This window comes from Natator depressus, chromosome 10 (genome assembly GCF_965152275.1).
Source record: "Natator depressus isolate rNatDep1 chromosome 10, rNatDep2.hap1, whole genome shotgun sequence".
In the NCBI taxonomy this organism is placed as follows: domain Eukaryota; kingdom Metazoa; phylum Chordata; order Testudines; family Cheloniidae; genus Natator; species Natator depressus.
The window spans coordinates 40,181,966-40,325,616 of record NC_134243.1 but is presented as its reverse complement, the minus strand read 5'-3'; the positions used below and the strand labels follow the sequence as shown (position 1 = coordinate 40,325,616).

The 143,651-nt window shown below is 50.8% G+C and overlaps 1 protein-coding gene across 2 annotated transcripts; it reads right to left on the bottom strand.

Moving 5' to 3' along the window:
- Nucleotides 1–47,200: 47,200 nt before the first annotated feature.
- On the bottom strand, nucleotides 47,201–138,581 carry INSYN1 (inhibitory synaptic factor 1). Of its 2 annotated transcripts, none has more exons than XM_074965859.1 (3): nucleotides 138,047–138,581; nucleotides 136,726–137,547; nucleotides 47,201–47,899 (listed from the first exon to the last, which is right to left on the bottom strand). In XM_074965859.1, the coding sequence occupies exons 2-3, from the start codon at nucleotides 136,882–136,884 to the stop codon at nucleotides 47,201–47,203; spliced, it is 858 nt and encodes a 285-aa protein (XP_074821960.1). In that variant the 5' UTR covers nucleotides 136,885–137,547; nucleotides 138,047–138,581. The 2 variants fall into 2 exon arrangements, with proteins under 2 accessions (XP_074821960.1, XP_074821962.1); XM_074965861.1 differs by lacking the exon at nucleotides 138,047–138,581 and adding an exon at nucleotides 110,061–110,198 and having other exon boundaries at nucleotides 136,726–136,866.
- Nucleotides 138,582–143,651: the final 5,070 nt, after the last annotated feature.

The following is a 143,651-nucleotide window of genomic DNA, read 5'->3' as shown; positions in this document are numbered from 1 at the left end:
AAAAATCATGGAGCAGGTCCTCAAGGAATCAATTCTGAAGCACTTAGAGGAGAGGAAAGTGATCAGGAACAGTCACCAAGGGCAAGTCATGCCTGACTAACCTAATTGCCTTCTATGATGAGATAACTGGCTCTGTGGATGAGGGGAAAGCAGTGGATGTGTTGTTCCTTGACTTTAGCAAAGCTTTTGACACGATCTCCCACAATATTCTTGCCAGGAAGTTAAAGAACTATTGGCTGAATGGACTATAAGGTGCATAGAAAGCTGGCTAGATTGTCGGGCTCAACGGGTAGTGATCAATGGCTCCATGTCTAGTTGGCAGCCGGTATTAAGTGGAGTGCCCTAGGGGTCGGTCCTGGGGCTGGTTTTGTTCAATATCTTCATTAATGACCTGGAGGATGGTGTGGATTGCACCCTCAGCAAGTTTGCAGATGTCACTAAACTGGGAGGAGAGGTAGATACGCTGGAGGGTAGGGATAGGATACAGAGGGACTTAGACAAATTAGGGGATTGGGCCAAAAGAAATCTGATGAGGTTCAACAAGGACAAGTGCAGAGTCCTGCACTTAGGACGGAAGAATCCCACGCACCACTACAGACTAGGGACTGAATGGCTTGGCAACAGTTCTGCAGAAAAGGACCTGGGGATACAGTGGACGAGAAGCTGGATATGAGTCAACAGTGTGCCCTTGTTGCCAAGAAGGCCAATGGAATTTTGGGCTGTATAAGTAGGGGCATTGCCAGCAGATCGAGAGACGTTATCGTTCCCCTCTATTTGACATTGGTGAGGCCTCATCTGGAGTATTGTGTCCAGTTTTGGGCCCCACACTACAAGAAGGATGTGGAAAAATTGGAAGACGTCCAGCAGAGGGCAACAAAAATGATTAGTGGACTGGAACACATGACTTCTGAGGAGAGGCTGAGGGAACTGGGATTGTTTAGTCTGCGGAAGAGAAGAATGATGGGGGATTTGATAGCTGCTTTCAACTACCTGAAAGGGGGTTCCAAAGAGGATGGATCTAGACTGTTCTCAGTGGTAGCAGATGACAGAATGAGGAGTAATGGTCTCAAGTTGCAGTGGGGGAGGTTTAGGTTGGATATTAGGAAAAACTATTTCACTAAGAGGGTGGTGAAACACTCGAATGCGTTACCTAGAGAGGTGGTGGAATCTCCTTCCTTAGATGTTTTTAAGGTCAGGCTTGACAAAGCCCTGGCTGGGATGATTTAGTTGGGGATTGGTCCTGCTTTGCGGAGGGAGTTGAAGTAGATGACCTCCTGAGGTCCCTTCCAACCCTGATATTCTATGATTCTATGAACAGTCTGGGGTCTCAAGCAGAGTGCCAGCCATTGATCCAGTCAGGAGTGGGGTTGATTAAAAGAGCTGGTGGGGGCAGGGAGGAAGCAAGCTGTAAGGGCAGGGTATACTTTAGCTTAGCATGGTGCTTGCTGTATGGGACCCAAGCCTGTGGTCACTGGGGCATTGCAGGTAAGGTCTGAAAACCAGATGAGGGGTCCAGAATGGGTGTGCAGGAAACTGTGCTACAACTTGGATTGCTGTAATCCCATGCTTGCGTAACCCACACACCTTCTGGGCACGGTGTTCTGTCCCAGCTAGTGGCACCAAGACCACTTAGAGATTAATGAGTCTGCTCTACAACCTTAGCTAAGAGGTTTTTAGCTCATGCAGTAGAGGCTCATGCACTAAGGTCCAGAGGTCCCAGGTTCAATCCTACCTGCTGACGACCAGGGTCTGTCAATGTTACACTTGGAATGACCCTAAACTTCTGGCTGCCAGAAGGTGGGAAGGGAAAATGGGGTGGAGCCCTACAAAGTTGCCCTGTTTTGTACACTCCCCATGAAGCTCTGGAACTGGCCATGACAGGATACTGGGCTAGATGGACTGTTGGTTTGCTGTGGCATGGCCGTTCTTACGCTACACATTAGCTTGCACCGATGTGCTGGAATTACCTCTGAGTCCGTTTTCCCTGCCAACTTGGGACTCCAGAACCCTGCCTTGTTGAGCCAGACATGCTAGCCTGCTGCAACACAGACCCAGGTCTGGTCCACATCCCCAAAGCTGCAGACTTTAACCAAAAACTGCTCAGCAGGTCACCTATTTCCAACACCCAGTTCCCAATGGGATCCAAACCCCAAATAAATCCATTTTACTCTGTATAAAGCTTATCCAGGGTAAACTCATAAATTGTCTGCCCTCTATAACATTGATAGAGAGATATGGACAGCTGTTTGCTCCCCCGGGTATTAATCACTTACTCTGGGTTAATTAATAAACAAAAGTGATTTTATTAAATATAAAAAGTAGGATTTAAGTGGTTTCAAGTAATAACAGACAGAACAAAGTAAGTCACCAAGCAAAATAAAGCAAAAACATGCAAGTCTAAGCCTAATACATTAAGAAACTGGTTACAGGTAAAATCTCACCCTCAAAGATGTTCCAATAAGCTTCTTTCACAGACTAGACTCCTTCCTAGTCTGGGCCCAATCCTTTCCCCTGGTACAGTCCTTGTTAATTCCAGCAGACATCTTAGGTGGAAAACAGGAGTGTTCTCATGATTGGCAGCCCCCTTTGTTCTGTTCCACCCCCTTTTATAGCTTTGGAAAAGAAGGGAAACTTTTGTCTCTCTGAGTCCCCACCCGCCCTTCTAAATGGAAAAGTAGCAGATTTAAGATGGATTCCAGTATCATGTGACATGGTCACATGTCCTATGAAACCTCATTCTTCATTACCCAGGGGCTGGCCCACCTGTACGTGGGAAGGCTTGCAGGTAAATAAACCCATTCACAACCAATTGTCCTAGTTAATGGGAGCCATCAAGATTCTAAGCCACCATTAATGGCCCACACTTGTATAATTACCATAGGACCTCAGAGTTACACTTCATATTTCCAGCTTCAGATACAAGAATAATACATGCATACAAATAGGATGAACACACTCAGTAGATTATAAGCTTTCTAATGACACCATACAAGGGGTATTAGCGTAAAGCATATTCCAGTTTTGTCATATTCATAAGCATATTTCCATAAAGCAATGTCACAGCGCTTCCTCAGCGAGGGGAAGTATGTAACCGACACATTTCCTAGGTGTGGTGTTCTGTCCCATCTAGTGGCACCGAGACCACTTAGAGATTAATGAGTCTTCTCTACTGCCTTAGCTAAGAGTCCTTTAGCTCATCCAGTAAAGGCTCATGCACTAAGCTCCAGAGGTCCCAGGTTCAATCCCGCCCACTGACAACCGGGGTCTGTCAGTGTTATACTTGGAATGACCCTAAACTTCTGGCTGCCAAAAGGTGGGAGGGGAAAATGGGGTGGAGCCCTACAAAATTTCTCTGTTTTGTACACTCCTTCTGAACTGGCCACTGCAGGAGACAGGATACTGGGCTAGATGGACTGTTGGTCTGCTGCGGTATGGCCGTTCTTATGCTGGGCATTAGCTTGCATGAGTCCTACCTGTCCTGCTCCTGCCCCAGCCTTGGTGATCAGCTCTTCAACTTCTCCAGCTTCTTCTCTTCTTCTTCATTCACACAGAACTGCACACACAAGCCTCCCTCCCACTTCCACCTTACCACAAACAAACAACAATAGAACCAATCCATATAAGCAAAGTGCCTCCTTCCCCAGCCTGGGGCTTGCCCAGAGGAGTTGGGGGAGAACAAGGACAGTGTTTTACTTCCTGCCATAGATCAGCGGCAAGTTTATTATCTTTTGCTGAGTACATGTAAGAGGAGTAATTGCCCCTTCCCTCCAGTTGTTTACTCCTGGTTTATGGTGGCTCTTTTTGTACTGGTGGGAAAGGTTAATACAGCTCTTATGGCCTCCATTGCCTGGATTTATTGCTGAACATGAAATAACACTCACACAGTTGTAAATTTGTTCTTAATAGAAACATGGGGGAAGGTTGCCAAAGGTGCTATGATCCTTGGCCGCTTCTCCCTGGCTGCTGAGCAAGAATCAGCAGTAAATCAAGTCGCAGAGAGGCTTTTTCCCAACATCTGATTCCATGTATTCCCCCTCCCACAAGATGGCAGTAGTGAAATGTGATGCTCACTACAGAGTGGGACTGACAGTGGCTAGGAGAGATGGGCAAGGGGCAGGCATGGACTGGGTAAACATCCCCTGGTCAAAGCACGTCATCAGAGACATGTCAGGGGTCCAGGGCTGGGACCCCCACTCAGCTCTGCCAATGCTCCTCAGTTATGATCTGCAGCCCCCTCCCCTCCAGTTCAGGGCTCCCAAATCACAACTTGTCGACTGCTGCACACTCCAGACCTGCAGCCCCCTCCTACTCCACTCGGGGCCCCATGTAGCCTAAATCCAGGAGAACCCACTGCCTGCCCTGGCTTCACTGTGACTTTCTCCTAGACTGGCTCCTGGCTCTGCCAGTGGTGGACACATTAGAAATACCCCAGCTGAACAGCTAGGTTCTTTTACATACCTAGTTTATTCCTGTAACATTCATAGAATCATAGAATATCAGGGTTGGAAGGGACCTCAGGAGGTCACCTAGTCCAACCCGCTGCTCAGAGCAGGACCAATCCCCAACTAAATCATCCCAGCCAGGGATTTGTCAAGCCTGACCTTAAAAACCTCAAAGGAAGGAGATTCCACCACCTCCCTAGTGTGACAAAGTTCCTCCTCTACCTTGGTGGGTCTTGCGCTTATTGGCAGATTTGCTCGCCTTGGAGCTTCACAGCAGCCCTCAGCTTGGCCATTTTTCTAAACCCACAGTCCAGGTCGACTCCTCCTGTGTCTGACCAGGAGTTGGGAGGTTTGGGGAGAACCCAGGCCCGCCCTCTACTCCAGGTTCCAGCCCAGGACCCTATGGAATGCAGCTGTCTAGAGTGCCTCCTGGAACAGCTCTGCGACAGCTACAACTCCCTGGGCTACTTCCCCATGGCCTCCTCCCAACACCTTCTTTATTCTCACCATAGGACCATCCTCCTGGTGTCTGATAATGCTTGTACTCCTCAGTCCTCCAACAGTATGCATTCTCACTCTCAGCTCCTCACACGCACACCACAAACTGAAGTGAGCTCCTTTTTAAACCCAGGTGCCCTGATTAGCCTGCCTTAATTGATTCTAGCAGCTTCTTGATTGGCTGCAGGTGTTCTAATCAGCCTGTCTGTCTTAATTGTCTCCAGAAGGTTCCTGATTGTTCTGAAACCTTCCCTGCTCCCTTACCCAGGGAAAAGGGACCTACTTAACCTGGGGCTAATCTATCTGCTTTCTATTCTCTCCTGAAGCCCCCTGGCCTGGGCTTTTCTTACTTTTTGCCCGTCTCAGCTTTCCCCACGACTGGGCCAGACGCTTTTTTTCGTTTTGTTTTTTTTTTTGCTGTTTTTCTGCTGCCGTTCGAGTGCTGGTCGGCTGCCAGCTAGCTGCCAGCCCCCCCACGCCTGCCCTCGGACGCTGCTACTGCTCCAGCTGAAACCCCCGGGGGGGAGGAGGACTGCCGACCCGCTCCCCGGAGGAGGGGAGTGGAAGCCCCCAGACCCAACCGTTTTGCTGTATGTTCATGGCCGAGAGAATCTTCTTATCTCTCCGACATTCCTGGCCTGCTGAAAGCCTCGCTACAAAACCAGAAGGGAAGATAGCCGACAGAAAAAACAGCCCAGGGAAGCTACAAATCATCATGGAGGGGGCCATAAGACTGAGTAACTTTTGAACTGTACTCTCGTGTGGGGGGAGTTTGACTGTGTCTTAACTGCGTTTGTAGGGGCACAGGGGGTGTGGCACGAAGCTACCCCCCGATCCATCGGTGCCCCCCCCAACACTACTACAACCGTCACGGCCCCCCCGCCGTCTGTCCCTGCTGGCAACTTGCCATCTGCCTCTGGATTCAGCTGCTTGCTCTGTTTCCACCATCCGGACCAGAAATGACAGCCGACCAAACGAGACTCTTTGGACAAACGCGCGTGGGTCCACGTCCCGCCCCCCCCACCGGACTGTCCACCCCACAGTTTGCCCCTACTACCTGACCCCAACTCCTGTTTCCTCCCCCTGTCCAGTCCGACCCATTTGCCCCCCCCTCACCTGCAGCCCAACAGGGAGAAGTGGTTAATCTGCTTCCCCCTCCCCGCTCCTCCTTCTGGTGTCTCCCCATCTCTCCCTGCTCACGATGGTGGGGAATGAGAGGGGTGAGGCCCCTCTAACAACCTCAGCTTCCCCTCCCCCACCTACCCCCCTGCCCAACCCCCAAGCCTCCCCCCCACCACTGCTGCCAAAACACTTGCCACTGCCCCCGCTGGGGCATCGGCAGCCGGAGGCACCAGGGCGACTACTGCCGCTGCTACGCCCACCACCCCCCCAGATTCTAGGAGAGCCCCCCCGGTTAGCCGGAAAGGCCAGGGTGTGAAGAAGGGAAAGGGCCCCGCTACAACCACCAGGCCCTCCATGGTAGGGGCTGCCCCCACCGCTGTGGCCTCGTCATCGACCATGGCGTCCCTCCCCGCTGTTCCCTCCACCAGCTCTGTGAGTGTCCCTCCCCCGGCCCCCAGGGTGTATGCCCAGTCGGTGGCAGCCCCCCCCCGCCTGCCGCCTCGTCATCTCGCCCACCCACCGCCTCTGCTACCATCAATAGCAGTCGGGGCCCCTTTCCCACCATGACCAGAAAGCATGGCATCCGTTGCCTCCTGGTGCCCGCCTCGCCCCACGTGGAGACATACGTGCAGGCGTTGGCGAGGGTGATAGGACCCACGGCTATTGTGGCGGCCTCCAAAATGTACAGGAGGGTTGTTTTTTTCTTAGCATCGGAGGCTGCTGCCCAGGAGGCAGTGGAGAAGGGCCTGGCAGCGGGGGGGGTGTTTGTCCCCCTGGAGCCGCAAGAGGATCTGGGCGTCCACCTAGTCCTGACCTCCGTCCCTCCCTTTCTACCCAATGCCGCCCTGTTACCCGCTCTCTCCACCCTGGGGAAACCCGTTTCTGTCATCAGCCCTCTCCCGTTGGGCTGCAAGGACCCCACCCTCCGTCACGTCCTCTCGTTCCGCCGGCAAGTGCAGCTTCTACCGCCGCCGGCGCGTGATGGAGAGGCGCTCGAGGGGTCCTTCCTAGTCCCCTACCAGGGAGCCCGCTATCGGGTCTTTTACTCCACGGGAGAGGCCCAGTGCTACCTCTGCCGATCAGCGGGTCATGTCCGAAGAGACTGCCCCTTGGCCCAGCGGGGAGGGGCACCCGAGACCCCCGAGACCTGGCAGGACATCAGCTCTGTCGTTGCCGACGCCCCTGGCCGCCCGGCACCTGAAACCACCTCTCCTCCTGCTTGATTCACCACTGCTCCCATCCGGGCCCAAGAGACACCTCCCCTACAACGCCCAGACGAGCGAGGGAGTCTCACCCTTGCTGTTAACAATCCGGCAGAGCCTATGGAGGAGGGTTCAGCAAAGATATTACTGGGCATAGGAGAGGGCCCGCCCCAAGGAGAACCCCCCCCCACGCTGCCTCACCTTTACCCCCCCGACCCCCTGAACCATCGCCTCTGCCCCCCGACACGATCCCTGCTAACCAGCCCCCAGATGATGCTATGGAGAGCTGGACCCTAGTCCAGGGGAAGCGAGGCAAGCGGAAGGCTCGAGCTCCGCTGCACCCATCCGATGCGGAGGCCCCCCGGAAGACCAGGAAGGGAGGCACTGATACTGAGCCTTCCGCTATGCCCACGAGTGAGATCCATCCGCCGGTGTCAGGAGGGGAAGACAAAATAGCACTGGAAGGTAGGATCTCCCCTCCATGGGAGACCCTCCCCTCCGAGATCCCTGAGGAAGCCCCTTCTGCCCGAATATCACCGGAACCCGCCGCGAACCCCGAAGCGACCGTCATAGCGGGCGCCAGAGGGGAGACCACCGGGGTGGCAGAAGACGACCTCTCCTCCATGTATGAGGAGATCGAGGCCCTAGGTTTGACCCCGGTCACCCAGGGAGAGGATGACCTTCTGCCGGCTGGCCTCAATCTGGACAACCTCACCCTAGTCCCCCTTTCCCCATGATAGTAGTCCACCCTGATGCCGTGGCTGCCAAATCCACCACGGAGCCTGCGCCTAGCATCACTGGGAGCCCCCTCCCCACCCCCTTAACCCTCGAATCTGTTCGGGAGGTGCCACATCTTAGCTGCTTGCCTCCCGAAGCCCAGAGCCTCACCTCTGCCCCTGCCCCCACCCCTGTCCCTGCCCAATCCACCTCCTTCTGCAATGCTATTGCTGCCCCTGGGGTTATTTCTTTCCCTTTTTTTGCGGATCCCCCCTAAGGAGCAGCCTTTGCATTTTCCTGCCGCGACCCATTAGGAGCTGCAATTTTCCCTCCGCTGTCCCCTTCTACCCCAAGGCTTAGAATCATAGAATATCAGGGTTGGAAGGGACCCCAGAAGGTCATCTAGTCCAACCCCCTGCTCGAAGCAGGACCAATTCCCAGTTAAATCATCCCAGCCAGGGCTTTGTCAAGCCTGACCTTAAAAACCTCTAAGGAAGGAGATTCTACCACCTCCCTAGGTAACGCATTCCAGTGTTTCACCACCCTCTTAGTGAAAAAGTTTTTCCTAATATCCAATCTAAACCTCCCCCATTGCAACTTGAGACCATTACTCCTCGTTCTGTCATCTGCTACCATTGAGAACAGTCTAGAGCCATCCTCTTTGGAACCCCCTTTCAGGTAGTTGAAAGCAGCTATCAAATCCCCCCTCATTCTTCTCTTCTGCAGACTAAACAATCCCAGCTCCCTCAGCCTCTCTTCATAAGTCATGTGCTCTAGACCCCTAATCATTTTTGTTGCCCTTCGCTGGACTCTCTCCAATTTATCCACATCCTTCTTGTAGTGTGGGGCCCAAAACTGGACACAGTACTCCAGATGAGGCCTCACCAGTGTCGAATAGAGGGGAACGATCACATCCCTCGATCTGCTCGCTATGCCCCTACTTATACATCCCAAAATGCCATTGGCCTTCTTGGCAACAAGGGCACACTGTTGACTCATATCCAGCTTCTCGTCCACTGTCACCCCTAGGTCCTTTTCCGCAGAACTGCTGCCTAGCCATTCGGTCCCTAGTCTGTAGCGGTGCATTGGATTCTTCCATCCGAAGTGCAGGACCCTGCACTTATCCTTATTGAACCTCATCAGATTTCTTTTGGCCCAATCCTCCAATTTGTCTAGGTCCTTCTGTATCCTATCCCTCCCCTCCAGCGTATCTACCACTCCTCCCAGTTTAGTATCATCTGCAAATTTGCTGAGAGTGCAATCCACACCATCCTCCAGATCATTTATGAAGATATTGAACAAAACCGGCCCCAGGACCGACCCCTGGGGCACTCCACTTGACACCGGCTGCCAACTAGACATGGAGCCATTTATCACTACCCGTTGAGCCCGACAATCTAGCCAGCTTTCTACCCACCTTATAGATGGGTAGAAAGCTTGAGATGGACCTAATAACTTTAGCCTGTCAGACGTCCCGTCAGTGGTCTGCACCCTGCCTGCCCGCCTCAGCGGACCATGAGGCTGCACCAAGAGCCCCACCAGGGAATAACCAGGAAATTGCAACCCCACCCCCCATGAGCTGCGAAAAGCATTGCAGGAGTTTCTAGAAGACATCCATGGCTCCTGCAACAGGGTACAGCTAGCTCTCCAGCTATGGGGGGACTTTGATCAAATCCTCCAGGCCACAAGGGCCCTTATAAAGGAGGGTAGAGGGAAAGGAAGGCACGGTGCCGCAGCCTACGGGCGGGCTCGCAGCTTCTGTGATGATTTACTTACTTACGGGATGGGTCACGGATTGTTGCATGACCCGCCGGGGGCCGCAAACACCCCCGCCAACAAGGAACCTCCACCCCCCCAACCCTCCGCATGACGCCTCTCATTATTGCAACTTTGAACACCAGGGGCTGTAGGATGGCTCTCCGCAGGTCCCAGGTGCTCTCTTACCTTCGGGAAGGTGGGTAGTCTGTGGTTTTCCTGCAGGAGACCCATACGGATCCGACCGCCGAGGACAGCTGGTGGCTGGAGTGGGGAGATGGGGTCTACTTTAGCCACTTCACGATTCGGCAAGCTGGAGTGGCGACCCTGTTCTCCCCCAACCTACGGCCCGAGGTGCTAGGGGTCACTGAGGCCGTGCTGGGCCACCTGCTGCATCTCCGAGTCTGTATGGAGGGGCTCGTGGTCAACCTCGTTAACATCTATGCCCCGACAACGAGCCCGAAGCGACCGCAATTCTATCAGCGGGTGTCCGACTTCCTCGGCACCCTAGATTCTCACGAGTGCCTAGTCCTGGGAGGGGACTTTAACACCACCCTCGAGGAGCAGGACCGCTCAGGGGCCGAGCTGAGCCTGGCCGCCGCGAACATTCTCCAAGAAATAGTCGAACATCACTCCCTAGTGGACATCTGGCGTGACCACCACCCAGATGACACTTCCACATTCACCTTTGTCCGGGTGGAGGCACATCGGTCACACCACTCTCGGTTGGACAGTATTTATTTATCCCGTTTCCATCTTTCATGAGCCCACTCCTCCAACATTCGGCCGGCCCCATTTTCTGACCATCATCTAGCCACCATAACAGCCTCCCTCCATGCAGAGAGGCCGGAGCCGGCCTACTGGCATTTTAACAACAGCCTGTTGGAAGATGAGGGCTTCGTGATGTCCTTCCAGGAGTTTTGGTTGGCCTGGTGAGAGCAGCGGCATGCCTTTCCTTCGGCGCGGCGATGGTAGGATCTAGGGAAGGTGCGCGCCAAGCTCTTCTGCCGTGACTACACCCGGGGCACCAGCCGACGGAGAAATGCAGCGATAGAGCAGTTGGAACGGGGGGTCTTAGAGATGGAGAGGCATCTGGCCGCCAGCCCCGAGGACCCGTTCCTCTGCGGAGCATGCCGGGAGAAGCGGGAGGAGCTTCGGGCCCTCGAGGACCACCGGGCCCGAGGTGCCTTCGTCCGGTCCCGCATCCGCCTCCTTCAGGAGATGGACCGCGGCTCCCGCTTCTTCTATGCCCTGGAGAAAACGAGGGGGGCCAAGAAGCACGTCACCTGCCTTCTAGCGGAAGACGGCACCCCCCTCACGGATCCGGAGGAGATGTGTGGGAGGGCCCGCGACTTCTACACAAGCCTTTTCTCCCCGGATCCGACCGATCCTGGCGCTTGCAGGGTGCTCTGGGAGGACCTCCCCACGGTCAGCGTGGGCGACCGAGAGCGGCTAGAGCTGCCTCTCACCCTGGCCGAGTTCTCGGAAGCCCTCCGCCGCATGCCCACCAATAAATCTCCGGGCATGGACGGGCTGACCGTGGAGTTTTACCGCGCGTTCTGGGACATCCTCGGCCCAGACCTAGTCACTGTCTGGGCTGAGTCCTTGCAGGGCGGGGTCCTCCCTCTTTCGTGCAGGCGAGCGGTGCTCGCCTTGTTGCCAAAGAGGGGGGACCTCCGCGATTTACGAAACTGGCGTCCCGTCTCGCTCCTTAGCACGGACTACAAAATCGTAGTGAAAGCAATCTCGCTGCGGCTAGGGTCCGTGATGGCGGACGTGATCCACCCAGACCAGACCTACACTGTCCCAGGCCGCAGCATTTTTGACAACCTATTTCTAGTCCGAGACCTTTTGGAACTCGGGCGTAGAGATAGTCTGTCGTCCGCCCTCCTGTCTCTTGATCAGGAGAAGGCGTTCGATAGAGTGGACCATGGGTACCTCCTGGGCACTCTGCAGGCATTTGGATTCGGACCTCAGTTTGTGAGTTTTCTCCAGGTGCTGAACGCTTCCGTGGAGTGTCTGGTTAGGCTCAACTGGACCCTGACCGAAGCGGTCAGCTTTGGGCGAGGAGTACGGCAGGAGTGCCCCCTCTCAGGCCAGCTGTACGCTCTGACGATTGAGCCCTTCCTCTGTCTCCTCCGCAGGAGGTTGACAGGGTTGGTGCTGCGTGAGCCGGAGCTGCGGCTGGTCCTGTCGGCGTACGCTGATGACATACTCCTCGTGGTCCAGGACCCGGGCGACTTGGCGCGGGTGGAGGCTTGCCAGGCCATCTATTTGGCAGCCTCCTCCGCCTGAGTCAACTGGGTCAAGAGCTCTGGCTTGGCGGTGGGGGACTGGTGGCAGGTGAGCTCCCTCCCACCCGCGCTTCAGACCATCCGATGGAGCGCGGGTCCACTGCTCTACCTAGGCGTTTACCTTTCTGCCATGCACCCTTCTCCGCCGGAGAACTGGCAAAATTTAGAAGGTGGGGTGATAGGGCAGCTCCGGAAATGGACGAGGCTACTCCGATGTCTCTCCCTCCGAGAGAGAGCACTGGTGCTTAACCAACTAGTCCTGTCCACGCTCTGGTACTGGCTCAACACCCTGGTCCCGGCCCCGGGCTTCCTGACGAACCTCCGGACATCGATTCTAGAGTTCTTTTGGTCAGGAATGCACTGGGCCCCTGTTGGGGTTCTTCATCTTCCCCTGAAGGAAGGAGGGCAGGGCCTGAAGTGTCTGCACACTCAGGTCCGTGTCTTCCGCCTCCAGGCCCTGCAGAGGCTCCTTTATAGTGCAGGTAGTTCGACGTGGAGCATATTGGCGCACACCTTCCTGCGCCGCTTCCAAGGGCTCCAATACAATTGACAGCTCTTTTATCTCTGTCCAAGAGGTTTTCCGCGAGACCTCTCCGGGCTGCCGGTCTTCTACCAGGACCTCCTCCGGACCTGGAAACTGTTTTCAACGACCAGGTCCGTGGTGGTCACTGTGGGAGCAGATCTCCTCTTGGAGCCCCTGCTACACAACCCCCAGCTTCGTCTGCAGGTGGCGGAGTCCCACTCAGTGTGCCAGAGTTTGGTCCTGGTGGAAGTCATGAGAGTCGGAGACCTCCTGGACTACAACCGGGGAGATTGGCTGGATCCCCTGACGCTCGCTCGGCGCATGGGGCTCTCCAGACCTCATACCCCCTGGCGCGTACCTCAGGAGGTGAAGGCCGCCTTGACGCCCGCTGCTCGGGCTTATCTCAACCGAGCCCTGTGCGAGGGCACACCCTGCCCAACCTCCACCCCAGGCCCCCTTGACCTTTCCATTGGGCCCCTACCCCGTAGATCCCAACAAACCCCTCACCCTTTCACTGCGAGCCGGCTGCATGAACTGCAGCCGGTCAGCTTCCAAATTGTGCCACGGAAACATCTATACACACTCACGTTTCACACCCTTCACGCCCACACCCTGGTGTCCCGCCCCGATACAAAGTGGCAGGACCTCCTGCCACCTTTGGAGTGTGAGCAGCCCCGGTGGGCCAGCCTGTATTCCACCTTGGTCCCGAGGCCTGTTGGGGACATTAGTTGGAGGCTCCTTCACGGAGCTGTGAGCACGGGCGTGTTTTCGACGCGGTTCACCCCCATCCCGGATACTTGCCCTTTTTGCAACATGAGGGAAACCCTGGCACACGTATATTTAGAGTGTGCCAGGCTGCAGCCCCTTTTCTGGCTCCTCACGAATATTTTATTACGCTTTTGGCTACACTTTTCCCCTCACCTTTTTATTTACACACTCCCCATCCGTGGCCCCACAAAGTCGCGGGATCTCCTAGTTAACCTCCTCCTAGCCCTAGCTAAAACAGCCATCTATAAAACCAGAGAGGGGAGGCTGGCCAATGAAGCGTCCTGCGACTGTAGGGCCGTTTTCCGATCCTCAGTACATTCATGTATCCAGGCGGAGTTCCTCTGGGCCGCGTCCACCGACTCCCTTGACGCCTTCGAGGAGCGGTGGGCGCTGTCCGAGGTTCTCTGCTCGGTGACCCCATCCGGTTCCCTCTGTCTAACCCTTTGATTGAGGGGAAGAGCGAGACACCTCAGCCCCAGCTGTTGCCTCTGTGGATACCATCATCACTGTCACCTAGGAGGGGTCCTATCACACGTGGGTGTACGTCCCCCCACCCACCAAACCGCCATCCCCGCAGCCGTGCCCATCTTGTCGGGCACTCTCAGGAGAGGAATAATCGGTGACACTGGGTGTGGCACTAGGTAACTCGAGGGTATGGAAGACCATGAGTGTCGAGGAAGCCCCCCCGCTCTAGGCCACCAGGTTACTCAGGAGGGTGGAAGACCACGAGTGTCGAGGAAGCCCTCCGGCTCTGGGCCCAGGCTAGCCTGAACACTTCTCCCTCCTGAAGGCTGCTGTGTTATACCTTGCGTTTACTTTTGTTTTGTTGCATAGTTTTGCTTTATCCTTCTTGGTGATTCTTTGTAAGTGTTATACAAATAAAACTCTTTTCTGCTTTAAAAAAAAAAAATTACTCTCCTGTAGCCATCCGGCCTGACCCTGTCACACTAGGTAACCCAATCCAGTGTTTCACCACCCTCCTAGTGAAAAAGTTTTTCCTAATATCCAACCTAAACCTCCCGCACTGCAACTTGAAACCATTACTCCTCGTTCTGTCATCTGCTACCACTGAGAACAGTCTAGATCCTCTTTGGAACCCCCTTTCAGGTAGTTGAAAGCAGCTATCAAATCCCCCCTCATTCTTCTCTTCCGCAGACTAAACAATCCCAGTTCCCTCAGCTTCTCCTCAGAAGTCATGTATTCCAGTCCACTAATCATTTTGTTGCCCTCCACTGGACGCTTTCCCATTTTTCCACATACTTTTTGTAGTGGGGGGCCCAAAACTGGACACAGTACTCCAGATGAGGCCTCACCAATGTCGAATAGAGGGGAACGATTACGTCCCTCAATCTGCTGGCAATGCCCCTACTTATACAGCCCAAAATTCCATTGGCCTTCTTGGCAACAAGGGCACACTGTTGACTCATATCCAGCTTCTCGTCCACTGTATCCTCAGGTCCTTTTCTGCAGAACTGCTGCCTAGCCATTCAGTCCCTAGTCTGTAGCGGTGCATGAGATTCTTCCGTCCTAAGTGCAGGACTCTGCCTCGTCCTTGTTGAACTTCATAAGATTTCTTTTGGCCCAATCCTCTAATTTGTCTAGGTCCCTCTGTATCCTATCCCTACCCTCCAGCGTATCTACCTCTTGTCCCAGTTTAGTGTCATCTGCAAACTTGCTGAGGGTGCAGTCCACACCATCCTCCAGATCATTAATGAAGATATTGAACAAGACCGGCCCCATAACCGACCCTTGGGGCACTCCGCTTGATACCGGCTGCCAACTAGGTATAGAGCCATTGATCACTATGCGTTGAGCCTGACAATCTAGCCAGCTTTCTATCCACCTTATAGTCCATTCATTCAGCCCATACTTCTTGGAGGAGCCCCCCACCATAGGGGCGTCCCCGCTGCCCTACAAGCAGATGCTGCCCCTGCTCCCTGCAGGACATGCACCATTGCAGGAGCCAGAATCAAAGGGCTATTTTGGCGGTCATCGCAGGAGACATGCATGGCTGCTAGTTCACTGCGTGGCACCAGAGACCCAATCAAACAATATGGGGCTTTCCGGCCAACACTGGATTGAACTAGCCCATTGCCTCCAGCAAAGTGAGTCAGGCTGGGATTTTCAAAAGAGCCAAGGGGAGTTAGGCACTGAACCCTGGTATATGTCTGGAGTGACTCCAGCGAATTATTTTGGATTTACACTGGTGAACCTGAGCGCAGGCTGTAGCTCACCACCAGCTGCTGAGGGCTCTGGAGTCAAGGGAGAGGCTAATTTAATCAGCCCAAACTCTTTGGGAACCATCTGTTTCTGTTTCTGATTGGCTAATCCCGATGCATGGTGCTGTCTTGGCCCACTTCTCCCAACCCAGAAACTTTGGCGGCTGCACCTGGCCAACCTCAGCTGTGTCTCTTCTATTGGAAGGAGGAGCTGGGGCACAGGAAATAATCCAAAGGTACAGTGCCAGGCAAACCAGTGCATTGCACCCCAGAGCTGTTCTCTCCATACGGGAGTGCGGGGTGCACCTTTGCATGCCCCATCCTTTCTGCTCCAGCCAAGTGCTGCCCCAAGACTTTTAATTCATTGGCTCTTCCTTGCTTCACAGGGGCTTGTGCGCGGGGAGAGAAACTGAGAATGAACTCATGTGCTTGCTCTGAGATGGACTGGTAGGCGGACACCTACACTCAGGCTCAGAGGGGCCAGTGGCTGCCTGCTTCTTCTACTGTCTGCCTCCCAAGGCTCTTCTCTTCTTCTGGATGCTATATCTATGGGAACTGGCTCTTGCGGAAGGGTTCTCTGCCGTTTTACTGGAGCTGCCAGGAATCTCTGCCTGGATTCCCTCTTGCCAAGGGGTGGAAGGAGAGTGTGCAGGCTGGGGCCGGGAGGGGGTTACTATTAATTCTTTGTATTGTGGTAGCACAGTTGGGCCTTGGCCTCTAAGTACTGTACACATAACAAAGAGACAGTCCCTGTCCTACAGGTTCTGTATAAGACTAGCATGTGGATACACCAAAGAGACAGGGGCAGGGGCACAAAGAAACGGTCAGCTGATACGGGCCAGCATGTCACACTTTTTCGTCAACTGGTTCTTTGGCTGCTCCCACTGTCAGTGAGGGAAAGAGTGCACCTGTGTGGTGGGGGTTTGGCATTCCTCAGCCATACCCAGTGGGAAGAGAGCGGGAGCAGCTGGCTTCAGGGAGCAAGGCTCTCTCCATGGTGACAAGGTGGGAATGGCAGGCCCTAGAGCTGGGCAGGAATTTGTCAAAAAACATTTTTTCTTTGGAAAATGACTATTTGCCCAAACTGAAACTGGGGTCGGGGCGGGTGAAAAATGACACATTTTGAACATTTGACAAGAAGGCGCAGTGTGTCAAAAATGTCCCATTTTTTGAATGGTTAAACATTCCACCCATAGGGCAAAGTGACTTTTCCTTTCGAAATTTAAGTTAATGTAGCATAAACTATGTAAATAGAAGAAATTTAAAAACAGTCAAACTCCAAACAAGACATTCTGTAGTTATCAAAACAAAACCTGGCACTTGACCCAAACCAAAATGTTTACAGATTTTTGGTTTAAGAAAATTTTCAAGATTTCAACCCAATTTGGGACAGAATATTTTTGAAATCTCAAACTTTATCACAGGGTCTGAAAATAGGTCCCACTCTGTTGTACTAGTCCCTTTTCTGCTACTGGGCTAATGCAATATTCATTCTCTCATGGTATTATGGCGAGGGGAGCAAAACACACACACAACAATGCACGTGCCCCACCCCAAACTAGTGCATTGTAAAACAAATCAACATCCCTCTCCATGTGTGTGTGTATGGTTGGTGTGGGCATGCGTGGAAGAACAGAGGTCACAGCAGTTGCTGATGATGATGAAAGGCGGATTTTGAGTGCTCGCCATACCCATCATCCTCGCAGGGCTGCAAGCTGATAGAGCTGTTCTAAATCTCCTCTCTGGCCCAAGACAGGCTCCTGTGCAGGCCTGACCTGCTGCCCCAGGTGTGTGAGCCAGGGTGAAGCAAGGAAGGATGATTTGCACACAGACGTTGAGTCGCACAGCTCAGTTCCTTCAGGAGGGATCTTGGGGGAGCCATGCAGCCTCTGATCCCTCCCTCTCACCAGCTAGCTGTTCCTTCCAGTGTAAGACCCCATCTAGAACTAATTTGTCATACGTCCCCCATTGTTGCCCCGTGCTGGCTGGGACAGGAGCTCAATAGGGTAACTGCTGTGGGGGAGATAGGGTAGCATGTAACGGCTGATTCAGCCCTTGTAGAAGCTGCTGATCTATCAGTTCTCCTCCCTCTTCAGTGCCACTCCACTGGAAGACCTAGAAGAAAATTCAGGTGTTGGTATGACGTGATGGCCATGATCTCGTCCTAGCCCCCAGGGACTGAACTGGGGAGCTGCAAAACTAAACACATGAACTACTCCAGCATGAGCTAAAGACCCCTCCCCAGGCTGCCACAGCTCCTACCCTCTGTGGAGTGGGCCCCAGTGAATCGCCCCAGGGTGAGCCCATAAAGCCGTGTGAATTGCCTTAGCACATTTGAACAGTGCTAAATATTTCATTTGCCAGGACTTTGGCCTCTGTTACTATTAAGTTCTTTGCCTTTTCTACGGAGCTTTCTGCTAAGCTCTGGGTGCCCTCCAGCTCCCACTGACTCCACTCAGAGTGAAGGCACTCAGCACCGCTAGGCGCTCAACAGGATGGGGGCCTTTCAGCATTGTTTCTCCCTTTGATGGAGTGTAGGGCCGCTGCCTTTCTGCCGCCGTCACTGCCATGCAAGCAGAGAACGGGGCTGTTTGTGTTGTGGGTTTGTTCCCCCTCCCCCCCGTACACCAGTTTATTTTTCCAGTTTCTGATACCCCCAGCTCCTTTTGGGTCCTTTCCTCTGCCCTCACCCCTCTGTGCAAATCCACCCCCTTTAGTGGCACCTGGCAGCTTTCTTCATGTGCAGTTCTCGCCATTACCACGTTGTTCAGGGAGAATATGAAGAAGACCTGGCTCAACACCAAGCTGTGCAGAACTCCCCTCTCCAGCCCTACACTTCAGGGCAGCAGGTCTTTACTGACCATGGGATTAGAGGACCTGGGGATTACAGTGGATGAGAATCTGGATATGAGTCAGCAGTGTGCCCTTGCTGCCAAGAAGGCTAACGGCATATTGGGCTGCATTAGTAGGAGCATTGCCAGCAGATCGAGGAAAATGATTATTCCCCTCTGTTCGGCACTGGTGAGGCCACATCTGTAGTATTGCATCCAGTTTTGGGCCCCCCACTACAGAAAGGATACGGACAAACTGGAGAGAGTCCAGCGGAGGGCAACGAAAATGATTAGGGACCTGGGGCACATGACTTATGGGGAGAGGCTGAGGGAACAGGGTTTATTTAGTCTGCAGAGAAGAGTGAGAGGGGATTTGATAGCAGCCTTCAACTACCTGAAGGTAGGTTCCAAAGAGGATGGAACTAGGCTGTTCTCAGTGGTGGCAGATGACAGAACAAGAAGTAATGGTCTCAAGTTGCAGTGTGGGAGGTCTGGGTTGGATATTAGGAAACACTATTTCACTGGGAGGGTGGTGAAGCACTGGAATGGGTTACCGAGGGAGGTGGTGGAATCTCCATCCTTAGAGGTTTTTAAGGCCCGGCTTGACAAAGCCCTGGCTGGGATGTTTTAGTTGGTGTTGGTCCTGCTTTGAGCAGGGGGTTGGACTTGATGACCTCCTGACATCTCTTCCAACCCTAATATTCTATGATTCTATGACACACTCTACACGTGGTGGCAAAAGAGAGACATTCTTGGGTTAGTGTCAGGGCTTGTCTGCACTGCGAAGGGGACTTGCGTTATAAGACTCAAGTATGTACCCTACTTTGCACTCTGTCCCCACACTTGAGTGCATTTGTGCTTTTAACTCCAGTTAGCCTACACGCATCTCAGACCAGTTACAACTCAAGGGAGCACAAGTTGTCTGCCATTTTGTTACCCTTCAGGGAGGGGGTGCCGAAGAGACTGGGCCAGTACAGGAGTTGGGAAGCCCAGGTTACTTCAGGGGATGGTTCTGGGGATTCTGGGCTGAAGTCCAGTTCTTGAGGAGTGCTGTTTTGAGAAGGGACATGAACCCTGAGCCTAGCCCCTTGAGATCCTGTGACACCAGCTGTAAGTGAGGGGGATGGGCCCTGGTCTCCGTGGCAAACTCCACCCTTGCTGGTTATCTTGGCTTCTCCCCTCCGCAAAGACACCAGCTGAGGAGTGAATGTGGCGTCTGAGTGTAATACGCTGTCTTGTGTGCCCCCTGGCAGCAACTGCGCTATGCTGCTGTCCCAGCGGGGGCTCCGTTAGCTCACGTGCCAGGGGCTGACACTTGGTTTGATTTCTGCTGATGACTGATAGCAGCCAGTAGCCATGAGTCTGGGTCACAAGCATTCTCCTGTGCTCAGGGGACAGAGCTAGAGGGACAAGGTGCTAGCTAGCCCCAGGCAGCACTCAGTGGAGGGGAGTCACAGCTCATGCCACAGGGGGTGGGTGTCAAAGCAACCCTCGCAGCTGGCTGCACTATGAGGCGTGTGCCAGCTGTGAGGATCGTCTGGAGGCCCAGCACTGTGAGACACCTGGTTACCTCTTTCCCTCCTGTGCTTAACTGGGTCCCAGCCCCTGCCATATCCAGTCTGTCAGCCACCCACCCCATCTCCTCGGCGTTCCCACAGCCCTTACTTTGCTTCCCGCTCCCTGAGCCCTTTTGGAGCCTTCCCCTCTAGGGTCCAGATATACCAGGGTGGCTGACCCCAAGGGACCAGTCTACATCTCAGTTTGGATGATTCAGCTGAGGGCCAGCACCTAGTTCAATATCCTAGCACTGAGATAGCGTTATAGTGAAACCAACAATACATTTATCATCAAAGATTCAAGAGCTAGTAAGGACAATAGAAGCAAAAGGGTCATATGTAAAACAAAGTTATGAGATGCTTTTTGGAGACTGAACTTAGCAGGCTAACCTCCACTCTGAATACACCTCACCCCAAGTGTCCTCTGTAGTGTTTCAACCCAGGCTGACTGAGAGCCCGTGGTCACGCATGTAAACACCCTCCCCATTGCCACAGTGCAGGATAAAGGGGTGTTGTTTTTCCTTCTCCATCTATCCCCTAAGTTATTGTCTGTCTTCATGGACAGACACTCCCCCCACCCCACCCTTCCCAGTCATTGGTGTTCTTGGGTCATGCTTCCTCCCCATTAATTTCATATGCCCCTGTTGGCTTCCAATGTGGACGTGTAGCTGTTTTGTTAGCTACGATGCTCAATGTACATGCTGACAGAGGGGTGAACGGACAGCTGTTTTCTGACAGGAAGCCTGCTTGTCAATGCTGCCTTGATACAGACTTTAAAACCTGTTTTCAGCAGGCCTCCGTTACTCCTGGCATGGCATCTGCCCATACATTTCCCAGTGACTTCAATGCCCAGCGTGCCCCTGGCTTTCATTTCAGACTCACCTGACATTCTTTGGGGAACCAGAACATATAGACCAGGATCAGGATCTTCTTGTAACCCACTGACCAGCTAACAGGGGTCACACATGCCCGAGTCAGGCTGCCTGCTTCCATTGCCAGAGCTTTGAAGTGGGGCAGAGGTATATGGAGGGAAGAGCATCCCCCTGCATGGGGCCATGGGCAAAGCTGCAGTGGAAGTGCACCTTTGTGCTATGCAGTGGCAGGGATATACAGAGCTTTTGTGCAGCAGGGAGAGCCACCCATGTGACCGAGGGCTCTATTACAAGCTCTGCCACTGACTCTCTGGGTGACCAGGCAGCGCCCCTCCATGCTTCACTTTCCCTCTCAGTAGAATGCAAACAACAATACAACACAAATGGGATGGATCTTCCTCCTTATCACAGGCTGGTTTCCCCTCAAGCCCTGCTGTAGCTCCTGCCTACCCTGAGGTAGAGCGGGAGCCATGTTTGACGGGATGCTTCCTTGTCCTTCACGATGTCTTCATTGATCCATCAAACAGGCTGTCAAAATCCAGGCACTCAGGAAGAAGAAACCAACCCAAACTCCCCTTTGGAAGAGGCATAGCACAGAGATCTCCTTGCATTTGGTTCCCTAACAAGCCTTCTGTACCTAGCTCCTGTCTCTCTGAGAAAAACTCCTCAGAGGATTCCAGTGAAAGCCAGCCACAAAGAGCCCTCCCCGCCCTCGCAGCTGCTCTGGTTTCGTCCCTGCTGCTTGGCTTCAGCACATATCAACAGCAGAGTCCCAGTGGCTCTGTGCCTTTGGGCCCAGCCTCACTCAACTCAGATGCCAGGGATTCCCAGCCACCTCCGGCAGGGGTTCTCAGCCTTTTTTCCCTAAGACCCCCCCCCACCCAATACGCTATAAAAACTCCATGGCCCACCTGTGCCACAGCAACTGGTTTTCTGCATACAAAAGCCAGGGCTGGCGTTAGGGGGTAGGATGCTGGGCAATTGCCTGGGGCCCCATGCCACATGGGCCCTTGTGAAGCTACATTGCTCAGGGTTTGGCTTCAGCCCCAGGTGGCAGGACTCAGGGCCCTGGGCTTCAGGCCCATGCAGTTGGCTTCAGCCTTCCACCCTGGGCCCCAGCAAGTCTAATGCTGGCCCTGCTTGGTGGCCCCCCTGAAACCTGTTTGCAGCCCCCCAGGGGGCCTCAGACCCCTGGTTGAGAACCACTGGGGCTCACATGGTCCCATGGGGCTCACATGGTCCCATGCCATGGCAATCGGGACCAGACACAAGTGAAAGTAGCCTCACTTGGTGAGTCAGGCTGGGGTAGGTCAGCCAGGCAGTGGCAGCAGAGCAATGGATATTTTTGAGTCCAGCTCCCATGGGCCTTTGGCCACTCTCTCTGGGAGGTTTTCCCCTCCGCCCCTTCCCCCTCTGAGTCCCAGTGCTCGTACTCTCGACAGGGATTGGGTTTGCTCTGGTTGTCGCCATCACTCAATCCCCAGCCCTGCTGTCTCCTCTGAACCTCACATGCAGTAATCAAGAGGATACCAGCTAGCACTTCAGGGCCTGATCTTGCAGACCCGGGCTCAGCATTTTGACTGGACACTTCCAGACTGGACAGGGCAGAAGGGGGCAGACCTGGAGACCAGTGGCTTGTGCTTCTGCACAGGCCTGGTATAGTGCAGTGCAAGCGTAACCCACACACCTTCTGGGTGTGGTGTTCTGTTCCCTCTAGTGACACCGAGACCACATAGAGATTAATGCATCTGCTACAGCCTTAGCTAATGGCCATGTGGCTTTTAGCGCATGCAGTAGAGGCTCATTCATTTAGCTCCAGAGATCCCAGGTTCAATCCCACCCATCGACGACAGGGGTCTGTCAGTGTTACACAAGTTCCTCCAAAGCTGCCCCATCACCATGCCATACACCTGACCTGCTGGGAAGCATCTTGAATGGCAAGAGAATTGTCCATTCTTAACAGCCTGTTCCATATCCAGCCTCTCTGCTGGCAAATTTCTATTCTATGGTGTAACAAGGTGCTGGCCAGGAGATCCTGAGCCAGGCCCCTATTAGCCCAGCTCCAATTAAGAAGTATTAATTGGGGCTGGCTGAGTATGCCAGCCCTAATTGCTGGAAGAGAAGCACCTGCAGGCCTTATTAGCTGGGAGCTATACAAAGCTGGCAGGAAGGAAGTAGGTGGCAAGGGCAAGGGCGGAGCCAAAGGCTGTGCAATGCTGCTGGCTGGAGAAGCTAGCTTTCCCCCAGGTTGCTGGTTTGGAGCAGACTGTAAATAGAAGGTGGTGGGAGCTGACACTGAAAATAAAAAGCACTGGTGATTGCACTCAGCAGAGGTCTCTGGCTAATTTGTTGTGAGGACCAGCGAAGGCCTCATTACACATGGGCAATTCCAACATTTGTTTTCATTCCGAAGCTGAACACAAAGTCAGCTTGTTCCGGGATGAAAACTTCAAAAATTTTCAATCTGCAAACATCAGAACATTTCATTTCAACAATCTGGCAAATTGTTTACCCCTCCTCAGAAAGTTTCAGATTTTGAAGACCTTTCCTGTGCTGAATCATGGCAAAAAGTCAGTCTCAATTTTTCTGCAAACTGAATATCTATAAAAAAGTTTAGGTCAATTGAAATGTTTCATTTCAATAGTTTTTAAATGTTTTGATTTTGGGTTTGGTTTTCTCTCTCACACACACAAAATGTAGAACCCAAAAGTCTTTTGAATCTGAAAACCAGGATTTTTCATTTCTAAAAACATCAAAATAGAACATCTTAATTTCAAGACTTTTCTCCAGAATTTTATATTTTGAGTTCAAAAATTCATCAAAACTGATCCTTTCCTGTGCAAAGTTTTGGTTCTCAGGAGTTGGCATTTCAATAATGTCAAGATAGTCTAAGACATTATAAAATATTAAATATTATGCATAAGATACATTAAAATTATCATGAAAATTAATGTCAAAACAAAATGAAAAGAGAAAGTCAAAATGAAACATTTTTACCTTATCAAAACAAGACATTTTGATAATGTCAAAGTGCATCAACAAAGTCTCAATGACTCAGTTTGACACTTTCCTGTCAAAATCAGCATGTTCCCATGAAATGTTCTGATTCTGATGTGACGGCCTTTGCTGATGGAAAATGTCCTCCAAAAGTGAGGGACCAATTAACGCCGCTGAAGGAGTGGATTTGCACTGGGGCCCATTCACCCAAGGGAGCTAACTGGAAGCCAGCACTCAGAATTTATGGAGTTGTACAGCACTCTGTGTAAGGATGTTAGGAGGTGCAGATGTAGGCGTCCTGCTCTCCGTATGATACAATAATCATCTGCCTTAGAACAGCCTGTTACAGCTTCGGCTGTTAAGAATTTATTGCTAATATCATTCTTGGCACCTTTCATAATGAAGTATTAAAGAGACCAGCTCCATCTATTAGTCATTCATTTAAATGGACCAGATTATAACAGGCTAAAAGACACCCAGGTGTTTACACAGAGAATAACAGATGAACTGGAGTAACTTCCACGGGAGTCATTCCACACAGGGTGGGTTCTGGTGCCATCAGGAAGCCGTAAGAGCTTGCCCATGTGACTCATCGTTACCGGGATCTCAGCAGAGCACCTGAGCTAGCTGTGTGGGGGAAGGACATCTCCAAAAACCCCAGTAGCCAGATTCTCCACGGCCTGGTAGAACAGGTTGGGAGGGCAGCTTTTCATCCCATTTCACACAGGTGTAAGTGGCCAGCCAAGGAGCAGGGGGCTGATTCCCCACTGTCTTAAGTGATGATGGGGGAATTGTGGGGGTTCAGGAGGCTAATTCAGAAGGAAGAGTTCCATCGGGCTAGGCTGTGGTTTGCTGCCATGCATCTGGGGGTTTTCTATTTAAGATCCTGCCTCCCTGTGGTCATTGAAGGACTAGGACTTCAGAGACCTGGACTGCATTCCTGTCTTGCCTAAGGTCACTCAGCAGGCCAGTGGCTAAGTCACTTCACCGTTATATGCCTCAGTTTCCCCATCTGTCAGGTTTGGTTAATGATCCTGGCCTCCGTTCGTAAAGAGCTTTGAGATATCACTACACAACAGTGCAGGACAGGAAGAGAAGAGAAGGGGGAAGCAGAAAGCAGTGATCTAAACTGGGCTCAGTAATCAGAGCAGCACATTCCACCCATAGATCTCCAAGTGGGCAGTCACACTCCAGCCCAGAGGTGGCTGCATTTCAGTGGCAGTGGAAGCAAGCTATGTATATGAAGCCCACCCTGACCGCAGAGGGCTGTTGTAATTGTTCTCTCAGATAATGTTCTGAAAGTGCTTGAGAGGGGTTGTCTAAGAACAATGCATTTGTTCTCTGGGCTGGTGTAACCTGGGCCATGACAGGATAGGTGTCCCTGCCCCTCCCTTTCCTTGTGCCTCCATTGTGCCCTGCAAGGCCAGCTGTAGTGGGGAGAGAAGAGTCCAGGCTGCATGGCCCATTCAGCCCTGGGCCCCTCTGATGAGGCTGCCCATGGGGGACCGACAGGGGGGTTCTTGCTCACTGGGGTGGTTGTTTTGTGGGGCCTGGCCCAGAGGGGAACAGGACTGAGGTTGGCTGCCCTTCACAAAGGTGGAAGGAAACTGGCCAGAGGGTGACAGTGGCCTCTGCTCACTGCTGAGCCAGCAGGGGTTGAGTTCTGCAGAGGCCCCGTATCCTGGCTCCGCTGTTCCCCCCACTCCACCAACCCCTCGGGACCTCATCCCCTCTATATCCTTCTTCTTATCCCTCAAGCCCCACAATATCTCCAGCCCCCACACTGCTCTATCCCAAGTTCCCACAGTCCATCCCACTCTTCACTGCTCCCCATTGCACTCCCTCATCCCCAGAATGGCCTGATCTCTTGTCACATGTTGCTAACCAGATTACCACGAAGAGGCAGACCCCATTATCTAGAGCGTTCTCTCCTTGGGGCTGTGCAGAATACAGTCACTCACCCCCTCGAGGGAATTGCACCCGGTAATGGGGGAAGATGTTAGTCTAAAGTGGGATCAGGGCTCTTACACAAACCTTTATTAATACTCCTACATTGTAACATTGCTACCTTCGTGTACATGGGGTTAAAGAATGAATCACCTAATAGCATCTCTGCTGCCTGGACTACTCCTCCTAAGCGCCTTGTCAGAATAGAGGGAGCACCAAGGTTTCCAAGGCCTCCAGCACCTGAGCACCAGGGCCAAGTATCAGGGTTTGCTAGCAGGATGCTGACAGGGTATGTAGTCATTCAGGGCTTCCTGTATCCTCAGAATAAAGGGGTTTTAAACCCCAAGCCCAGACATCCCCTTCTCTGGATTCCCAGGGTCCCTCAGCTGGAGACTGGTAAGACAGAGCGTGACACTGCACAGGGAAGGAGCCTTAGATTTTAAGGCTTGAAGGGACCTGGGAGAACACAGGCCAGAGAACTCCACCCTGTGATTCTTGCATCCAGCCTGTATCTTGTTACAGTGCATATCGTTTACAAAGACATTCAGTCTGGCTGTAGAGATTGACAACAATGCCTCCACCGCCTAGCTCTTCTCAGCAGTAGATCTCAAAGCGCTTTAAAATGGGAGGGCAGTGTCATTACTTCCATTTGGGGAAACTGAGGCATGGAGCAGGGACGTACCTTGTCCAAAGCCACCCAGCAGGCCAGTGACAGAGGCAGAAATAGATTCCTGATCTCTTGCACCCTAGCCCCCTGTTCTACACATTAAGCCATACTACCTCCTATAGCTGATGCTGAATGCACCGTGTCCTTAGGCCAGTGGTTCCAATGTTAGTTGCCAGAGGAACTGGCGCAGTTAGGAAGAACTGGTTGGAGAATGCCTGGGGTGGGGTGGGGGCATGTGTGTGGAATTTTTAAAGCTTTGGAAAATGTTTGTCAAAACTGTTTTTGTTTGAATGTGTGCTTTTGAAGTCTCATTTCTCTATTTTTTTCTCCTTTTTCCTTCCTCCATCTCTTACTCACTTCTCCCTTCCATGGCCTTCCCCCGAGCTTGCCACTGAAAGAGGGAAGAAGAAAAAAAGAGTAAATTAAATGTAACCCTTCTGCCAGGCCAAGTTGATAGCAGCAAGGGCCGGGTTCAGTACACAGGGGTTCCCTCTTATCAAAGCAAATGCAAAACTGGCTCGAGCCCCCACCCAGTGACCTGGGAAAACCTTACACACCCCCTGGGCGCCTCAAAGAGGCAATACTTCCCCTCTCGCAAGCACAGAGTCTCGGTGTAGCAGAGAATCTTTAATAACATGAGGTAAATGACATCAGCATTAAATTGGGGAAACACCACAACTAGTGTTCATTAACCAAGCCATGAGCAAAGACCCACCCCAGCAAATTGGGCCACATCCTTTCCCTTGGGTTCTTGAGTCCCAGAACCCAAACGTCTCTTGAGTCCAGCAATCCACAAATCACCCAAAGTCCAAAAAGTCCAGCCCCAGAGTTCAAAAGTTCATCTGCAGAGTGTTACTCCCCAGTCTGGCTAAAAATGTGCCTGTGGGGGGGGGGGGGGGAGAAGAGGTAAGGGGCACCTTACGTGACTTGAAGCTGACTGCCCCACAGGGCTCCACTCTGCACAGCTCAGCTCGCCAGCTCATGAACACTCCACCATCTCATGAACAGCTCCACTCTGCACAGCTCACCTCGCCGGCTCACAAACGCTCCACCAGCCTATCCACGAACAGCACCACTGCACTCTAGATTTTCTGGCTCCCCACTACTTGACACAGTGCGCAGTGATTTCAGCTCATAGTAGTGGGAGCCTTAGTGCTGGGGCACCATAAGGCCAAAGTGAATTCAGCACAGTACCTGTAGCAAGACTCTTAACAGACCCAAAATTAGCTCTGACATTCCACAGTGGAGAGAGACAGAGATACAATTGGTGTTTCAGGACCTCACAAAGGGGCCCACACCACCAGGTACTAATACCTGTCTCAAGCCTCTCTCAATTCACATAGTTTTGGAACCCAGGTCCCTTGCCTAGCGAGTGCTACGTAGTTGATGGTGAGTCCCTCCATCATAACAAAAGGCCAAGTACAGTTCCAAGCACAGTTCCCATAATCAGGGTAATAACAATTTATTCTTTCTGCCCCAATAACAGAGACACTGGGGATCCCACAACAGCCAAAGTGACCATTTGGGCAGCTATGGCCTCATTCTAGGCAGGGTGGGTGTGCCTATGCAAATGAGATCAGCCCTTGAAGTTCTTTTCCACAACTTGCCACACCTCACCACCAGATGTCAGGGTGGAGCTCATCCTGACTCTGCTTACATAAAGAATCCCCCAAACCAGAAAGCAATGCTTTTCATTTTCTGATTTCCAAAAACAACCGTCTGCCCCGCCCTGCCAACCCAACTAGAAAGTTTCCAAACAAAACCAGAGTTCTGTTACACACCATTTTGATTTCTGAGAAAGGCCATTTTCCAACAAACATTAATTCAAAAAATTCTGGCCTACTCCCTCTTCACTTTTCCAGGGAGTTCAGAGCCCTCGCTGAGCATCAGAACTCCATGCTGTACTACTAGTGAGGAGAAGAGCAGGGTGGCTCCCCGAGATCTTTACAAGAAACATTAAGGTCATTATCCCTATTTTACACATGGGGAAACTAAGGCACAGAGCAGTGCCATGACTTGCTCAAGGTCACTGAGCAGGTCAAGCTAGGAATAGAACTCAGGTCTCCTAAGTCCCATCCAGCATTCTATTCATTAGGCAACACTGCCTCCCTAACCCTCCTCTTCTGAAACAAACCACATTGCTGTTCAAATTGCACCCACCCTCATGACTCCCTAAGTCCTTGGCAAGTAGCACTTTGGGGGTGCTGCACACACACAACCCACAAGAGAAAACCCTCCACCTTTGCTCCCTGTGGTGGCTGGCCCCCAAGGCTCCAAGCCTATAGCAACTGCCAGCGAAGGAGGCTAAGCACTGAGGTGAGTGGTCAGATCCTGTTGTCTCTACAAGCACTGTAACAAATCCATGCTCCTAGGGGCAGGGAAGGGTTTTCCCCACCTTACAAGTGGGCAAAAGGAGGCCCTGGGAAGCCCCATGCCTTGTCCAAGGTTATGTCAGTGGCCCGAGGAGCTGGCATATTGGGCTAGGGCCTGAGAGCCCCAGTCAGGGACCAGAGCCCGGTGCATACACGCACCCAAGGAAAGGCCAGCCCCTGCCCCAGGCAGCTCACAATCTGAGTACAAGGCAAGAGACACCAAGTGGATGCAGACAGACAGACTGGAGCGCAAGGAAACAAAGAGGCAATTCTGGTCTTAGCACACCCGCTGCTTGACCACTGTCACTCTTTGCCTGGTGCGTGCTCTCACCACCACACTGCACTGCCTCAGCGTGACGGGGATGTTTGACTCGGGGTGTGTGCAACTGGAGGGGCCTCTGTCCAAGCGGTGCAATACTCCCCTGAAATTCTCTGCCAGCAGCACCGAGGAAGTGGAATCCAGACCCGCCCCTTGCAACTGCTGGTGATCACATGGGCGCCCACTGACTGGTACTCCCCAGCATTTGGGTGGGGTCCCAAGGTGGCTCTCCAGCGACACAGCAGAGCCCCCAGTGTGGCTCTGACTGGCAGGGAGACGTCTGAGGGCCAGGCCTGCCTTGAAGTCCGGTGTTGAGCTGGCACTTGAGATGCCCATGCATGGCTGAGGGGAGCAGGCTTTAATCCCAGCATCCTGGCCAGAGTGCGACTGCCCCCGGCAAGGATCATTCCTCCCTTCCTGTGCTGAGCACTGCTACACAGCTGCAGCTGGTGCAGGGGCTGGGTCCCAGCACTGTCTGGGTGGAGATCCTATGGGAGGAGAGGATGATGAAGGCACCCAAGAACATTCAGATACGCAGAGCGAGGAAGCTCCTGAAGGGCAACCAACTCCCAAAAGGAAACGTTTGCTGCCCCAAGGCAGTGCTTGGAACAGCGAGGGGCTGATCGCTCTGGCCAGCACCAGGCATAAAGCAGGATGGTCCAGCTCTGCCAGCTGCCAGTACCCCTTGCTCCTGATTTGGGGTAGCTCTGCTGTTCCAGTGCTAGAACCTGTGTCCACCCCAGCACTGCCAAGGCCCCCCTCAGAGGCTGCTCTACAGCCAGGCCCAGGATTGGGGGCACCAGTGGGGGTGCAAAGGTGGCTTCAAGTGCCATGAGGTGTCGTGGATGCAGCCCATCATCTCCATTCCCTCTGCCCCCCATGGACCCACCCCCACCAATCTCTGTTCCCTCTGCTCCCAATGGCCCCACCTCCCACCACCCCCTAATGGCCCCACCCCCCCACGCATCTCCATTCCCTCTGCCCCCCATAGCTCCCCCAATCATCTCCAAGTCACAGTGCGATCACACTTAGACAAGTGAGGGGCTGCCAGCTGCAGGGCAACTCTTGGCCCTGTTGGTAGGGATCCAGCCTGGAGTCCCACCACAATCCTCTGCTCTACCTGCTCCAATGTGGGGCAGGGGTGCTGAGCTAGTGAAACCCAGGGAGTGGACAGCCCGGAGTATGGGGGTGGGGTGCTGCTGCTCCAGCCCATCTCCCGATCAGTCTGTACTCCCAGGCCAGGGTAGCTTCCTGCTTCCCTTTACCTGGCAGAGCTCCCAGGGGAAGGAGGAGGGATTGCTGTCTCCTTTGGGTGAAGGACTTCCCTGGCACAAAGAGTGCCAGATTCAAGGGAGTCAAGCCCACCACAGCTTGTGGCACCTGCCTTCCAATCCGGGCTGCTCCAGGTGGGTCATCACAGCCATAGCTAGGCTGTCACCTCGGAGGTAGAGAAAGCCCCAAGACGTCCAGGATGATCCATCAAACTGGTGATCTGGTCATGTGCAGGGAGCACCCTTATTTCCTAGGGCAGCCATCTCAGAAAGCGGGACCATCCTAGGAGATCCTGGACAGGTGGCAACCCTAGCCATAGCCAGCTTCCCTGGCACATGCATCCAGGCTCTGTCAGCCCTGCTCCAAGAGAGCCAGTGGGGTGCCAGCCTGCCATGCCTGGGAGCTTGCCTGGGATCTCCAGTGCAGGCGATGACGTCAGAGCCAGGAAGTGCCAGCTTGAGTTCAAGGCCAGGGTGCACCGGAGAGGTGTCTTTTGTATGTGAAGCTGGACGAAATTTCCTGTGGAATCCAGCCCCCCTTTGCTGGCTATTGCCAGGCTTTGACATCCAGTGTTGTGGGGGGAGAGGGGGAGGGCTGGTAGCAGATGAGTGCTTACAAGAGTTTGACAAGACAGGCTAGAAGGAAAAGACTGTTTCTTAAATGCCCTCCCCAAGCTGCCCCAAGAAGCCTCTCGGCAGCCTCCACTTTAGCGTGCACCAAAATTTCAGATTTTGACATTTGACAAAAGCCAGGGAACATTTCGGAACATTTCTGCAAAAAGCCCCATGCCCGTTTTTACCTGCTCGGGGGGTCAGAGTGTGACATTTGTGAATATTTCCTCTTTTTAACCCTCTCTGACTAAAACAGTGCTGGGCCCTGAACCACACACTGGGATCGGACTCCTCCCAACCTGGGACGGACTTCAGATTCAGATCCAAACGCGCAGTTCTGACCCATTTGGGGCCTGATACCTAGTTCTTGCACCATCTTTCTCGGAATCATAGAATCATAGAATATCAGGGTTGGAAGGGACCCCAGAAGGTCATCTAGTCCAACCCCCTGCTCGAAGCAGGACCAATTCCCAGTTAAATCATCCCAGCCAGGGCTTTGTCAAGCCTGACCTTAAAAAACCTCTAAGGAAGGAGATTCTGGAGGGCAGGATCCCCTATTGCTCTGGACCCAGCTCAGTCACAGCACTCCAGGCCAGAAGGGGCCAGACCATCAAGTCTGGCCTCCTGGAAATCACAGGCCACCAGCACCCACACACTAATCCAACAACTGAGCTGAGACCAAAGTTTGATAGTCCACAGGAGACTGGCTTGGTACAAGCCACAGGCAGAGAACAGGAGGGACAAGAAGCACCAGGGCCCGAGGTCCCTGCTCTGGCAGGAAAGTGATGAAGTGAGATACACCCAGATAAGCTCAGGAAGTGACCCTCATGCACATGCTACAGAGGGAGGCAAAACCACTCCCGGCCCAAGGTCACTGTCAATAGGAGCTGGGGGAACCTTCCCGAGCCCACATAAGGTGATCAGTTAGACCCTGAGCATGTGTCATAAATACAAAGGGAAGGGTAACCACCTTTCTGTATACAGTGCTATAAAATCCCTCCTGGCCAGAGGCAACATCCTGTTACCAGTAGACCGTTAAGAAGCTCAGCTAACCTGGCTGGCACCTGACCCAAAGCACCAATAAGGGGACAAGATACTTTCAAATCTTGGTGGGGGATGGGGGGGAAGGTTTTTGTTTGTGTTCTTCGTTTACGGGGTTGTTCTCTCTTGGGACTGAGAGAAGCCAGACAGAAATCCATCTTCTCCAGCCCATCCTAATCCAAGTCTCCAATATTGCAACCAGTATAGGTAAGCCAGGCAAGGCGGATTAGTTTATCTTTTGTTTTATGTGAATTTTCCCTGTATTAAGAGGGAGGTTTATTTCTGTTTTCTGTAACTTTAAGGTTTTGCCCAGAGGGGGATCCTCTGTGTTTTGAATCTGAATACCCTGTAAAGTATTTTCCATCCTAATTTTACAGAGATGATTTTCACTTTTTTTTTTTTTAATAAAATCCTTCTTTTAAGAACCTCACTGATTTTTCCATTGTTCCAAGATCCAGGGGTTTGGGTCTTTGATGATTTTGTAACCAATTGGTTAGGATATTATTCTCAAGCCTCCCCAGGAAAGGGTGTGTGTAGGGCTTGGGGGGGATATTTTGGGGGAGAGGTCTCCAAGTGGTCTCTTTCCCTGTTCTTTGTTTAAAACGCTTGGTGGTAGCAGCATACTGTTCAAGGACAAGGCAAAGTTTGTACCTTGGGGAAGTTTTTAACCTAAGCTGGTAAGAATAAGCTTAGGGGGTTGTAGCCAGACAGCCAGCCCCCCCCTCTCAGACCAGCATTGCTGGAAACACACGGGAGCCAAAAACCACAGGGCACTTAACATGAATTCCAGCACAGCCTTTGAAGCTGAGAGAAGCACAGGTGTGCTGCTACAATGTGCCACTGGGAACATATACAACAATTGGGCTCACAGCAGGCAGAGGCGCTGTGACAGACATGGCTCTTAGCCCCTACTAAAACAGCATGATGCACACACACCAACATCCTAGGTGGGAAAATATTTACCCTGATAAAAGGAATGTCCAGTAGTTGACACTTATTGTTTCTCTCCCTTGCAAGTGTAAACTACTCTTGCGAGAGCTGGCGTCACCCAGATAGACCAGCCCCAATTTGGCACAAGAAAGGAGAAAGAGAATAAAGGAGTACAGAGGTATAAGTAGGGGACCTACAGCACCATGATTTTTGAGTGCTTTTCACTATCTATCTGCTGGTCAGATAAGTGACAGCCTCCCAAGGCTTCTGCAGCTAAGAGGGTCCCTAAGCCTTGTCCCTTATTCGTCTTTCCGCGGAATTGAGTGACCGATCCTGGCTTCGCACCGCTGGAATCGAGAGATGCAAGGAGGGTAAGAAGCACCCACACCTGATCTTCTATCTTTAGTGTACACATATTTTGAAATAGAGCTCTATACTTTGTTTTCTTTCTTTGGGATTGTAGCTTCAGTTTTGTAACTTGTTTGTGTGTGTAACATCTCTACATTTAAATAAGTAGGCACTAGCAATTTTGTAACCACATGATTAGAATCTAGTTTAATAAATTTTGGTAACCATTTATGCATAAGCCTGACTTGTTTCTCTGGTTTACTGCAAAGCAGCCAACACAATTAAAGAACCTCAGCCGTTTTGGCTATAAAGCCTGGCCATTAGGTGAGAGTACTAAGAACCTAGCGTTGAGTTGTGCCGCCTCCACGGGGCAAACTCTTGGGGCACCTGTCAGTCAATCCTGACTGCCCGCTGCGAAGGAGCTCTGAGCTCTAGCAGTTAAAGTCACGGGTGTGGAGAGGCTCTTAGTGCTGCCATTGGGGCACCTGTCAGTCAGTGTTGACTGCCCGCTGCGAAGGAGCTCTGAGCTCTAGCAGTTAAAGTCACGGGTGGTTAGGACCTTGGGGCATCCGTCAGCCTAGCCCGGGCTGCCCGCCGCGAAGGGACAGTGCATCCTAGCGGTTAAAGTCACGGATGGTATAAACGGGCATAGCTGGCACCTCACCAAACATCCCTGGCCATCGGCTAACAGGGGTCTTTCATGCGGGTCCCCACATCTGTACCCTAGAGTTCAGAGTGGGGAAGGAACCCTGACACCATGTGAGCAAGAACCTGCCAGCAAGCACCTGAGAGAGGCTGCTCAGTGTCAGCTCAGAACCGTGCTCCTCTTGTCCAGTGTCCCACTGTGGCCAACCCTGTTGTTTCAGAGGAAGAAGATAAAAACTTCCCCCTTGTCTAACAAAAAAACATTAGAATACATGGGGAGGTGGTGAATCCCCTGCTGACCCCTGCGGGCCGAAACCCTGAAGCCTGAGCTTGCAGGAATGCAAGATGTAAACAAGAAGTGAGCCCCAGGGCTGCTGAGCCCTGACCCCCATCATCACAAGTAACCCCATCATACAGGGATTTATTACATGCACCTGGCACTGGTATGTGCTACCAAATCACAGTGGTGGCACTTAGCAGCTGCTGTCTAAATGACTACCTCAGAGGCAGCATAGTGGTGAATCAAGCCCGCAATGCCTTCCCATTGACCTCTCTGTGGTACCTTTACCGTGCATGTGTCTGGAGCAATCAGAAGAATAATTGGCAGATAAAAACAGAAACCTTTGCTAAGAGTGCTGTGGGTGAGACAATGGCTCACTTACAAACCTGTGCTGCTGGAACTTCGCCACTAGCATTTCTAGCAGGCCCAAGTTCTCCAAAGAGTCCTGGGCTGGGCTGCCTCTGTGACAGAGACTCTCATGCTACCTTGGAAAGCGTTATCAAAACGTGTTAGGAAGGGTGAAGTTAAGGTGCCTTTGTTAAAACTAATTCTGCTCCCACTTCCCTGTCCAACCCCCACCTCACTGGGGTCATGGGTAAGGCACTGTACCCCATATTCTTCATAGAGATATGCCATAATCAGATAGATCATAATAATAATTATGATGTATTTTATGCAAGATAGGTCATGTGAGGTGTAATTGGAAAGGTTATGATTTACTGAATATAATCATCCTACCTGTATGCATGTATCATCGCTGTATCTAAAGTTAGGAATATTGTCTATGTATCTGTGTCAAGTATCAGGGGGTAGCCATGATAGTCTGTATCCACAAAAACAACAAGGAGTCTGGTGGCACCTTAAAGACTAACAGATTTATTTGGGCATAAGCTTTCGTGGGTGAAAAACCCACTTCTTCAGATGCATGGAGTGAAAATTACAGATGCAGGCGTTATATACTGACACATGAAAAGAAGGGAGTTACCTCACAGGTGGAGAACCAGTGTTGACAGGGCCAATTCAATCAGGGTGGATGTACTCCATTCCCAATAATTGATGAGGAGATGTCAATTCCAGGAGAAGGAAAGTTGCTTTTGTAGTGAGACAGCCATTCCCAGTCCCTATTCAAGCCCAAATTAATGGTGTTAAATTTGTAAATGAATTTTAGTTCTGCAGTTTCTCTTTGAAGTCTGTTTCTGAAGTTTTTTTTGTTCAAGTATAGCTACTTTTAAATCTGTTATAGAATGTCCAGGAAGATTGAAGTGTTCTCCTACTGGCTTTTATATGTTACCATTCCTGATGTCCGATTTGTGTCCATTTATTCTTTTACGTAGAGATTTTCCGGTTTGGCCAATGTACATGACAGAGGGGCATTGCTGGCACATATCATAGTAGTAGATGTGCAGGTGCATGAGTCCCTGATGGTGTGGCTGATGTGGCTGAGTCCTCTAATGGTGTCGCTAGAGTAGATATGGGGACAGAGTAGGCAACGAGGTTTGTGACAGGGATTGGTTCGTGGGTTAGTGTTTCTGTGGTGTGGTGTGTAGTTGCTGGTGAGTATTTGCTTCAGGTTGGGGGGCTGTCGTAAGCAAGGACTGGCCTGCATCCAAGGTCTGTGAGAGTGAGGGATTGTTTTCCAGGATAGGTTGTAGATCGTTGATGATGTGCTGGAGAGGTTTTAGCTGGGGGCTGTATGTGATGGCCAGTGGTGTTCTATTATTTTCCTTGTTGGGCCTTTCCTGTAGTAGGTGACTTCTGGATACTGTCCTGTAGTAGGTGAACTTCTGGGTAGTTCTGAGTGGACTACATCCACCCTGATTGAATTGGCCCCATCAACACTGGTTCTCCACTTGTGAGATAACTCCCTTCTCTTCATGTGTCAGTATAACAATGCCTGCATCTGTAATTTTCACTCCATGCATCTGAAGAAGTGGTTTTTTTACCCATGAAAGCTTATGCCCAAATAAATCTGTTAGTAGTTAAGGTGCCACCGGACTCCTTGTCTATGTATCTATTACAAATGTGTTTACATATGGGGAACGCCCACTACGTAGAATGCACTCAGTCTAGTCTCAGAATGCCATTCCTTTAACTCTGGCTCCTCTCTGATCCTTGGGGCGGGTCTCCATTGCTCACTCCCTTCCCCACAAAGGGAACTAACATGCTAGGGACCAGAGCCAGACACCCAGAGAGCGGCGCTGAGAGGGACATGTTGCCCTGGGTTTCCAAAGGTGTTTTAGCTGCCATCAGTGGGAGTCAAGTGGGTTGTGCTAACCCCACGGCACCACGCAGATATGCCCCAGCTGAACACCTGCCCTCAAGACCATTGAAATGTCCCCCAGTGTTCAGTCTGTGTTACTGGTGCAGAGTGAGTGGTCACATGGGGAGGGGCAAACCCCAGAACCCTAAAGCAGCTGACTCCAACAAACCAATCCTCTCAGGGGCTGCTGGCCGTGGGAGGGGCCTGGGCTCAATGTAAGCCAGACCTGGCTTCTTCTAGAGAGGGGAGGATTGTAGAAGTGCTAAGGGGGAAATAGCTCCACAAAGGGGCAGCAGGAGAGGCTATCACCTTGTCTAGATGGCTGGCTGGGAAGGGCCCATTCAGCTTAAAGGGCCATTAGGAGAAAACAATAGGCCTTATAAGAAGCTTATCTCCCATCGGGGGTGGGGTGTTCCTGAGGACGCTCAAAACAGACATTGGGGGAGGGATAGCTTAGTGGTTTGAGCATTGGCCTGCTAAACCCAGGGTTGTTAGTTCAATCCTTGAGGGGGCCATTTAGGGATCTGGGGCAAAAACTGGGGATTGGTCCTACTTTGAGCAGGGGGTTGGACTAGATGACCTCCTGAGGTCCCTTCCAACCCTGATATTCTATGATTCTATGGCTGCTGTGACAATACAGGGACATGCGACCAGGTCACCTGGTGCTGACTCCATCTTGGGATACCAATGTTTTTCCATTGACTGGCGTGGGAACCAAGCTTTGAAACAAAGCGTTCCCGCCATATGCAAAAGCTATATAAGGCAGTGGAATTACATCACTGAGGTTCTTTACTGACTCCCCACCCAAAGAGACTCCTGGGAACACCTGAGGAACAAAGGCTGAACCAGAGGAAGTGTTGGACCTAGGCTAAAGGGATTTTTAGCCTGTGAATGAAACACCTGGGGATTTTAAGCTGTAAACCAGCACAGCTTGCCTCTTAAGAGCCTGAAGCCTGTTTCCACCATCATTTAGGGTGAGAATTTGCTATACATATCCAATTTATGTAGTATATTAAGCTTAGTTTCCATTTTTGTTTATTTGCTAGGTAATGTGCTTTGATCTGTTTGCTATTCCTTATAATCACTTAAAATCTATCTTTTGTAGTTAATAAATTTGTTTTTGCTTTGTCTAAAACCAGTGTATGTGTAAATCATAACTCAGGGCAGAAAGCTGTTGCATATCCTTCTGCACATTGAGGGATGGGGCAAATTTCATGAGCTTATGCTGTACAGTTCTTTGTGCAGCGCAAGATGGTATAATTTTGGGTTTACACTCCAGAGAGGAGGTGCCTACCTTAGGAATTGGGAGGTGCCCTCACTGTGCCTCCCTGTGCAGAGCTGATCACAGCATCTGTGTGTAACTGCAACTGGGTGTGTCCCTATCTGCATGTGTGCTGGTGAAAGTGCAGGCTGGAGCCTGAAAGAGGGCTTGGCAGGCTGGTCACAGCAGTACAGTATGAGAGGGAATCCAGGCTGGTGGGTCAGGGGGGCTCAGTGGGATCCTAGTTCCAAGATGGCACCCTGGGGGGAACCCATCACACCAGGTACCTTAAACATTACAGCAGCAACCAGATGGAAATGTGGACATTTATTGCTTCCTTTCTCTTCTCAGATAGGAGCAGAGGGCCACCCTGGAGTCCAGCTGGGGACCAACTGAACAATAAGGGAAGGTCATCCCATGGATCTCTGCTGCTTCAGGTGGAGGGTGAGAGCAGGGTCACCACCCAAAGAGGACTTGCTGTTTGGTAGCAAGGGAGGAAAGCAGGGTCGCCAGAGTAGTTCCAGAGCCTCCACACAGATGGCCCAAACCTCCCACGGAACTCTTGGGATCCGTGGGGTTAGAGTGGCCTGTCTTTTCTGATGTCCTGGTGTTCTTCTCCCACCAGATCCCCCATCCTGTGGGAGTGTTCACTGGAGGGGATGGCTCCGTGCCCTGAGAGACGCAGAGGGCCTCCAGCTTCTATTGACGTCAGTGTGAGCAGCTGGTGCTCAGCACACCTCAGCTTTCAACTACAGCTCTTAGCCTTTGGAGGAAAGAGCTCCCCAGGTCCCATGGCCAGGGCACATGGAGCAGATGGGCAGCAGGGGATCTCTGGACAGCCATTCAGCTCCAGGCAGCACAACTTAGCCTAAGCACCACAGGATGCCCTCAGTGGTGAAAGAACAGGTTAAGGACTATTTAGAAAAGCTGGACATGCACAAGTCCATGGGTCCAGATCTAATGCATCTGAGGGTGCTGAGGGAATTTGGCTGATGTGATTGCGAGCCATTGGCCATTATCTGTGAAAACTCATGATGATCAGGGGAGATCCTGGATGATTCTAAAAAGGCAAATATAGTGCCCATCTTTAAAAAAGGGAAGAAGGAGAACCGCACCTCAGTCCCTGGAAAAATCATGGAGCAGGTCCTCAAGGAAACCATTTTGAAGCACTTGGAGGAGAGGAAGGTGATCAGGAACAGTCAACATGGATTCACCAAGGGCAAGTCATGCCTGACCAACCTGATTGCCTTCTATGATGAGATAACTGGTTCTGTGGATATGGCGAAAGCAGTGGACGTGATATATCTGGACTTTAGCAAAGCTTTTGATACAGTCTCCCACAGTATTCTTGCCAGCAAGTTTAAAAAGTATGGATTGGATGAATGGACTATAAAGTGGATAGAAAGCTGGCTAGATTGTCGGGCTCAATGGGTAGTGCTCAATGGCTCCATGTCTGTTTGGCAGCTGGTATCAAGCAGAGTGCTCCAGCAGTCAGTCCTGGGGCCCGTTTTGTTCAACATCTTTATCTGGATGATGGGATGGATTGCACCCTCAGCAAGTTCGCAGATGACACTAAGCTGGGGGGAGAGGTAGATACTCTGTAGGGTAGGGATAGGGTCCAGAGTGACCTAGACAAATTGGAGGATCAGGCCAAAAGAAATCTGATGAGGTTCAACAAGGACAAGTGCAGAGTCCTGCACTTAGGAAGGAAGAATCCCATGCACCGCTACAGGCTGGGGACTGACTGTCTAAGTAGCAGTTCTGCAGAAAAGGACCTGGGGATTACAGTGGATGAGAAGCTGATATGAGTCAGCAGCGTGCCCTTGTTGCCAAGAAGGCTAACGGCATATTGGGCTGCATTTGTAGGAGCATTGCCAGCAGATTGAGGGAAGTGATTATTCCCCTCTATTCGGCATTGGTGATGCCACATCTGGAGTATTGCTTCCAGTTTTGGGCCCCCCACTAAAGAAAGGATGTGGACAAATTGGAGAGAGTCCAATGGAGGGCAACGAAAATGATCAGGGGGCTGGGGCACAGGACTTATGAGGAGAGGCTGAGGGAACTGTGGTTATTTAGTCTGCAGAAGAGAAGAGTGAGGAGGGATTTGATAGCAGCTTTCAACTACCTGAAGGGGGGTTCCAAGCAGGATGGAGCTAGGCTGTTTTCAGTGGTGACAGATGACTGAACAAGGAGCAATGGTCTCAAGTTGCAGTGGGGGAGATCTAGGTTGGATATTAGGAAACACTATTTCACTAGGAGGGTGGTGAAGCACTGGAATGGGTTACCTGGGGAGGAGGTGGAATCTCCATCCTGAGAGGTTTTTAAGGTTTGACAAAGCCCTGGCTGGGATGATTTAGTTGGTGTTCATCCTGCTTTGAGCAGGGGGTTGGACTAGATGACCTCCTGAGATCTCTTCCAACCCTAATATTCTATGCCAACCAAGAGATCACATGGGCACAGGGACCTCCAGGCTGCCCATACTCCAAGGGCCACAGAGCCACACAGAACAGCTGAGATCTACAAGAGCTTTTCCTGCTATCCCTGTAGGCCTTGCTATATCTCCACTGGCAGATCCACGCCAGCCCTTCCATGGGATGCTACAAAACATGTATCTCTGGAGGGTAGTCTCTCTCCACCGGTGTTTTCAGCTCCAGGTAGTTCAGCAGATGATCATTGAAGATGACCCTCCAGCTAAACCCCACCTCTCCCAGCTCCAGTATCACCACACCATTGCCTGGAGGGCCAGGATGACCTGCCTACTGAAAAGGTGCAGGGAGAAAGGACACCAGAGAGGCTGTAATAGTACTTACCAGAGGGGTGAATCAGGATTTAGTTTATCACCATCCACACACAGAGCCTTTGGTCCCATTCCCCCACAAACTCTCTCACCTCACAGGCAAATCCAATGCATTCTAGGGAGGCAGCGCCCAGCCTGTGCCCCGCCGTCCCCAAACTCAGTGCCCTTTCCCCAAGGTGATAGCCTCTCCTGCTGCCTGCACTTCTACAATCCTCCCCTCTCTAGAAGGGGCCAGGTCTGGCTTATATTGAGCCTAGCCCCTCCAACGGCCAGCAACCTCTGAGAGGATTGGTTTGTTGGAGTCAGCTGCTTTAGGGTTCTGGGGTTTGCCCCTCCCCATGTGACCGCTCACGCTGCACCAGTAACACAGACTGAACACTGGGGGATGTTTCAATGGCCTTGAGGGCAGGTGTTCAGCTGGGGCATATCTGCGTGGTGCCGTGGGGTTAGCACAACCCACTTGACTCCCACTGATGGCAGCTAAAACACCTTTGGAAACCCAGGGCAACATATCCCTCTCAGCGCCGCCCCCTGGGTGCCTGGCTCTTGTCCCTAGTATGTTAGTTCCCTTTGTGGGGAAGGGAGTGAGCAATGGAGACCCGCCCCAAGGATCAGAGAGGAGCCAGAGTTAAGGGAATTGCACCCAGAGAGTTAAGCCAGACCCATGGCCTTTGGTGTTCTCTCTCCACCCTGCTAGAGATGCAAGCAGCAGCAGGTTGGCAGCGATCAAGGAAGAGGAGGAAATCTCGATCCCTGAGATTCTCCAGGGGCTGGGAACAGCCAGGGGAGTGGGAAGGCAGCTGGCATACAATGGCCTGCTCCCCATGCTTTGAGGCTCCCAGAGGGCTGGAGTCGCTCCCAGCTGGGAGCTGAAGACATTTCCAGGGCTGTCAAAGAAGCCGCCTTCCAATCCCTATCTTAAAAGGGGACCTGCCTAGGGAAACAATGGCTGTGTCCCCTTTATTCACTGCCTTATATCTTAAAAAAGCCATAACAATACCTAGCTCTTTGCACTGCTGGAGCTCAAAGCACTTTACAAAGGAGGAGGGGACCTTTATCCCCCACTCACAGATTGGGAAACTGAGGCACAGGGTGGTGAAGAGACATGCCCAAAGTCACCCAGCAGGCTGGTGACAGAGGTGCGTATCGTTCCCAGATCACTTGAATCCCAGTCTAGTGCTCTACCCACTAGATCACACTGCCTCCCAGCCGGTACCCCCGGAGCTCCACTGGCTTTACACCAGCTGAGGATCCAGCCTACTGAAGTCAATGAAGCAACAGCAGTTTGCACCAGCTGAGGATCTGGCCTTTGCGGCTTTGTCTGAAGACATATGAGCTGCGTTTTCCAACAGAGGCCACTAATTAGGGTGCCTCTGGTCTTGGACACTTGGCTCTTCCCCCCAGGGTTGCTGAGCATGGCAAATTCTGTCTGACAGCCATCGGCATTACCAGTATTCAGCACCTGTGGGACGCAGGCTCTGATCTCCCAAACTCTCCATAAATCAATAGCCACATGGGGAAAATTCAGGCCAGGGAGGTCCCCCCCCACCACTGGTTTTTGCTCTTTGCCAGAGAAATGGCCTTGTCCAGCCTTTAACAGAACATTCAGGTGTAGTTACACTTTAACAAAGAGAATTTTCCTCCCTCCAGTTTGTTGGACTTGGAGTCCAACTGTGGTTAACAAAACCAAACCATTCTAACCAGCCCTTCCCCTGTCACTTACACATTCTTCACTCCCTTGGCACAGATGATGTTATCAGCCTACCAGCTCTCCAGTCATCCAGAGAGTCTTCCAGGAAGAAAGGTCAGAGAAGACCTGGACTCTGTCCTCACTTTTGGAATTGGCTTGATTTCCCCTCACCTCCAACCATCACTTGTCTTCCTCTCATGGGATCCAGCTTTGCTTGTGTGAGTTTCAGTGTCAATAACCACTCTTCCCCCCAGCCAGACGCATGGTGAGCAGGCACCGAGGAATGGTTGTGACTGAAGTGGTGCCAAGACCTTTTCCTGGCCCTCTAGGCTGGGTAAATTTCACTCAGTCACCCCTGCTGCCTTTATTTCCTGATTGTTTTGTGCTGACACCCCTGGTGTGCCAGAGAACTTAGAGCTGGGAAAGGCCATCCAGAAGTCTATCCCCTCCACTCCCACAGCACATCGAGCTAATGCATGATAGTCACACTGCTCCTAGCCACTAGCATTTGGTCTGGTGCAGGTTTAAAGAGAACAAACAATGTGGCGTCCACGCCATCCCTTGGGAGACAACTGCACAGCCTCAGTGATTGCCCTGTCAGGCCATTTCCCCTGGTAGCTGTCAATTTCCCTTAGCTACATGCTCTTGGATCACACTCCCCAAGTCCTTTCAATCCAGGCTTATAGACGGTCAACACGCTGCTCTCTTCCCCACCTTGCTCAGTGCTCTCTCAAGCGAGCCGAGAGAGAGAGAGAGAGAGAGAGAGAGAGAGAGAGAGAGGAAATTAACCTTTTGAGGGCTGGTTGCTGAGCTCAGTTAATTTGTGGGTGACTCCAGTGTAATGCCATCAGGCCAGCCGATGCAGTGCTCCCACTGCCCTGTGCCAGGTACACCACTGCACTGTGCCTACTGGAGAGCCAGGAGGGGTTGTGCATTGATTTTTCTGCCTGGGACTCCCTGGGAGGGGTTGGGGCAGTCTGCACTGGGGTGGATTGCTCTTGGGACCAGTGGAAAGGTGGGGGGGCTGAGTCCTGGCCCTGCCTCCTCCTGAACTCTTTCTGGGTGACCTGATCATGTGGACAGATAGGCTCACAAAGGGGAAAGAGGCTGGGCTCCAGCATATCACAGTCAGGGCCCTTGATTTCAGGCGTGTGACTAGGGTTACCAACTTTCTAATCACACAAAACTGAACACCCCTGCCCTGCCCCTTCACTGAGGCCCAGTCCCTACCTCGTCCCTTCTCAAGGCTCTGCCCCCACTTGCCCCATCACGCCTCCATCTTTCGCTCACTGTCCCTCACTCACTTTCAGTGGGCTGGAGCAGAGGGTGGGGTGTGAGGGGGTACAGGCTCTGGGCTGGGGGTACAGGCTCCGGGTGGGGCCAGAAATGAGGGCTTCAGGGTGCGGGAGAGGGCTCCAGGCTGGGGCAGGGAGTTGGGGTGTGGGAAGGGGGTGGGGGCTCTGGCTGGGGGTGTGGGCTCTGAGGTGGGGCTGGGGATGAGACGTTTGGGGTGCTGGGCTGGAGCAGGGGGTTGGGGTATTGGTGCAGGCTCTGGGAGGGAGTTTGGGTGTGGGAGGGGACTCTGTGCTGGGGCAGGGCTTTGGCGGGTTTGGAGTGTGGGGTCCTGGCAGTGCTTACCATGGCTCCCAGGAAGCTGCCGCAGGTCCCTGCAGCCACTAGACACATGGGTGGCCAGGGACGCTCCATGCACTGCCAATGGGAGCTGCAGAGCCGGCCCTCGGGGCGGGGGCAGCACACGGAGCCTCCCTGGCCGCCCATGCGTCTAGGGGCTGCAGGGACCTGGCGGCCGCTTCTGGGAGCCGTGCAGAGCCAGGGCAGGCAGGAAGCATGCCTTAGCCCCAGGCCCCTGCTGCACCACTGACCGGCTTTTAATGGCCCAGTTGGCGGTGCTGACTGGAGCCACCAGGGTCCCATTTCTATGGGGCATTCTGGTCGAAAACAGGATACTTGGCAACCTTAGGAATGACTATGGTCTGGGGTGAGAACTGAGCCTACAAACTGCCCCTCGTTGTGAGCTCAATGGGAAGCCGCATGTAACAGCTTGTACAATGTCACACACTGCTGATAGGAAATGGTACAAAAGGGAGCCAGCAAAAAAGGCCATGTTGAGATAAGGCAGAGGATTATGAGAATAACAGGCAAGATGGAACCTGAAATTAACAAACCAAAATTGGTGTGCTGGCTGTTAGGCCTAATTGGGAGACAAACTAGTGAGGGCTTGGGCTGTTCCACCCATCACTCCCTTTTGGGTCCTTAAAGAAAGAGACTGGGGGGAACAGACAAAAGAACAGAAGGAGGCTGCTGGAGCAAGGTTCACCACCATGGCTCCCACCCCACATCTCCTGGGACCTGGGACCCTCTTCATCCTAAAACCCGCCAGCTAGCGGGACCCAGATGACAGCACCACCTCTACTGGCTCCAGCTGACAGCGAAACACCACACGAGATGAAACGGGATTGGATTTAGCTCAAGCCCTACTCAACCAACTTTTCTTGTCTCCAAAGGACAGTTCTTACATCTTTGACACCCTCTAAGCAGGCTGTGGTCGCTGTGTCCCAAACCTTGCTGAACAGTTTCATGCTGCTCAGTGCCTGAATTATGTAAACACCTTTGGCCCATTTGTTCCATATAAATTAATACAATCCTCCACTACCCTTCCCGTGCATGGTCATTTACACTAGGCCTGTAGGCAGCAATCTTCTCTACAGCAGGATCCCCTTTTCCATACCAGGACCCACACACCCCATCTAGCCAGAGTCCCTCCCAGTTGGCCATATGGGAATGGCGGGGCTCAGAACCCATGCTCTAGAGCTGAGTGTGTGTACAACGCTTCCATTCTGCTCTGGGTGTGTTTCACAGCTGCCCGGCACTGGAGTACAGAGGCACAGAGCGATGGAAAATTGTGCCTGACAGCTTTGAACTGGGCTTGTGCCACCGACGTCAATAGAAGTTTAGCCACTGATTTCAATGGGTGCAAGATTCTGTCTTAAATCAATGCCTCCAGCCCCTTCACCACAGCTTGTTGCGCTTCTTTCCAGTCCCTGAAACTTAGCACCATCCCCCTGGCACAGAGGTAGACATACTGGCAACAAGGTTTGTTCACCCCAGGCCACATGCAATACAACAAACCAAAGCGCATTGGCTTTTCTTGTTGTTGTTAAAGTGCATATGCCAAGCTTTATTGTGCTGGGTAGCTAATGCGATAGCTTTGCCAGTTCATCATCAACAAGGCTAGTGTTTAACAAGGTACCTGTTTTGGGGCTATGCTTGGTTAGGAGCCCAGGCTTCGGACAGGATTAAAAGAGTGGCTGGCTAAAGGTTAAGAACAGTCAGTTTTCTTTTCTGGTTGATTTCTTTGTTGGGAATGGATCAGCCAGCTCATTCCCTGTGTTGTGATAGTTCAGAACCAGCTTGAGAAAGCGCTCTCATGCCACAAGGGGTCAGATTCTTGATTTTCACAAACCAAGGGGCTAAATTGTGCTTGTCAGCTCTGCACAGAAAGCCCAGACAGGTGTGGCTGCAAACAGGTGACTGTGTGCAGCTGCAAACTCTGCCCAATCACCAGCATGCATGTGCCCCAGGGGCAGCGTAGGCACCTCTATGTGAAAATTAAACCTCATGGGCTAAATCCTGATGTCAGTTACTCCCTGTGTAAAGCTGCAGTGATGCCATGAAAGTCTCCAGAACGACTCCAGATTTACACTGGTGTAATTGGATCAGAATCTGGCCCTTCTAGGCCCGAGTTCAAGAAAGCACTTCAGCATGTGCTTAACTTTAAACACTTGCTTAAGGCTCAGTTGGACTCAATAGGACTTAAGCATGTGCTTAAAGTGAAGCCTGGGCTTCAGCAACTTCCTGATCAGAGCTGGGCTCCTGGCCTTAGACCAGGGTTTTGTCTGGAACTGAAATGCAAGACCTGATGCTCTTCTCATTCCCCTGGGTGTAGATCAGGAATAGCGCCAGGGGAGTTAACTGGCGTATTTTATACTGGTGTACAATTGGTGTGAGATGAGAATCAGGCATGAAGAATCAAAACCCTTCCAGACATGTCTGGCAATCAGTCCTCCAATGCTATTTTCGTGCCATAGCCACACCCCATTCTGACTCTAGTCCCATTTGACCAAATGACTAGGAAAATCTAACCACCATGAATGGCACTTGACTGATGGAACAGGAGTCACTTGCTGACCCATGGCCGAACACAAAAAAAATTGATTGACCTAGAGAACTGACTTGCTCAGAGGTCCAGCCAATCTGAAACCAATTTGTTCATAAAAATAGAGCATACAAAAATTAATTGTTCTTTAATGAATAAACAGGTTTTTGATTGGCTGATTTCTTTCAGAAGAGGGGTGGGAGCGTAGTCAAAACCCAGAGGTCAATCCAAATTCCGGGGCTCGTCCCAATCTCTGGAACGTTGGGGGGAGGCGTAGGATACAAATCCAGCAGCACAAGGGGTTGGCCTGTCTTCCTTTCCCAGAGACTCTTTCAGTCTTAGTTCACTTGGGCTCTCACCCCCCGCCCAGCCCCGTTTCCCCTATGTATATATCCCTATGTGGAGGAGACCCACACGCCGTCCACCCACAGACCTAGTTAGTGAACTGAGGTGCTCGGCTGGCATTTGGGCATGCCCCTGAACATATCTCTCTCCCATCCTCTGCTTCAGAGGTGGGGGTCTATATGTATAGATATTATTTCCCTTGTTCCACACGGTTATTTGATCTCTTTCGTTCAGTAAATAATTTCAAATTCCCTGAGCCTCAAAAATGACAGTTAGGTAGCTGGACATTATTGTTATTAGTTTTCCACCTTTTTTGTTTTGTTTTTATGATTCATATTTTGATTTATTTAAATATATATATATATGTATATATATATTTCTGCCCCTCCCCCTGCTCTGATCAGTCCCCATTGCTCCGATTCCTCCCCACCCCCACCCCTGCTCAGTTTTTGCCTTTGATTTTCTGCTTGGCCGATACATAGGGCAGGACGGTCTGAGTGCTTTTGTCCGACACGGTCTGTGTGCTGCTGTTCTTCATCAGTTTCCGTTGCTGAGTGGCACTCAGGTGAGGAGAGTGCCGCTGCAGCAGTGGCAGCGGATTGGCAGAGGGCCCAGCTGGCAGCTTGTGCCCCACCTCACTGGGCTCCTCTGGAAGGTCCTTGGGCAGTGGCAGCCCGCCAGTGCCTTTCTGGCTGTTCCCGTCGTCATCGTCGCAGCACAAGGCATGGTAGAGCACCTTGTCACTGAAGCGGACCCTCTCCCTCATGCCCGGCGTCCTCTGGTGCTGGGCTTTGAGGTTGGGGCCGGAGCTGAAGGCCTCCTCGCTGGAAGAGTCGGGCGTCTCCACCCGGGGTCCGTTAGGGGTCAGCACCCCGCCGTTCATCAGCCGGTAGTCTGGCTGGCGGCCCAGCTGCTGCTCCGAGCCGTCCCCAGAGTCAGATGGGGTGGAGACCTCCAGGAAGGAGCAGAACTCCCAGCTGTCAGAGAGGATGTCCGAGGTCATGAAATCCAGCTGGCCGAAGTCGAACGTGCCACCCCCTTTCTCGCTGCTGGATGTGCTGCTCACTGTGGCCGTGGTCCAGTCGTCTGGCTCTAGCTCAAACTCAAAATCCGACGTCAGCTTGTCAATCTGGCTCACTACCTGCATGAAGACAGAGCGAGAGAGCAATCAGGGGGCTGGCGGGACCACTCCACAGCAGGCAAGCGGGCCAGCCTTAATGTAACGCAGTCCCACTGGGCAGGCCAGCCCTCCCAGGGCTTGAACCTGGTGTGACATTGCACTCCATATGTTTTATGGAAATATGTTTATAAGTGTAAATACAATGTAACTGGAATATGCTTTATGCAAAAGGTCTCTTGTAAAGTATCATTACAAAGCTTATAATCTACTGAGTGTGATCATCTTATTTGTATGTATGTATCATTCTTGTACCTGAAGCTAGAAATATGAAGTATTACTCTAAAGTCCTATTGTAACTATGCAAAGTGTGGGCCATTAATGGTAGTTTAGAATCTTGATGGATCCCATTAACCAGGACAATTGGTTATAAATGGCTCTGTTTACTTGTAAGCCTTCCTGTGTTCATTTGAGTCAGGCTAGAAAGAATGGAGGCTTGGGGATCTCACAGCCCATGTGACCATGTCACCTGGTACTGGAATCCATCTTAAACCTGGTGCTTTTCCATTTAGAAGGAAGGATGGGAACCCAGAGAGAGACAAAGGATTCCCGCCTTGTGCCAAAGATATAAAAGGGGGTGGAACAGAACAAAGGGAGCTGCAGTCATGATAAATCCCCTAGTTACCACCTGAGCTGGAACTAACAAGAACTGTACCAGGAGAAAGGATTGGGCCCAAACTAAGAAGGAGTCTAGTGTGTGAAAGAAGCTTATTGGAACATCTCTGAGGGTGAGATTTACCTGTATTCAGTTTCTTAATGTATTAGGCTTAGACTTGTGTGTTTTGTTTTATTTTTCTTTGTAACTTACTTTGTTCTGTCTGTTATTACTTGAAACCACTTAAATCCTACTTTTTATATTTCATAAAATCACTTTTGTTTATTAATTAACCCAGAGTAAGTGATTAATACCTGGGGGAGCAAACAGCTGTGCATATCTATCAGTGTTACAGAGGGCGGACAATTTATGAATTTACCCTGTATAAGCTTTATAGAGTAAAATGAATTTATTTGGGGTTTGGATCCGATTGGGAGCTGGGTGTCTGGGCGTTGGAGACAGGAGTACTTGCTGAGCGGTTTTTGGTTAAATTCTGCAGCTTTGGGGGTGTTGACCAGACCTGGGTGTGTTGCAGCGGAGTAGCGTGTCTGGCTCAACAGGACAGAATTCTGGAGTCTCAAGCTGGCAGGAAAAACTGGCTCAGAGGTAATCTCAGCACGTCAGGTGACAGGCCCAAGGGGGTCTCTGTGACCGAACCCGTCACACCTGGGACCATTGGATCTGAAAGTGAGACACTCCACTGCCTGAGCTAAAAGACTCTGTGCTCTCAAAGCCAGCAGCAAACTGCTCTTTCTCCTGGCCCCTAGAGGGGGATAGAGCAGCACGGTGCAGGTGTGTGATGCACTAGCATTTCCTCCCCATTGCAGAGCTAGGTTTCTGCTTGATTAGAGGCCAAAAGTGAAATGAGTTTGGTGGGACTCAGCCTAGTTTTTAGCAAAGGTGGGCAAAATGGGTGAGAAACTAACCTGTACACACCCTCAACTGCCAGACTCCAATAGAAATGTCACTGAAACTCGTGAAAGCTTTCAGCTAGTATTTTTAGCTGTCAGGCTGGGCTTGAAAGTATTGACATGCTAGGAGCAAGGCTATTTCCACTGGCCCAGGAGGCCCGTGTCATTGACGAAGCTCCAACTAATCAGCTGGATCCTGCTTCTGCTACGCTCCCCAAATGTGTTTGTGGCTCCCCCAGCATCTGCCTTCTGGGAAGGTTGCTCACATCCAGTTGAGCGTGCAGGAGGAACTTTGCTTAGGCAAAAGCTCTGGGACTGGAAGGACACATGACAGGGCAGCTTCTGATGGGCTGCTCCCACCTCTGAGTGGTGATGGGAGTCAGGAGAGAGAGTCAGTGGCAGATGCCCCTAAGTCCCTGACTAGCAGGAGCTGGAGGAGAGCTGCAGAGCAGGAGGGTGGCTCATTGGAAGACCTTTTTGTTGTAGAGCTTCATGTATGCTGGGGGTCCAGAGCTCCCAGTAGTGTCCCAGTAGCAAATTCCCACTGCCTAGGCTAGGGGTGGGGTTTATACTAGTGGATGTGTACAGTGCTGCCTCCAGTACAAGTAATAAGACACTCTGGGGTGCTGCAGCAGGGTGCGGGAATCCTGCTTGGTGTTTCCTTTGACACGCCAATAATACCTGCTGACAACCACACGTCTCATTCTAAGCATGCCTCTTCACCACAAGGCGCTACCCAGTGTGGTACGGGCGGGGATAGGAGATTGCATGGGTCAAACTACTCCCTGTTCTGCTTCCCACTGGCACAAGGCCCCTGGCTGCCTCCCATGACTGTATCAGATCTGGCTGTTTTCCTTGCTCCGAGATACACTCAATTCCCCTGTTTCTCCTCCTCTGTTTCATGCTCTCCTACAATGGTTTTCTCTTCCACCTGCATTCCTCTATCGGCTGCTCTCTGTCCCCTTGCTCCCAGTGTCTCTTCCTCTTTCCGCCTGCTCTCTCCTTCTGGCTCTGCCAGCCCACACCTCTTTCACTCTCCCTCTCTGCCCCCTGTGGAGGAAGAACAAAGCCCGAGGCGTTCAGACAGCTCACGCTGCAGATTGGGCCGAGACAAGGCTGGGTCAGAAATGGGCGGCTCAGAGAAGAGCTGGCATGGGGAGGCCAATGAACACCAGGAACCAGCTCACCTGTGCACGCACAAACAGAGTCACTGGAGGGGGTGCGCTAGCAAAGTTGGTGCCTGGAAGCCACTGTATTTAAACACTCTGCGCCCAATTCGCCTCTCATTTACACGAGTGTGTAACTCTCCAGACGCCTGATTTACACCAGCTGCAGAGCCCAGCCTTCTCCTTCTCTCTGTCCTTGAGGAGGATTCCCAGGCCTGGCTGATGCCTGCCCGGCATGCACCACCCTGGCTGCACTCCAGTTAGATTTCTGTATGGGTGTAACCTACAGTCACCCACTCTCCCTGCAGCTCACTGCCTGGCTTGCCCTGCTGCTCACCATACCACAGCTCAGGTCTCCCAGGAACCAGCACTTTGTACTGTGAAACTCATCCCCGGCCTGATGGCCATGGGGAGAGCAGGATGCACTGCCATGAAGCTTTGCTCGGCATCTTGGCCTGGGGGAACCCAGAGCAACTTCCCGCCAGCTGCATTGAAGTTCCTCCTCCCCAAATGGCAGCATGCAGATCCAGTCTAGGGGGGGCTCTGCATGTACCCAAACACTTTGCAGATTTATACCCATGGGGCCAGATCCTCAGCTGCTGTATATCGCCATAGTTCCATTGACTTCAATGGGCCAGACCAAGAGCTACTCCGAATCACCCCAGCTGAGGCTCTACCCAATACATTAACATGTAGGGGGCCCGTTTTACTCCAGCCTCCCCAGACTGCAGACTGCTCTGGGGTGTAATGCAGAAGCCATGATGACACCATCTTGATCCTTTCTATGCCAGGGATTTTGTCCTGGAGAGGCTAACCCAGCAGAAGTCCCAGCTGATAGCAGCACGACCCATCTGTGCTAAAGCTTGTTACTGGTGCCACACTCCCTGTCCAGCCAGAGCCACACACTGCACTAATGGAGGACATGAGAGATGGCTGGAGAGGGATGGGGACTTAGCACTTTATCGCCCAAGTGGAGTTTGGCCAGGACATCAGAGAAGCAGTCAGGGCTTCTGCCTCCTCCGATACCCAGCACCCCCAGCAGCACAATGCCCCCTAGGCCCAGGAAGCAGCACCCAACCCCAAGCCAACTAGAGGTGTCGGGTTCAGGTCAGGGTGGGTATGAAAACCCCTTGGCACTCTGGGCCTCGGGTCAGGTTCTCCCTGGCTGTGGTCTAGAAGGGTTTGGGTCAGGCTTCACAATTAGGCCCAAGCAGGAGCAGACTTTAAGCAGCTCCCTAAGGTATAGCCCCTCTGACGCCAGCCTCCCCTCCTCCTGGGGAGTGTGCTGGGAAAGGAGGGGGCCAAGCAGCCCTTCCAAAGGGGCTTCCCAGCAGCCCCAGCTGCTGCACTGTCTGGCAGGAAAGGATCTGCCTGCCAGGTGCACCAGAGACCCATGGAGCAGAGTGGTTTTAGAGGAGGAGAGCGAGCCCCATGGCAGAGGGAGTAAACAGTCTTGCAAATACAGCAGCATCGCACCAACCCTTCCTGCCCTGGGGGTACAAATCTTCACCCAACCATCTTCTTTGCAACCAGGGTCTCTGCAGGGGATGTATGGCAGGCACTGGCTCTGTACACCCCCTGGGTCCTCCCTCTCTGTGCTCTGGCGTTGCAGCTCCATTGCATGTAATTTGCACCTGCCACCAGTGTGCTAATAAGCACCCCGGGGCATTGCAGGGGCCTGAGACTTGCACCTGACTCGGTTTTGTTACCAGACCCTAACGTCATCACAGCCTTGGATGGGATGGCTGCACAGACCCAGCTCAGGCTCCTCCTTTACTGCCTGCTGGATCCAGAGCCTGTTCCAAGTCGAGGCAGGAATCCACTCCCAGTCTTTCCCTTGGCCCATGTTCCAAAAACATGCACAGCTGCAGGGACTTCTAGCTCTGCCTGATACTTGTTCATACAGCTCCTAGGTCCTGCACATTGGATTCCTGTGTCCCCCACCAGTCACTGGCTTCTCTTTTTCTTTAGCTGGCAAGGGCCCTGTTAGTGCACAGTCGGCTGGCGGGGCAGCCCTGGGGCTTGGGGAAGGGGAATTGATTCATTGGCATGTCATCGGGATGCTGTGCCTTCCTCACAGTGCTTTGCAGACATTAACTGATCACATCCCAGTGACAGACAACGGTCACCAGCCCCATTTTATGGACAGGGAAACTGAGGCACAGAGTGGGGCAGTGATGGTGTCCAGCAGAGCCAGGGGTACAACCTAATTCTTCCCATTCCTAGTGCTGTGCTTTTCCCCCAGCTCACCCTTCTACAGTGAGGATAAGCAGAGCAGCGTCTCACAGGACTTTTCCTAGTCTCTATGCAAAGCAAAATCCGCATGGACTAAAATGGGATTCGTGCCTGTATGAGGACCAGTGTCGGCTGAGAAAGGTGACAGGTCTCAGGCGCTGGTAGAGGGCACTTAGTGGGCACAGCAGGGAAGCTGGGGGATCAGGGGTCATGCACAGCTGAAAACCAGGAAGGCAGAATCCTTTGAGCTGCATAGGCCCATGGGGAGACCTGCTGGGGAATGCAGGGCAGAGAGCAAGTCTGTCAGGGAATCCACATGTGCAGCAAGGGTGGCAGAAGGAAACAGCAGTCAGGAGACGGTTTGCTGCGGCTGGGCTGGACAGTCGGCCTGACCAACCCTGGGTGGGCGGGACAAAGCCAGCCTGTGCAGGGCCTAAGAGGAATGGGTGCCACAGGCAGTATGGATTGGCTATGCAGGCAAGCAGAACTGATGCAGTGCTGGTGAAACGGTGCAACCGGGACAGGTCAGCCAAAGCTGGGGGAAGGAAGTGTGGTCTGGAGCTAGGAGATCAGTCAGGAGACCTCAGGGCTACTCCCAGCTGTGCCATTGAGCTTCTGCATGACCATGGGCAAGTCACTTCCCCACTTTGTGCCTCAGTTTCCCTGGGGCAGGGTCTGTCTCTCACTATGCACTTGTACAGCACCTAGCACAATGGGTCCTATTATTGTGCAATACAGAGCTGCAGTGCAGTACAGAGTGGGGCCAGTGGGGCTGGCTCCTGGGCAAGGAGGGGTCTCAGGCTCTGTAGCTATGGGAGACTCTTGTGCCAAAATCTGCCGTCCCCTTTCCCTCCTGAGGGAGGGAGCAGACGCACCATGACCTTGCTTTTATTTGGATCCTGGGCCTGCTGTCTCCTACGGGTTAGCTGAGCCAGCTCAGCCCACTTCCTTGGTGCCAGTTCATCCCAGGCGTGGCGTGGGTAGGAGGGGAGGAGCGACCCAGTGGAGAAAGCAGAGGGAGGGAACAGGGAAGGTCAAGGCACGACTGGCAGGCGCTCCATCTGGCGGAGAGGAGTGGGGTAGAAGAAAGAATGGATCAATTCGTCCCATGAGCTTCCCCAGGCCCCACTGCCTGCCTCGCAGCCTCCCCCCACCCCACACACTGCCTGTGGGGGAACCCGCTCTGGGATGCAGCTGCCTCCATTGTTTCCATCAAGGGAGCTCTAATGAGGCCCAACTGTGGGCGGCTTTTGTCCCTCTGCTCAGTGAGAAGATGGCTCTTTGTTCAAACACAAGGAGAGCTCTTGGGAAGCACACAGGGCTGCCGAGGAGCCATCCACGGTGCTCAGAATGGGTCGGGGCGGTTGTGCAAAGTCAGCTGGCACGTCCCCCATCCTGACCATTCAGAAACAAAATCCAGGAGTGGGAGCCCCCTCGAGAGAAACCTGAGAAGCTGCAGCTGACACTGAGGCAGGGAAGGGAGCCAGGAGATGTCAGGGAATGGAAAGCTCTGGCTTCAGCTGCCTCCCTCGGCTCATGGGCTGGGGGTGTGTGTGTTTGTACCAGCTTGTGGAGAAGATCTCACGGTCTTGTTTGTTTCAGGCATGTGTCTGCAGAGGCAGGATGCTCCGGTGACCTGGAGTGGGCCTCCAGCCTGGCGTCTATTCCTGCCTCTGCCCTGGGGCAAATCATGTCCCCTCCAACTTTTTGTCTCTCTTGGCTATTCTGGTTATAACCCGTCAGACCAGGCACTGTCTCTGTGGCCTTGTGGCCAGAAAGCGGAGATCTTGGTGCAGTTATACAGGTATAGTCAGACAGTACTACCCTGCCATGGGGTCTGGTATACGTTGCTTTCTCAGTTTAGCTTAAACCCCTTCCCAAGTGACACTCCCAAAAGGCCCTCTTGTCCCAGAGGAGAGAGTATCTAGAGTATCTTGGTGTAATGAGATTTCACACCTGAGGTTGTACAGGAAAACCTTTCCCATGTGGCCAAGGTCATACTGTGTGTGTGCAGAGCCTAGCACAGTGGGTCTTGGATTGCCTGCCGGTCCTATAAATACTAGCAAGGAGGAAGAGGTGAGAGCAGTTTAAGTGAAATTTAAGTCCTCTTGCACTTTTCTAAAAGTAAAGCAATGGGATTAGAGTGAGGACAGATGCTCATGTGGTGTTAGTGAAATTCCCAGCTCTGCCACAGTTCCTCTGTGTGACCTTGGCCAAGCCCCTGTGTCTTGCTGTATCACAGTTCCCCAGTTGTGAGATGGGATAAAGATACTCCCTGTCTCCCACCTCTTGTCTGTTTAGCCTGGAAGGTCTTTGGGCAGGGACTGTCTCTCTGTATAAGCATGTACAGCACCGAGTGCAATGGGGCCTTGACCATAACTGGCCACTAGCTGCTACCATAATTTCATCCTGCCAATGATAATGGGACAGCTGTGAGGGGTCATAAAGGGAATGAAGGTCTCAGGAGAGGTCCTGAAAGACGGGAGAAGGGCTAACATGGTTCCCATCTTTAAAAAGAGGGGAAAGGAGGAGCTGGGGAACTATAGACCAGTCAGCCTGACCTCAGTACCTGGGAAGCTACTAGAGCAATGTATAAAACATCCCATTTGTGAATACCTGGAGGATGAAGGGGTGATCACTACCAGCCAGCATGGATTTACCAAGAACAAATCATGCCAAACCAGCTTGATTTCCTCCTTTGGCAGGGTATCTGGTTTGGTGGATGGGGGAATGCCGTGGACTTAATATACCTGGACTTCAGCTGGGCTTTTGTCACAGTTCCACATGATATTCTGATAAGTAAGCTGGAGAATGCAGGCTCGACAGAACTACCATTAAGTGGATACATAGTTGGTTAAACAATATCAAACAAAGAGTAACTGTTAATGGAATGATGTCAGATTGGAGGGAGGTCTCAAGTGACCTGGATGTAGGCATAGAGAACATACTGATAAAATTTGCAGATGACACAAAGCTGGTGCTAATGCAGAGGTATACACATGTGGTGCTCTCTGCACACATGACCCGAGAGCACCACAAGCCCTCTGAGCATGAGGCTTTTATGGTGTACTTAATAGGGACAGCCATATTCAAAGAGCAGCAAGAACGCACAGTGCAGTAGCTGCATTTTAGGCATTAATAAAACAAGCCTTTTAAAAACTAAAACTAAAAGACCATAATGTCCTAGTTCACATTATGGCCAGAACAAAGCTGGTGGAATTATATTTTAAAATCACTGTAGGCTGAGGAATAAAGAGAAAACCCTGAAACTGATCAATCAATCTTTCTTTCTTTCCCAGTGTAACACATTAGCAGAGTGTGCATCATGTCCCGCTCTAGTGGCTGCTCTGTTAGACAGTATTGGTCTAATACTGCTGCCAGCGAAGGAAGTGGTGAGATAGATATGGCAATTCCTGCACTATGCTTGGGAGCTCTTACGGAATTAAGTTTAAGTAGCTTTAGAGTCTGTTGTATTATAAATGCAAAATGTATGTCTTATTGTAGGACTGCATGTAACTTCTCAAAGGGGGAGATGTGAGCAATGGAAACCCTGGGAAGGGTTAGGGACGTCCAACAATCATTTGAATCAGTATGCCAGACAAGAAGGAACTTTTGGGACAGACAAAGTTAAGTGGGTTTCCTAGGACATGCTTGGGAGGAGGGAAAGGCAGATTCCCACCTCTGGACCCAAACTTTTGAAGCTATTCTCTGAGAAGAAACCTGCAATCTGCTGATTACCTGTTTCTGGACCCTAAAGCACAAAGGCCTGAGCTGTCCAAAGGAGGGACTCTCAGAGTCAGGGGCGTGCTTGTTCTGAGCTAGCAGCTACTGTGCACTTGTAACCATAGAACCACTCCTTGATCGGGTTGGAAGGACAGTTCACTGCCCCGAGCCCTTGTTGGAGTTGAGGGGTGATCTTTGGCCAGGTTAGCAGCAGGCATGGTAGGTTCCTGTTATGTTTTTAATGTGCTTTCTCTGTAACGCATTCACCTTCAGAATAAATGGGCTTGCTTAGAAAGGGCAGGGTGGTAACTTGTCACTATGGGTGATTACGCTGTTCAGAGCCTCTGAGGAGAAAGCAATGGGCAGACATAGGCTGTTGAGGCTGACTGGCTTGCTGGAATATCCTAGTATAGGCAGGAGCTGTGTAGCCTGGAAGAGCCCTGCTCAGGAAGGAGAGAGACACAGTCTCCACCCACGAGAGGTGACGGCTGCGGGGCCCTTGCTGAACCACAAGCAGGGAAATCCATGTGCTGTTGCCCTGAACTGTGACTAGCAAGTCCTGTAGCTCAAGCACTAGAAGGCGGTGCTGCGATGCAAAGGGCAAGCCCTGCTGACGAAGAACCTACCCATATGCTGTGAATATCCTGCCATGGCTACTGCTTAGGGAATTCATTAGCAAGTAGAAAGGGCTTATGCCTGAGCCATGACCGAGACCCAGAGCCCTGCTGGCGTTCTAGCACGTGGCTTCTAGATCACTCCTGATGCTTCAAGATGCCTCTTGCAGCGGGCCCAATCCTGCACTTATGGTGCACACTCCTGAATGCCCATCACTGTCAGGAGCAACTTTAAGCAGGATCATGACATGCTGTGATGCCAAGGCCCAACGGGGCAGAACGCAGGGGACCGAAGGGAGGGAGTCTTGGCTCCCAATTCCTTCCATCTATGGCCTATGGAGACTTGGACCCCACTTGCTCACTTTCCTCCTGCCCTTTCCCAATCTTCCCTCAGCCCAGCTCTCTTCCCCACTCCACCGGCCCATGAATGGAGGGAGCAAAGGAGCTTCTCCTTCCTTGGAAGTTTTTAAGGTCAGGCTTGACAAAGCCCTGGCTGGGATGATTTGATTGGGGATTGCTCCTGCTTTGAGCAGGGGGTTGGACTAGATGACCTCCTGAGGTCCCTTCCAACCCTGATATTCTATGATTCTATGATTCTCTTTAGGCTAGTGGCTCCCACACACTAGGCAGGGGAAGACCCAGGGGCTTTCCTGGCGCTGGCTACAGCAGAGCAGGGTCTGTAGAATGCTCCTGGCTCCAACTAGTCTAAGGTAGAGCATTCTGCCTTTGCTCACGGCTGCTGAAGCCGAGTGGGCATGGTCCACAATGATAAGGCCCCATGGAGCATGGGAATGTGTCTGGGAGCCAGCTACCTTCCCAGGGAACCTCATGGAGTGCCCTAGCAAGCTGGATACTATGCAGCTGGGGAAAAGGCACTTAGTTATCCCTAAAACACAGAGGCTGGGGGGCCCCAAATCCCACCTGAACATAGGGAGAAGCACTGGATTCACCTCTGGAGATGTGGGATAAAATATGGGACAGGTCACCAGTGCCATGAGTTTGGTCAGTCTCACACTAGATCCTGGGGAGTCTAAAAAACAAACCTACAGTCTGGTCTGATTGACGGTCTGGGCTCGAGAGATGCTTGAAGGTGGAACAGCAGAAGGCAAGGCTACAAGTCAGGATGGAGGGGCACTGGCAGAACCGTGAGGGGTCCCAGATCTAGGAGAGTAGCAGGAGATTGCAGGATGACAGAGGGGTATTGGTAGAGACCCAAGGGGTCCTGGGCCTGGGAGAGCAGCAGGAGGTTGCAGGGAGGACAGAGGGGCCTTGGCAGAGCTGGGAGGGGTCCCTGGCCTAGAAGAGCAGCAGGAGGTTGCAGGGAGGATGGGGCATTGACAGAGCCATGAGGGATCCCAGGTCTGGGAGAGCAGCAGGAGGTTGCAGGGAGGACAGAGGGGCCTTGGCAGAGCTGGGAGGGGTTCAGGATTTAGAATCATAGAATATCCGGGTTGGAAGGGACCTCAGGAGGTCATCTAGTCCAACCCCCTGCTCAAAGGAGGACCAATCCTCAATTTTTGCCCCAGATCCCTCAATGGCCCCCTCAAGGATTGAACTCACAACCCTGGGTTTAGCAGGCCAATGCTCAAACCACTGAGCTATCCCTCCCCCCATCTAGGTCCCTGGCCTAGAAGAGCAGCAGGAGGTTGCAGGGAGGATGGAGGGGCATTGACAGAGCCATGAGGTTATCCCAGGTCTGGGAGAGCAGCAGGAGGTTGCAGGGAGGACAGAGGGGCCTTGGCAGAGCCATGAGGAGTCCTGGGCCTACGAGAGCAGCAGGAGGTTGCAGGGAGGACGGAGGGGCATTGGCAGAGCCGCAAAGGATCCAGGGCCTCGGAGAACAGCAGGAGGTTGCAGGGAGGACGGAGAGGCATTGGCGTGGACTTGCACCCTCAGCAAGTTTGCAGATGACACTCAACTGAGAGGAGAGGTAGATACGCTGGAGGGTAGGGATAGGATACAGAGGGACCTAGACAAATTAGAGGATTGGGCCAAAAGAATGAGGTTCAACAAGGACAAGTGCAGAGTCCTGCACTTAGGACGGAAGAATCCCATGCACTCTTACAGATTAGGGAGTAGCTAGGCAGCAGTTCTGCAGAAAAGGACCTAGGGGTTACAGTGGACTAGAAGCTGGATATGAGTCAATGGTGTGCCCTTGTTGCCAAAAAGGCTAACAGCATTTTGGGCTGTATAAGTAGGAGCACTGCCAGCAGATCGAGGGATGCGATCATTCCCCTCTATTCGACATTGGTGAGGCCTCATCTGGAGTACTGTGTCCAGTTTTGGGCCCCACGCTACAAGACAAATGTGGAAAAATTGGAAAGAGTCCAGTGGAGGACAACAAAAATGATTAGGGGGCTGGAGCACATGACTTATGAGGAGAGGCTGAGGGAACTGGGATTATTTAGTTTGCAGAAGAGAAGAACGAGGGGGGATTTGGTAGCTGCATTCAACTACCTGAAAGAGGGTTCCAAAGAGGATGGATCTAGGCTGTTGTCAGTGGTGGCAGATGACAGAACAAGGAGTAATGGTCTCAAGTTGCAGTGGGAGTGGTTTAGGTTCGATATTAGGAAAAGCTTTTTCACTAGAAGGGTGGTGAAGCACTGGAATGGGTTACCTAGGGAGGTGGTGGAATCTCCTTCCTTAGAGGTTTTTAAGATCAGGCTTGACAAATCCCTGGCTGGGATGATTTAGTTGGGGATTGGTCCTGCTTTGAGCAGGGGATTGGACTAGATGACCTCCTGACGTACCTTCCAACCCTGATATTCTATGATAGGACGCCCTTGGCATGCAGCGCAGCAGCCCAGCCATTGATCCCACTAGCACGGAGCTTGGGGAGGGCCCAACCAGGGCTGTCAAGGTTCCCACTATTCTGGGCAGCAGTCACATGGCCTATGGGGAATAAGAGGTGCTGGTCATGCAACCTCAGCCTTCAGGTACCGAGTACTCTTCAGCACCACCTGCTGACCACTCTGGGAAGAGCCTGGCTAGCCCTTCTGGAGCACAGGTGTAAGGGGTGGCAGCCAGCCAGTTGCATCCGGCTGTGTCTCAGGACAAAAGTGCACTGGTTACGCTGAATAAGTGATGCAGGCTTATATTATGACACATCAGGGATGTACGTGCTCCCGCCCACTCCCTGTCTTGTTAATAGATAAGGGTGATTCCTCCCTGGGCAGCGTAACCTCATCAGACCCCAATCAGGAATTCCAGCTTCATCATATGGCCAGGTCACCCAGGGCTGGGCCCATTAATAGATCAACACCAAAAGGTGGGGGCAGGGGGAGGTGAAGGAGAGATGCTCTGCTGGCTTATAGCTTCAGTTCAGGGGAATGGTGGAAATTACAGTAGGGGAGTCTGCTTCACCTCTGTAAAGGAGATCAGTTCCTAAGAAAGCTTCCTCTTCCGCCTGCTCCTCTTCCTCACTCCACTCCCCCTCCCCCTCGCCCGCTGGGCTACAATCCAGTCTGCTGCTCATTTCTCTGCTGTATTTAAAGCTGCAATCAGGTTCTGGCATCAGGGCCTTTCACTTGGAAAGCTGGCATGAAAGCCTGACAGATCTGCCAATGAGTGTTCAGCCCAGGGAGTGGGAAGTGGGGAGGGGCTTGCTTTCCTGCAACTGCAGGATGGGGAGAGAGGAGAGCTGGCAGTACATTGGAGAAAATGCTCCTAGACACCCTGAGACACGGGCCCCGCTACTTGCTCACTCAGAGAACTATTCATGGCAGTGAGATACCACCCATCCTGTTTGAAGAGTTCCCCAGGTTGGCTTTCAGACAGGGTGAAGTGCAGGGGCTCTTCCTAACTGCAAAGTCTTTGAGCACAAATCCACCCCAGAGGCTGGACAAGGGGCATGCACAGGGTTTTGTTCCCACTGCACTCAGTGGCTGTTTACAAAATGGGACAGTAGCGATACTGCAACTCGCCAGGACAGAGGCGCATTGGCAGAGCTGTGTGGAGCCCAAGCCTGGAACTGCAAGGGGTTGGGGAGCAGGACTGAGGTGCATATTTTTTTACAGGGTTGGCTCCTCTCTCTCCTCCCCTTGCAGGAGCAACTGCTTAGAAAGCTTTCTGCCGAAAGCGACTGGCAAGCACCATGGCTCGAGGGGGAGGAGAGGTGACCGTTGCTTTGCCTGAGCAGTTTCTCAGAGTCATAAGACTTCCTTAGATCTGGAGTTGCACTTCCCTATAAAAGTGCCTGGGCCCTGGGGTCAGCTGCAAAACTAACTAGATGAAAAGAGAAATGAAATAACAACAATTTCTAAATTAAGGATGTGATTTTCACATGTATCTAGGGGATTTGGACACCCAGTTCCCACATAGTAAGGAAAGTTGGGTGTTTAGATCCCTTGGGCAGCCTTGAAAGTCTCAACCTATGATAACAACGGGAAGCCAACTTGTTTATATGTTATGCATTCAGACAACCTCACAGCCTTCTGGGCCCTCCCCCCCCCCCCCCCAGTCTTATGTCACCTCTCACTACATCTCACCCAGTCCCTCATGTCTTTCCTGGATGGCAAGTTCCCAGGGCTGGACTCTGAGCCCAGTTGAAGTGGTGCAACTGCAGAGTCATTTTAAAGGAAGTGGGTTGGCAGCGAGATCAGAACCCATCTCAGAAACGCTGTGCACCACCATTGAGGTGAAAAGGGAGGAGGGATGGTTCGATGATTAAACTTCTAGCTTAGAATTTAGGAGGCTTCGGATCAGGTCCCTGGTCTGCTACAGACTTCCTGGGGCACCTTGGGCAAGCCCTTAGGTGTCCCTGTGCCTCAGCTCCCCATCTGTACCATGGGGATAACAGCAGTGCCCTGCCCCACAGTGGTGTGGAGAGGATAAATGCATTGAAGTGCATGAGCTGCTCAGATGGGGATAAAAGCTAGGGCCTGTGCTATTCAGGAGGATCACAATGGTCCCACCCGGCCTTGGAATCTCTGAATTCCAGGGAGGGGAGGGTCCCTGACCAAGGTGTTGTGCTCCCACACAAGGGCGGTAAATGCTTAGCGGGGAAGCAGGACACATGGGCAGCATCAGTGTGTAGTGAGCCCAGGGTGTGGGCACCTGACTGGTGGAAGGAAACAGGGCCAATGAGGCCTGAGATCGGGGCTCACTTCCCAGCTCAGCACCTGCATCCCCCGTGAGCTTGACTAAATCATTTGACCTCCCTGGGTTTCAGTTCCCCATCAGTACAATGAGGGGAGACCAATCTTTCCTTTCTCCCCCCCCCCACCCTTTGCTTCTCTTGTCTCGTAGCCTGGCAGCTCTTTGGGACAGGGACTGTCTCTTATTCCATATTTGTACAGCACCAGACCCAGGCTTTTCCCTGGGGGAGAAGAGAAGCAGACATGACAAATGCACTCGTGGAAAGCGCTCAGACACTGTGGTGAGGGGGGTCAGAGAAGAATCTGCAAAGACTAGAGGAGGCTGCTGATCTCCACTGGGGCCTTTGTGTGCTACCGTAATGCTGGGATGGCTGTAAGAGCTGGGAATGGGACTGAGCCTTCCAGCTCCATGGCTTGGGGCATTTAAAACGACAGTGGATAAGCCATGGAGTGTCCTGCGATGGCCAAGGGAAGGGGATGGATGAAACGGTCTTTTCCATTTTGGACATCTACAGTCCAACGTTGGTTGATGAGAAGAGGGCAAGGTCTGTTCGTGGCTATGCTGACTGAAATGAAGCTGCCTGGTTCAGCTACCCGAAGAAATGAGGAATGTCATAAGAGAGAGAGATGCAGCACAAGAACATAGAAAGGCAGAAGCCCAAGGAGTTTGCCGAGCAGGACTCCAGCGCTCACATAAGTGCTACTAGCTCAAGGATGAGGATTGAGGACTCTATTTCAATGCAGATATTTCCTAGTAGGGTCTAGGTGTCCCCCCAAATGCCATCCCCTGTCAGGGACCCCATATTCCTAGAAGTCTGTGGGGGTGGGGAAGATCTGCTGCGGATGAACCAAAGCCACTCATTCTGGAGACTCTACCAGTGGGGTAACGTGGCTGGAAACAGGTGCTTGGTTCCATCAGGAAATGTTTGGACAGAGGGCTCAGGGCGTTGTTAATGGGGCCTGGTGACTTTCCCTTACCACCAGCCATTGCAACCCCCCCCACACACACACATACACACACTCGCTCGGCTGGTCACTGAATCAGGCCCTTGATCACCAGCCTGACTCCGGCCCTGGCCAGCCAGGCCTGACCAGCAGTTTTGTGATCAAATGTGCGAGTGGCTGGTCTCAGAGCAGCCTGCTTTACACAAACCACCCCACAGGTGGCTCCCTCATTGCCAGAGAAACCAAGGGCTGCCTGGGCCTGAACTCACTTCTCCAGGGTCAGGCTGAGCCCCATGAGGGAGGCTGTGCTGTCCAGGACACACTCCATGTCTGCAGAGACGCCTTTGCTCCCAGGGTCTACTCACCTGCAACTGACTTACCCTGAGTATTGGAGTGAAACCACCAAATTCCACCCGCACCTTGCCTTGTGCCACCCAGTCTGCAGCCCCTGTGCATATCAGAGGGAAGGCGAGTGGTGTCCGAGGTGGGAGGTCAGCTCCCGCTCCACACCCACCTGCTAGCCTGCTTCAGGAAAGGTAGGGAGGGTCTAGGGCCTGGCACTTAGCAGGCCTGGGTTCTATTCCCAGCCCTGCTACTGCCCTATTGTGTGCCCATGAGCAAGTCACCTTTGTCTCCTGTCGACCTTGTCTGTCTAGATTGTGAGCTCTTCAGGGCAAGGCCTGCCCACTACTCTGTATGTAGAGAGCCTGGACCTTGGCCTTGGCTGTTTCAGTATCCTTCATCCCACTGGTACGATTTCCAGACTTCCAGAGTTTTTGTTTTCGCTCTGGGTTTGGTTCACTGACAGCGGCTCCTCCCTGTTATTTCTGCACAGCTCTGTGTGTGTGGGTGGCATTTCTCTGCCTCGTGGGTGGGAGGCAAAGCAAGGAGCAAAATTTAAGATCAGTAGCATTTTTAAGTGCATATTTTTGGCAGGGAAGTTGGATTTTCTCCCCTCTTTCCCAGCTCTCGCTGGCGGAGATTGGCAGAGGACCCGTGGGAAGCCTTACCTGCACAGAGTGCCCCGTACAACGGAGGGGGAGCTATGCATTGCGGAGGCTCAGATCCCCATGCACAGGAGGAGGGAGGGCTCCGGGGTGCCTGGGAATAAACTGTTCAGGAAGGACAGGCAGGGCAGAAAAGGTGGGGGAGTAGCACTGTATGTAAGGGAGCAGTATGACTGCTCAGAGCTCCGGTACGAAACTGTGGAAAAACCTGAGTGTCTCTGGATTAAGTTTAGAAGTGTGTGCAACAAGAGTGATGGAGTGGTGGGAGTCTGCTATAGACCACCGGACCAGGGGGATGAGGTGGATGAGGCTTTCTTCCGGCAACTCACGGAAGCTACTAGATCGCATGCCCTGATTCTCATGGGTGACTTTAATTTTCCTGATATCTGCTGGGAGAGCAATACAGCGGTGCATAGACAATCCAGGAAGTTTTTGGAAAGCGTAGGGGACAATTTCCTGGCGCAAGTGCTAGGGGAGCCAACTAGGGGGGGGCGCTTTTCTTGACCTGCTGCTCACAAACCGGGTAGAATTAGTGGGGGAAGCAAAAGTGGATGGGAATCTGGGAGGCAGTGACCATGAGTTGGTTGAGTTCAGGATCCTGACGCAGGGAAGAAAGGTAAGCAGCAGGATACGGACCCTGGACTTCAGGAAAGCAGACTTCGACTCCCTCAGGGAACAGATGGCCAGGATCCCCTGGGGGACTAACATGAAGGGGAAGGGAGTCCAGGACAGCTGGCTGTATTTCAAGGAATCCCTGTTGAGGTTACAGGGACAAACCATCCCGATGAGTCGAAAGAATAGTAAACATGGCAGGCGACCAGCTTGGCTTAATGGTGAAATCCTAGCGGATCTTAAACATAAAAAAGAAGCTTACAAGAAGTGGAAGGTTGGACATATGACCAGGGAAGAGTATAAAAATATTGCTCGGGCATGTAGGAAAGATATCAGGAGGGCCAAATCGCACCTGGAGCTGCAGCTAGCAAGAGATGTCAAGAGTAACAAGAAGGGTTTCTTCAGGTATGTTGGCAACAAGAAGAAAGCCAAGGAAAGTGTGGGCCCCTTACTGAATGAGGGAGGCAACCTAGTGACAGAGGATGTGGAAAAAGCTAATGTACTCAATGCTTTTTTTGCCTCTGTTTTCACTAACAAGGTCAGCTCCCAGACTGCTGCGCTGGGCATCACAGAATGGGGAAGAGATGGCCAGCCCTCTGTGGAGATAGAGGTGGTTAGGGACTATTTAGAAAAGCTGGACGTGCACAAGTCCATGGGGCCGGACGAGTTACATCCGAGAGTGCTGAAGGAATTGGCGGCTGTGATTGCAGAGCCCTTGGCCATTATCTTTGAAAACTCGTGGCGAACGGGGGAAGTCCCGGATGACTGGAAAAAGGCTAATGTAGTGCCAATCTTTAAAAAAGGGAAGAAGGAGGATCCTGGGAACTACAGGCCAGTCAGCCTCACCTCAGTCCCTGGAAAAATCATGGAGCAGGTCCTCAAAGAATCAATCCTGAAGCACTTACATGAGAGGAAAGTGATCAGGAACAGTCAGCATGGATTCACCAAGGGAAGGTCATGCCTGACTAATCTAATCGCCTTTTATGATGAGATTACTGGTTCTGTGGATGAAGGGAAAGCAGTGGATGTATTGTTTCTTGACTTTAGCAAAGCTTTTGACACGGTCTCCCACAGTATTCTTGTCAGCAAGTTAAGGAAGTATGGGCTAGATGAATGCACTATAAGGTGGGTAGAAAGCTGGCTAGATTGTCGGGCTCAACGGGTAGTGATAAATGGCTCCATGTCTAGTTGGCAGCCGGTGTCAAGTGGAGTGCCCCAGGGGTCGGTCCTGGGGCCGGTTTTGTTCAATATCTTCATAAATGATCTGGAGGATGGTGTGGATTGCACTCTCAGCAAATTTGCAGATGATACTAAACTGGGAGGAGTGGTAGATACGCTGGAGGGGAGGGATAGGATACAGAAGGACCTAGACAAATTGGAGGATTGGGCCAAAAGAAATCTGATGAGGTTCAATAAGGATAAGTGCAGGGTCCTGCACTTCGGATGGAAGAATCCAATGCACCGCTACAGACTAGGGACCGAATGGCTAGGCAGCAGTTCTGCGGAAAAGGACCTAGGGGTGACAGTGGACGAGAAGCTGGATATGAGTCAACAGTGTGCCCTTGTTGCCAAGAAGGCCAATGGCATTTTGGGATGTATAAGTAGGGGCATAGCGAGCAGATCGAGGGATGTGATCGTTCCCCTCTATTCGACACTGGTGAGGCCTCATCTGGAGTACTGTGTCCAGTTTTGGGCCCCACACTACAAGAAGGATGTGGATAAATTGGAGAGAGTCCAGCGAAGGGCAACAAAAATGATTAGGGGTCTAGAGCACATGACTTATGAAGAGAGGCTGAGGGAGCTGGGATTGTTTAGTCTGCAGAAGAGAAGAATGAGGGGGGATTTGATAGCTGCTTTCAACTACCTGAAAGGGGGTTCCAAAGAGGATGGCTCTAGACTGTTCTCAATGGTAGCAGATGACAGAACAAGGAGTAATGGTCTCAAGTTGCAATGGGGGAGGTTTAGATTGGATATTAGGAAAAACTTTTTCACTAAGAGGGTGGTGAAACACTGGAATGCGTTACCTAGGGAGGTGGTAGAATCTCCTTCCTTAGAGGTTTTTAAGGTCAGGCTTGACAAAGCCCTGGCTGGGATGATTTAACTGGGAATTGGTCCTGCTTCGAGCAGGGGGTTGGACTAGATGACCTTCTGGGGTCCCTTCCAACCCTGATATTCTATGAATATGCTGGCATGTAAGAAGGGAGTGGGCTGAGAAGAAGGGGCACTGGGGCTGGGACCAGAGGGAGCCCTCAGGCAGGAGCCATTCTTCTAAGAGGCACTAGAAGGAGCTCACTGCAACCCTCTGGTCTGCCCTGGGGTAAGAGCTGGATTTTGTTCCTGAATCTCCTGGATTACTCAGCCTTCTGCAGTTCAACCCATGTGCCTTAGGGAAGGAAGACTAATGTGCGCCACACTACCCTCTACTGGGTACAATCAGAACTGCTCTGATGCGTGTCACAGGACTTGTAGTGCTAACAGCTGAGGGGGATTCTCCAACACGCAGAGTGGGGGCTCTTGGAGGAAGGAAGAGCCATGTTCTATCCCTGTTGCTACCATGAGGTTTGGAATGACACAGCACAATGCCACCCCAGCTAGCTAGGGGTTTGCTGAGATAGTCACCCACCATTCATAACATGCTGCAGGGGCTCTACCATGGTTTCAGGGCAGGGCGGAGTAGGCTCACAAGGTAGGTGCGGAGTGATGCTGAGTTGTGTTCCCAGCCAGATCTCTTTCCACCCCAGAAAGCGAGAGGTGGTAACAAGACCCTGGGCTTCAGCAGCACCTTCTATCAGAGGATCTGACAGTGTTTTCCAAACAGCCAGTGTTTACACGCCTAATTGAACTGATGGAAGACCTGGGTCCCAGGAACTTGACAAATACTCTGTAAATAACCTTCCCAACCCACCAAGATATTAGCATCACTGCTTTTAGAGAGGAGGGGATTGAGGCCCCCAGGCATGCCATGACTCACCCAGGTGACACTGTGAATCAGTGGAAGAAGCAGGACCAGGACCCAGGTGTCCTGGTGCTCCGTCCCTTTCTCTAACCCCGGCACCTATGGGACATTATTCACCATGGATCCTATCAAGGATAAATGTAATTGCACTATTACCAGCTACCATACCAGCCTCATGGCCATACCTTCTCCTGCCTTCTGCACCCCAGGGAAGTTGCCCTGACCACCCCACACACATCTCCTGGGGCCAAGCTCTGGTTAGATCCAAGGAATGAAAGCAGCCCTGTACACCCTACACACCATTGTAATAATCTTTGCACAAAATTGAAACTTGTGAAGTTTCATTTGGTAACTAACAACTTGCTGCTCAACAGTATCATGGTGAAATGTGTGTAGCAACATTACATGCAGAGCTATGACATCCCCCTCTGTGATGTTATGAGCACATTAAAACCAGACAGCTCTGCCTAGACAAAAGTTGTTAAAGGGGTCTCTCTTAATCACAGGAATGTGTGTTACCTCAATTTATATGTATATAATAAACAGGGTCCTCAGACAGTGGGGAGGAGATGGCAGGAGACAAAGTGAATTTGCATTTCAGCAAACACAGGTAGGAAGAAAGAGCATGAAGCCTCCTTCACCACCAGACTGCATGTCGCCTTCCTCACTGCTTGGTTACCCTTTACTCCGAGGGATAACTTTCAGAAGAATCCACATGAAAGGTGCAATGGACTATAAAAGAAAGGGGGAGAACCCCAAGTTCTCTCTCTCTTTCACTTAAGAAGACAAAGATGCCAGCATGTTTGGGCTTTGGGGAGAGATCCTGACCCTGGGAAGGGTCAGTCACCATCTGGCTGGAAGAGAGGGGTGAGAGAGGCCATCCTGATCTAAAGCCTTGAACCAAAACTTGCTAGATTAAGTTTTAGATGCATGTTTTCTCTTTCATTTGGTTGTAACCATTTCTGACTATCTCCCATACTTGAATTCACTTCTAATCCTGTCTTCTCTTCTTAATACACTTCTTTTATATTTAATCTAAACCAATCCAGTGCTGTGTTTCAATGGAACTGTTTGGTAATTCCAGTTAGCGTAGAAGTCTGTTGAATATTGACTGTTGACAGGGGCAACAGACCTTTAATCTCTGGACTGTTCAGGAGAGGGCTTGACAGTGCAGAACACATGTTTTTGGGAGAATCCAGGACTGGGGGTGTGTTGGGGTCACCTTGTGAGCAGTAACCAAGGTTGATGGAAGCCAGAGAGTGGCTCGTCTGTTGCAGACAGGCTGCTGGGGCAGAGTTGCTGAACCAGAGCTGTGACTATACAGACACTCAGGTTGTGACCTGCATGCTGCCTGGCTGTTTGTGAGTGGCACAGGTTGTGAGCTACAACAGTAAAGCATTGTGAGGCACCTGAGCCTGCAGGGTAGGTGGTGACACATCCCTCCACTGGTCTGGATTGCGCCCCAGAATGTGGCAGACCCACAGACTGGTAGGTGCAATACTCAGAACCCAATAGCAGGTGAACTGAGAAAAACCCCAATTTTCCCCTCGACAGATAAACACATTGAAAACAATGTGGTATAAACACTGCATATGATGGACTGGAGGTGAGCGATCTACAGACTCAAAAGGTTCCCACTGGAGAGGTGTGTCTTCTTTCTTGTCAATCTGTCACGCATGACTAGCCCCACCCCTTGATATAGAACAGGAGGAACTGGTAGGACTAGTTTTGTTGAAACAATTTCCCTTCCCCCTCCCCCCCAAAAAAACAAAAAATCAGCTCTCTCTGAAATTAACGCATTTTCCTGGACAAATTTTTATTTTGCTCAACATTTTTCCATAAAAGTGTTTTTTCTGTGTTCCCCGCTACCCTTTTTCCTCCTTTTCTAGTGGGGTGGGGAGGAGAGAGAGAAAAAACAGAAACATTTTCAAAACTTGTTTCATTTCGTTTAGACAAAAAAAGGAAAAAAATCAAAGGAAAATTTTGAACAAAGTGGACATTTTTTTGTTTCTTTCAAAAATTTTCACAGAAAATCCTTATTGTACAATTGCCCTAATTAACTGAGCAATTGAATATGTTGTTTCATTGCAGTTTACTTCTCTGTCTAGACAGAGATTCAATAATCTAGTTAGTTCTATTGTCCAACATAAGAGGCAGGATCTATCCTTGATTATTCTACTGATATCACTACTTGTGCATGTTGCTCCGAGCCACATAGCAGCTCTCACAGAGAAACTGTTCTCACACCTGCAGAGTTAACCCTGGCTCTTGCCTGGCTTTTAGCCCTAACCCCATCTATCAACCACACACACAAACAACCCTTTTACCTGAGGTTTAACCCAGACTTGCTTACCTGGCTGGCTGTATAGGTTAGACCCTGGGTTTCACTTTAACACAGGCTCTCACCCACATACTTTGCAGGATAGATGCAGGCTGAGATACCCCATAGAGTTGACTGCACTGCAGCTGGGACAGACATGCACTAACTCTGCTCGAACTAGCATGCTAAAAATAGCTGTGGGGATAATGGCAGAGGCTAGCCACCCGAGTGCAAGCCCCTCAACTCCCAGGGTCTAAACTTGGGTGGCTTGCTTCCAGCGGCAGTGTACGTGTAAGCAGGTAGCTTTCCTTTAAGGTCTCCCTCAACAAGAATGTAGGACACCCCTCACTCCAGTTATGGCCAGGAGACACCATCCACAGCCACTAGGCACCCCACTGCTGGCAGCGTGGCTCTACGGCACGGGGATAAACTGGGCCTGGATCTATATAGCGTCATAACAGTTACAGCGTACACCAGTGCTTAATTTGTGCCCCAGCCCCTCTGGACCTGTGGTTCAGAGCCCCAGCCCATCTGGGCTTGGTGCATCAGTTATGAAAGTTAAAAAAAAATTGCTTGAGCCCTGGCACCTCTTTCATTGCAAATTAAACACTGGTCAGACCTTATATTTCATTGTAAAAACCTACACTGCCAACAGGCACCGGTTTCCTCTGCGCCCTGGGGGTGCTCAACCCCCCGCCCTGTTCCCCCAAGGCCCCAGCCCGCCTCTTCCTGCCCCACTCCACCCCTTCTCCCAAGCTCCCACCCCACCTTGTCTCTTTCTGCCCCCCCCCCCAGCTCCTGCAAGCTGCGGAACAGCTGATCATAGCAAGTGGGAGGCGCTGGGGGCAGGGGAGGAGGGGAGCTAGCGCCCGATGGGTTTTAAGCACCCATTAAATTTTTTCCATGGGTGCTCTGCTCTGGAGCACCCACAGAGTTGGCACCTATGGCACTGACACACCTTGGGCTGCGTACATGAATACAAAGGCCCGAAATTGAAAGATTCCCCCAGCAACACAGTCCCCACACATTGCATTTTAGACTACTATCTAGACTGGCTTTTCCATGGTCAAATGTGCAACCTTAAAGTTACATTAATGTAATTTATTACCTTGTTATCTCTCTGCATATGCTCATTAGATAGAGCTGCCTACACATGATGCTGCCTGGGGGTGGGCCAGCTGCAGGGACTGAACTCGAGGCCACTGGATCTAGAACAAGCCTCTACTGCTTCAGCCAAAGAATCAAGTCTTTTGATGTGGTAACAGATTCATAAACTTGTTACCTGGTCCAGACACTACAGGGGACGAAGACTCAGTTGGATAATGTGGGACGGATGGATGGACACATGCACACACTCTCTCTCAAGTTTGTCATGTGTTTCAATAACGGGGATGTTAAGAATGCCCAAAGGCTTCCAATACAGGGGTCATTGTCAAGTCCAAGACTTTTACTGCAGACCTAAGGAGAGACTCACTTACCAGATACAAATGGCTTGATCTTTACCTCCCAATAGCCTGGAAAGAGCTCATGTCCAGCCACTCATGAAAACGTGTCATGTTATCTGACATACGTCAGTATACAGCACACACAGAAATTACATAGAGCCATCTGCAGATCAATTACACCAGTTTCACTGGCTTTAATTAACCACTGATGATGAACAGATGGGAGACTCCAGCAGGGTGCAAATGGATTTGGAAGAAGGAGGTGAAGAACTGGATTTTGGAGCCCACTTTAACTGGATTCTGAGAGTAGGCACCATTGCAGTACAGGCTGGATCTTGGAAAGATACCCAACTCTCTGACAATGCCCCTCACTCCAGCCCTGCAGCCCCCTCCCTGCTCTTCCAGTCCTTCCCCCTTCCCCCCAGCTCTGACAAGACATTGTAGGCTTGTCCTGAAGAACAGTCCTGGGTCCACCAACCACCTCTGCCAATGTTCCCGAGGCCTGCCTGATAGCACCCCTACAGGCCTGACATTCCGTGCAGCTCTCCTGATAAATTGCAGCCTTGATGGATGGCACTTCTTGCAATTCCAGTCCTAGCGCCAGATTGCCCACTCCAGATTGTTCCCCTGGGGGTCTGGTTGGCTCCCCCCTCTCCAGCTCCATGCTTCCCCTTGCTACTGTCCCTTGGCTTCCCCTGCCAGCAGCCCCCCACTCCATGCACCATTCAGCTTCAAGCTCTATTGCCTTCTGAAGAAGGCCCCTCCGGCTGCCATGATGACAGTGCCCTTAGCACACCCAAACCCACACTTAGCCTTACCCAGCCTTACCCCCTGGAGAGCTCTCCATGGGGCCAATATCCCCATCTCCACGACTTAGGAGTTCTGGCGCTCAATTCCCTGCTCCTATCCACAGACCATACATCCTCTCGGCCCACTTTTATACATTTCAGCCAACAGTGGGCTCCAATCCCTGGCTTGCCCAAGTGAAATCCAAGGCTAGAGGTTACAGCCGGCAAGCATCAGAGAGAGACGCTTACAACATTTCAGGCTCCTTGAAACCTCATACCCTGCCTTTCTTAAAGCCACAGCAGTCAGCAGGGCACACATTACAGCTGTCTCTGTCTGTAAGTGACAGGGGCTGTCCTGATTCCACTAGAGAAAGCGCTGCTAACTTCAGCATCAATTAATGCCAGGAGAGTAATGGATGCACGTACAGGAAGCAGGAACACAGCCACTAATTGTACATCTCAGAATGCGCTGGCTCTTTAGTGAAAGGGACATGGACTGTCATCTGCTTTGTCTCCTCAAGAAGGTTGTCTACAGGATAGGATGGGATCAGAAGTCAGGACTCCTGGGTTCTATTCCTAGCCAGGAGAGCCAGCAGTCTAGTGGTTTCAAGTGGTCCATTGCTCGTTCCCTCTGTAGATGTGAACAAGTTACTGTGCCTCAGTTTCCCCATCTGTAAAACAGAGTTACTAATCCTTGGCTGCCTCACACAGGCATTGTAAGGCTCAATTAATAAATTAACATGTTTGGAGACCCTCAAATGGACACCAGAAAGCCCAAAGTTCTGATCTGGATTTCAAACCTTCAAGGACAGGAGGGTTTGGATCTGCAGTTCTGGTTCTGCCCATTACAGGGCTGGGCAGATCAGATCTGGGGTTCCAGTTCAGACACATCTCTAATCCAAATGTTGCAAATTTTGCAATTTCTACACCCACCCTCCCCCAAAGCCAAAAGTCATTGATTCCCACTGAATTTTGCTTTTAGTCTTTTGGGTTTATTTGGACCCCACCTCAGAGCCAAACCCAGGAGTGGGGGCTATGTGGATGTGTGAGCTGTGGACTCACACATGTGGAAAGCAAACAGAACATTCCCATGAAGCTCAGCCAAGCAAAACAGCTGATCTCCTGTGTTATCAGCATGGGCTTTTCACAAACCAGAACATCCCATCCAAAGCGCAAGTTCCGGCCTGACCGTCCATCCTCTCCCATCATTCCCCTTTGCAAATGCTCTTGCTATTCACTTTTGCATTTGATCCTGCTCCCCACACTCTCTTGGAAACTGCCATCCTAACAGCAGGTCCAAGACTGGTAAATATCATATGCTGCTGGCAGCGTTCTGTGTTCTCCACCCCCACCTGTTCATTTTGTGTGCAATCAGCACATTTCACTCATCTACAGGCAGTCCTTTGGTGTAGGTCGGTGATGTGCAGGAGATGACAGCTCAGAACATCGGCTCCTGCGGGACATCAGGTGACTGCGCCCTTCCACTGCAAGGAGCAGCGCTGCAAAGGCACTGGGAAATGTTTGTTTTTAACCCACATGGTTGCAGATGCACCCATAGCTGGATGCGTGTTTCACAACAGGCAGGCCCAGCTCCTGGCATCACGGGGCTAACCTAGTCCTTTACGTACACCTGCTCATAAACCCTTGGAGTAGCAGAACCGTCGGGTCCCAAATTATGTAGGGGGATTATTCACCTCAAATACAGGCTCCCACATGATCCCTTCTAAAAAGCCTTCTTGCTCAAGACGCTGATGTGTCACTCTGGATTTAGCTATTCCTGCCCTGGGCTACCCCCAGCTCTGCCAATGCCCCTCAGTTCTGACCTGCAGTGCCCCCTCCTGCTCCAATCCTGGACCCTCCCATATCTCTGTCAGTGCTCCTCAGTCCTGGGCTCCCCCAACACCTCCTTCTATTCTGGCTTTAAGGATAATGACAGGTTTCAGAGTAGCAGCTATGTTAGTCTGTATTCACAAAAAGAAAAGGAGGACTTGTGGCACCTCTATTCTGGTTTTGTGTCTCTTGGGAGTATAACTCTTGGATGATTTTGCAATGTAAATAAAGGCTGATGGGGGATAGACTCCCCCAGTTTATTTCTCATTGTGCCTTAAGCGAGGGTTGATCTAACGGCCCCAATGGTGAAAGGACGTCCCTCTGCTCCCATGTGCACATCCCCTCAGTGGAGATGAGGCTTAAAACTGAATTCCGGGGTTTGGAGTTTGTGGTTGATATGGAAGATGAGACTGGTGATATTGACTAACCCCTCGCTGCTTGGTTCGTCCTGACCAGAAGCCACCAGCTGCCCCTTTCCTGAGCAAACAGGGTGGAATAGGGATTAATACCAACCCGGTCCCCAAAAGATAGGAGGTTCCCTCTTCTGCTCTCTGAGCTGCTGCAGTCTGTCCCCAGGCCATTGTTACACAACCAGCTCCTCAGCTCCACGCTACAGCTGAGAAGCAGAAAAAGAAACCCCAGGTTGCAGTTTTTCTGACCTTGCTGAGCACATCCAGCCTGTGTGTAATGTGAGGAGAGAGTGCCGGCTCCACCCACCCTTCCCTGGTGCCTCATCTCCGGCCACAGAAGGGCCAGTGCCATGTACCTGACCCTGACACCTCTCCACCCATCCGGGACAGCTGCTCCAGCTGGCTGGTTTGAGGCGACAACAAGCATAGTATGGCGTGCTGGCTGTGGGGGAAGCACCTAGGGGAGGAGTAGCAAAGGGGGGCAGATGGCCCCAGGAGAGAGGACTGGGGGGACCTCAAATCTTGATTGACCCTGATCAGATGATACCAACCTTCAGACAGGTCTGTTGCTCCCTGGGGCAGCACTGCGCCCTGGAGCCTGCCAGCTTCCCAAGTGCTCTCGGGTGGGTGTGTGTGTGTGTGTAGGGGGAGGGGGGAGGTGCTGGAGGGCCTGGGGCCGAGGCAGCTCAGGCTGAACCAGCAACCTCAGATCCTGCTCGGAGGCAGGCTCCTTGGAGCCAAGGGATTCTGGACACAGAGCCTGGTGCATCTACCCTGCAGCTTCCTCTAGATGCAATAGGGGCTGGCTCAGCATGACACATGCCCCCAGTCTTCACACAGCTCCTCACATCCCTCTCCATTCCCACCACACTCCCCAGGGCAGCTGGCCACACTGGGAAAAGTGGGCGCAAGATACTGGCCCATCAGCATTCTCCAGTCCCAGCCCTGGCTGCTCTTTTCACCCATGTTGCACTGCTGTAAGTGACTAACCAGGGGGAGGACAGTGGGCACTGCGGCTCAGTGTCACAAACAGCATGTGGGTCTCCTGACTGCCAGCCCACTACGCTGACTGCCAGGCCAGGCAGCCTGACGGGCAAGCAGGGGCTCTGCTGCAACAGTGCACACATGCCGCAGAGCCTTTGGGCCATCTGATCTCTGATGCCCCAGAAGCAAGAGATGGCAGAGGCAGGGTGGCCTGGGGAGAGGGCACAGACTATGGGGGTCTCTTCCCAGCTTCCTGGTGTGACCTCGGGCAGATCACTTGCCCCTCTATTTCCCCTGCTGCCCTTTGTCTGATTTGATGGTGAACTCTTTGGGGGAGGGATCTCAGCACAGCAAGCTTCTCCTCATGTTCAGCCTGGCGTTGTCCTGTGCTCTGCCTCCCCCATCACCACTAGGCCCTGCCACACTTTCCCCTGACATTGCTGCCCTTGATACCTGCTCTGAGCAAGGGGGGCACAAGATGGAGGTGAAAATACCCGCAGCTGCCTGAGTCCTGCCGCCACTCCATCCCCGCAGGAGGAGCTGGCCATTGGCGTGTAACCAGACCCTGCTCTTTTCACCAGGAGATCTCCAAGCACTTTATAAAGGAGGCCAGCACCATTTTACAGCTGGGGAAACTGAGGCCCAGAGCAGTGAAGCAACTTGCCCAAGATCACCCAGCCGCAGAGCTCCCCTATTCCTGAGACCAGAGCCAGTGCTCTATCCACTAGGCAACACTGCAGGTGGACTGTTACACTGGCTATCAGTCAGGGCTGTCCATATACTCCCTCTACTGGCTGAGTATGAACCTACTGCCCCAGCCACTACTACAGACACCGTTTTTGCATGAAGCAGCCCTGGTGCTGGTTTATTTATTCACACTGCAGAGAACTCTCCACCCATGGAGCTCTGTTACCACCCCCCAGCCCGCATCAGGTTCCTCAGGCACTCAGTTGCCTTTTCCTGGGTGCAGTCCCCATTTCCCCTCCCACAACAGTCCCCTAACCATAGCATGGTTCGCTCACTCAGAGCCCAGATCTCCGCTCCCCTAAGCCTACCTTATTTCCTGAAGGACAGTCAAGCTTTTCCTGCCATTCTCTTTCTGGGGCTCAGCTTTCCACAGATTCTTTCCAGGCTCTAGCCTCAGCCCCTTCCTGGGCTACCCTGTGCTAGCTCCCCGCATTTCCTCTCTGTGGCCCTCCTAATCCCCTGACTCAGGTGTCAGCCCGTCCCTCATTAGGCTCAGCCCTGGAGCACCTGGACCTGCTTCATTTAAAGGGGCTAGCCACCCTGCGCCATGTGAAAAACTATTTCACTAGGAGGGTGGTGAAGCACTGGAATGCGTTACCTTGGGAGGTGGTAGTGGAATCTCCATCCTTTGAGGTTTTTAAGGTCAGGCTTGACAAAGCCCTGGCTGGGATGATTTAGTTGGGGATTGGTCCTGCTTTGAGCAGGGGGTTGGACTAGATGACCTCCTGAGGTCTCTTCCAACCCTAATCTTCTATGATTCTATGATCCCCCTTTAACCTTCAAGCTCAGGCGTGCAACTCCAGTTGACTTACAGCGTGGAGGGTCCAGGATCAAACCATGTTTGGAGGGCGTGAGTTTCTGGCATGTCCCGTGAGAGGCAGGTTACCAGCACAGATGCCTTCCAGCACACCGATGATTGTTAAAAAATAAAAAAGTAAAGCAACTTTGCCATGCTGGGGCAGGAGAGACAAGGAGAATCAGGAAAGCTGAGATGATTACAAAGGATTAGAGGAAGTCAAAAGGAATAAAGGCCAGGGGGTTAAGCACATTAAAACAAAGCAGCCAAGTATTTGACTGTGGTTCAAAACCTTGGAGCTATGTGGTGCCTTGCACTTGGGAAAGGTCAGAGGCAGGTGCAGAGTTAACAATCAGTTTGGGCTGAAACAACCTTTTCACGATGTGCAAAGCCAAGAGAAATAGACACTCTCTCCGCACTGCAGTGGGGGAGGGGCTTAAAAGAGAGAAACACACAAGGCAGGGGCACCCAGAGACGGACACTTGATTTGCACCACCCAGAGCCACTAGGTGGTGTTGCTCAACTCAAGGCACCAATCACATACATAATCTTTGCATTACAGGACGGGTCTTTTGCTGGGCTCAAACTCTCTTTCCTGCACAGCCTTTTTAACAAAAAATCTAATGAATTTAGTGGAGGAAATTGTGATCTGATGGTTACAGCAGGAGTCTTAGAGTCCTGGGTTCTGCTCCTACCTCTGTCACTGACTTGTAGTGTATCCATGGTCAAGTCCCTTAACTGCCCTATGAACCAGTTATGTGTTTGGACAAATGATGATGAGCGATTTCATGACAGTTTGCAAAGTGCCTTGAGACGGGGCGGGAAGTGGGCTCAGCAGCAGCCATGGAGCAGAGAGTGAAAAGGCACGACTGGAGAGGTTCCATTCCAAACCCCTCTGCAGGCATCCCAAACATCCATGGATTTTTACATGCCTCAGAACAGCTAAGCCCACTACCTGCTTTGGATGGGCACCAAACTCACATCTTCCTGCCCCCCAAAGGATCAGCCCTACAACCTGAACTGACAGAGAATCCCCATGAGCTGTAAGCAGTATACTGTCTATGACACATAGTTGGGTGGTTCTGATTCCAGCCAGCAAAGGCAGTGAAATGCAAACACACCCACATACACACATTTACAAGTTCCCTGGCTCCTATAATAACAGTGTTAATACTTAGGGAAGGTCACAGCTCATGAAAGGGATAGCTGGAATATTACATGGTAAGTTTCATACGATTGAGTTTCATAGGGGTTGGATTCTGGGCTCTCCTACACCATCATCAGTTTGTACTTAAATGATACTTTTATCCCCAGCCCAATAACTCAGAAAATACTTTTTTAATAAAAAAAGAATACAAGACAATAGCTCATTCCAATGACACTGAGAAGGGATGATATGTTTACATAGGCTTGGCAGAATATGATGTTTATTTTGTATAATTTGAATAATATCAATGTTTATTTTTAAGAATTTTTTTTATTTTAGCTATTTAAATTTTCACAGTTGTGGGAAATTAAAAGGGGATGCTAGACTGTAGGGGATTTATACAATAATTATTTAATAGCAGTAGACACTGAGATTCAAAAAGGTAAAGCTTTATAACCATTAAAACACAAATTATCAACATCACATTTCAAAATATACATAATATATATCCTTAAGTCAAACTCTAATAAGTTCTCAATAGCATTTTTCTTACATCGCCTACCTTTAAATTTTGATTATTATTCAATGGAAATATCTTTAATCAGTTTGTGTGTATACAGTGAAATCAACATTTACCAATAAAAAATCTAATCCTTCCAAGCCTGTGTATAGCACCTTTGATCCAAAAGTACAGCAAACAACAACACCAACAATACCATTTTCCAATTTTTTTCCATCAAAAAGGCAGTCTTTAAATAAAAATTTTCACCCCCCAAATTGTTTATTTTTGTTGTGTGCAACCCGAAAGAGGAAAAAAAAAGTTTGCGATTTTTCCTTTTTCTCCCCACTTTTATTCTCTATCCCCCCCAATTTTTCAGGAACAAAAGAAAGGAGGAACCACCACCTCAAAACCTGAAATATTTCTATTATAAATTCATAACAGATTTGAAGTAAACCAAGAATGGTTCCAATTCAAAACCTGCAGAATGAAACTGATTTTGAAATTTTTCCTAAAATATCTTTCCAACCAGCTCTAATGCTGATAATAAGGACTTTGTGTACATGTAGTACAATTCATCTAAAGCAGGGGTGGGCAAACTTTTTGGCCCGAGGGACACATCTGGGTGGGAAAATTGTATGCAGGGCCATGAATGTAGGGTTGGGGCAGGGGGGTGGGGTGTAGGAGGGAGTGTGGGGTATGGGAGGGGGTCTGGTGTGAAGAAAGGGGCTTAGGGCAAGGGGTTGAGGTGCAGGAGGGGTGCAGGGTGCAGGAGGGGGCTCCGGGCAGGGGGTTGGGGTGTGAACTCCGGCCCAGCACCGCATACCTCAAGCTGCTCCAGGATGGCAGCCGCGCGCAGCAGAGCTAAGGCAGGCTCCCTGCCTGCCCTGGCCCCGCGCCGCTCCCGGAAGTGGTCAGCATGTCTGGCAGTGGTTCCTGGGGATGGGGTGAGGCAGGTGGCTCCACCGCCCCCCGCAGCTCCCATTGGCCGAGAACAGGGAACTGCAGCCAATGGGAGCTGCGGGGGATGGTGCCTGCAGGTGAGGGCTGCACATGGAGTCCTCTGCCCACCCCCACCCAGGGGCCACAGGGACATGGTGCCAGCTGCTTCTGGGAGCAGTGCAGGGCCAGGACAGGCAGGGAGCCTGCCTTAGCCCCCGCTACGCCACAGGGCTGGGAATCCCGCGGGCCAGATTGAAAGCCCTGAGGGGCCAGATCTGGCCTGTGGGCCATAATTTGCCCTCCCGTGATCTAAAGATCTCCAAGTACTTTATCAGCTGAGTTAGTAGAGGAATCACCAACACATATGGGGGTACAGGGATTGCCAGACTGGGTCCGTGGGTCCATCTGGCTCAGTATCTTGTCTCCAGAAATGGACAGCACTAGAGACTTGAGAGGCAGGTGCAACAATCCCCGCAGTTATGAGATAACCTGCTCCCAGGGGAAATTACTTCCTAGCTCTCATTAATTAAAGGTTGATTTATGTCCAGAAGCAGGAGGATTTATCTCCCTTCCAAAGATCTTGGGTGATATCCTGGCAATGGCAAAACTCCCACTTGACTTCACTGGGGCTAGGGATTCCCCCTTAGTTTTTTCAGTCCTCACTAGTATAATTTGGACATCACTTCCCCCACCACTGAGGTGCAGCTGGCTCTAGGGCTGAACCCAGCGCCTGTTTAACATCACAGAGCAACGTTATTCAGTAATTGCACTACAGTAGCACTTAGATGCCATAACTGGGATCAGGGCTAAATTGTGCTGGGTGCTGTACAAAGCATGTCACAAGAGACAATCTTTGCCCTAAAGAGCCTATAATCTCCCATACAAAAGACAAACAGGATGGGAGGCAGAGGTGCATAGACGTAAAGTGACTTGCCCCAGATCCCATAGTACGTCAGTGCAGATCTCCTGAGTCCAGGCCTCTGTCTTGGTCGCTAGATCATGCATTCCCTGCACCAAGCTCAGCCAACAGTGAAGGAAAGAGCACCCCAGGGCAAGGCTATACAGCAAAGAAGAACTGGCGGTGCCGAGTCTCAGAGCCCGGATGGTTCCCTGGAGCTGGCATTGCAGGGCTAAAGGCTGCAATGGGGCTCAGGCTTGAGCCTGGCCTCTGAAACCTAGAGAGGAGGGAGGGTCTTGGAGCCCGGGTTCCAGCCCCAGGAACATCTCCACTGCTATTTTCAGCCCCGCAGCCCAAGCCTCGTACCCAAATCCACTGAGCCCGGCTCTGAGACTTGGCGCTGTGGATTTTTATTTTCATATGTCCCCCCCAGAGACTCCTCTGAATTGAATTCAGGGGAATTGAAGGAGACAGAGTGCAATCCTTCCTGCTGGGATCTGGCCAGGACGCTGGGCTCAGTACTGTTTCTCTCACAGAAAGTGTCACGGGATCTGTAATGGGTGCGAGTGCCTGATATTACCTTCCATTGGGAAATCCCGGGGACTTTTGCTCCCCTGACATCCCAAGGCAAGCCCTTCTGTGCCTGGCAGCATTGGGCATGGTGTCAGCCCTTCCGGACCCCCGCATGCCTGGCACATGGCAGCAGCACCCAAGGATTAGTGCTGAGCTAAGGCAACTGGGCTGGAGATATTTTTAGGTACGCGCTCCTGGCTTTTTCTATTTAAAAGGGGGATGAGGCTAAATGCAGCTAGAGCTGTGACCCAGCAGCAGCGGGGAGCTGGATTTAAATATAAAGTAGGATTTGGCTTTTTTACTTTACTGAAGCAGATTGTCAGAGTGTCTTAGCCCAGATGATCACAGACACAGAGAGAGCGAGAATATGAATGAGACGGGGTGAGTGAGAGAGAGGGATGGGGGAGGAGAGATCAGCCAGGAACACAGTGCCCTTAGGTCTCTTAGTGCCCCTGGAGAGGACCAAAGCTGCAGGAAAGAATGTTGCGTGGGGATTACATAGCATGGATGCTCCTCTCCCATGAGCCACCCCTGGGCCAGGGGCCATAGCCAGGGAGCAAAGGAGAGGAGTTGGATGCCAGCTCCCTCCCTCCTTCCCTCCCCCCACTGTGCAAGGAGTGAAATTTGCACAGGATGCACAAGGTGCACTGATGCTGCTTGAAGCCCCACTAGTTAATTCTCCCATGTGTGGAGATCCTCCCCGGGGTCCCTGAGCATGGCCCTGAGCAGGAGCTGTTTGGACTGCCATGGCAGGGGTGGGGGACACCATAAAGGGGCCTTCAGCAGGTCTGAGCAGGGATCCCTGGAGCTGAGGAGGGCTCTATGGCCTTTTGTGGCTCTGCTTCACTCCCTGACCTGCACGGCTATAGGCCCAGGAGGAGGAGGGGGTGGGGAAGTGGGAGACAGTCCATCCCCGCGTGCAGTGGCCTCTCCTCCTGGGGCAGCTGTTCTGAGGAGGTACCAGGGTTCTGGGAATGAAAGTGTCAGACTCCGCAGCAGGGAGAATGGCACGGAGCCAGCTCCCCAACCAGAACCAGAGTTAGATTTCTGTCCCCACCTGGACCACGCTGTGGGTGAAGTTCCTAGGAGGCTCACAATCTGAACTGGACTCTGGAGCCCACCTGGAACAGATGTCAGGTCTGCTACTGGCTTGTCCTCCTCACTGACAGGTGTCGGAGAAGCCATGCAGTGATCTCTGCCTGGAAACTTAAGGCAACAAACCAAGGGTTCCCGTTACTGTAAAAGATACCAGTGAACCAGGAGCCAGGAGTTGTGCTGTGCCTGCAGTTCTTTTAGATAGAATCCGAGCCCACACTGGTACTTTATTCCTTTAATTAAAAAACAGCTTTAAAGCTGATTGCGCAGCGTAATATTACCAGTCAGCCAGGCACAGGCGGTGCTGCCATGCCATGGTCAGAGCTTAGCCACAGGATTCCTGGCGTGAAGGGAGAACCCACCGTCACAGTCCCCCTACCCCGCTCCGGCTGGCGTCCCTAACACACCGCCAGGAGCTGATGGAGACCTGGCCATGTGTTATAGTCCAAGAAGAATTCCTGGCTCTCCATTAGCCAGGCAGACACTGGATAGCAGTGCAAGAACCTCCTGTCCATGCAAGACAACAGCAAACACTGCTCCCGGTCCCTGGCGCTCAGCAAGTATGGCAACGAGGTATGTGTGAACTCACAGATGGATGCAAAGATCTGACACTGTTTCCCCATAAGGACTGCACACACTGTCAGTGCACGCATAGTGTAGGGATCAGAGCCATGATCCATGTAATGCAGGCTCCTGTCTCCGACAGAGGCCAGCACCAGCTGCTGCAGAGAAAGGGGGTAGAGCCCTGCAGTGGGATAATCACCCCCCTTTGGTCTCATCCTGATTTCTAGTAAATCGGTTTAAGCCCTGAAGCACCAGGTTTTATCTCCCTTCCATAATTTCTCTTAGCCTCAACTCATTTTCCATGTAAATAGCCAATCCCTCTCTGACTCCTGCTAAACTCAGTGAGCTCCCCAGTCTAATTATGCACTGTGTGACCACGTGTTTCTTTTCATCAGCTTTAAATCTGCCACCGTTTCATTTCATTGAATGCCACAGAGTGTGCCTGGGGGAATGCCAGGAGTTGCTGCACCCAGAACTGGGAGGAAGGTATGACCGGCACCACTGCCTCTGGGACAGGCAGAGGGCATCCCGACCATGCATGGGACATGGCTGCAGCTGGACAGCCCAGGGCACAGGGTGGGAAGAAGTTGGGCACTCTCCTGTGCAGCTGGAAGGGAGAGGGCTGCTGAGCACAGACCCAGGCCGGGGGGGCGGTTCCTGGACGGAGTGTACCACTTGATGGACAGGGTGGGAGTAGAAAATTATTACTACTGAATCTGTGATCCCAATAGCACCTAGCAGCCCCAGGTGAGTTCAGGGCCTTGCTGTGCTGGGTGCTGTACAGACGCATAGTATGAAACAGCCCCGGCCTGGTGAGCATACAATCTAAATAGACAAGCACCCTTATTTTACAGATGGGGAGCTGAGATGCAGAGGGATTAGGTGACTCACATCAGTCAGGGATCTTGTAGCAGAGCTGGTAACTGAAGGGCTAGCTCTTAACCCTTAACCACAAGAACATCTTTCCTCTCTGGCTTTCACATCTCTAGAATTCTCCAGTGAACCACAGACCTCTCACCAAACTCTACCCCCACAGTTTGCAAATTCACTGTGTGACAATGGGGCAAAAGGGCAGGGCTGAGGGCACATCTATCTACATCTGGAGTTCTCGCTGTGTTTTCACACATGCTCATTGACTAAAACAACTACAAATTCAAGAACAGACAAAATATTTATGGCTAGTCACGTTTAATCCTGGGTTGTAGCTTAAAGACAACAAATAGCAAATTTAGGGCTAAACACAACCAACATTTGTGTCCTGGAACAAGCATTTTTGCAGTGTTGACACTTGGTGTTATAATCATACCCCCAGAATACAGCTTCATTTCGAGCTCTGACACGGATTCATTCTGCAGCCCTGCATCAGTGTCTCTTGTCTCAGTGTCCGTACCTGCAAAATGGGGACGATGCTCCCTGGCTGGCTGGCTGGCTGGCTGGGAGGCTTAGTTCACTTACATTTCTGAGATCTTCATGTAGAATTGCCGAACATCACAACGGCTCATTCAGTTTCACCAGCACACTGAATTCTCTCTGTGAGATTTCTGAAGGCTTCATGCTGCTTGTACATGCTCACAAAAGCCTGCTTGGCATGAAACCCCTGTGTGGCTCAGCACATAGGTGTGAGTACAGATGTAAATAAGAGAGGGGAACACACCCTGGTGAGCCCAGTACAATATTATTGTCTAGTGCGCTGTTCCTACACGTCTCTCTCCACATGCAGCAGCAACAGCAATGCGAATGTCCAGTTGAGAGGGGGCGGGGGAGGAATAGCACTCATGACATAATAAGGAGATGTGCAATTATTTAGGCAAATAAAAACAACCAAAACCCCCCAAACATGAAGAACTTTGTCAGTGACAGAATCAGAATCAGAGCGAGAGAGAGATTCCAAGTGATTTGTGAAAAACCCAGGCACTGTAATTGTTAAAGAATAATATAGAGTCTCACAAAGGAAGTCCCAGTGTAATAAGTGCACTAAACCAGGCAGCTTTCTGCTGATCCCTTGCCAAAGAGAAAAGTATTCCATCGTGAAATTAGTCACGAAATTACGGGACATCTCAAACTGCTAAGGTAGGGAAAGGGCTAATGTGCTCATACCCAATTCCCACCCCTACCTCCAAACTCCTGCTTTCAGTGTGAAATTAATCACCGATTTACCACTCAGATCAAGCAGCGTGCTAAACTGATCATGCGAAAACCCAAGAGCTTCCTGCCACATCTGGAAGGCATTTCAAAGCGCAGGTGGACTTGTGCTCTAGTAAGCAAGGCCATTTCACAGCTGTATTTCATGGACCATTAAAGGGAAGCTGCTGGGTGGAACAGACATGGCTCTGGAAGGTTAGCCAAGGTTAGTGGGGGGGAGTGTGGCCTAGTGGCAGGAACAGGGGACTGGTACCCCAGACTTATGTTCTATTCCCAGCTCTCTGTGTGATCGTGGGTAAGTCACGTCCCTGCTCAGTGCCTCAGTTTCCCTATCTGTAACATGCAGATGATGATACTTGGTAAAGTGCCTACAGATCAGTGGTTATATAAGAGCTAACTGGGTTATGTGGTGGAGAGCCATTCGCTACCTGTCAAGTCTCAGAGCATGTCTGGAGCTGAGTGAGCACGGATGCCTTCAAGGATGCAGCCTGATGGTGCTTGGTTTTTCGCCTTGAGGAATCCCTAGCATTGTTCATCCACTATTCAGCGTCTGCCCTTCTGACTCCCTGTCTGGTCTGGTGACCAGTGCCTTTCCTACCCACCATGGAGTCTATGTTAAGTAATAGTTCTACAGCACCTATCTGGGGCTTTGCAGCTGGCACTGTGCCACCTGGATCCTCATAGTAGCAGTGGGTCTTCCTGCTACAAACCATTTGGTTTTCACTCCTGTGTTCTAAGCACAAGAAAACACTACAACACTGATCAGTTACCCTATTTTAAATACACAGGAATACGTTACACACACCTATTGACTAGACAACCAGCATCACTACAAAGAAGAATGTTTGTAAAATCAACACCCTGGAGGAAAGAGCATGGGAAGAAAATTCATGTTAGATTAGGGTTCTCGGTATTCTACTTCTAAGGACTCTGGTATTGCACACATGGAAAAATACCAATTATTTTTTGAGAGACATTTCTTAAAAAAAAAAAAAATTATTTTTCTAAATTCCCCACAAAAATATTTTGGGGTTTTTTAAATGAAAAAATAAAACCAAAATCCCCCTCTCCCCGATTTGTTTTATGAAAACCCTTTTTAGGTAATTTTTTTTTTAGCATTTTCAGGATAAAATTTTGGTTTTCAAAAACTGTTTTGGGTCAAACAAGATCTGAAAATTTTTCCTGCAAAATGATCAGTTTCCAGATTTTCATTAAAAACAATAGTGCAAAATGAAAAATTTCCATTGAAAAGCCATTTTCTGCAGGAGAGGGAGCTTCAAAGAAAAATTTCAACCATCTGAAGCTATTTTGCGAATGTTTCTGCCATCCCAATGGCAAACGGTCTGATGTAGCGCAGGTGAAAGGAAACTCCTGGTGCATGCCATTGAGGCAATGAAGTCACTTTGCCAAGTTCCTGTCCCTGAAAAGATGCTAGACGTTGCAGCGTGGGCTACTTTTACTTTCACAGCAAAGCACTGCCCAACATAGGTGGGGATCACTCACACACAAGGTAGCACTGCAGTGTCTAGACAGAAGAGCAGGTGGATATAACAGGATACTGCACTGTACAATAGAAAGACACATCGAATTAACATGGCACTTCTCAAATGGAAAAGCACAGCATGGCCCTATCTGGAGAGGACTTGGTACAACAGCACACAGCAGGACTGGACAACATCTGCTGCATGACTTCCACTCAGACACTACCCAGCACGACACAGTCTGGAACCCGATCAGATTCAGAACAACATGGCAGGACCAGTTGTTGCCCAGTGCTGCTCTTTCCAGATACAATACAACTCAGACAATGTGCCAGTTTTGCAATGCTGCACGGCCCGGAGGGGACTTGGACTCTGCCCAGCATTGCTCTGTCCAGATACCAAATCACTGGGATATTGCTCAGCGCTGCCGAAGTGAGATGCAAAAATACTTGAAAACAGCTCCACAGATTTCAAAGGCAATAGCCCCATTCAAACAGACCACTGCACCAGTCTGTCCAGGTCCAGAGACCAGAGAGGACTTAGAGACGATGCTGCACCGTCCGGAGAGGAAGTCACCCAGATACAGCCCAGCACTGCGCTGCCCAGACAGGAGATCACCCCGACACTGTCCAGCACTGCGTGGCCCAGATGGGAGATCACGCCGACACTGCCCAGCACTGCACTGCCTGGACGGCAGATCACCCTGACACTGCCCAGCACTGTGCTGCCCGGATGGGAGATCACCCCGACACTGCCCAGCACTGCGCTGCATGGACGGGAGATCACCCTGACACAGCCCAGCACTGTACTGCCCGGTTTGGAGATCACTTCAACAGCCCAGCACTGCGCTGCCCAGATGAGAAATCACCTTGATACAGTCTAGCACTGCACTGCCTGGATGGGAGATTGTCCCAATACAACCCAGCTCTGCCCTCCTTGGACAGGAGATCACCTCAACACAGCTCAGCACTGCTCTGCCCAGATGGGAGATCACCCCAACAGCCCATCACTGCGCTGCCCAGATGGGAGATCATCCTGATACAACCCAGCACTGCGCTGCCCGGACGGGAGATCACCTCGACACAGCTCAGCATTGCTCTGCCCAGATAGGAGATCACCCCAATGCAGCCCAGCATTGCGCTGCCCAGACGGGAGATCACCCCGACACTGTCCAGCACTGTGTGGCCCGGACAGGAGATCACCCCGACACTGTCCAGCACTGCACTGCCCAGATGGGAGAGCACCTTGACAGCCCAGCACTGCGCTGCCACATGAGAAATCACCCCGATACAGACCAGCACTGCACTGCCTGGATGGGAGATCATCCCAATACAACCCAGCACGGCACTGCGCGGACAGGAGATCACCCCAACACTGCCCAACACTGCACTGCCTGGATGGGAGAACATCCCGATACAGCCCAGCACTCTTCAAAGAGCAGGGCACTGGGTATAGTTGTGGAACTGTCTGTCAAGTTTGGGGAAGTCAGTGGGACTCTGTTCTACAGAATTAGGCAGGACCCAACACACAAGATGCAGGCTAGGGAGCCTGGAGGCCCCAGTCAATTTCCAGCTGTGCCACCTATTCTCTATGTGAACTTGGGTAAGTCATGTCCTCTCTCTGGTCCTCAGTTTCCCATCTGCGTCATGGGGGTGATCACTCCCCCACCTCTGAGGACTATGGGTGAAAAACACTGCCACATGCTGGCACACTGCATCAGACACTGCTCTGCCTTTGCCCTCATACAAGGATGCCAGACTGCAGGCGTCTCTGACAACGCCCTGCCCCCACCATGCTGCCTCAGTTAATGGCACTTCATCAGCAGCAGCACCAGGGAACGGTTCCCAGCAGCACCAGGGAACGGTCCCCTATGCTGTCCTGCTGGGGCTGGAGGAGGAAAGCCCTACCGGGGGGGCAGCACCAAGCTCTCCTGGACTCCTTTAGCTGTTCTCCAGTTAATCTTCCCAATTCCGTTCCATTCAAGGATTCCATTTACAAGGCCCTGAAAGTGCTATGGCAGAGATACTGATTGGGAGCCACAGGGAATCTCAGCTTCCACGTAGGACTGGGGTCAGCCAGCTTGGTGCACTACGATGGTGGGTTTCTGTTTGGAGGGAATTCAGGGCTCATGAGAGGGAGGGACCTGAGAGCGCTAGCACAGACCAGAGCCAGGCAGAGGCTTATAGGTCGGAGCTGTGCACTTCCATATGAAGATCTGCCAACACACCTCCGCTCTGTCAATGCACCTAGATCTTGACCTCGTGTACCCGCTGCTATTGCAGCCCTGGGCTCCCCACAGCTGTGCCCATGCAGTCCAGTCCTGACCCACAGCACATTCTGCTGCTCTACTTTTGGATCCCCATAGCTGTCCCAATGCACAACCATCCTGACCTGCAGATCTGTCCCCCACTTCACTTTGCCAAAGTCCCAGCATCCTGACCCAGCTAGACCCAAAGCCCACACCCAAGCCATGGGAGATGCACTTAGGGTCAAGTGCCCCTGATGCTTATCCCTCCCCTCCATTACTTATACAGCAGTCAACAGACCTTCAGCCACAGGTGCAGCCCTGGCTTTGGGAAATGGGGTGAGGAGGAGCTGGGCATTGATGACTGCTCCTGAGGCAGGAACAACACACTGTGGTGCCGGGGCAGTGCAAGGCTGAGCATCACCATTCCGCAGTACATGCTTCCCGCAACATAAGAATATAAGAATGGCCATACTGGGTCAGACCAAAGGCCCATCCAGCCCAGGATCCTGTCTGCCGACACTGGCCACTGCCAGGTGCCCCAGAGGGAGGGAACCTAACAGGTAATGATCTAGTGATCTCTCTCCTGCCATCCATCTCCACCCTCTGACAAACAGAGGCTAGGGACACCGTTTCTTACCCATCCTGGCTAATAGCCATTAATGGACTTAACCTCCATGAATTTATCTAGTTCTCTTTTAAACCCTGTGATAGTCCTAGCCTTCACAACCTCCTCAGGCAAGGAGTTCCACAGATTGACTGTGCGCTGTGTGAAGAAGAACTTCCTTTTATTTGTTTTAAACTAGCTGCCCATTAATTTCATTTGGTGGCCCCTAGTTCTTATATTATGGGAACAAGAAAATAACTTTTCCTTATTCACTTTCTCCACACCAGTCATGATTTTATATACCTCTTTCATATCCCCCCTTAGTCTTCTTTTTTCCAAGCTGAAAAGTCCTAGCCTCTTTAATCTCTCCTCATATGGGACCTGTTCCAAACCCCTAATCATTTTAGTTGCCCTTCTCTGAACCTTTTCTAATGCCAGTATATCTTTTTTGAGATGAGGAGACCACATCTGTACACAGTATTCAAGATGCGCGCATATCATGGATTTATATAAGGGCAATAAGATATTCTCCGTCTTATTCTCTATCCCTTTCTTAATGATTCCTAACATCCTGTTCGCTTTTTTGACTGCTGCTGCACACTGCTTGGACGTCTTCAGAGAACGATCCACGATGACTCCAAGATCTCTTTCCTGATTAGTTGTAGCTAAATTAGCCCCCATCATATTGTAAGTATAGTTGGGGTTATTTTTTCCAATGTGCATTACTTTACATTTATCCACATTAAATTTCATTTGCCATTTTGTTGCCCAATCACTTAGTTTTGTGAGATCTTTTTGAAGTTCTTCACAGTCTGCTTTGGTCCTAACTATCTTGAGCAGTTTAGTATCAACTGCGAACTTTGTCATCTCACTGTTTACCCCTTTCTCCAGATCATTTATGAATAGGTTGAATAGGATTGGTCTTAGGACTGACCCTTGGGGAACACCACTAGTTACCCCTCTCCATTCTGAAAATTTACCATTTATTCCTACACTTTGTTCCCTGTCTATTAACCAGTTCTCAATCCATGAAAGGATCTTCCCTCTTACCCCATGACAACTTAATTTACTTAAGACCCTTTGGTGAGGGACCAGCTTTGTGTCATCTGCAAACTTTATTAGCACATCCTCACTTTTTGTGCCAAGGTCAGTAATAAAAAAGATTAAATAAATTTGGTCCCAAAACCGATCCCTGAGGAACTCCACTAGTAACCTCCTTCCAGCCTGACAGTTCACCTTTCAGTATGACCCATTGTACTCTCCCCTTTAACCAGTTCCTTATCCACCTTTCAATTTTCATATTGATCCTCATCTTTTCCAATTTAGCTAATAATTCCCCATGTGGAACTGTATCAAATGCCTTACTGAAATTGAGGTAAATTAGATCCATTGCGTTTCCTTTGTCTAAAAAATCTGTTACCTTCTCAAAGAAGGAGATCAGGTTGGTTTGGCACGATCTACCTTTTGTAAAACCATGTTGTATTTTGTCCCAATTACCATTGACCTCAATGTCCTTAACTACTTTCTCCTTCAAATTTTTTTCCAAGACCTTGCATACTACAGATGTCAAACTAACAGACCTGTAGTTACCCGGATCACTTTTTTTTCCTTTCTTAAAAATAGGAACTATGTTAGCAATTCTCCAGTCATATGGTACAACCCGTGAGTTTACAGATTCATTAAAAATTCTTGCTAATGGGCTTGCAATTTCATGTGCCAATTCCTTTAATATTCTTGGATGCAGATTATCTGTGGCCCCCAATTTAGTCCCATTAAGCTGTTCGAGTTTGGCTTCTACTTCGGATGTGATAATATCTACCTCCATATCCTCATTCCCATTTGTCATCCTACCATTATCCCTAAGCTCCTCACTAGACTCATTAAAGACTGAGGCAAAGTATTTGTTTAGATATTGGACCATGCCTAGATTATCCTTAACCTCCACTTCATCCTCAGTGTTTAGTGATCCCACTTCTTCTTTCTTTGTTTTCTTCTTATTTATATGGCTATAGAACCTTTTACTATTGGTTTTAATTCCCTTTGCAAGGTCCAACTCTACATGGCTTTTGGCCTTTCTTACTTTATCCCTACATGTTCTAACCTAAATAAGGTAGCTTTCCTTGCTGATCCCTCCCATCTTCCACTCCCTGTACACTTTCTGCTTTTTCTTAATCACCTCTCTGAGATGCTTGCTCATCCAGCTTGGTCTACAACTCCTGCCTATGAATTTTTTCGCCTGTCTTGGGATGCAGGCTTCTGATAGTTTCTGCAACCTTGACTTGAAGTAATTCCAGGCCTCCTCTGTCTTTAGATCCACAAGTTCTTCAGTCCAATCCACTTCCCTAACTAATTTCCTTAATTTTTGAAAGTTACCCCTTTTGAAATCAAAAACCGTAGTCACAGATCTATTTTTGTTTATCCTTCCATTTAGTTTGAACTGAATTAGCTCATGATCGCTCGAACCAAGGTTATCCCCTACAACCATTTCTTCTATGAGGTCCTCACTACTCACCAAAACCAAATCTAAAATGGCATCCCCTCTAGTCGGTTCAGCAACTACTTGATGAAGGAATCCATCAGCTATTGCATTTAGGAAAATCTAAGCCCTATTATTATTACTAGCACTTGTCCTCCAGTCTATATCTGGGAAGTTAAAATCTCCCATGATCACACAATTCCCAATAGTATTTACTTCATTAAAAACATTAAAGAGGGCGGTATCCATATCCAAATTGGATCCCAGTGGTCATCTTCATTGTGTCTTCCACTGCTTGGGTCACTACCATTGCTGCCTCTGTATCTGTCATAGCCTTCCCATCTAAGTCCTCTTAGTCTGGGAAACACAAACCAAACCAAAACATCACCACCCACAGCAAAACAAACCCCCAACGAGCACCAAAACACTGCCAGACCACCACACACTCCCTTCACTAGCCTGTCTGCTCCTCTGCCTGGCTCTCTTAGTCTTCCCCCCAAACTCCCCTTGCAAACTCCCACTCAAACGCCCCTGTTTACAGCTCTGTTTGCTGGCTCCTGTGCTGCTGCAGCTGTCTGTGCATAGCAAAGGAGGAAGGCTCTGACCCTCCTTGGTTTGATTTACTCTCCAGGGGACAGGGGGAAGGACCCTTCCGGGCCCTTGTGTCCCTGTCACAGGTTCAGAAATGACTCGTCTCTCCTGCTCTGGGAGCCCTGTTCTCATGTGGTGTGTGTGAGAGCATGAGAGAGGACGTGATTGGAATGGAGACTTGAAGGTGCTTCCCCTTCCCTTGATCACTGCAGCAATCTTCCCTTCTCTTACATCCCTTCACTTTTACAACCAGCCTTGCCTTTCCCCTGGCTGAGAAGCTCAGTGATCAGCTCAGCCAAGCTTGCCCTCACCCCACCCTTTATCAGGTTCCCCTCTTGTCTGGCCATGGATACAGATGCTGCTCTCGCTGGTGTGCAAATGGCAGTGAGGTCCCCAGAGGGTGCCTGGCTCTGCTCAACAGGGCGCTCTTCCCTTGGCTTAGGGGACCAGCCAGCCAAGGGAGCAGGAGCAGTCACAGGCATGGCAGGAAGTAGCTGACCTATGGCCAGGATTTCACTCCAGCTATGAGCACCAAGGAGGCCAGGTGGTCCAAGAGCTCCAAGAGCAGAAGTAACAGCCAACCCAGATCAGACCTGGGTTGATCTAGCTCAGTGTTCTGTCTTTGATAGTAGCTGCTTCAGAGGAATGTGTAAGAGCCCCACAGTAGTAGATGTGGGATAATCTGCCCCCCATATTAGAACTCCTCTGATCTCTAATAGTGAGAGATTGGCTTAAGTCCTGCAGCATGAGGTTTAATATCTCTGCCAGAATTTTTATTATCATTAAGGATGATAATTCTGGATGGTGTTGATCATAGAATCATCATAGAATAGCCATGGAAAGCTCCAGTCTGCTTTGAATCTTGTTACATTCTTGGCCTTGTGACTTCCTGTGGCAGTGAGTTCCACAGTCTAATCACACTTTGCATGCAAAAGTATTCTTTTCATTGTTTTCCTGGACTTTGGTAGCCAGGAAGCTGTGACCCAGCATGATTTCATTTCTCAAAGGTGAAGGAAGGTTTTAATCCTAGGAGCCTTCAGTTATTGGTATTGCGAGAGCCATTTTGTCATAAATTCCACCCCACCCACCAGCCTTTCCCCAACTTAACTCATCTCCTTTATGGACTAAAGAATTCTATCTATTACTAGGGCAATTTATAAATCAGTGCTACCTCCTCAGCTGCAACAGGGCATTCAGTCCAGGTCTCTTCCCCTTCGAGATCACACAGTGGAAATAACAATGGTCCAGAAAAGGGCAGCAAGCACAAGGAGGGGCAACCCCACTGACCATACCATAGTCACTGAGTCATTTGTCTTCTCAATACCCCTGTTATTGTTTCCACGGGGCACTGAGACACAGAAATTTAGTCATTCATCCAACTTACACAGAACGGGTAGGGGAGTTAAACACACATCTCGTGGTTCCTAGTCCAGATCATCCTTCCTTCCATTTGCGAGCTGAAGGCTAGGATCGCTAGAAGTGTATAAAATAGCCCAGGTGGCCAGCTGGGGTCCTCTATGTACCAAATCCCCTGATTATGTTACACATCCCCTAACACAACACCGGGAAAGTAAAGGGCAAAGTCCTGTTCTGCTCCCCCTGAGGTCGATGAGAGCTTTAGCATTGTCCTCAATAGAGGCAGGTCTTATCCCTTAATACGGCCTAAAGGGAATGGTTCTGTGTAAGCAGCTGTCCTCTCCTGAATGGCTCTGAGACTTGGGCAAGGCCCCTCCCCCCAGATGATCCATGCATCTGCACCGGGCAAGAATGTGGATGATGAAAAGTCCATTCAGAGGCATTCTGCTCACCCTTGACATCCTGGGCAGTGGGTCTCCACAGTGGATCATGTGCGTGTTACCACCACAAACAGGGGCATGGTCATTGCACGGCCTAGATTCATACAGCCAAAACAACACATGGCGGGAAGCAGCAGGCTCTGCTTCCCAGTATAAGGCAGTAGCCAGCAGTGGGCAGCCATTTGAGTGCCACAGAGTGGGGCTAAGAATTAACTCCCAATACCCCATTGTGTTTCAGCACTTTTGCAAAAGAGTGAAGCCCTTTTACTGGAGTTTTGCTCCTCTTTTCAGAGTAGGTACCACGGGATTCACCTCTGGAACTCCCTGCCACAAGATAATGTTGATGCAAATAGTCGACTGAGCTTTGTTTTAAAGGATCTGATTGTAGCAAGGTCTCAGTTGGTCCACCGAGCTGCTGGGGGGCAGTGGGGAGCTACTGCCTTGCCAAAAGGCCTTGGTCACACCTCTCCGTCGACGGGGAATTAGTGGAGGGAGGTGTGCTATCGCAGTTGGCGTTATGCCGGAGTACTGGCCAGAGTCCATGGCACACCCCTCAGGCAGGGGAGCGCCAGCAAGAGTCCATGACGCACCCCTCAGGCAGGGGAGCACTGGCAAGAGTCCGTGACATGCCCCTCAGGCAGGGGAGCGCCGGCAAGAGTCCTTAGCACTTTAGTGGGGTTCTGCCACCCTGACGTGGGGTGGCAGGGGTAGGGGAACACAGGCCCACCCTACTCCACTGCGTTCCAGCCAAGGGCCCTGATAGGTGCAGGAGGAGAGGGTCCCGCCACTGGGTCAGCAGGGATCCGTCTGCAACACACTGATCAAACACTAACTCACCTCACTGTCCAGCTCCGCCCCGGGCTACTTCCTACCCAGTCTCTCAAGTGGGTCCCTCTGGTTCCTCCAACTCGTTGGGGTATTCAGCCGCCGGTAGCCCTGGTAACTCCAGCTCACCCTGAGCGTCAGGCTCACTCGGGCTCGGGGCACTTCCCGGCTCCTCCAGTTCCTTGGGGTACTCTGCAGCTGGCAGTCCTGGTAGCCCGAGTCCTTCCTCTGGGTCAGGCTTCCCCTGGCCCAGTGCGTCTCCTGGTTCAGCAGCGGCGTCTACTGGAACAGCGAGCAGCTTGTGTCTGTCTCCCTCCCTGGTCCTTTTTCCACTGGGCAGGGGGTGGAATAAGCTTGGCCTGGCCCCACCCACTCAGGCTGAGAGAGTGGCTCTTTACCCTCTGGTTTGGAGGAAGGCCACCCCGGCTCCCTACACTGATGCTTATTAGAATATGCTCTGCTCTTATACTAGCAAAGATAGGGGCTGTCACTTCTCATACTTAAGAGCATAACTCAATCACTAGGAGAAGTTAGAAGAGAATTCCTCCAGAGTATGGTACTGCTGAACCAGACAAATGCTTGATTGGTGGAAAGGGTGTCTGCCTCTGAAGCTGTAGCCAATGGCCACTCTCGGAGACAATGAGCCCAGACTCAGTGGACCACTGAGCTGCTCTACCATGTTAAGTCGGATGTTCCTGTGCAGTCTTATAGCAAATGGGACCATCCTGCTAGCCATTTCTGTTACCTTTCCCTGGACCTTTTCAGTGTTAAAAGCTCTCCATCCAGGAGGATGATGCAGGTAGCTGTTCTGCAGCTAAGGAGAAGCCGTTGTTCTTTGTAATGATTGTATTTCCTGAGCCAGTGGACAGAATGTTGTGCATTTTAAAATTAATTAATTAATCAATCAATCTTCTTTTTTGTAAATTCTTGCCAAAAGTTCAAAATTTTATCTCTTCCCTCCCTGCCCCCCCCCCCCCACACCAAACTTTTGGTGTTTTCACTCATCAGGTTTTGATTTTTCCCCTTTCCCTCCATTTTCTCCTTTTTCTGCCGTTTTCAAAGGCAAAACATTTTATGCAACCTGAAACAAGAGTTTTCAACTTTCTGAGTCACTGAGAATTTTTAAAAAATTAATTTTCAGTTCATCCAAAATTATTTCCCCCCCCCCCGATCTTTTGAAATTGCCAGTGAACCGAAAAATCCATTCTTCACCCCGCTCTACTTCTCACAGTCCTATTTGTTTTTCCCACTCACAGAAGCGAGGCAATTGAGGATGATGGTTGATAGCTGGGGTGCAGCAGCGATTGTGAATACACCACTCACAGCTGCCTCTCTGTTCTCTTGGGCTCCCACTGGGTGCTGTATCCATTTGTCTCCCACCTTATACTTAGATTGTCAGCTTTTTAGAGCAGGGACCAACTCTTTGCTAAATGTGTATATAATGCGGCCCGGATCCCTCAGTCCTTCAGTCACTACCACAATATAAATAAATAACAGTGTCACCAGCAAAATACTCCAGCCACTCACTGGCCACCTGCCCTTTGGCCAGTCCTGTAACCCACAGTTTGCTTATTTTTAGGTTTTTAATCAAGGTTTTATTGTCTGCCTCTCAAATCTGCTTGGGCTTTAGTCACAAGCCCAACCTGGTCACTGGCCCACTTTCAAAAAGCTGGAGAGGCATAATTTCCCCCGACAACCCATGCTGGTTTGCCCCTACTAGGCTGTGCAGTACTCATCCCAATGAATTGCTACCATCACATCTTTCTTCACAGTGGTCACTTAGCCCAGGGATTTCTTGCCTAACATTTTCAAAATCTGTCTGCCTGAAGGTGGACAGCTAACTTCCCAGTAAGAAGCCACCTTGTGATAAATGAAGGGGGGTGGTAGCTCCCTTTTATGGACACCCAGCCAGCCAGTTAGCTAAAAAATCCCTCTTAGTAGCTGTTCTCTACTTGCTTTACCTGTAAAAGGTTAAAAAGTCCATAGATAAAAGGAAGGGAGTGGCAGGGTGGGCTCTAGGTTTTTTGCCGCCCCATGCAAAAAAAATTTTGGCTGCCCTCCCTTTTTGGCCAGAATGCTGCCCCTGGAAATGTGCCACCCATGGAAATGTGCCCACAGGTGCCGACTCCGTGGGTGCTCCGGGGCTAGAGCACCCCCGGGGAAAAATTGGCTCCCCACCCCCCCGCCCCAGCTCACCTCCGCTCCGCCTCCTCCCCTGAGCACACTGCCGCTGCTCCACTTCTCCCCCATCCCCGGCTTGCCATGTAACAGCTGTTTTGCGCAGCAAGCCTGGGAGGGAGGGGGGAGAAGTGGAGCGGCAGCGCACTCAGGGGAGGAGGTGGAACAGATGTGAGCTGGGGCAGGGAGCGGTTCTTCTGCCCCCCCCCAGGAGTTCCTTCCTGTGGCCCTCCCCATGTCCCTCCCCCCAGCTCACCTCTGCTCCTCCTCCTCCCCTGAGTGCACCGCCGCTCCACTTCTTTCCCCTCCCTCCCAGGCTTGCTGCACGAAACAAGCCTGGGAGGGAGGAGCGGAAATGCGGCGTGCACAGGGGAGGAGGTGGGGCTGGGGATTTGGGAAAGGGGTTGGAATGGGGGCAGGGAAGGGACGGAGTTGTGGCAGCAGTGGGGGGCGCGAGCACCCACCGGTGCCGGGTAAAGTTGGCGCCTATGAATGTGCCGCCCCTGGAAATGTGCCACCCCAAGCATGTGCTTGCTTTGCTGGTGCCTAGAGCTGGTCCTGGGGAGTGGGCACCTGACCAAAAGAGCCAATGGGAGGGCTAGAACTTTTTAAAATTGGGAAAAAACTTCCGCATTGTCTGTCTGTGTTGTTCTCCCAGAGAGCAGAGACAGGGCTTGGGCCAGTTATGAAAAATCATCAGATCATACCTATAAACTACTCATTTGGAATCCCAGATATGGAAGTAGATCAGGAAATGTCTAGGAAAACGCAATTAGGTTTATCTCTTTTATTTCTTTATGGCTTGTGGACTCCTCTGTGCTAACCCAGGTGCTTTTGTTTTGTTTGTAACCTATAAGCTGGACCTCAAGAAAGCTAAAGCTTCTTAATTTATGTATTTGCTCTTTTTAAATCTAGCAATAGCCTGAGTTTTGAGATTTTTTTTCTTTTTTTTTTAAATAAAGTTTACCTTTTTTAAGAACAGGATTGGAGTTTTGTGTCTCAAGAGGTTGGTGCACATGTTGTCTAATTAGCTGGTGGCAACAGCTGATTTCCTTTGTTTTATTTCTCAGCTCTTCCCTGGAGGGGGAGGGGTGTGAAAGGGCTTGAGGGTACCCCACAGGAAGGAGTTCCCAAGTGCACCTTCCTGGGTTCTCAAAGGGGTTTTTGCACTTGGATGGTGGCAGCATCTACCCATCCAAGGTCAGAGAAAAGCTGTAACCTTGTGAGTTTAATACAAGCCTGGAGTGGCCAGTATTAATTTTTAGAATCCTTGCACGTCCCCCCCTTCTGCACTCAAAGTGCCAGAGTGGGGAATCAGCCCTGACACGCCTGTACTGCAGACGTTAAGCATCTGCTTCATTCTCTTCTCCTGTTGTTTGGGGTAATCAGCACTTCTGAAAATCAAGATGCGTTTTATTCAGCTGCCTATCTCTGGAGTTAGGTGGCCGATTTGAGGATCAGTGCCCCCAGTTTCAACATTTGTCCATTTGCCTGGGGAGGTTGTGGAAGCTCCATCATTGAAGATATTTATGAGCAGGTTGGACAAACACCTGTCAGGGATGGCCTAGATAATATTTAGTCCTGCCATGAGTGCAGAGAACTGGACTAGATGACCTCTCAAGGTCCCTTCCAGTCCTACACTTCTATGGTTCTATGAATCTATAAATATAAGTGATGACTGCTGTAGGGGGACTGGACTCTGTCCAATTCAGTGAGATATCTTGCTCAATATTTCTGGTTACAAAACATTGCAGAAAGAGCTATTGAAGGCTTGCGAATGAAACTCATGGAGCTGAGTTTATATTACAATCTTAGTTGCACTGTGTACTGAGCCTACTGTACACTTTAGGAATAGATGCTTGGGTTATAGCTGTGAATCTACTCAAGGTATATCTAAGCTATAAAGTAACTGAGCCAGATCTGCTCTGAGTTACAGTGGTGTAAATCAGAGGCACTTCACCGATTTCAGTGGAGTTACTCCAGATTCACAGCTGTGCAATGAATGAAATAAGACTCTGGCTCACTGGGTCTAATACTGGAGACATTGCCATTTTCTGTTGTCTTTGCCTTGTGTATTCCTTGCCATGGGTTCAAAACGGTACCATTCTGATTAACTAGCATTTTACACTTAGGGGCTTTAATAGAGGGAAATTGGCAGTAAGGGTACAGTGTTCACATGGTGTTAAACCTAAGAAAATGTGACAGAGCACAGGCCTTAGAAAACAACCCCCAGCCCCTTCATCAATCAAACAGAGCACCCAGCAGAGCTTCTGACACCACCCTGGAAAACCGACAAGCCAAGAAGCAGCAGAAAGCAAAAACCCTCCACATTCTGCTTGTGAGAAGGTAGAAACAGGAGGGTTCCCCTGTGGCTGTGATTCCTTCTATGGCGAGGTCACTGGTGGTTGGTCCAACCAGTCCACGCACCCCAACCCTACCCCTGCCAATTACAGTCCTGGCTCCTGAGTGTCAATGGTTGGGCAGGTGCCAATTGGCTGTGCAGCCAGGCTGGGGGACCCAGAGAAGAGAGAAGAGTCAGCCAAAGCCCTAGGGGCACTAACAAGCTTGGGTTTGCTGGGTGTTTGAGTGAATCAGAGGTCTATGGCCCAGGCAAGCTCATGAGAAAGACTGTGTGCCTGATTTTTGCAACTAAATTATGCAGACCCAAGAGGTTTGGGTACACTTTGGAGATGTGGAGCAGTGATGCTGGGATTCTGGTTTGGCTCATACAGATAGAGGGAGTTTGGACAACTCAGATCTGGAATTTGAAGGTGACCTAACGTCCAGGTGATGGCTGGTTCCAGTGCTTCAGTTCCGATCCACTGTCAACACACTATCTAAAGCAAATGGCTGATGCTTCGGGAGGAGGGATGGCCTAGTGGGGAGCAGGCGGGCCTAGGACTCAGAAGACTTGGGTTCAGCTAACAGCCCAGCCATAGACTCCTTGTGGGACCTCATGCAAGTTTCTTAACCCACTCTGGCCTTTGTTCTCCAGGTGTAAAACGGGGGTCATGCTCCCCTACCTCCCAGCAGAACTGTGAGGAGAAATCCATTCATGTTTATTAGGGTCCCTGTAAGGATCTAGCCAGGCAGACACTTCCTCCTTCCCTAAGGTATCTAGGGGGGACTGATTGTCACAGTAGATAGGCACCAATAGCAGCCTGACCCCAGAAACTAGGTGCACCAGTTTCCTCTGGTGCAAAGCAAGAGATCCTTTACTTCACAGCTAGCCCCCAAAACCAGAACATGAGAGCCATTGGCCCTGTGCCAGGATCCGTCCCAGCTGGGAGCAGAGTGGGGCTTTTTCTAGACTCCATTAGCAGCAGGCCATTGCTCACCTTTCAGCACGCATGTTGCTCCTGTAACAAAGTTTAATGAGCGGGAAGCAGAGCTGGACTGCCATGGCTGCCAGCCTGGGTCAGTGCCCGCAGCACACTGCCCGAATACTAACTGGGCCTGCATGTTTGTGATAAAACAATGCGGGAGGAGAGTGCCGCCCCAACAAGCCCCCTTCCAGGCCCCCGTTCGCTGAGGCATCGGCTCCATGAAATCCTGGGCTGACTGAGTAATTGAAGGGTTACCAAAGAGGGAAGCCGCCCAGTAAGCGGCTTGATTACCAATCTGCTCTCACTGACCCCCTAGTAGATTCAAGATTCCTAGTGGGGTGTGTAGGGGACTGCCAAATTCCCTTGGAGCAAGAGAGCACTGCAGCCACGGCAATCAGTGGCTGTCAATGCAGAGCGGAACAAAGCCGTCGGAGACAGGTGAGCAGGGCACAGAAATATGGACAGCACACAGGGATGAGTTCCTGAGCTCTGGGTGTGCAGGGATCAGGGACTGGGAGAGCAACCAGGAGAGGACGTGCAAAGGGAATGCAGAAGAAATTTGCTCAATGGACGCTCCATCCAGAAGAAGTGGAATGCCCCCCTCTTCCCCACCATCGTGTACTGTCAGCACTGGATAGCACCTGGGGCTGGCAATCTGGAGACCTCGGTTCCAGTCAAGGCTCTGCCTCTGTGGTACATCTACACACCCAAAAAAAGCCCAACAAAACCCATGTTACCAAATCTCAGAGCCTGGGTCAACTGACTTGGGCTCACAGGGCTCAAAAGAGACATTCCCACTTTGGGCTAGAGCCTGGGCTCTGAAACCTGGGGAGGGGAGAAGGTCTTGGAGCCCAAGTGTCTACACTGTGACAAAGTTCCTCCTCTGCCTTGGCGGGTCCTGAGCTTATTGGCAGATTTGCTCACCTCAGAGATTCATGGCAGCACTCAGTTTGGCCACTTTTGCTAGTGGCTCAAACTTGCCGTTCACTCAGCTAACCTCATCACTGGCCAGCATGGGGAAAAGGAAGTAGAACAATCCCTGCAGTCTCTGCTGGTCCACCTAGTGGGTCGGGGGACAGGCCAGGGACCTTCCCCTCTGGTGGGACCCACAGTCCAGGTCAACTCCTCCTGTATCCAATAGGGAGTTGGGGAGATGCGGGAACCCGGGCCTGCCCTCTACTCCGGATTCCAGCCCAGGGCCCTGTGGATCACAGCTGTCTATAGTGTTTTGTGTAACACCTGTGTGACAGCTACAACTCCCTGGTCTACTTCCCCATGGCCTCCTCCCAACACCTTCTGTATCCTCACCACAGGACCTTCCTCCTGATGCCAGATAGCATTTGTACTCCTCAGTCTTCCAGCAGCACACCCTCACTCTCAGCTCTTTGTGCACCCTTCACTGACTGAAGTGAGGTCCTTTTTAAACCAGGTGCCCTGATTAGCCTGCCTGTCTTAATTGATTCTAACAGCTTCTTAATTGGCTCCAGGTGTCCTAATTAGCCTGTCTGCCTTAATTGGTTCCAGCAAGTTCCTGATTGTTTTGGAACTGCCCCTCTTACCTTACCCAGGAAAAAGGGACCTGCTTAACCTGGGGCTAATATATCTGTTTTCTATCACTCTCCTGTAGCCTTCTGGCCCGACTCTGTCACAACTGTTATTTGGAGTCCCCCAGCACAAGCCCCATGAGCCTGAGCCCATTAACCCAGGCTCTGAGACTTGCTACTGCAATGGCTTTTTTTGCTGTGTGGACGCAGCCTCTCTGACCCTGGGCAAGTCACACACAGCCAAACTTTGCAAAAGTGGCCTCTGATTTTAAGGCTTCAGTTTTCGGGCTCAATCTAAGGTGCCAAGGTGGAGCTGGGTGGGAAGCGGGTTTCTCAGCTCATGACAATTTTTGAGATAGTAAAAAATGTTCCTGACCCAGATCAGGAGAAAAAGTCAAAAATCTGGAAAATCTGAAAAGAATTTTGATCTGGGTCAGTCAAAATGATCAAGTCCAATAGTCTATTTCATTTTGATTTTGAGCATTTTTTAAAATGGTTAATTTCTTAGCTTAAATCTTACTCTAATTAGCTTACATTTCTGAACAAAACATTGTTTCAAACCAGAAAATTATAATTTTTCTCTAAAACATTTAGAGAATTTCAAAACTCTTTTTTCCGAGTCAAAAAATTAATCAGAACTGACACTGGTTTTGACAAATCGGCATTTTCTGATAAAAAACATATGTATTGGGCAATTCCTGGCCAGCTGTACACTGAGTGCCAGAGATCGGCAGCTCCCACTGACATCTACAGCAGTTCTGGTTACCCAGCATCTCTGACATGCAGGGCTCTGGGGTGTCCGATCAAGCACCGTGAGCTGAAGCACCTAACGTCAGACATCACTTTTGAACTTGTAGAGCTAGTTTCCCCACCTGTCAAAGGAAGCTAGTGATCCTCGCTTGTCTCTGGGAAGAGCTTGGGGATTTATGGACGCAAAGCTCAAGAGAATTGCCAAGTGTCATTATTATCATGTCAGAAATACCAACTTGCTGGGGCAGAAGGAAGTTCCTCCCACATCAGACCCTCTGCACACAAACACACATTCACACATTTTTCCTGTCAGGCCACACCAGGACCCCAGTTTGCAAACATGGGTGTATGAGTTAAGGCCCCCAATTCCCTATCTGGGGGTTGCCCAGCTCCCCATCTGAGGTGGGCTCAGAGGGGTTTGAGCTCGAATTTCCCCCGAGTTCAGGAGCTGTGGATGTGGGAGTCTGGTGCTGGCCCATCTTTAGCATTGAAAACCTACAGCCAGATGTTTAACAGGGCTCAGCGCTGGCACCGACAAGAAGAGCCAGGCTCTAGAGCTAGTTCAAGGCCAGATCCTTCTCAAGAGGCCCTGCTGATGTAGAAGGGACCACAATGTGTTGTGATCTGTCTGAGAAACCCTTTTGTGGACGTGCTTGAAGCCTCCTTGTAAGTGCTGGTTGTCAAGTGAAGCAAATGTGGGTGCGAGCTTGAAAGCTGGTGCCAGGCACAGCTGGCAACCTCCTAAACCACCAACAGATGGATCTGCAAACATCCAAAATGGAGCTTCATCTGCTTTAAAGGAAGCCACCCCATCTGCTCCCCGGCTCTCACTGCTACACCGCTCCAGAGCAAGGCGCAGGGATGGAGGGGCATTTAAAACAGCTATCTTCCCAGCTCTGCTGACTGTGAGGTCACCTGTCAGCATGGTACGAAGCTGGCGGGGGGTCTGATAGTTCAAAACCACAGTCACAGCAGGGGTCCAGAGCACCTGCAGCCTGCACTGAAGTCAGGGGGAACCCAATGGCCATCAGATCAATAAGCTCCAAGGCTCTGACTTTTTGTAAGTCTGTGCACTTGCACTGGGAGCTCCAGCCCTTCTGAATACTAGCCCCCAAACCAGTTCCCATCTGGACTGGCCTACCCCTCACTGGCAGGCTAATTAGTGCAGTTTGCTTTCTTTGCACACCTGCAGCACTGTGGAAATCAGCAGATGAATGGGCCTGCCCCCGTTTTGCCAGTGAGCTCAGGAGTGGTCCCAGCACCTGTGCAGGGCTTTGACTGGCTTAACTCTGCTCCCGCTGATATCCTGGGGAGCCTTACCATTAACCTCAGTGGGAACCACACTTCCCCCAGCTCTGTGCACAGCTTCCTTAGCCATACTGTTCAAACCAGCATTATAATCAGACCTAACAATGTAACCTGGAAAATTCATTCATAGATGCTTACCTCCACCAATCAACAGGGAGTAAACAAGATCCAGCTTTTCGGGTCAAGGGCCCTCCCTGTCTGCATTTCCCGAAATCCTTCCACAGGAGGTGAAGCGTGGAAACAAGTAATGATGGGTAAATGATTAATTGGAGCTTTTTTCTCAGTGAATGGTGAGTAGATGGGTTTCTGTTACACTGTCTCGCAGCATGATTGTGCTATCTTGTCTATTCCAGTGTATTAGAGTGCGCCGGATCATTTGCGATATCAGCAGCTGTTATGCAGTTAAACATCATTTACACAGCTCTCTAACATGTGATTAGAACAATAAGCCATCTTTTCACCATTTACTTTTCAAAGCAATTTCTACTCATCAGCTATTGATTGCAATATTATTACGGGATTTATTATAATAATGGTAACATTTCTGGAGCGCCCATCAGCCAAGGATCTTGGAAGGCTTAGGAATGGTAAATAGTTCTCCCAGCACCCCAGAGAGGTAAGGAAAGTATTAAAGCCAGTTCACAGATGGGTAAAACACAGCCAAATTGTGAGCACCCGGAGCAGTGCCTGGGGAAATCACACTGATTACATAATAAGGTGCCCCTCAGCATGAGTAAGGATCAGAATCTGCCCCACAGAGATTAAGAGGTTTGGTTGTCAGGGGCCAGATCCTCAAAGGTACTTAACTGCCTAACTCCCACTGGTTTCTAAGAGAGTTAGGCACCTACATACCTGTGAAGATCTGGGCCCACATGTCTTTCCATGAACTTGTCAGTGGTTTTCGTGCCATTCTTCCCCGTTCCTCCCTCAGGGAACGGATGGGTAGGATCCCCTGGGGGACTAACATGAAGGGGAAAGGAGTCCAGGAGAGCTGGCTGTATTTCAAGGAATCCCTGTTGAGGTTACAGGGACAAACCATCCCGATGAGTCGAAAGAATAGTAAATATGGCAGGCGGCCAGCTTGGCTTAACGGTGAAATCCTAGCGGATCTTAAACATAAAAAAGAAGCTTACAAGAAGTGGAAGGTTGGACATATGACCAGGGAAGAGTATAAAAATATTGCTCGGGCATGTAGGAATGAAATCAGGAGGGCCAAATCGCACCTGGAGCTGCAGCTAGCAAGAGATGTCAAGAGTAACAAGAAGGGTTTCTTCAGGTATGTTGGCAACAAGAAGAAAGCCAAGGAAAGTGTGGGCCCCTTACTGAATGAGGGAGGCAACCTAGTGACAGAGGATGTGGAAAAAGCTAATGTGCTCAATGCTTTTTTTGCCTCTCTCTTCACTAACAAGGACAGCTCCCAGACTGCTGCGCTGGGCATCACAACATGGGGAGTAGATGGCCAGCCCTCTGTGGAGAAAGAGGTGGTTAGGGACTATTTAGAAAAGCTGGACGTGCACAAGTCCGTGGGGCCGGACGAGTTGCATCTGAGAGTGCTAAAGAAATTGGCGGCTGTGATTGCAGAGCCATTGGCCATTATCTTTCAAAACTCGTGGCGAACGGGGGAAGTCCCAGATGACTGGAAAAAGGCTAATGTAGTGCCCATCTTTAAAAAAGGGAAGAAGGAGGATCCTGGGAACTACAGGCCAGTCAGCCTCACCTCAGTCCCCGGAAAAATCATGGAGCAGGTCCTCAAAGAATCAATCCTGAAGCACTTACATGAGAGGAAAGTGATCAGGAACAGTCAGCATGGATTCAGCAAGGGTAGGTCATGCCTGAATAATCTAATCGCCTTCTATGATGAGATTACTGGTTCTGTGGATGAAGGAAAAGCAGTGGATGTATTGTTTCTTGACTTTAGCAAAGCTTTTGACACGGTCTCCCACAGTATTCTTGTCAGCAAGCTAAAGAAGTATGGGCTGGATGAATGCACTATAAGGTGGGTAGAAAGTTGGCTAGATTGTCGGGCTCAATGGGTAGTGATCAATGGCTCCATGTCTAGTTGGCAGCCGGTGTCAAGTGGAGTGCCCCAGGGGTCGGTCCTGGGGCCAGTTTTGTTCAATATCTTCATAAATGATCTGGAGGATGGTGTGGATTGCACTCTCAGCAAATTTGCGGATGATACTAAACTGGGAGGAGTGGTAGATACGCTGGAGGGCAGGGATAGGATACAGAGGGACCTAGACAAATTGGAGGATTGGGCCAAAAGAAATCTGATGAGGTTCAATAAGGATAAGTGCAGGGTCCTGCACTTAGGACGGAAGAACCCAATGCACAGCTACAGACTAGGGACTGAATGGCTAGGCAGCAGTTCTGCGGAAAAGGACCTAGGGGTGACAGTGGACGAGAAGCTGGATATGAGTCAGCAGTGTGTCCTTGTTGCCCAGAAGGCCAATGGCATTTTGGGATGTATAAGTAGGGGCATAGCGAGCAGATCGAGGGACGTGATCGTTCCCCTCTATTCGACATTGGTGAGGCCTCATCTGGAGTACTGTGTCCAGTTTTGGGCCCCACACTACAAGAAGGATGTGGATAAATTGGAGAGAGTCCAGCGAAGGGCAACAAAAAGGATTAGGGGTCTGGAACACATGACTTATGAGGAGAGGCTGAGGGACCTGGGATTGTTTAGTCTGCAGAAGAGAAGAATGAGGGGGGATGTGATAGCTGCTTTCAACTACCTGAGAGGTGGTTCCAGAGAGGATGGTTCTAGACTATTCTCAGTGGTAGAATAGGACAGAACAAGGAGTAATGGTCTCAAGTTGCAGTGGGGGAGGTTTAGGTTGGATATTAGGAAAAACTTTTTCACTAGGAGGGTGGTGAAACACTGGAATGCGTTACCTAGGGAGGTGGTAGAATCTCCTTCCTTAGAAGTTTTTAAGGTCAGGCTTGACAAAGCCCTGGCTGGGATGATTTAATTGGGGATTGGTCCTGCTTTGAGCAGGGGGTTGGACTAGATGACCTCCTGAGGTCCCTTCCAACCCTGATATTCTATGATTCTATGATTCTCTGTCTACACTGCACATCAACGCAGGTTTGAGGGGCCTCCAGGTGCTCCGAGCCCCCAGTTGCCCCCAGAGTACAGGACATGGGTGACAATATATCCTAGGATCAGTCTACCCCAGAGGTCATGCTGATGGCATCTAAGAGGTGCAAACAGACACTCAGTTATGGCAAGGGAAGGCTCTGCAATGAAGAGCACTAAAAAGATCTATTAACCAGATCCAGTTCAGCAATAAAAGTAGAGCCAATGGAAAAACCACAAAACAAGGCAGCCCCGGCATTATAGGCATAACAACAGCTCCCATCATCTGCAAAGAGTGGGGAGGTCTGATCCAGATGTCAACTTTGCAATAAGTTAATTAGCTAAGCCCCATAAAGCTCGCTGTGAGACAAGCATTACTGCGTCAGAGCTGATGGGTAAACTGAGGCACAGAGCGTTTAAGGAGTGACCCAAGGTCACACTCTGCGGCAGTGACAGAGCCAAGAATGGAGCACTACCATGCTGACACCAAAGGCCCCACATGTTGGGTGCTGAGCACAGACAGTGAAGAAACACTCCTTCCCTAACAGAGCAAAGTCAGGGGGCTAGGTGGAAATTGGAGCAGCAGGCAGGGGGTGTGAAAAGGAGCTCAGAGTAGCTACACAGAGCCTGGAGGAGCCAAGCAACTGGGGAGGGCAGAGGGACTGGGTGAGGTGAGTTGTGCTCCCAGAGCCAGCCAAGTGTGCAGTGATCTCTCCTTCCTCTCAGTTTGTGTCGGCAGCACAGCTGCTGAGAAGGAAGCTCTCTCACACCATGAGAGACCATAGCCAGCCCCTGACCTCCCCCTCACTGGGTTATGAACATGGCAGAAGACACGGAGCCCCATTCAAATCCTATTCAAAACACAAACTAAAGGAGCTTGGGGTAGAGGGAACCATCACACTACTTCCTACTGGGGCAGCTCTCTGTGCAGGAGATGCCAGGGCTGGAACAGCAGAGACTGCTGCAGGTCAGGACTGATGTGTATCAGCAGAGTTGGGTGGGATCTCCAGTGATGGAGCAGCAGGGTAGCCAGGGGTTGTGGGTCTGGGACTGAGGGGCATCTGCAAAGCAGGGTGGAGAATCCAGGATTTGAAAACCAGAGGGTGCAGTGGGCAGAGACCAACCTGCACTACGCCCAGGCTTACAATCCCACATCACTGAACAGCCCCCCTATTTGGAACAGCTCCAAATGAAGTCAAAAGGGTGTGGGGATTGATGGACTAAATGCCCGTGCCTGAGTTTCCTCTGGAGTTTTGCCACGGGTTGTGGAGAAGGTAATTGCAAGCTCACAAGCAGCTTTTGGGGCCTGTCGCGACCATTCCCATGGTGCTGACACATGGCACTGCTGCCCCGACAGGGCCCAGAGAGGCACCGCGTTGATAAGGGTTAGTCAATTTGGAAATGCCAGCACGGAAGCCCATTCATTACCTGCCTCCCCGCTTTATCTTATTTCAAATGTGTGATCTCAGTCAAAGATTTAATAATCATTTTCCCTACACATAATACAGCCCTTTCTTGGAGTTCTGGGGAATAATTATATACACAAAAGGAGAGAGGGAAAGAAAGGAGAGGAGAGAGAGGGAGAGAAAAAAAGACTGTTAAAATATAATCAGGAATAAAATGGACACCTAAAACTGCACGGGAAATTTACCAAGATTAATACATGAGTGGCGGGGTATAAGAAGGTGGCACCTCCCTTTTGGATAATACTGTTAAAAATGCATGGATAAAACTGGGAGGGATTTTATAGAGATGGGCCTGAACTAGAATCCTGCATCTGAACACCCCTGAACTCTGCTGAAACGCAGATCTGGGTCTAGACTTCACAGCTGCCCCGTGTCTCAGTAGCAGGCTGAACTAACCAACAGACCTGAATGCAGAAAGGCCATTAGGAAGGCACCATGGTCCAGCGGATAGCTACCAGGCCAAGCTGCTAAGCAAACGTGACTTCTAACCCTAGTCTAGCCACTGATAGGCTTTGTATCCTTAAGTAAGTCATCTCTGTCTAGCTTGCTTAAAAGACTGAAAACTCCTCAGCACAGGACCTGTTTCTCACCGTGTGTTTGTACAGCATCTACCACCCTCAGGCCTGGTGGTGCTACCATAGCACAAATAAAGATGTTGACATCTAGGACTGAAGCGCGTGACTCAGGCTCATTTCTAATTTACAAGATAGAGACAGGCCCAAACTGGAACCATTTATCCCAGCCTGCCCAGGCCTTGTGTGTGAGTGTGTGGAGGGGACAAGTGAACATGATCCAGAACCAGACTCATTTCCGGATTTACAAAACCAAAATCCAGCCAGCACATTTTTCACTAAATCAAAGCCAAAAGCCACCCCCGCCACCCCCACCCCCCATTGCAGAACGGTTGTCTGTCTCTGTAGAGTTCTACAGCACTCCGCTGTCGTAGGGTAAGGAGTTTCATAGATCCGCTTGTGAGCTCTACAGGAAATATCATAGAGCACAAAATGCCTCTTCATATCATCCAAACACTGAGTGAAGGTGCTCTGAGTACCAGGGAGACAACTTAATGGGTCACTCTCAGGTTCAAAATCCCAGGACAGATTTTCAGCTGACATAAATTGGCCTAGCTTCATTAACTTCTATGGATCTATGCTGCTTTGCATCAGCTGATGCCAGCAAACAAAAAAACCCAACCAAACAAGAAAACATAACACACTATATTATGGCAACAGAAATAATTTTTAAGATCAGATTTCTTGCAGTGCACTTAGGTCACTTTCTGCATTGCACTCCTCTTGGAAAACGAAATAGTCAATTTCACAGGTTTTTGCAGCCAGTTTGGCTTTCCTGCAGGCAATGTTTGGGTTGCAAACACAGGGCTGCCAAGTGCCAGGCATCTCATGTAACACTCACGCCTCGGATGCCATGCAGCTAGCCGGACTGCAGACTGTAGCTGTGGTGGCTCCTCTGGGCCTGCTTTGGCACCTGCTTTGGATGCAGCCCCGCAGCCCGCCCTCGCAGCATTCCTTCTGCTGGAATCAGGTGGTGAATCTAAGCAGGGAAGGAGCAACGGAGAGGAATGGGTGGAGGCGGCACCGGCATCAGACTCCTACAGCCACTAGTGAGACCCCTGCTACCCACCCACCCCAGGACCCCAGCCACCATGTGACTCATTCACCCCTCCAGTAGCACCCAACTAGCACTGAGCAGCCCCCAGTCTGAAGCACTTACCCACCCAGCACCCATCAGACACCATCCAGCACCCACTGAGCCATCCATGTAACCCAACACTGCAACACACCCTCCCCCACGCCTGCCCTAATGCCCCCCCCACCTCCCGATAAAGCTGCCACACTTTGTGCATCTGTGAGTTGTACCTCCATCACTGCTAGAGGCAGGTGTGCTGGCAATAAGCTAAAACCTATTTATATTCAAAGTATTTGCAAATATGCAAATTAGGCCATGAAATAAATGTGCAGTAAATACCACACCTCAGGCTCCTGCAGGGGAGGGTCAAGTCCAAACAAAAGTTATTTTCGTGGACATTTTAATTAAAAAAAGAAACATGACAGGCCAACAAGACGCTGCTCAGCTCCAGACTAGGGGTCGGCTGAGGTGCACACATCGGGTTAGAGGTCGATCAGAGTTCTCCGCATCTGAAATCCTGGATGCCAGGCCCCTGAGGTTGCCATCTGATGATCTTCCTTGGTTTCTGCCATATTGGGTCATAACAAAAAAACAGGCCCATTCCACTTAGGGGGTGCAAGTCCTCTAGGGATACAAGTCCGACTCAGCACTCCCTGAAACTGAAGGGGAGAGAGAGGAGCCAAGAGTAGATCTGAGTTTCTTAGGCCCATCTTTAATCACCACCAATCTTAGATCGTGCCTTGTTTTTACAAGGGCATGAATCCACTTGACAGTGCCTCTTCACAGAGAAAAAACAAAATGTTTCCCTGCCCTCATCCCTTGCAGGACAAGGGAGTGATCCGGGGGAAGCTCCATAACACAAGACAACATTTAGTTGTTGTTGGTCCTGATTTAGTTGAGGTTTTTAAGGTCAGGCTTGACAAAGCCCTGGCTGGGATGATTTAGTTGGTGTTGGTCCTGTTTTGAGCAGGGGGTTGGACTAGATGACCTCCTGAGGTCCCTTCCAACCCTAATATTCTATGATTTTATGATTCTATGATCTCCATTAAAACACCCAAAAAACCTTTGAGGGGTTCGGATTTGTACCAAAGCAAATCAGTGGCCACCTAGCCACTTGACCAGCACCGCTGTGCTGCACACCAGTGCTTTTCAGACCTTCTCACATCAGCTGGGACAGAGCTGAGATCCTGCGTTGCAGAAGCACAGCACCTGAGCGAGAGCAACAGCCCCAAGCTGCTAGGGCCCATGTCACACAGTTGAGCAGTCCTGATTCTATCCATGAGAGTGGCACGCACAGCCACCATCCAGTTCATTACATTAGACAATGTCCATTCTACTTGCCCGCTGACGGAGCCCATCAGCTCAACACAGCTGTGATGGTGTGGCTCTGTAGCAGTCATTCCTAAAGGCCTAGCTGTCATTTCACTCCACCCCACCACTGACAGGACCCAGTTTATCCTGTTGCGTTCAATGGGAACTTTCAGGCCCAGCACATATAATTTCATTGTAATTAAGACTTACCTTGAACGGAAGTGAGCCCCTAGTACTGCAGAAGATGCTTGGTGCTGCATTCTTAGCAGCCTCCCTGGGTTTGGTAAGTGATGTGTGCCACTTGGAACAGAGCCCAGCTAGCTGCGCTACAGAGAGATCAGCAAGATCTGCTGCCTTAGATCCAGCTGTGCTGCTGCAGCAAGCCCAGGAAAGACAGCATGGGATCCAGCCTTTCTGTCCCCTTCCTAACCTCCCTGCTTCACCATCTCTGCCACAGCTTCCTGCTTCTCAACTACCAGCCACATCGGGGATGGCTCATGGCCTCAGAGCACATTCAGCTATTGCGTTTACCAATTTGACAGCTTTGCTCGATGGGAAGCAACAAGTCACGACTGGGGCTTGGGTGGACAGACCTAGTGGTTGGAGCAGGAGTCAGTCAGTGATCCAATCCAAGAGTAAGAGCCAGAACCAGTCAGAGACCAGGGGCAGGAACTAGGAACAGGTCAGGGAAGCAGGAACCAGGAATCAGGGAAGAAGGCAGGGGGCACCGTAGCAGCCAGCCAGGAATTTACCAGGTACACAGAAAACACCCTGTACCTTCTTCATGCTTAAATAGCACTGCTGGACCAATTGGTGGGGCCAGGCACTCCTACAGCCAGGACTCCCATGGGTGGTGCCTCTGGTGGGGCGAGGGCTCCATTAGCCACTCAGCCCACCAGTTAGTAGCAAGCCACCAGATCCAGCCAGGCTGCAAAAGCTGCCTGGGGACCCATGGATCTGAGTTCCAGTCCTGTGGCTCCTCCTGAAGCTGGCTCTGGCTCTTTTCAGAGCTCTGAGAACCTCCCTCTTGCCCCTGCCACCAGATCGTCATTCTCACTGCTGTTCGCAGACAGTTCTGTGATTTCATTAGCCTGTCATTTTGTGTAATCTCTGAGGATTATCACAGCATCGCTTTCCTGCTGGGACTCCATTCTCAGTGCTGTCCCTCCAACTTTGCTCTGAGTCAAGGTCTCAGCTAGCTGGCTCTTGAGGATAGTTCTGAACTAGAACATTAGACTCGGGTCTGGATCGGAGTCTCAGCTCTGCAGCTTGGACCCATCTCTAGCTTTCCTGCTGGATGCCCAGCTTAATAGTCTAGACCACAGCTAGCTGGAATCTTCAGCTGGCAGAAAGCAACATAGCTCTAACTGAAGTCGGGGAGCTAAGGATCGCCCCTGCCATGTCAGTTGCATGCACAGTTCCCATTGACATTAACCAATGGAATGAAGAGACTCCTGAGGTCAGGTCAGTTTAAAATCAGCTTGGATCAATTCAGCCCTTCATTGTTCTGAGGTAAATGATGGTGCAACAAGGTGCAGTTTTATTGAAGTTAGCAGTACCCATGAAAATCAGTCTATTTAGGTCCCTACATGTGGAAGTGGATGCCAAAACTTATGCCCCCAAGTCTGAGATAATATGTAAATACACACACACCAAGCTACGTTAAAAGAATGTTCTGTTTGCAAAGTCAAGCACTCAAAAATTAGGAAATGCCAGCATGAAGACTGCCTCAGCAACCTCAGATCAGTCCCCTGGAGTGTGTTCATATGATACAGTCTTTACTCCTGGGGGAACATCACTGCGTGTGCACAGAATTCATGTCCCCCACAGATTTCTTTGCTTCCCCACAGAAAAATGACTTTCTGACAGGGAAGCAAAGGGAAAATGCAAGAGCAGTCATGTACCACTCCCTAGCAGTGCAGGTACATTGTTTCAGGTACCTGGAGCAGCCAGCGGAGAGGTAAATCACAGCAGGGCTGGGGACACCCCAACCAGTGGCTCCTACCCTGAGCCAGGATCAGCTGCTAGTCCTGGCTGGGCTGGAGGCAGGAGAGGACGGGACTTCCTCTTCCCCTGCAAGGAGTGGCTGGGGCTGTGTCATACCGGCCCCCAGAAACCTCGCCCAGCTGCAGGAAGCTCAGCGTTCTCCCCTGCTTCCTGCCCCCATCGCTCTTCAGTTGTGGGGGGGAGGGGTCACTGTATCAGGAGCTGCTCCCCCATCCACCCAACCCCCATGCATCCAGACCTACCATACCCAGACACCCCTGCCAAGCCTTACCTGGTACATCCAGAGCCCCCCTAGCCCTCCATACCCAAAACCCACCCCACTGAACCTCAACCACTGTATCTGGAGACCCCCTGCACCCAGACCCCCTGCCTCTGGGTCCCCACCCCTGCACCCAGACCACCCCCCACTTAGCTCCCTGCACTCAAACCCCCACCCTGATGCCCCACCCCCTGCACCACCCTGAGCCCCCACATCCAGCCCCCATGCCACTGACCCCCAACTAGCTGCAACCAGACCCCCATCCCACCAAGCCGCACTCCCCCACACCCAGACTGCTCCACTGAGCTCCAACCACCTTCACCGGGAAGTCCCCGCAGAGTCCCATTGTCCCTGCACCTGGATCCCCCCACACTTAGACCCCCCACCCCACTGAGATGCCTGCACACAGATTGTCCCACACAGAATCCTGTCACTCCACACCTAGATCCCTCCACACCAAGCCACACTTGGATCCTGTCTGGTTGAGCATGCCTGCCCCGCACCCAGTGTGCCTGACACAGAGGTGCAGGGCTCCAGGGTGTTTCTGGGGCAGGCCCAGGCCTTGTGCTATGTCACGGTTGGGTGCAGCCTTACCACTGAGTCCATGTCCCAGGGGTGTGGGGGCTGCAGGGTGATCTCTCTTCTTCATGCAGCAAATAGCCTGTGCTCCCCACTGCCATTCTGGAGCCTCTGCATTTATTTATTGACAAATAAAAACTTACAGAATTTTAAAATATTGTGCACATAATTTTTAATTTTTTGGTGCAGAATGCACTCAGGAGAATGCATCCGATGAAGTGAGCTGTAGCTCATGAAAGCTTATGCTCAAATAAATTGGTTAGTCTCTAAGGTGCCACTAGTACTGCTTTTCTTTTTGTGTATACAGACTAACACGGCTGCTACTCTGAAATCTTTAATTACATGGTTTCTGAATTTTATTTCCCCAGGACTCCTGCCTCATTTGCAGTACAGAATGGACACCGCTCACTGAATGAGCTGCTGTTCAATATTTTGTTTTCTCCTCATTGTTCAGTGTGTGGTCCAGGCCTTATTTACTATCCACTAGTCAAACCTTCCTCTGAGACAGGATTATTAATTTCCATATGGAGTACCTGAATGTGTCACAAAACCTTAATGAATATATTTTCCCAATGCCCCCGTGTGGTGAGGGGTGATGTTTTCCCCTTTCACACATGGGGAACTGGGGCACAGAGACATTAACAGCAAAAGTTTGCACTAATTTGACACACATAGGGTCTGAATTTCAGAGTGCTTGGCATGATGTAGTACCTTCTATGTTCAAAGCCCAGCTCCCACTGACTACAGACACTTCTGGGAGTATTTAGAGCTCCTAAAAATCAGAGCCCAGTGTATCAAGCTGGACACACAGAAAATGAGGAACACAGTTAGGGACACCTGTGACATTGCAAAGTGTTCTTGTAACAGTTTTTGTGTGTAATTTCCTAGGGTTTTAAAAGAACCAAATTGGAAAAACAAACATGGAAACACACCAAACAAACCTTCCCCTTCTCCGCTGAAATTCCATCCTGGGGAACCATGTTGACACCTACATGGATCATCAGCAGGGCTGGAAATTTTAGACTCACACAGATCTTTGCCACTTGAGTTAACCAATAGCGAGAGCAGCAGTGGAAAACTGGGAAGTGTTAACTACTGGCGTTGCAGCCTGTGTAACACACACAACCCATGTGCTGCCGTAACTCTGACCAAACACAGCACTCCCTTTGGACATGAAACATAAGGGAGTTAGAACAAAGCTGCTCTCCCTGTCACATTAATTCTCTCTAATGTCCCAGGCAAAGCATCTCATCGCTACTTCAAACATCAATAGGTACAGAACTACACAGCCTGCAAGTTACGAAGCCCACCTGCTCTATGTTCGTCATGGGAAAAAAACTGACATAGTCAGCATGGTGAGAGTGCCAGGGTGCTGGTTCCTTTCTCAGGATGAGGGTGGAGGTGTGATTGAGAGCGGTGGAAGGGAGGAAGCTGAGGATGAGGAAGGGAACTGATGAGTGGAGTGGAGATGTGCTGCTTCATGATAGCCACTTATTTTCTTGCTTTTTATCATTTGCATTGATGGGACATTACTGCTTGTGACATTGCACTCCATGTTTTATGGAAATATGCCTATGAGTGTGAATATGATGTAACTGGAATATGCTTTATGCAAAAGGTCTCTTGTAAGGTATCATAACAAAGGTTATAACCTACTGAATATATTCCTTCTATTTGTATGCATGTATCATTCTTGTACCTGAAGCTAGAAATATGAAGTATAACTCTGAGGTCCTATTGTAATTATGCAAAGTGTGGGTCATTAATGGTGGTTTAGAATCTTGATGGCTCCAATTACTAGGACAATTGGTTGTAAATGGTTTATTTACCTGCACGCCTTCCTGTGTACGTATGCGCTGACCCTGAAAGAATGGAGACTAGGGGGTCTTACAGTGACATGTGACCATGTCACATGATACTGGAAGCCATCTTAATCCTTGTACTTTTCCATTGATAAGGCAGGGGTAGGGACAAGCACAGATAAAAGATTCCCGCCTTGTGTCAAAGCTATAAAAGGGGGCGGAGCAAGACAAAAGAGGCAGCCAGTCATGAAAAATATCCTGCTTACCAGCTGAGATGTCTGCTGGAACTAACAAAAACTGTACTGGGGAAAGGATTGGGCCCAGACTAGGAAGGAATCTAGTCTGTGAAAGAAGTTCATTGGAACATCTTTGAGGGTGAGATATCACCTGTAATCAGTTTCTTAATGTATTAGATTTAGACTTGCGAGTTTGTTTTATTTTGCTTTTGTGACTTACTTTGGGTATGTCTTCACTACCCGCTGGATCGGCGGGCAGTGATTGATCCAACGGGGATCAATTTATTGTGTCTCGTCTAGATGCGATAAATCGACCCCCGACCGCTCTCCCATCGACTCCTGTACTCCAGCACCACAAGAGGTGCAGGCGGAGTCGATGGGGGAGCGACAGCAGTCGACTCACCAAGGTGAAGACACCACGGTAAGTCTATCTAAGTACACTGACTTCAGCTACATTATTCACGTAGCTGAAGTTGCGTAACTTAGATCGATACCCCCCTCAAACCAGGGCTTTGTTCTGGCTGTTATTACTTGAAACCACTTAAATCCTATTTTTTATACTTAATAAAATCACTTTTGTTTATTAATAAACCCAGAGTAAGCGATTAATGCCAGGGGGAGCAAACAGCTGTGCATATCTCTCTATCAGTGATATAGAGGATGAACAATTTACAAATGTACCCTGTATAAGCTTTATATAGAGTAAAACAGATTTATTTGGGGTTTGGATCCCACTGGGAGCTGGGAGTCTGGGTGCTGGAGACCGGTAGCCTGCTGAGCTGTTTTTAGTTAAAGTCTGCAGTTTTGGGAGCATGGCCCAGACCCTGGGTCTGTGTTGCAGCAGGCTAGCATGTCTGGCTCAACAAGGCAGGGTTCTGAGTCCCAAGCTGGCAGGGAAAACAGGCTCAGAGGTAATTTCAGCACATCAGGTGACAGTCCCAAGGGCATCTCTGTGAACGAACCCATCACAGTGGTGTAGTCAAACAGGGTATGTGCACAGCTGATTGCTTTGAGACAATGGTAATGATTTTAAGTGAGTTTTGAGTGTGGTGGCTGGAGAACAGACAAAGTGGTTACTGGTTTGTTATTTTATGTTTGCTTATTTCGGGTAAGGGAAATAGGGAAAGAAAAGTAAGCAAAATGAGTGAGAGTAAAGCTCAGAAGAAGCTAGAACTGCACAGGTTGCGGATCGCTGAGAAGGAAAATGAACACAAAAGGCAGATGGAATTAAGACAAATGGAAATTGATGCCCAAATTACCAAGGAGAAAGCTGCTCATGAAAGAGCCATGGAGTTAAAAGACAAAGAACTTGAGGCCCAGAAACAGGCCCAAATTGAAGCACAAAAAGCTGCCCTGGAACTCAGGCAGCTGGAGGCTGACAAAGAAAAGGCTGCTCACCAGCAAACCCTGGACTTAAAAGACAAAGAAATTGAGGCCCAGAGACAAGCACAAATTGAACACAAAAGGCAGATGGAATTAAGAGAAATGGAAATTGAAAATTGCCAGGGAGAAAGCTGCTCACGAAAGAGCCATGGAGTTAAAAGGCAAAGAACTTGAAGCCCAGAGACAAGGACAAATTGACACCCAGAAGCATGAACTGGTTGTAATGGAGTGGAAGAGACAGAACCCTTCAGCAGCTGGCTCCTCTTCCCCCACAATCCACAAATGGGAACAGTTATGTCCACCATATGATGAATCCAGTGATACTGCCGAATATTTCCTCACCTTTGAAAGACTGTGCACTCTCCATGAGATTCCTGAGGATCAAAAGATGACTACTTTGGTTGCAAAATTGACGGGGACAGCGCTGGACATATTCAATAAGATGCCTATTGCTGATGCTTCAAACTATGGTATATTTAAGGAACTGGTTTTGAAACAGTTTCAGATTACACCTGAAACCTACAGGGTTAAATTCAGGATCCTTAAGAGGGGAACTGGATTAAGTAATGTGGTTTATGTAAATGAAATGAGGGATTTGTTAGACAAGTGCATGAGGGGAAAAGGCATTACAGACTTTGAAGAAATGTGTGATTTGGTTGTTCAGGAGCAGTTCCTGAATATCTGCAGTGACGATGTAAAACAGTATTTGTAGGACAAAAAGGCAGATGCAATGGGACAATTAGCTGGGTTTGCAGGCTATTATGAGCAATCACAAGCTGCAATTAAACATAAACCACTGGCAGCGGAGTGCAGGGTTGGTGGAAAGCAGGATCACCGTTTTACCCCTGGGAAAAAGGAGGCTGGGTGTCCACCTCCCCATTCTCCTGTTACTCATCCAAAATCTCCTGTACAAGCAGAGGAGCCCAGAAGGTTCTATCATTGTAATTCCACTGAGCATCTGAGGAATAAATGTCCTGGGATGAGTGGGAACGGGCAGCAGATAACACGTGGAACTGCTGATTCTCACAGCACAGGAGTATCCCAGGCTACTGCCTATTACCACACAGGATTTGTAAAGGTTGCTTTTACACTATCAAGCAGTGAGCATATGCATGCTGTAAACTTAATGGCAAAGTGCTCCAAGGTTGGAGGGATACTGGTGCAGAGATTTCTGTGGTCAGGAGGGACCTGATCCATGAGAAGGATTTGTTACCAGGAAAAATGCAGGAATTATAATTGGTGGGAGGTTACAAAGTCCTTACATCTTTAGCTAAGGTACACATGGAAACTGGTGATTTTCAGGCTGAACTAACTGTTGCAGCAGTGGCACACAGTTTTGCACTGTTTCTACTGGGGAATGATTTTTTTGATGTGGAAGAATCTGTCCCAGGGTTTGTTAGCAGCAAGAAGGAATCTTGTGCTGAAAGCCCCAGAGGGGAGGGTGAAGTCACATGTGCTGCTGGGGAAATAGCAGAGTGTCTCTTTAATTCCTCTGTAGCAGTGGAAAATGGGCTGTGGGGGCAGGGATGGTCGAGACCAGTTACTGTAGCCCCCGGGCTCAAGGCAGGTCCCTGCGGGAGGAGGTGGACAGAGCCAGCTCCTGTCCTGTGATCATCTCCCTTGGGGAGGGGGATGTTCCACCTTGTAACAGGGAGGCCTTCCCAGCTGCTGACTGCCAGGAAGTTGCAGGTCAGCAGGGGACAGGCTCTGCCCTAGGGTGCACCGGGACATGCATCCCAGAGATGGAAGTTGGGGTCCTGGTGACTGCTGTAGTGGGAACAGACCCCAAGGACTCTGTAGCTGAAAGCAAACCCAACTTGAGTGAAGGGGGGTGGATTTTGCTGGCCAGTGAAGGGCCTGTCACAGCTGGTAGCTGTGAGCCCACAATTGGATCAGGGTCACATTCCTTTTTAGGGGACAGAGGGGTGTCTGCCTTAGCCGGGAGCCCAGAGAGGGAAGTCCAGATGGAAGGTGAGGGGGGACAGGAAAGTCTACCCACCTTTTGTAGGAAGGCTTTTCCCCAGGAGGAGGGTGAAGGGTCTGCATCTGAAATGCCAGACCCCCTCACCTGTGGATCAGGTTTTAAGGGAAGACTGGCGGTCAGATCTCCTGGCGGGAAGAGTCCACCCAGCTGACCTTTTGGGAACAGAGAGTGGGGTGACCAAGGGGATCTTACAACCCAAAGCACTTCATTGAAAGATGTTGTTCCTGCTATGCTTATAGAATTTAACATTGTCTCTTCAAGGCAGGAGAAGGAAAAATTTTGCATTTGGGAAGCTTCACAAGCTGTAACCCTACAGGTGATCTGGATGCCAAGTTGGAAGAATCCAGATTTAAAGTGGTCACAGCCTGGAGCCAAGAATATTCCCCGACGAGCAAATGTATTGGAGCCATTGTGGGAGCAGGTGCAGCCAGCACTTTTTAACATGTCCTTTCACTCTATTACATGGGTGGTACGCCCCAAGGAATGGTGGGTGGACCAAATTCATCCTAATTGTAGTATGTACATAAAATAATTGAAACAACAATTCAATTGGTGGGTGAGGGGACACACCTGGAATCGTTGTCAGAAAAGGGGATTGTGGGCAGCGGGGAACACTATGCTGGATACGTGGAATCTGGGGGACGAGTGGGTAACCAAACAATTAGTAAGCCAAAATGTGAAATTTCAACAACAAATTAATGAATTAATGGCACAGCAACTATTGGCAGTTACCACAGGGTGGAGGACAGCAGTAGAGGTAAACTTGCAGTTAACTCATTGGGCAGGGGACCTGGTGACATGGGTGGGGGATGGCTTCAGAAGATTAACATGGGGAGAAGTGTGTCAAGGTATTCAAAATGCTCAGTTAATAATGTTAATGGATATTATGAGAGATGCTTGGTCATAACAATGGCCTTCAGTATTAAATCGGGACGCTAGCCCATATTTATCCACAATTGCAAAAACATAGCCATCTATCTGGAAAATAACATACCCGACCTGTGGGGACAGTTCTTGTGTTATTGTTACTATGATATCATGGGAAGGAAATGCAAATAAGGTGGTCCCCTTGAACCCTATGGGAGTAACTAGGGAAGGGGGAACGCACTGGGAGCCACTAGGAAATAGGTGGGGGTGATGGAAGCCCTGTAAATTGGACTGTCATCACATTAAGCAGTTGTATATCCAGAGGAGGAATATGGATGTGCCCTTCTCCTATGACTATGTAGGAGCAGGATCAATGGCCTATTGCAAAGGGGGGTATGTAGGGGTAACGTATATGGGGAATGGTGTATTCTGTTGGGAATGTATGCAATCCTGCAATATAACATTAGGAGGCAAAATCCTTCCAGTATATGACCAAATTATGAACTTCTATACACTGCCACCTGGACAATAGTGCACCCATGGATCAGTGGACTTAATCATTGTAAACAATTGAACCAGCACCTACTACCCCATGCTGTACTAAGTAGTTGAATTGGTTTGGACAATACCAGATTTCACTGTGGATATTCAGTGGACACACAATATGGACAAGAGTACACAAAGATTACAAGAGCAACTTGCTGCAAGCACCAACAGTTGGACACACTTACAATATCCACTACAGGATGGTTATGACAAAATTTTAACCCTATCAAAGGAGGAGAAGCAGTGTTTTTGGTGGTGGCCAAGATGTTGCAGTGGTCAGGACTCTTGGTGTTGCTGTGGATTATCATAGCAGCTGGTGTATTGTTAACTGTATTTGTGTTACGTTGCATATGGAAACAATCAAGGGGGTCACAACCCGCTAGAGAACATCCACTAATTATAACCTATAAGTAATGTAGTAAGACCTCCCCCTCTGTGTACTAGACAACCCAGACCCAATCTTCTCGGGCCCACTATAATGGGAAGTCTGGAACAGTAACTGGAATAGGTGTGGTATGCCCATATGAGGGAAGCAGAGGTGAAAGTAAGCCGGTACGCCCCGGTACAGCGTACCGGCAAGAGCCGGTGCGCCGTACCAGGGTGGATCGGCTTCCCCAGGTGCAATTTAAAGGGCCTGAGGGTCCCAGCAGCGGCTGGAGCCCCCGGCCCTTTAAATTGCTGCCAGAGCCCCACTGCCGGAGCCCTGGGGTAGCAGTGGCGGGGCTGGGACAGCGATTTAAAGGGCCCAGGGCGGGAGCAGTGGCTGAGCCCTGGGCCCTTTAAATCATCCCTGAAGTCCCACCGCCGCTTCCCCAGGGCTCCGGCAGGCTCCGGGGATGATTTAAAGGGCCCGGGGAGGTAGTGGAGACCGGAGTCCCGTTCCCGGAGCCCTGCTGCCAGAAACCTGGGAAAGAGGCAGCGGAGCTCCGGGGACGATTTAAAGGGCCCAGGGCTCAGCCACCGCTACCTCCCCAGGCCCTTTAAACCTCTGCCAGAGCCCCTGGCTGCCGCTGTTACCCCGGGGAGGGGGAAGGAGGCACTTGCCGGTACAGGGTGGGCTGGGGCTGGCTCTTCCACCCGAGGCCCCGCCCTTTCCGGGTGCCAGAGCCGGCCCCAGCCCAGCCCAGCCCCGTACCGGTAAGTCCCTAGACTTACTTTCACCCCTGGAGAGAAGGTGCAGGGCACGGTACTACACAAGGGGCAGTGGGACAGATGGAGCATCGACATCTTCCACCTTGATGCCTGGCCTTATCAGGAAGTGTGTCACCATATGTCCTATGCTTTTCCAGGGATACCGGGGCAGGAGGATCCCAAAAGAAAAAAAAGGGGGTGGAATGTTAGGATATAGATATGCAGGCCTGCCTGTAAAGGCCTATACTTTAAGAATTTAGATATATGTTTATCATTTAGCTAATTATAGAGACATAAAGAAAGAATCAAAATCACTGTCTGCCTGTGTAAGGGCCTTCTCTCACTGTGACAGTCTGAGGCCCTGTTCTTAAGCTAAGGCCTTTGGCTAAGTAGCAGAGGCAGCCATAAGCTGGGAAGTGACCGGTCACATCCTCACATTCCAAACTAGTCACATTGAAATAAGGTGCTATTGGGCTGTTAGGAATACAATCCTGTCCTGATAGTGTCTACCACCTCCAGATAAAGATGGTTAAAGAAAACTTAGTTTGATAGCCTCCTGTCTGGCAAGAAATCACTTCTCAATAGCTGTGGTTGTGAAACCGTCATTTCTGTATGTTTTATCTTTATGGCCCCCACTTTTCTATTGTTCATCTGTCTGGTTCTCTAATTGTTTCTGTCTGCTGTATAATTAATTTTGCTAGACGTAAATTAATTAGGATAGTGGGATATAATTGGTTAAAGAATTATGTTACAATATGTTAGGATTGGTTAGGTAAATTTCAGTAAAATGATTGGTTAAGGTATAGCTGAGAATATTACTATATAAATTAGGGGCAAACAGGAAGTAAGTTGGGATTCGAAAATAAGGAAAAAGGAACTTGGATTTAAGCTTGCTGGAAGTTCACCCCAATAAATATTGAATTGTTTGCCCCTTCGGACTTCGGGTATTGTTGCTCTCTGTTCATGCGAGAAGGACCAGGGAAGTGAGAGGGTGAAGGAATAAGCCCTCTAACAGTGGGGCCCAACACAAAGAGATTCCAGAAGGAGGGGCAGAGGGGAGGCATGGTTGCAGTGTACCCTTTCCTTGCCAAAACCCCAAACACATACCTGAATTGAGAACCTTCTCCAAAGAAACAGGAGAATCTGTATCTCAACACCTACCACGGTACACTAAGAGTTTGTGAAATGCAATAGACACTGAACAAGTCAAACTATGTGAACAAAGTCTGTCTGTCATAAATTGGCTGTTAATCTTGTGTCTTTTACTACTTCATCTAGGGGTCAAGACAATGGAGCTGATGCTATGGACAAACCCTGTGATAATGTGTAACATACCTGATTTTTGGAAAAAACTTTTGTACAGGCTAGGGATGGAAACAAGACAGTATCACAAACATGATGCTTCTCAGCTAATACCTGTAAACAGGCTTAGAGCTCAGCACAGCAGCAAGAGCATAACAGACCTACACTGCTGTATGGAAGGGGAAACTGAGGCACTCCACCTCATGGCACTGGTGGCTAAATGCCAAGACACCTACATTTTAGCAGATATTGCTGTCTGCATTCTGTTAGTAATACTACACCCCGGCATGTTTTCAGGCACCCAGAGACCAGGAACCCAGAACTTTGCTCGAACACCTATGAATGACATCATAGGGTTTAAAGGTACTGGGAGGGCATGTGATCAGAGACATACAGGGATTTTACATGTACTGCCTCTGCCATGGACAGTGTCCAAGAGTATGGCAGTAAGTTCAGGAGGAAGGTGTGACGTTGCACTCCATATGTTTTATGGAAATATGCCTATGAGTAACTGTTCAAAAGGACTCTTGTAAGGTATCATAACAAAGGTTATAACCTACTGAATATATTCCTCCTATTTGTATGCATGTATCATTCTTGTATCTGAAGCTAGAAATATGAAGTTAGAAATATGAAGTATAATTCTGAGGTCCTATTGTAATTATGCAAAGTGTGGGGCATTAATGGTGGTTTAGAATCTTGATGGCTCCCATTGACTAGGACAATTGGTTGTAAATGGTTTATTTACTTCCTGTGTATGTGTGGGCTGACCCAGGAAGAATGGAGACGAGGGAGTCTTAAAGTGAAATGTGACATGACCATAGAATCATAGAATATCAGGGTTGGAAGGGACCTCAGGAGGTCATCTAGTCCAAGCCCCTGCTCAAAGCAGGACCAATCCCCAATTTTTGCCCCAGATCCCTAAATGGCCTCCCTCAAGGATTGAACTCACAACCCTGGGTTTAACAGGCCAATGCTCAAATCACTGAGCTACCCCTCCCCGCTGGATACTGGAATCCATCTTAATCCTTGTACTTTTCCACTGATGAGGCAGAGGTAGGGACAAGCACAGACAAAAGATTCCTGCCTTGTGCCAAAGCTATAAAAGGGGGTGGAGCAAGACAAAAGAGGCAGCCAGTCATGAAAAAAACCCTGCTTACCACCGGAGATGTCTGCTGGAACTAACAAAGACTGTACCAGGGGAAAGGATTGGGCCCAGACTAGGAAGGAGTCTAGTCTGTGAAAGAAGCTTATTGGAACATCTTTGAGGGTGAGATATCACCTGTAATCAGTTTCTTAATGTATTAGGCTTAGACTTGCGAGTTTGTTTTATTTTGCTTTTGTGACTTACTTTGTTCTGTTATTACTTGAAACCACTTAAATCCTATTTTTTATACTTAATAAAATCACTTTTGTTTATTAATAAACCGAGAGTAAGTGATTAATACCTGGGGGAGCAAACAGCTGTGCATATCTCTCTATCAGTGATATAGAGGGTGAACAATTTACAAATTTACCCTGTATAAGCTTTATACAGAGGAAAACGGATTTATTTGGGGTTTGGATCCCATTGGGAGCTGGGTGTCTGGGTGCTGGAGACAGGTAATCTGCTGAGCTGTTTTTAATTAAAGTCTACAGCTTTGGGGGCGTGGCCCAGACCCTGGGTCTGTGTTGCACCAGGCTAGCGTGTCTGGCTCAACAAGACAGGGTTCTGGGGTCCCAAGCTGTCAGGGAAAACGGGCTCAGAGGTAATTTTAGCACATCAGGTGACAGTCCCAGTGACGTCACAGTCACACCACTAATGTAAAGTTTTCCGTATGGGAGCATTCTCTCTCTCTCTCACACACACACAAACAAACTTTGGACCTGGATTTCAAACACCCCCAGATCAAGCAGGTTCTGGGGTTTTGGATTAGCTGATCATTTTTAAAAAGAGTCAGCTGCGTATATTTGCATCTGATCCCAGGGTCCAGCCCCTCCTTACTGGATGGTTTGGATATTGACGACAAGGTGCAGACTCAGGCCCCTCTCTTCAGTTTTGTTACACAGAGGCTCATGCGATTCTTTAACTTGTGTTTTGTCCCTCTGGGGCTGCTGTCCCCAAGCTCCACTTTGAATTTCAGTTTCAGGACAAACAGAACTGAAGCCATGGAATTTCACCCCCTCTGCTAGTGCCCTCTGGTGGAGTCTCTCAGTGGTGGCTTAGTTGCATGATGTTACCTTCAAGTCCTAGATTCCTGGGCCAGCACGTTTTCTACAAGCCATTTCACAGCTTCTCCACCTCAGGGCACAGCAGGGCTCTGGTCTGTTCCTAGCTCCAGCTGGCTGCTTGGTGAGTCTTCGTGCCTGGATGCTGTGCTGCCAGCTCATGCATTTGGATAGGGTTTTATGCATTGTTGTATCAATGCTATACATTGCCATTCAGTTGGGCATGTTGTAAAACAGTTCCACATTAGCGCCTCTGTCCTGCCGAGAGCCCTGTGTTGGCAGATTAGCAGCTTGTGCATTTGTGAATCCTGTGTGGTTCTTTTAGGGCAACCAAGGGCTGATTTGGCAAGGACTTCCAGGGAGGTGATATCTAGTAATGGCACCACAGGTCCATGGTAAATATACCATGGGCCAGCCCACTTCCTGGGGAGCCCCATTACACCAGCCTGGCCCCTGAAGATTTTCCTTACCTGCAGGAAGTGAGGTTTACAAGACCTCAGTATTATTCATGGACCCATTTCCCAGCAGGGGTCAGCAGCGATTACAGTGAACCTTCTGAGAAGGTACAAGCACCTGAACATAGGAATGGACAAACTGGATCAGACCCGAAGTCCATCTAGGTCAGCAGCCTGTCTTTGACAGGGGCCAGCATCAACTGCTTCAGAGGAAGGCACAAGAACCCCACACTAGACAGATGTGGATAATCTGCTCCACTGAAGGTCTCACCCCGCTTTCCAGTAGCTAAGGGTTGGTTTAAACCTGGACGCATGAGGTCTAATATCCCTGCCGGAACATTTGTATCATCACTGACTATAACTCCAGGGATTTTCCATCTCCAAATGAGCCCTAGCACCTGCTAGCCTGTTAGAAGTCCCTGCAACTATAATGGGTCTCACAAAGCCGCTGTATCAGAGCTCCCCTTAGCCTGAATTTTGTAGGTTGGGCTCATATCTAGCTAGGGCATTTATTGTCTCATGCTGACATTACATGCTGCTGACCAGTTGCTGCTCATTCTTCTGGCATTTGTAACATGCCCCCCGGGACAGAAACAACACCATATGGTGTGAGAACTTTGCCTTCCCCACCCAACAAAATCTTAACGCTGGTAAGATGAACGACATTTCACCCTTCTTCAGCACCTTGCAGGGTCAGATCTCTGCCTGCTTTGCTCACCGTTCACTAATGGAGCCTCACAGTACTTACGAATTATTCCAGGCCAAGGGCACGCTGAGTCAAATCTGACAGTGGAACCCGGATCCCCTGATGCCAGGGTCCCATTTCTAGGGGTGAGGAAACAATGTCTATTTAATGGGGTGGGGCGGTGGGTGGGACAGAGAATCACTTCTATTTTCAAGCCTTTGTTTTCCTTTTCCAAAAGTCAGTTTCCACAGATGGATCCATTGTTATTTCACACATAGCCGTGGACCAAGGTAAACATGGTGTAAAGGGCCCCACTCACCACAGGTGTGCATCCTTGTGGTTAGGTCAGGAAATTAGCTCTCTCCCCATCTGGCACTGCTCACCAATGGTTATTCACCCTGTGACGTGCCCTCCTCCCCTCCCCCGCCCCGCCTCCTTTACAACTCGACTCTCCGGCCAGGTCACTACACAGTCCCCCATCCTGGGGTGACAGAGTCCCACTGGACAGGCTGTCCACATGCCACCTCAGGCAGCTTTCTGTTCCAGCTCCAGATCGAGGGACGTGATCGTTCCCCTCTATTCGACATTGGTGAGGCCTCATCTGGAGTACTGTGTCCAGTTTTGGGCCCCACACTACAAGAAGGACGTGGATAAATTGGAGAGAGTCCAGCGAAGGGCAACAAAAAGGATTAGGGGTCTGGAACACATGACTTATGAGGAGAGGCTGAGGGACCTGGGATTGTTTAGTCTGCAGAAGAGAAGAATGAGGGGGGATTTGATAGCTGCTTTCAACTACCTGAGAGGTGGTTCCAGAGAGGATGGTTCTAGACTATTCTCAGTGGTAGAAGAGGACAGGACAAGGAGTAATGGTCTCAAGTTGCAGTGGGGGAGGTTTAGGTTGGATATTAGGAAAAACTTTTTCACTAGGAGGGTGGTGAAACACTGGAATGCGTTACCTAGGGAGGTGGTAGAATTTCCTTCCTTGGAAGTTTTTAAGGTCAGGCTTGACAAAGCCCTGGCTGGGATGATTTGATTGGGGATTGGTCCTGCTTTGAGCAGGGGGTTGGACTAGATGACCTCCTGAGGTCCCTTCCAACCCTGATATTCTATGATTCTATGATTCTATGATCCTGGGCCATGTCCCAGTGGCTGGCAGGGGAACCCAGGCCCACCCACTACTGTGAGCTCCAGCCCAGGGACCCTCTGACTGGCAATCCAGCTCTGCTCACTCTCAAGTCCCGGTTGCTGATTCCCTGGGCTCCTTTCTACTCAGCCTCTATCTCCTCCCCTATCTCTCAGTTTGCCATCAGAGCTTCCCCCACTCCCACTTCACCCCTATAGGCCTCTTGTAAGGCTCCCTAGACGAGGCAGGACCTTAGGGCTCACTCGCCCCCTGGATCCTCTCCTTGCCTCTGACCAATGCACCTTTCCCTCCAGGGAGTGACCACAGGCCTCCTCTTTGCAGCCTCCTCCTGCTCTGCCTTCCTGGCTTTACATGCCTATCCCAGCTCCTCCCAGCTGGGCTTCCTCTGCCTTTAGGCCCTGCTTCCCCTCCAGGTGCAGTGTCTAAGGTTAATTGGCCCCCCGGCCCCCATTAACCCACTCAGTGCTCATGTGAGGTGGACAGCCCGTCACACATGGTTGAACAGAGTTTACCACTGCTCATCTGGGGAATCTGGAGTTTACTCACATTTTCTTTTATTTACAAATCTAGCCAAATCATTAAATAAGGATTAAAACACAGCATGGTCACTTCTATGTGAAAGTGAGTGCCCAAAAACAGTCTAATGACACTTCTGGCTTTCGCCCAATGTCATCCTAGCCTAAATCCCAATCATAATACGGGCATCTCGGCTCACCCACAACATCTGCCAGGCTACTGCTCAGCCTGGAACGCCAAAATGGTTAGTTTACCCACTGCTTTTTTCCCTCACTAACCTCCCCTCAGTGATTTCACAGCTTTCTTTGCCATGAGACATGGGGACATTTCTCTCCTACCACAAGGCCCAGCTGTGATTTTTCATGGCATCTGCTGTGCCAGGTAGGAAAGTGTGTGCAACTGCACTGTTTGTGCTACATGACGATGTAATTGCTGGCAGAGAGAACACATTTTCTCTGGATAATTTTTGCGGGGCCGGAGGGCAGATAGGGGAAGATCCGGCCTTGAGTGCGAATACTGGCAAAGGAAATGATGGTGCAGAGGTTCACACAGCTCAGTTCACAACTTAGCTAGACTCTGTGGGCCAGATCCCCAGCATGTGTGAATCGATGTAGCTCCAGTGAAGTCAATGGACTTACCCCAAAAATACACCAGCTGAGGATCTCATTTGTCTTTCACCCTGAGGGAAGAGACTGACGTAATTTTCAGCCCTGGAACCTTAAAGGGACATCAGGGCCTTAAAAATTACCCTTGTCTGAAATTATTGCACTTGCTACAGCTGTAACACCTATAATTCCTGTAACAGAGATGGAGGAAAAAACACTCTCCTCCCTCCCACCCCCACCCCAGTTTATTTGCTTTGTATATTTGACTGTACTTTTTGTCCAGTCAATTTCCCTGCTTCTTCTGTGCAATCGATTAGTCAGTTTCCTCACTTGTCCACATGGGTCTTTCAGGCAGCAACAAGGGAGAAACAAATATTTTTAAACTAGAAAACTGTGACTATAAAAGCAGGAGAACGGGCAGGGGACTACCAGGCAGATTTAGGGCTTGGAAGCAGTTAAACAGATATTTTTTTTTTTTTTTTTTTTTTAAGAAATAGACTGCACTTCAAGTGGATGGTGTCCCTTTAAACTATGACTTTTCCTGCTCTATATTTCTCATCCTGTGGGATGAATTGCATTGAATAGCACTGAATTTCTGCACAAGACATCCCTCCATCCTGCAGGATAGGATATTTGAAGGCTTCAAGGTTGTACTTGGAGTTAGTTACAAGGATGTTTGGGGTTGTGTCTATGCCATGAAAAGGAGAAGTGATGTTCCATAGGTAGTGTATAAGCCCCCCAACACACCATTCCCCGCACACATCCTAGCTTTCTTCCATGTGGCTCTGATCCAAATGTCACTGGAAAGCCTCCTACTAACATCAGAAGGTTTTGGATCAGGCCCAGCTGTTGCACCAGTGTGGACAGTCAGTTAAATGCCCATTGCACTAAACAAAGGGCCAAATTCATTCTCAGCTAAGTCACACCAGGCATGAATCTGGCCCCAGCTGTCCACCATGACTTGCTACAGTGGGAGTTAATGTTGATTGACTCTGCCAGCAGGACACCTATTTCTATCCCTGATTCTTATCCACTCCATTCCTGCACTTGGAACAGGGGCACAGGAAGTGGGGGCAAAGATTGCTTCAAGCCACCTTTGCACTCCCCATATGCTGAGGCTGTTTGGGGTCAAGCACAATGCCTGACATCAGTTAGAGCAGCCACAGGGCTGCTCTTACTTATGCTGTGCTTACCATGGCTCCTGTAGGTGCTGGAAAGCAGTGAATAACTGGAGAACAGAGTGCTCCCATCAGCTCCCATCCCTGCCCAGGCACATTCCTTCCCTCCCACCCCCAACCTTGCTCCCTTACCCATCCCTGCCCGGGCCTGTGGAACCATTACCAGAGAGGTGTAAAGGGGCTTTAGTGGAGTTTTCTGAGATTTACTCTTTACTCAGAATGCTTTCTGCAAATAATAGTTAGTTTGTACCTCACACATGAGCAGTTTGCTGTTACTAGTGTGTAGTCAAAATTCTAGCTGTTTTGATTGGCCACAAAAGTCACATGGTATGCTAGGGAGCTCTGATTTCACAAACTTTATTCTAAACTCACGTTTGTGGTTTCATTACAAAAGTGAAATTCATTTTACAGAAATATTTTGCACTATTTCTTGAATATTAGCTGTTCCCTCAAAACCTCCCAACCACTAGGAGGCACTGTGGTCTAGTAGTCAGGGCACTGGACTGGGAATCAAAAGACATTGGGTTTATTCCTAGCTCTGCCACTGACCTGCTGTGTGAGTTTGCTCAAGTCACTTCCTCTCTTCGTGCCTCAGTTTCCCATCTTACCTTTTGTCTCTGTTTAAATTGTAAACTCTTTGACAGGGGGCTGTCTTTCACTAGGTGTCTGTACAATATCTTCCCCAATGCCACCTAACACAATTTCTAGTCTTACTTGAGGCCTGTAGGTGATAGTGTAATATAAATAATAATACAGCAACTGGCTGCAATTTTGGGGCAACAACACCACAAAAAGAAAAGGAGCACTTGTGGCACCTTAGAGACTAACACATTTATTTGAGCATAAGCTTTTGTGAGCTACAGCTCACTTCATCAGATGCTTACGAAAGCTTATGCTCAAATAAATGTGTTGTGGTACCTTAGAGACTAACACATTTATTTGAGCATAAGCTTTCGTGAGCATTCAATGAAGTGAGCCGTAGCTCATGAAAGCTTATGCTCAAATAAAGGTGTTAGTCTCTAAGGTGCCACAAGTCCTCCTGTTCTTTTTGTGGATACAGACTAACACGGCTGCTAGTCTCTAAGGTGCCACAAGTCCTCCTGTTCTTTTTGTGGATACAGACTAACACGGCTGCTACTCTAACACCACAAAAGGGTCACAAAGACAGGGAAAAGGTTAAAAATTTCAATGCAGAGTCTCAAGAAAGATTTTGCCCAGTTCAAATACTGTTGCCTATGACACCGCAGGGGTGAGCTGGTGAGCAGACTCCGTGAGCGGGTGACCAAATGTTCTTCTCCAATGGGACATCGTCCACCTGATTTTTTTTTTTAAATCGGTGATTCCAGTTGAACCCCCCCACCCCAAGTTTGATTCTGCGAGTTCACCCTTTAAACAGCATGGCTGAGATTGTCCTTTACATTTAGTTCTCTTTAAACTGCTCTGGCCACATTATGCAGGAAGTCAGACTAGATGATCAGAATGGTCCCACTTGGCCTTAAATATCTGTGAAAGGGGTCTTAAAGTGAGCATAAATTACATCCACTCTCATTGTGAGCCTCCTTTAAACTGCTGGGGTGGTGTACAGAGATCTCAGTGTAGATGAAAAACCAGCTTCAAGTTCTGATTATTTTTTTAAATCATTTACAAGATTTTTATAAGGGTTTTTCAGCTCCCTTGCAGATGTTTAGAAGGGTCTTTTCTGCAAGGGAGACGCCGACTGATGGACTATACCATGGAATCAGTGAAACGGATTCTACACCAAGTGGGTTCAAGTACATAAAGAAAACAAATGGAAGAAAAATTCTCCCTTGTATTCCTTTCAGATTCAGCAATCATAGGTATGTCTTGGCACGACACTCGGTTTCCATGGTCAGGAAGAAATGTTCTTTTTCAAACTGCCCTTTCAAAACACTGCTTCCAGTCCCAAGGATAGCCCCTGTCAGAGTATAGCCGTTCAGAAGTATGTCAAGCTGTAGATCTCAGGTAGGAGCCAGTGCCATTAAGCTTTGCTTAACGGATACTGACCATGTCCCCTATTTTAAACATAAAGCACTTTCCCAGGCGGAGATTCACATGGGGAAGGCAACAACCAATCTGCTGGCAAAACTGGGGTGCTAGGTGTGGATGAGGAAGACTTATCCCAGCTCTTGGGGAGTTCAGCTTGGAACAGGAAGCTTCTTTGAAACTTTGCGTGCTAATAAATAATGACAACTGGCTCTTATCGAGCACTTTTCCCCACAGATCTCACTGCCTTCCAGTCTGAAGGATTTCAAAACATGTTACAGATTGATACATACAGCAAAGACTTCAGCAGCCCCTGACATTCTCTCTCTTCCGGGCTGAGGCTGGGCAGCTGCGTTACTTGTGACAGCTTGGAGCAACGAGTTATAGTTTTGGCCAGGAAGCGAAGAAGAAAAATGCATCTGATTGAAATGGCAGCAGTTGGGTATAATTAGCCATAGTGGCATTTGGCCAGGAGGTTGGAGATAAGGCCCTTTGCTGTTCTGAAAAGTTCCAACAGGCCTTGAAAGTGCACAAGTGCTCTGGATTTCCATGTAACATCTCACTCATTAAACACTGCACCCACATTGGTTCAGTCCTGACTTAGAGAAGAGAGCCATGTACTACGGGTCAGCTTCTGCCACTTAGCTCACATGTGCATTCCTCAGAATCATGACCTGGCAAAACTAGGGCAACTCAGGCACTGAATCATCCAACTCACCTCTAGGCTTTTCCCTGGAGGTCTTCATTCCAGCCCTGACCTGGCCTCATCCCTGTACTGACCTGACCTCATCCCACTCTATCAGCTCAGACAGGATTCCACGGGAGTCTCAGCTGCAGAGTCAAAAAATGCACAGGCTCCAAGAATCCAGCCTCCAGATGAAGGACTCCAACTAAGCAAGAGTGTCTGGTCATCTCCAGTGGGAAGGAGCCACATGCCCACATGGAAACTCATTGGGCACTCTTCGCTTGACATCACCTCCAGCGCAAGGATGCCCTGTTTTAGGCCCTTTCCCAGCTCAGCCTCTGTTACAAGAGTTTTCTGTCTGAATCACTCTCCTAGGCCAATTTTCAGGATTTGTTACAAGAACAAGGCTTTGCCCTTCCCTCTGAGGCTCTCAAAGCACATTACGGACATGACAGGATTTATCCTGGTGAGGCAGATAAATATCACTCTCCCTGTTTTACAGGGGAGGAAATTGGGGCACAGAAAGGCCAAGTGACTTGCTGAAGGTCAAGAATACCTTCCTATGCCTTAACCACATGGCCCAGCCTCCTTTCTGGGGAGCTGAAAGACACGTCTCTTCTAGAGCTACTATTGTGTTTCCAGCCAGAGGACAGCAGCTACCAATACTTCTGCTTTCTCTCTCTTCTTCCCGCCAGCTCTGCTCCCTAGTCTAGTGTTATCATTTCCAATCTTCCCCTCTGGCAGGTATTGATCACTCTCCAAAGAGGAGAAGGATTAGCTGTTAGTCACATAACACGTGGCTAGCTGGTTGGCCTTTTCCTTCCATCAAGCAGCCCATGAGTCTGGCCACCTGCATCTCCACAACAGGGCTACAAGTTTGCCTAAAGCCCCCCCAACAAACCAAATGTGACCCCATAGGCATATACCATCAGGATGGTCCTGATGGTGCATGATGCCTTCTAGGCTCCAAAGTGTCCCATAGGGCAAAGAGGGGAATGTGTGTATTTCACAGACTCTCTGGTGCTGAAAGCAGTCATTCAAGAGGGGTTTGATCATTGCTCAGACACGCAGAGTTTCTCCTGCTGCCTGCACCTCCCACAGCACAGGTTGGGCCGAGTCAGGAGAGAGATGTAAAGCAACAAGCCACAATAAGCAACCTGCCCCTCTGTCCTCTGCAAAGCCTTCATGCCCACAGATTCTTCGCCCCAATGGAATTCCAGTGAGTCAAGGGATAAGTGCAGCAGGATTTACCCCATAGATTCCTATGCAATTGCTGCTTGCATCTCCCCACCCTGTCTTTGATCCTTGGCTGGTTTTTTAAAGCTCTGCTATTATTTTCCAAGATGGGTTATTTTGGGCAAGGCACCAGAGCTGGATTGTGGCTGTGAGCTCTGGCCAAGAGGCATGGAGAGGTATACGACTTCCAGTGCCAAGTGGGGATCTGGCAAGCTGGCTGGCTCAGTCAGCTCCTCCCCACTTGGACTGGGTGCCACGTGCACTCCCTTTTGCATCCATGGCCCTGCCTTTGCCACGTCACTAGTGTTGCCAGCAGTGCTAAGATGGGGTCTGATCCAAAGCTTACTAGAGTCAATGGAAAGACTCCCGTTGACTCCAATGGTTTGGATCAGGTCCCGGAGCCTCAGCTCTGCTCCCCAGCCATTCTATCCATTTCCCCTGCACAGGGGTGCAAGGTTGAGGAGGGGAATTCCTTGCAATGCTGTCCACCATGCAGGCCCAGGCACAATCCAGCCTTGGGAGGAGCGGGGGAGGGGAGGCAAGAGCAAAGAAAGATACCCTTGGAGCTCAGCCAGAGTTGAATGTGGCCCAGTATGTTTTCTCATGAACACGTTATAACAAAAGCTAGTCATGCTCAAATGATTCCCAGCAGGAGCTTCTATTTTCACACAGGGAAATGTTTCAAATTTCTGCCCATAGCTGGTGCCACGCCCTTTGGAAAAGCTGAGCCATCCCCTTCAGCTACTGCTGCTTCCTGGCTGGGGGAGTGGGACAAAAACCCATTTAATTCACCATCTAAGGGCCAGATCCTCAGCTGACGTAAACCAGCAAAGGGCTGTGGAAATCAATGGAGCTACATTGATTTACACCAGCTGAGAATCTGGCCTTGAGATTTTAGCAGACCCTGTTGATGCACCACCCAGTTTGTGACATCACAGCACTTCCTCCTGCCCAGCCTGACAGACGCAGGCCTGCCACCTGAACAAACCGGCCAAGGGAGGTTGGAAATAACTTGCATCCATGGCAAAATTCACTCGTATGGGGGACAGGAGAATTGTTGGCCTGAGGGTTAGGTGGAGGTCTCCTGGATCCTTTGATTTCAGGATTTCTCTGTGAGATTTGCTGCAGTGTACAATTTTATGCCAGCTCCCAATTAACCCCCTCCCCCCCCCATCATTAAGTTTCTCTCTTTCTGCTTGAAAGATCCAGTCTTCACAATGCCAAACTGACAGGCTGCTACTCTCGTCACCCAGGGCAGCATGCAGTGAACTGTAGCTAAATATTCATTCGGATTCACCAGATCAGCCTTAAGGAAGCAACGCTTATCTGGTATCATTTAAGGACAGGGGATGTCTCCTCTCTCCACCCCCTTTTCTTTAAAGAAGGCAAGGAAATTAAACGCAAAAAAAACGACCTGACTGCAGCACATAACAGTCCAAAGCACAGCAAGTCATAACATCCAATGGGAAACCCAAACAACACTAGCTCTACTACACTGTTCACACAGGTGGAATGTCTAGGTTACTTCTGTGATTCACAGGCACAGCTTGGTATATTAGGACCTGATCCACATGGGGGCCTATTGGACCCAATCCTCCAGGGGTCAGATGCCCCGAGCTCTACACTGGGCTCGATCCTGTGTGGAGCTGGGCAGCCCATGGCATCGAAGTCAATGGAGTCAACGGCAATTGGGAGCCCTTCTTGCTTCTTGGAAATCATCCACCATAAACATAAAACAGGCACAGGCGGCCCTGCTAAGGGCGCTGCTGGGACTGAGCTGTTGCATTTGCTGATTTGGGGAGCATCACCTCTCTCCTGTGAAGGGCTATCCTGAACATGGAGATGGAGGAAGGCATAGAAATGGGGGGCGGATTTTCCGCTGACATGGTGTATGTGTGTGGTGGGGGGGTGTCATGGACTTCTCCACAAAAAGAGTGCAAATCAGACAGCAGTCAAGATATGCACTTGTGATTTGACTGTCTGGGGTTTAGGGCAATAGGGGAAATCTAATTTGCCCCCTACACACACACAGAAGCTGTACCCACAATAGGGGACCGGGACAGATCGAGGACCGGACACACACACACAGAGGCTGGACCCACAACAGGGGCCGGGGAGACAGATACACACACACACTCAGTACCCACAATGTAGGACACACTCACACACACACACAGGCTGTGCCCACAACAGTTTGCTTCTCCTAGCCAGGCCTGCTCCATGAGGGGAATTCTTTAGGCATGGCAGAGCCTGGAACTTTGGCCCGCTTTGGGACTCCCCATAGTGCCCCCGCCCCAGCGGCGCTCACCTCCCGGAGCTCCTTGGCTACCTCCTTGAGCTCCTGCAGGATCCCCTCCAGTTGCCCGATCACCATTTTCATGCGGCACCTGATCCGCTGCCTCTCGCTGCTGCTACCGCCGGCGGGGTCTTCACTGGGCTGCGTGTTCTGCGAGCCCCCGGAGCTCATCCTTCACAAGCTGCCTGGGCGCCCGGCGCTGTCCATTCTGCTCTCCCCCAGCCCGGCCTTGCCTCCGCGGAGCCCCTCTCGGCCGGGGAGAGCTCACCATCTTAACGTCCCACGCGCCAGAGAGCCGCAGCCGCGCTCTGTCTCTCGCCGCTCTCCGCACCGGCAGCTCACAGCAGCGAGGCGCGGGGCAGGACTAACCAAGCTCCGCTCCGAGGACCCAGCCGCACGCCCATGGGACTGGAGCGCTGCCAGGTCGTAGGGAGCCGCCTTCCGCCGATGGAGATCCACTGGCAGGCGGGCCCTGAGCGATTCCTTCCCTGCTCCCGGCTAGCGAGAGAGGGCGGGCAATGCCCGTCTGCCCGGGTCTCGCCGGCTCTCCGGACAAGGCATAGCTCCGGATGTCCCACAGAGGCTGGGAGTAGCGCCGCCTCTTCCACCTGCTCAATCTCCCCGCCTCGTTTGTGCCGCGCACTGAGCCCCCATGGGCCGGCTCCGGGTACAGCGGCCACCTGTCCGGGCGAGCTTCGCCCACTTGGCTCAAGGGCAGCGAACGATGATCCTGGGATATTCGCAGCAGGGCGAGCTCGGAAAACGCTTCGCAAGATCCACGGCGACTTCCAGGGCTGGGGCTGGTGTCCTGGGGCTCGGGGAGCCGCCGGCCTCCTGCGGAGAGACCAGCAACGCGTCACTGGGCGAGCCGGGTTGGGGCCCCAAGGGCCGGGCTGGCCCTTGGCTGTGCGGGGCGGGACAGCTTCGCCCCGTCCATCCCTGCAAGGGCCAGCGGGGCGCCCTGAGGCCAGCCTCCGAGCCAGGATCTCAAGGGTCCCCCCTCCACCCACAACCCTTTCTTTTCCGTGAGGGGACCCGGATTTTAAGCCGGCTCCGCGAGGACTGTTGGCGTCAGCAAAAGGAACCAGCCCCTCCCGCAGACTCCCCCCAAGCCCAACTCCTCCCAGCGCAGTGGCCAGCCACAAGCCCCCATCGCTGGGGTAGGTTAAACGAGGATGCTGCACCCCAGCTGCCGGCTGCCGGCTCTGCGCACAGCTGGGGCGCCGCGCCGGCCTGTCAAAAGCTGCAGGCTTTGCTATCGCAAAGTTTATTTACCAGCCACCCCGCGAGAGCCATAAGCCGAGCGAGGCGGCCACGAAAACCATCAACTTACTAGCCCGGCAGCGAGGGAAACCAGCCCGGCTCTCCCGTCTCCTGCGCAGGAGCTCCGGCTGCGGCTGCCCCGGAGTCACCAGAGCCAGCTCCGCGGCTCTTCTTGGCTGCTGCTCCCGGGAGATGCCATCCTGATCCGTCCCCTCCTTGCCCCTTGGAGCAGAGCCTGCCGGCGGGCAGGAAACGCGGAGAAGGGAGACTGGCGGGGCAGGGGGAGCGCCCTGTTGTTATTCTGGCTGGATCGCCGCGAGTGGAGGAGCGGAACCGGCTCACAGTAGGAGGGGAGCTGCCGCGCCGTGTGCGGCGGAGGCGGCCGCGCACCCCCCCTCTCCAGCGCCACGGTGCAGTGCCACTCGTCTGCCTTCGCTCCGGCGGCCCATTGTGCGCACAGAGCCCGCGGGCCGCTCCACAGGTGCCAGGGTCTGCGGCCGACACACAGCCCTCCTGGGGGTCCCGCGGCTGGCCGGGAGGGCTCTGCCAGCGGCCGCGCCGGAGCTAGTGGGCTGGGCACGGCAGCCGGGACTGCTCCGGCTGCAGCGGCAGCTCCTTGAGCGCGGGGCTCGGCCCCAGGCTGGGCTGCTGGCTGGGAGGCGCCGGAGCTCCCCACATGGCGGGGGGGCCCGGCGGCGAGCGGCTCAGATCCCTCCTTCTCGCCCGCCCTGGGAGGCTGGTGCCCGGCCCCTGGTGCCCCGCTCCGCGCGGGCAAGAGCGGCCATGGAGGGAGCCGCAGTGGGAGCGCGCCGAGCCGCGCCGCGCGTCCTGCCTGGAGCCGGGCTGGTGCCGCCTGCAGCCGGGGCTCCGCGCACGGGCGTGTGGCTGGTGCTGTCAGCGAGGGGGCAGAGCCAGGCAAAGCAGGCGGCGCTTAAAGGGGCAGAGCGCGCCTGGCCGCCTGCGGCAGAGGGGGGACCAGAGCCCGGCTCTGCCAGGCGAGAACCCCTCCCGACCCAGGCTGGCTGCAGGGCTGGTCAGCTCCAGCTGGACCCCTCTGCAACGGAGGGCGGTGGCATTTAAGAGGCAGGAAACTGAGGCACACGGAGGGGCAGAACTATGCCCCGTCTCCCAGCGGCCAATGGTAAAGCCGGGACTAGAGCCCCTGTCTGCGCTGCCCCATGGTATGAGCAGATCACGGGGAAGGTATCTGGGCTGGTAGTCTGCACACAGGCCTGCTGGCCAGGAATGCCTGGAGTCTAACTCCACCTCTGCTACAAACTGGGAGCATGGCCCTGGGGCAAGTCACACGCTCTGCCTCAGTTTTCCCCTGTGTACCACCAGACCCAGCTCACCAGTTACATGGTGCTTCATGAATTAACGAACGTTCCCAGGGTAAATCCCCACCCTGCTTGGCCACCCAGGGCCTTGCTCTTCCCCTGCAAAGAAGCCACATAACTGCAGTCAGCAGCCTCCTGTGGCCACCACCAAAGTGCAGGGGAGGGCAAGCTTGTGGGGGGCTCCAGAGAGGGGCCAGTAGATTTGACACTTAACCCTGAACACACCTACCTGCTATAGACTGTAAGGCAGCTACATCCCTGCTGCACAGGTGCCCCTGCCCTTCCTTCAGGCAGTGGTTCCCAACCTGTGGCCCTTGGGCTGCTTGCAGCCCAATCAGCACAGAGCTGCAGCCCATGTGACATTCTCAGGGCCATACAGGTAGTATTGGATGCGGCCCACAATGGTAAATAGGTTGAGAACCACTACTTTAGGGGAAGGGATGGTCCTGCCCTGCCATGGGTCCTCTCTCCCATGCCCATGTGGACTCTGCCCTGCTACAGTCACGGAGGGGTAAGAGTCTCCTCTCCCACCACCTTGGTTCTAGGCTGGTCTGATTTACACTGCTGGGAGTAAGAGAAGACTCAGGCCATGTGGCACACTGCACAAAGCAGAACCTCAGAGCTGCTGGGCTCAAGGAGGCAATCAGCCCTTTACTCCCAAGCCCTTCATCTGTGAAAACAGCCAGCACTGAGCCCTCCAGCTGCAAGGAGCTGGGATACCCAGAAGCAGCTCCCAGGAAGGGTAACGATAGCAGTGTGATTCAGAACAAGGTAGGCGCATGAGTGCACCAGGGAGCCACCACTGCAGCTGGGATCATGCGGCCAGCTCAGGTTGGCAGGCACACACTAACTCTGCTCTAGCTGCATATCGGGGGTAACATGAGCAGTGGCTCAGGCTAACTACCTGAGTATTCACTGGTCCATCTGCATTGGAGGCTGGTGGCTAGCCCAAGCCCCACCTGTGCTTCCCCCAGTTACAGCTAGCCCGAGCAGAGGGAGTGTGTCTGTCTGCTCAAGCTAAGAAGCATTGTTGCAGCTGCAGTGTAGATGCACCCTCAGAGGAGCCTCTCCATCAGTTTCACTGTCCTGCTTTCAGATACCCCCAGCTGCCCCTGGAAGATCTCTGTAAAATGAGGGCCAGGTTAGGAAAGGGCAAGCCATACCAATGGACAAGCTCAGTGAAAGGCAGCTCTTCCCTGCAGGGGGAAGGAGGGGTCGTCTAGCTTGTCTCTGGCCTCTCTGGAGGTTCATAATGCTGCTCATCATTGGTAGTTGATGGCTAATCCCTGGGCCTGTCCACCACACAACCTGAATCCCACCTCCAAACTCTTCTTCTTTCTCACAGTGACCCTGGCCCAATGTCAACTGTCCTCCTTGCATCACCTTTTGCTGCACCTCCCTTCGACTGCAGCTTCTTAAAGCATGGACCAGGCTTTCACTGTCTCTGTAGCGTGCTACACACACCTGGAATGCCGTGAGCCATATAATTACATCCCCCAAAATGCTATGTTAAAAGAACACTAAGGTTTCACATTTCAGCAATCAAAAGTTAGGAAATGCCAGAATTAAGCTGCTGGTGTCACCTTAATGCAGACCCTGTGTACATACACATGATGATACAGTTTTTAGTGACACGATCCCATACCACTTCCTCCACAGGACCCCTGCCACCATCAGTGAATGAGGAATTCTTCAATATTTCTTTTAATCCTCCTCATTCATTTTGTGGTCCACATGCCATCCAAATCCTGCAATGAATACAGAATTATTAAGTTCCTCCTGGGCAATTGTATGGTGCTTTCACAATAGTGTCTGAGTGCTCCCCAAACATTAATGAATTTATCTTTACGACATTCCTTTGTTATTAGGTGGTTTTATTATTTCCATTTTAAGGCTGGGCAATTGAAACAGTAAAGGTAAAAATTGTCAACAGTGGCCACTAATTGTTGGTGCCCAACTGGAGACACCATGGGCCTGAGTCTTCAGACTAGCTTTATTGCACTTTAGATGTCCAAAACTCCGTTCCCAGACTTCAGCTGTGAGTGCTCAACACCTCCATGGCAATCTCACCTTGAGCACCCAGAAAACAAGCCGTATACAACTAGTGGCCACTTGTGAACGTTTTGGTTTAGGTGATTTGCCTCTGCCACAGGAACAGGAACGTACAGAGTCAGGAAGCCTGGGTTCAAATGGAGGTTCAGGAGGGAAATGTGCTTTAGAGACTGTAGACCCATCAGCCTGGTTCCCCCTCCCACCTATCTACCTGAGCTCCCACTCCTTGTTACAGGTTTGCCTGAGCCAAGCATCCCATGGAGCAAGCTGAATTATTTTCCATAAAATTAAGGTAACACTTCACATGGGCATTAAATTCCAAAATGCAGATCAGGGAGGCAGGAGCTGGTGGTGGACAGGAGTGTTATTGGGTGCACCAGGCATTTGCAGACCCTGATCCAACCCAAATACCATCAGAGCTGGGCACCGGATCAGGGTGAGTTCCTAAAACTTTAGAAAAGACCCAGCTTCCCTCCCCTGCCACAGCATCACCCACAACTGGCATTTGAAAGCAGCAGCCAGTCCTTTTGTCCCTGCCCTTCTAGCCACTGGAAGATCAAGACTCACTGGTTCCACCAACGGCTGATCCTGGGAGGCCTCTCTCTCTTGCTGGTCCTCTGTTCCACGAGGAGAGTTTCATAGGGCAGGATGCCCCAGGGCATCTGTCATGGGGCAGCAGATGCTTGCTACACCCCATCACACCCCTATCCCCGCCCCCCCCACAACTTCTGCCTCCACCCCTTCTGCTCCTGTCCACATATCCCACACCCCAGCTCCTACCCTCCCCGTCTCTGCACCTATATACCTCTCCCCCTACTACCATCCATCCTTCCACCAGCTCCTGTCCCCCTCTGCTCATCCCCACCCTCCAGACCCTGCAATCTCCTGCCCCATTCCTCCCCCCTCTGTGTGCCAGTCAGGTGGCTTTCTCCTTCTCCGCCTTGCTGCCAGGGGAGAGCATCGAGAGCCCAGGACAAACAGACTCCCTGCTCTCAGTTCCTGTGGCCAGGAGAAGCAATTGCATTGAGTCCCACTTAGCTGATGCAGCCTCAGGATACAGTTTGCTCAATCATTCTCAGGGGATGCTAGATGTGTCATTCCGCTGGCACACAGGATCTGGGAGAGGGTGGAGCATGCTCAGTTCAAACAATCTTCAGAGATTTTAGCTGCTGAACTAGATTTAGCAGAGGCTCAGAACTTGGCCAAAATTTGGCCACCTTTCATGGGGACGTCAAAAGGCACATCCGCGGCACCAGGGCAGCGCCTCTGCCAAATCTGAGTCCCTGTTTCAGTTGTATTTTTTGCTTTTACCATGGGTAAAATAACGTATTTTCCCCTAACCTTGTTCTTGGAAATAACTGAACAATTTTAGCTGAAACTTTAAAAAAAAAACACACACACACCAAAAAACATGATCAGCCTGAGGCAGACATCTGGCATGGGAAATTTCAGCCCAAACTGGTAAAGTTTGGCCCAGTGATAAGAACCAAAACCAAGGCTTTATAATGGGAAATGTTTGGCAACCTTACCTATATGTGCTGCTACCCGCTGTTCATAATTAACTGTGCACACAACATATCCCCCCACTGGATGGAATCAAATTGCTCAACAGTGCACTGCTAACAGATTAGCCTTTGACTCCTGTTATAGGCACCTCTATGGGTCCGGATCCTGCTGATCCTCCTGTTATAGGCACCTTTGGTTTTGGAGCAGGAACATCTGAGGCCTTGCCTTACTGTTGCAATGATGATCTAGAGGGCCACAGAACTGTGAACACAGCCTGTCTGCATCAGGAAGTGCAGAGGCAGGAAAAGTGAGCTGGAGAGCAGCATGGAGGATAGACAGAAAGTAGGTCTTTAGGAATGCAAGAGTGACGCTGTGTGTAGCACTGTAGCGAGGTCAGGACTTATGGGTGCAGCACCTCCTGCTAGTCATCTTGGGACTAAGCTGAACTCCAGCTCCAGAGCGCTCTCTGATGGCAGTGTCTCACCTGCCTCTGGATCACAGTGCCCCTTTACTTCAGGGTTCTGCCCCAGCAGTACCCCCACATACTAGGTCTCCCCTCCCAGGGGAACCCCCAACCCTCTACACCCACCTTGCCTCAGTGGCTACTGCCAGGCATCATCTAGTCCCCTTTCACTGGGGCAGACTGCAGTCTGTAATGGTCACTCATCATTGGCAAGGGGGTTGGACCAGCTGCCTCTGCCTAACCCTGGGCTACACCTCTGCAGCCCCGGTACCTCTTTAGGCCTTAACCAAGGCCTAAGCCTAGGGAGTTGCCAGGCT

Excerpts from the sequence above, each read along its gene's own strand:
- INSYN1 (XM_074965859.1), bottom strand. The coding sequence starts at position 136,884 with ATGAGCTCCGGGGGCTCGCAGAACACGCAGCCCAGTGAAGACCCCGCC. Across the intron at positions 47,900-136,725 it reads TAGCCAAGGAGCTCCGGGAG|GTAGTGAGCCAGATTGACAA; the intron begins GTGAGCGCCGCT and ends GTCTTCATGCAG.